This window comes from Hermetia illucens, chromosome 1, assembly GCF_905115235.1.
Source record: "Hermetia illucens chromosome 1, iHerIll2.2.curated.20191125, whole genome shotgun sequence".
Lineage (NCBI taxonomy): Eukaryota > Metazoa > Arthropoda > Insecta > Diptera > Stratiomyidae > Hermetia > Hermetia illucens.
In genome coordinates, this window is record NC_051849.1 from 173,474,211 (window position 1) to 173,608,090 (window position 133,880).

Below are 133,880 nucleotides of genomic sequence, written 5' to 3' on the forward strand. Positions count from 1 at the left end.
AAAGTCATACACACAACACATTTTGCAGCAGAAATGACAATTGATTCCCTTTTTCTAATAGTTGGCCTTACGGTGCTGGGTATGTGCCTATGTCAGCATGTAATTAAATGCATTCGGCCTAACGGGTGAATGCTGGCAACAGGGAAACGTTCGTTCATGTATTGCTGTAAAGCGGAACGCAATATTTGAGAAGAGACAGGTTTTTTTGCCTCGGAATACTGGCTGATGAGCTGAGGAATAGTTTCGATTGTGGATGAAATTACGCAAGCTTCTATTATACTTGAACCTTTAAGAATATTCATATGACGACGAGTTAGTTTTTATAAAATGATTATCTGGAACTATGAAGAATTTTTCATGAAGTATTTCTCATTTTATCCGAGAGCGGAAATAAAAGATGGTATGGTTTTCAGTGAGCGAACCGAAAGTTCCATGTTTACTTACTTACTTAAGCCTATGACGTGTCTTACAGAATGTAATAGTTTTTGTGAACTGGAAGCTATTTTCCATTCCTCGGATCATACAATAGTCTCAATACTGGTTAACTTTCGATCGCTGGCCAGCAAATCAGATGAGTAGATAAACAAACGATAAGAGTTTAATTATGCGGTGTTTCCAACGATTAATTATCTGAAATAATAAAAAACCACTTGTTCTCTCCATCGGTGCTAACAAGCTCAACTTGTGGATATTTATTCTTGCAAAATTCCGATACAAGTGGTTCCCGAAATATCGGTATTTGCAAAAATAAATATCCACACCAACGAAAAAGAAACAACAAGTTTTTTATTATTTCAAACGATAAAGGTCTATAAGGAAGTCTATAGTATCATTAAGCTGGTTATCTAGCGAAGCAATAGAGATCATGTACTCTCTTGTGCAAATTCTCCAAAGTTTCTCCCCAGCAAGGGAGGGACACTAACGGCTTCCGCGCATGCTACATTGATTCCGCATTTATATTTTTAAGGAAGGTTTAATTGATAATTTCAGGCTGCGCGATGAGTATCCATTTAACGATTATGACGTCAGGAAATGAATTGAGTTATGATACACTCAATTCATATCCTGACGTCTTTGGGGGTTTGATGCGGCATCTCAAAAGATTTACGTAATAAGAAGGTGGAGACATTCAAAAGCGAAATGCCGATTTCACTACTTGATAATATTTTGAATTTAGGCTTATAGCGGAAACAGGTGTGTCATAAACTTGACCTGCGTGCGAAACCGGGATGCCTAGAGCTCCTTACTAAGGAAGGCAGCCCTTTCCAATGAGTGTAATTACGAAGTTGTGGGAGCGAATTAAATTTTGCCGGGGGCTAGAAAAAGTTCAAAGGGACTTATCCTTATGTCTCCAACTCAGAGGTTCAGTGTGTAGTGTCCTTGAGCTCATGTTGAAAGAGTTGAAGCCATGATGGTCATCTATTGGGAATCGATGCAGGTATTAGGCGACACCAATTCACCGTCCTCGCCTTTCAATTAATGTTAATTAGATGCTATTCGTTCCTGAGATTAGCAATGCCACACTAAGAGACTGTTCAACCTTGCCCAACTTGGCAAAAATCAAGGTGGTCTCGAAACGAATACAAGAGCGGCATTTATTGCATCACGTAGCAGGAATTGGTTGGATCAAATTAATTCGCTCCCAGTATTCGGCCCCAACGAAAAATTATCCAATCGTTCGTCTCCTTGTGTCTGAGAGAACCTTTGAGTGAACAACGTCAACACACAATTTAGCCGCTTGCTAATTGGGCAGTAAGGAGTTACCCTTGCGTTTTTTGAATCAATGAGTTCAAATAAAGTCTGGGACTAGACTGCTCTCAAACTGTGAGCTGCGTCCCTCGGGGTAAGAAGTCAAAACGTGAAATTCATGTCACCATGAAAATGTTCGAAAAAATATTTGTGTTAATTTTGTCAAGAGTAGCGGCTTCAGACACTCGCTGACCTGAAAATATAGGCAAGCAACTACGTGACTTATGTCGATGTGTACGTAGTTGAAAGCGGTCTCTGGGGCATCAAATCCACCTATTACACCCTCGCAAGACTAACAAATCTTGCTATCTTAATAGTGGTACTCTCTATTTGCTATAGATCGTTTTCGCTACGACGTCGAATATGCCGAATGAGAGATTGATGTACCTCTGATATTGGTACATAAGGCTATAAAATATCAATGGTCTGCTGGAAAAAACATTCGCAGGAAATCAATGTCAATGATCTGAATGAGAGAAAAAACATCTGCTGAAACAATGCCTTCACTTGCAACGTGCAAAATGTTGCTAGTGAACTTTCTGGCGCAGTCGATTTTGAGATCACCACGGTAAAGTTTGACTTGCTGCCCCCACTATGGGATAAAGAGGTATGCAGGACAAAGAAGAAAGTTCTTTTTTCCTAGGTCCCCTAAAACTTTATAGAGTCACCCTCATAAAAAGTCGCGGCAAACCAAAAAGAAGCTCGGAAGGGGGTGAGGGGAAAGAGAACGGTTTCCTCCGCTAACCCCCTATGTGTGCGACAACAACAATTACAAACTTCCCAATGAGCTTCGTAATTTTTAAGCGAGGTTCCGCTTATTCCTTAGTACCCTTCGTACCTCCTTGGTGATTCGTGTTCAAAGCTAAACCATATCGTTTTCATCTCAAAATCCTTTCACTTTAAAAGAAGGAGTCGTCACAATTCTTCAGCGGACTAGGAGGTTAGAAGCTTTCCTCTTCGTCGCACTTTTCTTCCCCGTTCCCTCCTTTTCTGGAAGTAAGGCCGAAAGGTGAACCTTTATCATAATGGCATCAACTAAACTTCACTTTGAAATTTCATAACATAAGGAGCTGTGTGTGTGTGTGTTTGTGGTGGGGGTGAAGCTTTTTATAGCCTCTAAGCACTCAGACCATGGTGGCCCATTGTAATCGATTCCTTCGTCGAACGGAATATCATGGGTTCGTTTATGTAACATAGGATTTCGATTAGTGGATGCGATGCTACCTGTTGCAGCTGGAGTACATCAACACCAAAGATCTGATGTCAGATGCGTCCATAGGCGGGACATTCAAATAAAAAATGCTCTGTGGAGCCCGCTTTCTCATTAGAAACATATATTAATTATTGCCTGTCAAAACGCACACAATATTTCTGCAGGTCTTCCTGCTTTTTGACGGGATAAATTTTGCGGAATGCATGACAGGAAAAGTTGAGTGTGTTTAGTAGCATTTAGGCTCTGCCACCTGCCGCTATTGAATGCTTTATCCCAGTTTACGACCACAGCCTTAGCCAATTTTACTCCAATTGCTGGTGCCGACATGAGGCAGGTTGAATCCTTTTTGGTAAAGTATCCGAGATCTGATTTCCCTCTCTACACCACAGTAACAAGGTGCAGAGAGTGGTTTCACCGTATTGAACATATAGGTAGAGTTCAAAGAGTTTCTGCCTTCCTGAACGATTTTTGAAGTGATTCAAGGACTACTCAACGCCCTCAATGCAACCTAGCTATCGCAGCATATTGCGATGCGCCTACTCTTCAACCGCTCGTCAGTCACTCAATTTGAAGCCCTTTGGATCGCATATACCTCGGCTTGAAAAACCGTTGCATTTCCAAAAGAAGAGGCCATTTCTCGTTTTATTTGTGTGGTGTGTCCCCCACGTACTCTGTTTCCTTATGGATTTAATCGAATTAGTCTATGAGCTGCTCTTATTGCCGCGCTTTGAATAAATATATCCTTGGGCTGCAAATTGAGTAATGGACTCAGAACTGCACTGAATGTCGTGCTCAAACACAGGTAATACCCAGGCACACAGTTCTTTGTAGTGTGACTAGTTTACGATGAAAACTTTTTTGTGTCATCTTAACCCACTACACTAACAACGTATATTCTCATAATTACATTACTAAGGTGAAAGGCAGTGAGAGCTCGTTTCGACTTTACCTGATTCCTAGATATTTCACTTCTTCGGAGAGTTGAAGGGTTGTATTCCTCATATCTGCGAGCCAAAGTCCATCCAGTTTTCTTCTTTCTGTAAATAACTCTATTGTAGTTTCATTTGGATTAACTTAAAGTCCATGGGAGAATTACCAACTGTCTATCAAATCAACCGCACGTTGTATATTTCTGCACAGTATTCCGGGATCCCGTAATCCTAATATATTAGCAAATTTTCCAGTTCGTATAGTAGTGAGTTGGTCAAGATACTCCACAGAAGTGCCGATAGCACACCTCCTTGGGAGCAGCTTTTCGTTGTTTCTGCTACCGACATCCACTACATCACATAGCAATTTCTGCGTTAGCATAGCAGAGAACCATTTAAAGTATTATCGACAACATGCATTTTGGCGGCATCACAAAGTTTTTGAGAAAACCCACAGTCGAACGCCCCTTAGATGTGCACAAACACCCCCATGATGTACTCACCCTTCAGAGTAGCATTCTCTACCTTTGTTATCTTTGTAATCAAAGAATGAAGAGCAGACTTACAGGACTTTCCACGCTGGTACGCATGTTGATTTCCATTTAGTGGATGCAACCTAAACACCTTCCACAAGTATGACGCTCAGCCAATCTTTCCAAATCTTTCGGCAAAAATTATGTTAAGCTGGTCTGCCTGAAGTTCTTTAGATTACAATATTCATCTTTTCCAGGCTGCAGTATGAAAACTACCTTATCCCTTTGCTAAGAGGTAGCCGCGTAGTCCGGTTTGAAAAACATTTTTTTGCAGTCACTCTAAATACTCTATATCTTCCTTTAGTGTTGTTGATAGATGAAATCCATGCCATGTGCTTTGCATTGTTAGAAAGACAGTGTGGCAGTTCACACCTTTTTATTGGTTGCAGGAAACGCCAACTCTCTTCCTTCTACTTCTCGCATCAGTTTTTACGGATGGTGTACTTCCAAGAGGGTCCTTAGTGATTCCAGTCTGGAGTTCGTAAAGGTACCATCAAGTTTGTGACGAGAGTCCAATTTGATTTATGGACTCTGCACAGCCTTGACGCCTCTCTTTCGTCTTCCAGTTCCTCACTGTACGCTCTAAACGAATTTCGTTCCGAACACTTAACGAGAGTCTTATATTCTCTCTGTGAGTTCCGGAAGTTTAACCAGTTTTCGTTCTAATTACTTTTGCAACCATGGTTTAGAAGTCGCCTGGCTGATTTCCTGAGATATTAGATTTTTGTCTGCTGTTTGTAATCTATCCTAAAATTGATAGACAAGGGGCAGCTTCTTCCAAACTACAATTCTTGGTTTTAAATGTAAATATATAGCGAGCCACTTATCCCCTTCCTCAGTATAAAGCTACTAAAAACAAGTGCGATTATACGGTTCTTTTGTATTAATTCACTAATTACTTAAATTTCTTTTAAAAATTAAAATTTAAATACCTAATTACGGTGGCGAGTCTTATTAATTTTGAGGGGCAGTTACCTGAATCTGTGTTTAATAACCGCGTGGCGTCTTCTGTCAAAATGTCTAAACTTTCCCAAGAGTCCAAGGTTGATTTCCTGAGTTTTTGCAGTTCGCCGTTCCACCAAGGAACTGTTTTACCGCTTTGGACAAGCCTCTTCATAACACTCTTAAAGTGTGCAGTTCAGAGTTTGCAATTCATCTTCCAGCACCAAAGGAGTCCTTAGTCGCCTAGGGATCTGTACTTTATTGCCAAGAAGTTTATTGAACTTTGCCCAATCCATTTTCCTAGGGTTCCGTCTTTGTATTGCAGACTGTTTGCAATAGTCAGATTGAATTCTAGGTATCGGTGATCTGACACTCAGATCTCGTCTAGCACCCGCCAGTGTGTAATCAACTCTAACACTTTTGAGGTATAGATTGTTAGCTCAACTGCTTCGCTTCGCGAACGTAGGGGCCCACCCTACGTTTGCAGTCATAAGAAGTGATGTAATCAAATGAAGTGATGAAATCAAATAGTTTCTCTCCTCTTGGATTGCATTTGCTACTGTCCCAACAAATATGTTGAGCTTTCACATCGCAACCTATTAACAGTTCGAGACCAGTTAATTCTGGATACGCTACCAGATCCTTAAGTTCTTGTATCGGTGAAGGATACAAAGAATCATCATCATCATCATCATCGTCACCATTCATCTGATATTTTACGATGACCGTAAATTAGTTTCACGTTCACATCTCTGGCTTCCCTTTCTTCCGCATGTTAAGTTACTAGCAGGTAGGATTCACTCTGGAGTCGCTTCCTCAGTGCGAACCCCCATACGTGGGTTCCGCTACTGTATGCACTCTACTCCGTGCGGAGCTCTATTGTGGGAGAGCGCACCGAAGATGCTGCAATTTGCACTATATTGTGTGAGTCGAAGACGATCATTGTTCTTCGCTCTCAAAATGGAGATGACGCTCTACGGTTTCCCGATATGATTGAATTTCAAACTATCTCGGAAAATGTATCGACATGTTCTGTTCTGTGTAGCTCAGTGTTCATAATAGTGAACTTGGGCTGACCGTCAGACCTCAGAGCCGGGATTACCTGCTAAAGCCACTTTAAGGCAGCCTCGTCAGTGCACCCCAAATGGAGAAGCCCATTGCAAAACCTTGATTGTTAAATCTTGGCTTCGGTCCAAGCTCCAGCATTTTTTTCACAGGCATTCCCGGAGGGTGGTAAATTATCCCTGTGACTTTTTACCATCCTTGGAGGAAACTCCCACGGCAGTAGTCAGAGCTGAGGTTGCTGCCTGCGCATATATCCTCTTCTTTCCTGCCTACGTGTATTACGTATTTCTAAGGGAGGGACCAGGTTTATTGAGATCTCTCTCGCTGATTTGATCACCTCCCGGCCGACTGGTCATAATCCACGTGGAACGTAAACCGATGCGGGGCACAATAAAATGTTGGCCAGCACAGATGTGTTGGTCTTACACTTCTTGTGCCTTACTATTGACAGAAGAGTCTGGTGCGTCCAGTGTGGATCTCACCGGATTCCTTCTTTTGCGCCGACCTGCGGCCTTTCCAGGTTCACGGTGTCTGAGCCGCTTGGATCCATTTCCACATTTGGGCATTAAACCAGTAGCATCCACGCCACCAGTTTCCTTTCTTCCACTCTTCCCCGTAATGGTGAAGGAGAAGGTTCGGGCAATAATTAAGCATATGAACGTATGCTTTTGAGCACGGAGTGAAGACGAAAAATTGAGATGCTTTTGATCAATTGCGATGGTTTTGATCAACATATTTGTTTATGAATGCGTCAATATGAGGAGTAGGCAATGTTTGCTTGATTAGAGTAAGCAGAATATCTATTTCTAATATATAAATATAGCTTCAAGCTTGCGAATATATGAAGGAATATTATGAAATTTGAGCTCTATCCGAATTGAAAAACGTGCATAGAAATACCTTGACATAAAATGTACGCAAAACCCTTCTACCTGAAATGCCCAGTTTCCGGTATTCCGATTTGTTTCTACACTACGGTCTTTCAGTATATCAATTAAATTCATTTCGATTATTTAACTATTATTTTTATCAAGTCAATGGTTCAAAAGTGGTCCTCCGGAGGACGAAACGAATTGATCCCTTTTCATTCAATTACCTCGAACTTGAATGCCTAGAGATATTTCCCATTGTATTCAATCCATCCAATGGAACCAAGAAGCTTCACTAGAGGTAAATCAGCAACAGATCAGATTTTTTTCTGCCTCAAGCGATGGAAAAACTGTTGGACTATGGACACCAGTTGCACCATCTATTCATCGAGTTTAAAGCCGCCTATGATAGCATTGCCAGGGTAAAACTGTACACGACCATGAGAGGATTCGGTATCCCGACGAAATTGATAAGAATGACTAGGCTGACCCTGACCAATATGCGAGGCCAGATAAAAGCAGCAGGATCACTCTCAAGACCATTCGACATCAACAACGGTGTAAGACAAGGGGATGTCGTATCACGTGTCCTCTTTAATCTGGCCCTCTAGAAAATGATCCGTGATGCTGATGTAAATGCAAGAGGTACGATCCTCTTTAAGTCCACCCAATCAGTGGCCTATGCTGACGATATCGACATCATGGAAAAAACGACCCGAGATTTACAAACTGCCTGCATCCAGATCGAGCAGACGGACATTGGCGCGAGATCTTGGACTGCACATCAATGAAGGCAAGACGAAATATATGCTGGCAACGTTAGCACCGAGAACCAACCAACCAACAACATCAAACCGCACTGGTCAAATGGGAAGAATAAAGATAGGAGAATACAATTTTGAGACCGTTGATAATTTCTCCTATCTAGGGTCGAAAATGACAACCGATAACAGCTACGATGATGAAATCCGCGCACGGTTGTTGGTAGCCAACAGAGCTTATTTCAGCTTACAAAAACTGTTCCGCTGGAAACGTCTCACCATAGGATCAAACCTCTTACTGTACAAGAAACTTGGGTTTTTAGTTAGAAAAATTACGAACCATTGGCCGCGTTCGAGAGAAGAAACCTCCGAAGAATTTTTGGTCCCCAACATGAGGATGGACTATTCCATAGCCTACATAACGGCGAAATCTATGAGCGATATCATGACCGTCAAGTTGTGGATAATATCCGGCGCAATAGGCTACGGTGGGCGGGTCACTTAATCCGTATGGGTGAGAATGATCCAGCCCGGAAAGCCTATAAAGGCAATATCTATTGTAGAAAAAGAAGACGTTGCAAACCCTGCCTGAGATGAAGGGATGGCGTAGGTCAGGACGTCAGACAGCTTTTATGGATATCGAATTGGTGGACCTCGGCGCGAAAGCGGGATGTCTAGGGTTCCTTGATAAGGCAGGCCTATACCGGATACTGGTTGTTGCGCCGTTGATGATGATTATGATGATGAATGGAACTCCAATTCCGTTATAACCCAGCTAATGTGTGGTCATTTTTATTGACCATTGCTGTATCGTAAACCAGCGCGCACAAAGAAAGTAACCTAGTAGGCCATTGTACTCATTCTCACGTGACCTCACTCCATTGATCTGATTTGCCCAACCGTTCATTTAATTGTCAATATAGCAATGTGCACATAGCATACAAGCGGTACTTATAGGAGCCTGAAGATTACCGATTTGTGTGATAGTATTAAAATTTATTAAATTAAAATCTGAAACGAAAGTAAATTTTAATAAGTGAAATAATGAACTGTTGTAAGGATTGGCAAACTAGAAATCTGGAGTGAAGGGAATCCTAAAAATGCTATGCTTTAGGGAAAAACAAAGCATAGGCAAGCAGATGAACGTTTTCTTCGCCTCTGGGTAAGACCAAAGGGAGAACAGGGTTCTCCGTGTGCAATGAAAACAAGCCGGAATACCGGAAGCTCGCGCTTCGGGTATAAAGGTTTTGTGTTATGTAAGAGACGCACATTTCTCTGTCCGTATATAGCTACAAATCCAACATAATCCTTCATATTTTTCCAAACTACGAGACATACGTACATATTAGAGCCATAGATATCATGCTCACCCTAAACAAACAAACTGCCTATTACCTGCTGTACACATATATGCACATATCTAAATTTATCGTACCCATATTTCCGATTTACGTCTTATATCTAACTTAATTAGGCACTACCCGCAAAGTTCATTAGCACGCATATATTATATACCTACACATACACATGTCTGGTTGACAAATAACTAAAAAACTAAAACAAAATAATTGTCTGCGACCCAATTCATAAAAATTCATTTCGTTGTGGTATTGACGAATTGATATGTGATGATGACGTCATGCGGGTTGTAGAGTGCACGAAATTCACAAAAAATTGTAAAGTTTCACCCCCTATAACTTTGTTAATAATAGTTGGATTTTCTTCAAACTTGACCAAACTGTGCATTATATTCTTCGTTACACTCATGCCAAATTTTGTATTTCTGGGATGAACATAAGGGGGGGTGCCGGGTAAATTTCTAAAATGTGGAAATATAATATTATTAACTTTATTTGTGCAGATATCGGAACCGGATATATTTTGAGGCCTAGATTTCGTAGAGATGCACCACTGTGATTTTTTCCAGATTTTTCGGTTGGATAGGTTCTGAGAACGAGACCTGTTACACTTTTTGTGGGTCATATTTTCAACCCTGACTCCCCTATGTTTCATCTAATATCAAATATTGAACCAGATTCGAAAAGTACTAATTGAGACCTTTCATTTGATACCCTACTTGGCTACATTCTGTGAAAAAAAAATTTGCACCCTCCATTCACATGTACGGAGAGCCCCCCCTTAAACTTAACGCAAGATGGCGCCACTTACTGCATGTAAAGGGATCACCAGATTACATACTCTCACCAATTTTCGTGACAATCGGTCTAGCCGTTTCCGAATAAATCGGGTGTGACAGACAGACAGACAGACAGACAGACAGACAGACAGACAGACAGACAGACAGACGGACAGACGGACAGACAGACACCGTCACCATTCTAATAAGGTTTTGTTTCACACAAAACCTTAAAAAGATGCATATTAGAACGAAGTTATATATAATATCTGTGTCAGCAACTTGATTAAGGCGTTCAGTTGTAAGCCGGACTGATTTTACTGTTTATGTTATATTGATTTTCAACAGGTTTGAGATTTCAAACCGTGTCTGTGCAAGAGCTTATTCCTTAATTCGTGACGTTGCATATCTTCGCGGAGCTACATTTCAGTGCACATGGACCTATGTATATGGTCAGTACTCAACAAGATAAAGTTCTCTCCCCATGTTCATGTTCACTGTTCAGCCGATAGAGCATGATACTTTTGATCTCACGGTTGTGAGTGCAATCCCACGCTGGGGGCCAATTGCCAGGTTACACAGTCATACGGTAGGTGATCTGTGTTTATAACATGTTACGGTATATTCACCTGACTTTCCCATGTGCTTCGAAAACTCTAAACAAACGTGTCGTTTTTTGCAACTCACCATGAACTAATCTAAAATTGCAATTAGGAGATATTAATCATTCAATTTTCTATCTTTTGCAAGTCACCATGAGTGGATATAGACTAACTAAATTACGAAGTGCCATTCCATGTGCTGCCACGCATTAAGCTGATTTTATGATTGGGACTTTATCGCGCTTTATCGGATGTTTTCCATAAAATAATAATTGCTATGATTAAATAAACGACGACGACTGATAGAATCCATGTTTTAAGCCTAGTTTACATCGTATTTAGGAGCAATATTGGCTCAATGATAAGTGAACTATCGTACCATCATACACCTATTTGGTCAATCCCTGGGCCATCACCAGATAGCTCTAATTTTTACCAGCCTTTCTGTCGTGATCATCAAGCGATTGTCATCAAACAATCTTATTCTTTGGAATTTTAGACACTATAAACTGTGTTGACTTTTTAGCATTAAAGGTACCAACTTTAGTATCTGTTAAAGTTCACCAGTACATTTCACATTATCAGTACTTTTCAAGTTGAATAAGTACTTTTCAACAATAACCAGAACGAAGCTCATATTTGCCTATATAACGTTCTGTTGAATCACAAAAATTGAAGATTGAACTATTATATGATAGTAACGTTATGATGTCTGTGAAATAGGCCACAATTTCCATAAAATATCAAAAACAAAGTAGCGGTTTCAGTGAATCCAGTCCCCCAGTCCACTTAAAGTGGAGCGATCCACTGCGGAATATTATAAGCAAATTACAGAGAAGTCTGTTCAAAAGCGTTACATATGACAGGGAGGCAGACAGGTTAGTTTAGAGCAGAGTAGAGGGAGGGTAAAGAAAGTTTCATAGTCGCCCAGCAGAACAAAACCGTTCATCTCCGCAAATAATAAGGAAAACAGCCTGCCTGAAAGAGGATGCTATAAAAATTTTAAATTTTCAGTTACCTGGCCTGATATACATGGATATGAAACAAAATGCAACAACAACAGTTTGGAAGATCTTTTCCTTTCGGTTGAACCTAAGTAGTCTCACATAAAAGTATCAATTATTACCGTCTCACTACATTTTCGGATACCATAATTTTTCCAGTGTCCGGAGCGGTTAGAGCACAAGGCTGTCGTACGGAAGGCCGCGGCTCAAAACTCACTGGTGGCAGCGGAATTTGTATCGTGATTCAACGTCGGTCGACTCAGCTATGAATGAGTACCTGGATCAAGTCTCGGTCGAGCGCAATGCTGACCACATTGCCTCCTACAGGGTAATGTAATCCTGTAGGGTACCGTTACGGTCTTGAATGAAGTGCTCTAACACACTTCAAGGCCCTGATCCAATTGGATTGTTGCGCCAGCGATTATTATTATATTATATAATTTTCCGTTTCCGGTAGCTTATTATAATCTTCATCAAAGGATTCGTCTTTGAATTAAAGGAAAACCTTATTAAGTTCTGCATAATCTACCCCTGTGAGGCATACACGAAATCGAATATTCACTCTCTCTTCCTAACGGGTGAAGTAGGGGCATTGAGCAGTTTTTTCAACTCAGTGCCCAAACAGCGCTTGCCGACGGTGCCGTTCTCGGACAAGTAAGTCCTGTCATTTTTGACTTATGGAGGTAAAGCACGCTTGCGCGGCGTATGTTTAGGCTTTATGTAACTTTAACTAGTTTCGCTTTTTAGATTTTCGATAACTATATTTTTGACAATGGTGGCAACGTCAGCACCGAAGACGAATCAACCAACAACATCAAACCGCACTGGTCAAACACGAAGAAGAATAAGGATAGGAGAATATAACTTTGAGACCGTTGACAATTTGTCCTATCTAGGGTCGAAAATCACACCGATAACAGCTACGATGATGAAATCCGCGCACGATTGTTGTCAGCCAACAGAGCCTATTTCAGCTTACAAAGACTGTACCGCTCGAAACGTCTCACCATAGGGTCGAAGCTCTTACTGTACAAGACTATGATCTTGCCAGTCCTCATGAATTCCTCGGAAACTTGGGTTATTAGCAAGAAAAATTGCGAACTCTTGGCCGCGTTCGAGAGAAGAATCCTCCGAAGAATTTTTGGCCCCCTACATGAGAATGGACGATTCCGTAGCCTACACAATGACGAAATCTGAATCTGAGCGATACCATGACTGTCCGGTTGTGGATAAAATCCAGCTCAATAGGTTACGGTGGGCGGGTCACTTAATCCGTATGGATGAGGATGATCCCATCCGGAAAGCCTATAAGGGCAATATCTATGGTAGAAAAAGAAGACGAGGCAGACTCTGCCTAAGATGGAGCGATGGCGTAGGTCAGGACGCCAGACAGCTTTTAGGGATATCGAATTGGTAGACCTCGGCGCAAAACCGGGATGTCTGAAGTTGCTTATTAAGGCAAGCCTAGACCGGATACCGGTTGTTGCGCCGTTGATGACGATATTTTTGACATTATTTTGGATACCAGTATGTCGCGGTCTCAGAGGATACATGATGACGACTGGCGATATTAGAGGAAGAAGGAAAACATTTTTCTATGGCTGAGTCAGCTTTTGAAAGCGAGGCAGATGAGGCTGTAGACGACGTTCAAAGCGAAGATGAGAACAGCTATATTACGGTAGAGGTAACTTTGCAAGAGGCAGCTCCCATAAAGGTACCTCTTGTAGCTGATTCTGCTTACTCTTCGAATTCCGCTAGCTTAGGGCGAATGTATTGTGTTCCTGAAAATACTTTTAACGAAAAATGTTTATTGACTCCAACCGTAGTAAACAAGGATAACCGTTTTTCAACAAATTAGTTACTTGATTCTTCGCGCGATACATATCATTAATCGGGAAAGAAAGATTTGAGTTTTTAGTCAGATATGTGAGGATGGATGATAAGACGTTGTGACCGCTTTTCGGCAAAATAATGCATTCCTACTGGCAAGGAATTCCAAGCGATATTAACCCTTTTCAAGTCAAATTTACTACTTTCCACAACAAATTCACGACTTTCCGAATCAAATTCAAAACTTACCAAATGAAATTAACTTTTTTAAATCAAGTTTGCGTTATTTAGATTCACAGGACTAAATTATTTCATGATTTAAGGGGAGTGGGTAGCCAAAATTGAAAAAACAAATAAGTTTTTTGTTATTAGCTTAAAAAATTCTTCAGACTATCCCGAATGTAATGATATGTCTAAAAATCAAATTCAACAACTAGAAGTATTTAAAAAAAAATATTGAAGTTAATTGTTATGACCTGTGAGTTAGCGGACCATGAAATCAGTCAAAACCAAGACTATTTTATAGTTTAAAAAACTTCTCGGGTGTTTTATTGGAATCGAAATATGAAATGCCACGTTTTTAGCCTCTCCTGAAAAATCACGTTCTTTCCGATAAATGGTCCCTTTTCTCGGAACCAAGTCAACTAATTGTTCCAGGATTTTGCAATATTGTAGAGTAATGCTTCTTCTTTCATTATGGAAGAACGATTTCAAATACATTCCATACTTACCGAGAAAAAATATCAAAATAGGAAAAACAAGTCGAGAAACCGAAAGCTTCACGTTTCAGGTATAAAAGATATTTCCGTGTGTACATAGTTGAAAATTCCATCGCCTTCTATCTTTTAGAAAGCGATTTAAAAAAATCATTTGATGGAAAGCACCGGGAAACCGGAAGCGGACGCTTCAGGTATGAAAGGTTTTTTTACAAAGACATGTGTTTACAAATGTGCATTTATCCTATTAGTACGCAGCACGTAATATATGCATATATCATGTGGAAATATCCACTTTGAAGAGATATTGACGTTTAAAGTCTTGAATTTGCGAAAAAGCGATCATTTTGACCTATGATATTATAACTTTGTTAGTAATAGTGCGATTTCTACCAAACTCATGATGTATATTATAGCCTACATTGCTACTTCGTGGTACTAGAATGAACTGTAATAGCCAATTATTAAAAATTATAATAATATATTATTGTCAACTTCATTTGAACCGATATCGGTATGTAGGGTATTTCGGAGCCTGATTTCTGGGTTGGGCAGTTTCTGAGAGTGGGACCGTCAAAGAAATGATCACTTTCAGCCTTCCGCACTCCCCACCTTTCCATAAAGTTGCAAAACTAAGACGGGTTTCGGAAAGTACTAACCGAGACCATTCATTTGATGCCCCACATGACTATATTTGTGAAAAAGCAATTTACACCCCCTTTTGCATATAAGGTTTTGTGCTGCCCTATGTGAGGAACGATGAGTGCATAACAGTTTCGTGTATGCATACTTAAAAATTCCATTGCCTAATTTTTTATGCTTTGACTTGGAAAACAGTGTACTGATAATAGTCAACCTTAGTTATACCCTTTACACTAGGAGTTCAATATTATTAGTAAATGTCAAGAAAGTAACGTATTTCGGGTATAAAGGTTTTGGTACTTCGGGTATAAAGGTTTTGCGTTCATCTTATATGAGAAACTTTGTACGTATTCCATTCATATATGGTTAAAAACACAAAACATTCTTTCATATTTTTTGAAACTAGAAGATATACGTACGTAATATAAAAGTAGATGATGGTTATGGTTGTGGTTGGTTACGAATGCACGAAATTTACTATAAAGTTAAATGTCTCACTTTCTATAACTTTGCTGATGATGGGAGGATTTCCTTCAAACTTCCAAAAGCTACGCCTTATGTTATTCCTTATATCACCACTCAATTTTATACTTCAAGCCCGAACTTAAAGGGGGTTTCCGATTGAATTTCTAAAATATGCTAATATACTATTAATAACTTTATTTGTGTTGATGATATCGTTCTGATGAACGGGATACGTTTTGAGGCTTGATCTCGTTTAGATACACCACTGTGATTTTTCCTGATTTGTCAGTTGAATGGGTTCCGAGAACGAGACTTGTCACACTTTTTGGTGGTTATATTTTTCGCCCTTACTCCCCTACATTTTACCCGGCAGCAAAATGTGATCAGTTTCGAAAAGTAATAATTGAACCACAACCACTGGGTGGTCAAAGAGTAGTATAGGTCGCAGGGCGAAACGTGGATGGGTACCCACGACACACGGTATGACACAACACTAAGCTCTACATGGTGGCCGTAGGTAGCTCCTTCTTAACGAAACGCTGTAGACGAGGAAAGTTGAAGGCGACTCTCCCGCGCCTAAAAACGGGACAACTTGTTCCAAGTCGTCCTCCCGGTTGAGGGGTGGGTGGGCTGATAACCCTACATGGAAAAGAACTTGCAATGAAGCCAAGAAAGGTGCCTCGGACCGGATTGATAACACAACGACAAACCCGGCAACGTAAACGGAATAACGTGTTGCAGGGGTTAACGTAACAGCGTTGCAGGAGATGCACTACATATATTATGGTGGCCATCCAGTAAACCATGTGCTCGGAGTATGTTTCTTCATCATCGCATCAGTGCAACAACCGGTATCCGGTCTAGACCCGCCTTAATAAGGAACTCCAGACATCCCGGTTTTGCGCCGAGGTCCACCAATTTGATATCCATAAAAGCTGTCTGGCGTCATGACCTACGCCATCGCTCCATCTCAGGCAGGGTCTGCCTCGTCTTCTTTTTCTACCATAGATATTGCCCTTATAGACTTTCCGGGCTAGATTATCATCATTCATACGGATTAAGTGACCCGCCCACCGTAACCTATTGAGCCGGATTTTATTCACAACCTGACGGTCATGGTATTGCTTATAGGTTTCGTCGTTATGTAGGCTACGGAATAGTCCATCCTCAGAGGGTTTTTCTCTATAAGGCGGCCCCAAGACCTCAAGTCTACGAGGAATACATGAGGACTGGCAATATCATTGTCTTGTACAGTAAGAGCTTTGACCCTATGGTGAGACGTTTCGAGCGGAACAGTTTTTGTAAGCGAAATACGCTCTGTTGGTTGCCAACAACCGTGCGTGGATTTCATCATCTTAGCTGTTATCGATTATGATTTTTTACCCTAGATAGGAGAAATTATCAACGGTCTCAAAGTTGTAGTCTCCACCAGTGCGGTTTGATGTTGTTGGTTGGTTGGCATTGGCACCATATACTTTGTCTTGCCTTCATTGATGTGTAGCCTAAGATCTCGCGCCGCCTGCTCGATTTGGATGAAGGCAGTTTGTACGTCTCGGATGGCTGTTTCCATGATGTCGATATCGTCAGCATAGGCCAGTAGTTAGATGGACTTAAAGAGGATTATACCTCTTGCATTTACTTCAGAATCACGGATCACTTTCTCCAGGGCCAGGTTGAAGAGGACGCATGATAGGGCATCCCCTAGTCGTAAACCGTTGTTGATGTCGAATGATTTTGAGAGTGGACCTGCTGTTTTTATCGGGCATCGCACATTGGTCAGTCAGTTTTATCAATTTCGTTGGAATACCGAATTCTCTCACGGCCGTGTACAGTTTTACGCTGGTTATGCTATCATGGGCAGCTTTAAAGTCGTTGAATAGATGGTGTAACTGATGTCCATATTCCAACAGTTTTTCCATCACAGCAAATCTGATCTGTTGCTGATTTGCCTGGAGTGAAGCCTCTTTAGTATGGTCCAATGATTTTCTGGACGTATGGGGCTGTCGAGATAGCGGAGAATATTTTATAGATGGTACCCAGCAACGTGATACCGGTATAATTGCTGCACTGTGTGATATCTCCCTTTTGATGTATGAGACAGATAGTGCCTCGTTGCCAGTCGTCAACCATTGATTCGCTATCTCACACTTTGACCACAGTTGATGAACAACTTGGTGTAATTGGTCGCCTCCATATTTACCCAATTCGGCTGTAATTCCATCGGCGATTTATGATTTTTTGCCGATGAATTGCATACCGTTTCTTCTACACTTGGTGGTGGCAGTATTTGTCCGCTATTTTCAGTTGGCGGGACCTCCAAGTCGCCGATTTTCTGGTTGTTCAGTAGTTCATCGATGTAATCAACCCGTCATTCCAATATGGTCATTCTGTCGGAAATCAGATTTCCCTCTTTGTCTCGGCAGGATGGGTATCGAGGTGTATAAAGCTTCATTCTGCTGACTTGTTGGTAAAACTTCCGCGCCTGGTGCGGATCCTTCCTGTCCTTTTCTAGTTCACAGACCTGTTGGTTCTCGCAGGCTTCCTTTTTCCGTCTATGAAGCTGCTTCTCCGCTCGACGGAGTTCGTGATAAGTCTCTGCGCGTGCCCGCGTTCTTTGCGAATGCAACATTACCCGATATGCGGCATTCTTCCGTTCCGTTGCTAGCTTACATTCATCGTCAAATCAGCTGTTGCGACTTTTTTGTGACTGGGGCCAAGTATATTTGAGGCCGCATTTATGATAACGTTCTTCAGGTGGTTGTGAAGATCATTTGTTGATGCTTCGTCTCCAGAATCTCTCTTGACTGCGGTTATTGCAGCATCCATTTCGCCCTTATAGGAGTTGCGGGGGGCTATGTTGGGAATTGCTTCAGTTTTCACTCTTGCCTTAGTGTTAACTCTCACTTGATTGTCAGAGGGGATTCTAGGTTGTATTGTTTTTGGAGCTCGGAGCACCATGCCAACGAGATAGTGGTCCGAGTCTGTATTGGCCCCCTCTATCTATATGTTCTGACATTCATCAAGGCTGAGAGGTGGCGGCGTTCATCGAACACGTGGTTAATTTGGTTGAAAGTGGTCTCGTCTGGAGAGGCCTGCGTATGTTTGTGGACCGTTTCCGCAAACGAGGTACTTCCAACAACCATTTCGTCAGAGACTGCTAACTGAATAATTCGCCGTCCGCTGTCATTAGTATCCCTATGTAAGCTATGGGAGCCCGCTCCGTCCCTACTTGACTGTTGAAATCTCCAAGTATGATTTTGACATCATGCTTGGGACAGGTTTCGAAGGTCAGCTCAGCTGCCTCGTAGAAGGTATCCTTCTCCGACTCTGCAGTGTCCTCTGTAGGGGCGTGAACGTTTATGAGGCTTATAGTTCTAAACTTGCCTCGGAAACACAGAGTACATATCCTTTCGCTTATATTTTCAAAGCCGATAACAGCAGGTTTCGTTTTCTGGCTGACTGAGAAACCTACTCCGAGCACATGGTTTAAATAAATAAATAAATAAATAAATAAATAAATAAATAAATAAATAAAAATCCATCAAGTTCGAGGTTCCTTCCGTGGCTTCGTAATGGTACATTCTGTCCCGTTTTTAGGCGCGGGACACTTGCCATCATCCGTCTCCGTCTGTAAGTTTTCAAAAAGAAAGAACTCCCAACGGTCGCCACGTGCAGGTGGAGATAGAGATCAAGAAAACCGACCAAACTCCTGTTCAACAACCTCCAGTGGCAAAATCTAACAGAGAAGTTAGATATGCTGATTTTTACCAGGCAGGACTTCAGTAATTTCGTACACTATGAGCAGTTCAACCCATGAATTATCTTAATTTCTTGCACTCAATCATTGGCAGGGCGTGACACTAGAACGTTTATTTATCTTTCTCTTCCACCGAAGTGATCTACTCCCTAAAAGTTAGCTAATTGCTACAGGGTTAAGTAGAGCAGTAATTTACTAGAAGAGAGTCTATTCACATTCATATTCTCATTTTGTGAACACCAGAATGAGATCCATAAACATATCCCATATATAACCACGGCTTTCATGCAACTTCCGCTATCAGCCTCACTATGTAATTCCCAAAGCAGTATACAGTTCTGAAATCATTGCGATCTGTGGCGTCTTTACCTTTCCTGTCCAGGGCAATAACAAATTCTCTGTTATCACGGCGCTGAACTTCTCGGCATTTCGGAGTTCGAGTGCGCCATGCTCACCATCACTCAGAGCGCTCAGTAGAGCCTTCAACCGCTTCCGTTCATCGATCCGCTTTCACGATTTTGTAGTCTGCCAGATCTTACCACACTGCTTTGGGGCTGGCCGACAATCTGTATAGCACCTGACAAAAAAGCATTTTTAATGACAACTCAATGTTCAACGATATTCTTAGGCAGGTTACTTAGTATATCTGAAATTCAATCAGCAAGATAACTCTCCCACTCTCGGTTGACAGCTGGGTCATACAAGCGGTCGATGTTGAGCGTGGGGATCGCAGCTCCCCGACCCCACGAGAACGCAACAAGTAAGCGACTATCAATTGTTGATCCCTTTCGAGGCCGATGTTAGCACCTCCCTTGGTGCGCACATCCAATAGACAACTCCTAAATATACTGCTGATTGTGAAGAGGTCGATCTGATTGCTCGCAGAGCTGCCGTCAGCTTAAACCCAACTGAACTTATGGCAGGTCCTGTGATCAAAATTTCCCATCACTGTAGTTACGGTCAACAAGACGTGTTTCCCCGTTACTTGTCCGGGTGAGATGTTATCAGATCACGCATTCAGAATACCCATCACGATCACAATGTCACCTTTAAGAGTTTCTCCTGAACTGCAACTAATTGCTTGTAGAAAGTATCCACCTCCACTATATCGGAAGTCTCTGCTATTGAGTAGCGTGGCAAAATTGTGATTTGTCTGCTACCGCTTGGCTTTCCAGAGTACAACCGCGCTTTGCCGCAAGAGGGGGAGGAATACTCTCCAGAGTCCCACCATCTTACTTCCCTCATGTCCAGAATGTCCAGCTTATATACAAGTGACTACACTGGAAACTTTTACTACCTTTGTCGAGGGGTGTGCGCACATTTGAGGAACCAACCGTAGTCCGTTTTTGATAGCCAAAATTCGTAGTCTTGAGGTCAGTCCCGATCCGAGACGTTGTTGTTTCAGTAGCAATAACGTTTCAAAATTTGTCGGTTGCTAGCCCATAAATTTCTATCCCGTTTAGTCGCCTCTTACGTCCAAAAAGGGAAGACCTTAAGCGTATTCTCAAGCCCCAACTCACAGGACGCGCAATTAGACAAGAAACAATTAAAATTGGGAGAAATCTCTCCGTGGTTTCTCCAGATTTGCAATTAATTTAAAAAATTAAGATATATATGGATAGCTATTTGCATTTGTTTGCCTGTAAATGATGTCAATGAAATCTTCAGAATCGTCTCTTGCCTATCTACTTTATCCCTATTATTTTCTTACTATCCATTACTAGATGTCAATATGGATACTAAACAAAGTGCTTAAACGCAAACTTATAAATCAGATTATTAAATTATATCTACTTGATGAGGGTTGAAACATACAGTATACAGAATAGAAAGAATAACCACATTTATTACTAGCAAGGCGTGAAATTGATATTTTTGACACAGGTTTTCCTTTTGCTTATCGAGAGATTCTAATCGGCCGCAGGACAAGAGAATATGTCCAAAATGACCAAAAATAGTCTTGTTCAATACGAATATGTGTTTCCGAGGGAGAGTGGTCATGTTTGAGGCATAAGCAGTTTTGTGTACTGCAATGAAAGTGGTTATCTATTTTTCGAAAGAAATGGCTTAATTTTTGTTTTGTAAGTTTTGAAAAAGCAGGAATATCACTTCATCTGCCACTATATATAGCATTTCAGAAGAGTTCCTTTACCAAACAATCAGCAATCTTACTCTCTATGTTCTGCAATCTTCCCCTAACAAAAAAGTCGTAACTGAATGTGTTCTCCTACTTTGAAGCGGGTTGTATTTTAAATTATGCATAACGAGTATCGTATCTACTGCCCGTGTGGTATCTTTTCACAAGGACGTGTAGTTTTCGGGTTTGTGTGGGCTTTCTATTTCCTGCACCTTCCAGATATTTGTAGACCAGCATTCATATGCCAGTAGGAGCTTACTGAGGATGGAAAGAAGAACGAACAGAATAACATGACACCAGCTCATTAGGGATGCAGCTTCTACTCTTCTGTGGTGTGATGTTGGTCGACTTTGGTTTAGTCAAAGTGTCCAAAAAAATATATTTTCTCTCTTTGGCGAAAACATATTCATAAATAATTGAGCGAAAATATTTGGTTTACACTTTAGAGAGTTCTATTGTTCTATTATTTTCTGTGACTTTGACCTTATTCATCGTGCATTTAAGGGGGTCATCCCGTGTATCGGATCCGCGGAATTGCATTTGTTTGCATCAATTGTATCTAGATATACTGTAGAATATAAGAACAAAGTGATTTCTGATATTCGGAGCCGTTCGGAAATTATAGTGTTAAAAGCTAAAAGGATAAGCATTAAAAGCAAAGGCTATACATGTGCTTCTGCAAGAAACCTAAGGTTTATGGACTAGGTACGAGGGGGGGGGCCCCAAAAAAACGGGAATTTCGTCATAACTTCTTCATTTCTCAATATTTTTACCTCAAATTTTGATTACCTTCAAAGTATTCGCCTTCAACTACAACGTACTTCTCCAAATGATTCTTTCATTGTTCAAAAAATTTTTTAAATTCACTCATTGGGATCTCCTTTAAGCCATCCAGCGATTTTTGTATCACCTTCTCCACAGTGGCAAAACGCTTTCCTTTCATATTCCTTTTGAGTCGTATCCATGGCACCACGATTCATCATCAGTAATCACTTTGGCAAAAATTCAGGGTCCTCTTCGAGCTGATTTTGAAGCTCCAAACATGCCTGAAGTCGACGCTCCCTTTACTCATCAGTGAGAAGGCGCGGGACGAATCTGGCTGCAACCCTTCTTATGTGCAAATCTTCGGATCAAATTCTCTGCATTGAACTCCATAACATTCCCGACATCTCACAGAGTTGATCAACGGTTCGGCGACGGTCTTCACGAACGAGGGTATTGATTTCGTCGACATTTTTATCAGTTTTTGACGTTGAGGGGCGTCCTGAACGAAGTTAGTCTTCAATAGACATTTTTCCATTTTCAAAATGTGAAAACTAATCGTAAACTTTGATTTTACTTAAGGCAGCATCCCCATAAGCATTCTTAAGCATTACAATAGTTTCTGCGGGCGATTTCCCCAACAGGAAACAAAATTTCACAGCCGCGCGTTGTTCTCGACAATCTGCCTTTACGTTTTCGCCGAAATGTAAAAAGTTGTTTTACAAAAAAAAACTCACAGGCGAACCGATGAATTCACAGCGACCCAACTTCGAACACTGACGCAGGTGGCGTAACAATAACGGACATGTGGGCAAACAATAGGTTCCTCCACTCTCCCTCCCTTCACAGACGGAAAAAGGAAGCCTGGGAGAACCAACAAGTCTGCGAACTAGAAAAGTACAGGGAGCAACCACACCAGGCGCGGAAGTTTTATCAACAAGTCAGCAGGATGAAGCCTTATACACCTCGATGCACATCCTGCCGAGACAAAGAGGGAAATCTGATTTCCGACAGAATGGGCATATTGGAGCGCTGGGTTGAGTACTTTGATGAGCTACTGAACAACCAGAATATCGGCGAGCTGGAGGTCCCGCCAACTGAAGACGACGGACAAATACTGCCACCGCCAAGTTTAGGAGAAACAGTCCGTACAATTCATCGGCTAAAAAACCATAAGTCGCCAGGAGCCGATGGAATTACAGCCGAATTGGCTAAATATGGAGATGATCAGTTACACAAGTGGTTCATCAACTTCTGCTCAAGGTATGGGACAGCGAATCAATGCCTGACGATTGGAAACGAGGCATTATCTGTCTCATACATAAAAAGGGAGATATCACGCAGTGCAGCAATTATAGAGGTATCACGTTACTGAGTACCATCTATAAGATATTCTCCTCTATCTTGCTAGGCCGGATAGCCCCATACGCCCAGAACATCATTGACCCATACCAAAGAGGCTTCGCTTCAGGCATATCAGCAACAGATCAGATTGTCTCTGTGCGGCAAGCGATGGAAAAACTGCTGGAATATGGACAACAGTTGCACCATCTGTTCATAGACTTTAAAGCCGCCTATGATGGCATAGCCAGGGTGAAACTGTACACGGCCATGAGAGAATTCGGTATCCCGACGAAATTAATAAGACTGACTAGGCTAACCCTGACCAATGTGTGAGGCCAGATAAAAGCAGCAGGATCGCTCTCAAGACCATTCAACATCAACAACGGTCTACGACAAGGGGATGCCCCATCATGCGTCCTCTTTAACCTGACCCTCGAGAAAGTGATCCGTGATGCTGAGGTAAATGCAAGAGGTACGATCCTCTTACATGAGGATGGACGATTGCGTAGCCTACACAATGACGAAATCTATGAGCGATACCATGACCGTCCGGCTTTGGATAAAATCCGGCTCAATAGGTTACGGTGGGCGGGTCACTTAATCCGTATGGATGAGGATGATCCAGCCCGGGAAGTCTATAAGGGCAATATCTATGGTAGAAAAAGAAGACGAGGCAGACCCTGCCTAAGATGGAGCGATGGCGTAGGTCAGGGCGCCAGACAGCTTTTAGGGATATCGAATTGGTGGACCTCTTGGCAAAACCGGGATGGCTGGAGTACCTTATTAAGGCAGGCCTAGACCGGATACCGGTTGTTGCGCCGTTGATGATGATGACTCTCCCTCGCCACGACAGCGTAATTCCCGGAACTTATGGGTCCCCCCTCGTATAACAGATTAATGGTCAGTTAAGATTTTATGGCTAAAAATCACATTCTACTTTTTAAATGCGTTTTTCTCGAAACTGCCAACCTAAAACCAATATCTGTCCTACGAAATTCTTCGAAATTTTCACGACTTATTCAGAACATATTTCTACGGTCCGCAAGCTAGGATAATTGCGATTCATTGAGTAGTTTTTCTTTTATTCATTAAAGAAGCCTTAAAAAAGTACCAAAATTCAGAAAGAAAAGTTTAACACCGTACCAAAAATTCACCTTCTAACAATTTTTAGTAATCGTAGTTTGCGGACTGTAGTTCAGTCTCTATGTTAAAATGCCGTTTATTTTTTTTTAAAGATAATCGTAGCGCCCTCTAGCGTGGCAACTGAAAATCCCTTTGTTTGGAGATGGGTGTATAAATTGCTATGTATTTCAGTAACAAACTATGCATACGGGCTGGAAAAATTACTATGCACGCTCAAGATATTAGTAAATCTATGGTGAAACATTCGTATTTGTATCTTTATCCACTTCTTCACAAAAAAATTCGAAAAAAGCTAAAAAAACGGCCTTCACTCGGGGTGGCCTCCTCAAGACGTTTTAGCTAATGATGGGAATTAAATGATTTTATTTGTTTTCAAGTGTGACTTTCATTATTTGAGTAAAGGGAAGGGTTTTTGGATACATGATATGGGGCTTTCTATCTTAACTTAAATCATAACTTTTGAAATGGCTTGAAAAGTATCGCAGATGGTACTCACAATGGCCCAACATTATTATATAAAAAATATTTAAATTCGTTCAATTTTTAAATGCAATCCATTTGCCGGTGAAAGGGTAGGTATAGTCTTTGAAAATTCCATGGGAATCGGTGTCTTGGAACAAACTTTAAAATTGAAGTTCTTAAGTAGCATAATAAGGCCAATACGGGCTTGCATTCTTCCGAACCGAAGACCAATGCAGTTTCTTGGCCCATCCCCGAATGGCAGGAACGCCATGGGATGTCTGTTTCTGATCTGATCCGATGCAAATCTGTCAGGATCGAACTTTTCTGGATTAGGGTAATACTCAGAGTCATGATGGATGCCATACACTGGAATTACGACCGTTTGACCTTTTTGAATAACCACATTCGAATTTTTCACTTTATAGTCATCATGAGCATTCCTTCTCAACGTCACAACCGGCGGATATTTCCGAAGACTCTCTGAAAATAAATGTTTTGAAAATTGGACTTGGCTATTGTCGTTTTACGGTAGCTGAACAATTAAGAGAGCTTAAATAGAAGGATACGTACCATTAATAACTTGGTCAATGTAGATCATTTCTTTTGCAGCTTCATAGGTCAAATTTCCATCATGTTTATTAAGTACATCATTAACTTCTTTGCGAGCTTTCTGCTGGATATGCGGATTCAACGCCATTTCATATAAACTGAAAGTCATAGCGGTGGACGATGTTTCAAATCCTGCGGCGAAAAACAGGAATGCTTGGGCAGTCACCTGTTCAATAGTTAGTTTATCCAATTTCACATTGTTTTCATTATCTGTGGTGACATTATCCATCAGCTCAATGAGTAAGTTCATGAAATCATTACGTTTGACATTATTCTTTCGACGATAGTCCACAGTTTCTCGAACAATTCGCATAAAGAATTCCGTGACGTCTTCCCGGAAAATTTTCATATGAAGGAATTTGGCAATTTCTGGAAATTGCATCACGATTCCTCTACCAATGATCCCCAATCTTAATTCAAATGTTAAGCGACCGTACTTGCGAAAATCGTTGTCAGGATCTTTCAGACTATTACATTCGATTCCGAATGCACAGGTACCGATCACGTCTGTGGTGAATCGGGCCAAAAGGTCTTTCACATCATGAATACTTTCCTTATGTAGGACTTCGGTCAAAGCTTCACAGAACTTTTCGGCGACATCTACCATCGTGGGAAACATAAACTTCATTTTTCCGGAAGTGAAAGTTGGAGACAATTTCATTCGAAGTGACTTCCACCTTTGTCCGTCTAATGAAAATAAGTGTGCCGAAAGAGGCTCATCTTTTTCATTATTGAACACTCCCCGCTCATGGAAATTCTGGAAATCTCTAACCAAAATATCTTGCACAAAGTCCAAATCAGTTGCAACTACAACCGGATTGGTGAAAATGTAGCCTCCAATGAATGGGGATTTATCTTTAAGCGCGTAAATGTTCCCGAAGATGGTTTTCAGATGTTCATAACGACCAAAAGGCAGATTTCCTAGTGGAATTCGAGGTTCAAGATATTTCACTCCGCGATCACTCCAATATGCAAATTTGCGCTTAAAGAAAATATATACTAACGAAAATAACACAATTATTATAGTCAAAAGCGTTAGTGGATAAAATTTCATTCTCAAGGTTTTACGATTTACGGCACACTTGATCAAAACACTTGCGTCCAAAACACTGCTGCCAATGACTAACTAGTTTATCTTAGAAGCTTAAGATATTTTTTCCCGAGAGTGGCTCTATACGTTATGAGCATGGAAACTTCAATTTCATGAAATATTTTTGCGATTGCCAACAAGCTTCTTGGAGCAGTCGATAATGCGTTAAAGATTAGGAAGCTTGTAATTGCATACCACATATTATAGAATTATTTTTAAAGTTTCCAGTGAAAGTCAATATAAATACATACAAAACCTGATAACACTTATCGCTTGGTTATTAATAATTGTCTGAAATAATCAATAGATCTTCATCTCCTTCCCTCTTCATTGCTTATGAAATTCACTAAAATTTAGATACAATTAGAATTTGGCTATTCAGTTAATTTGGCAGTTAGTGCGTTGACCAGAAAGAATGCCAGTTGTGTTCATTCTGGTAGCGCTGATGCATGAAGCAACTTTCAAACTTAGTTGACCGTCAGTGGATAGCATTGATTTAAGGCGGTCATCCAATGTGAAAACCGTTTTTTTGTTTTTTTAGAAATTATTTGTGAAGAACTGGATAAAAGTACAAATACGAATTTTTCCCCATATATTTATTAATATCTTGAGCATGCGTAGTAATTTTTAGCCCAAGAACATAGTTCATCATTGAAATATAGAACAACTTATACACCCATGTCCAAAAAAGGGGTTTTTCTGCTGCCACTCTAGAAGGCGTGAGGATCATCTTACAGAGAAAAAGTAAGCGGCATTTTAATGTGCGGACTTAATTACAGTCCGCAAACTAGATTATTAAAAAATATTAAAAGTTAAATTTTCGGTGCCGTGTTAAACATTTTTTTGTGAATTTTGGTGTTTTCCCGGCTTCTTCAATGAATAAAAAGCAACTACTGAATGAATCGCAATTCTCCTAGTTTGCAGACTGAACAAATCTTGAAAATTTCAAGGAATTTCGTTAGATAGATTTTGGGCTATGGTGGCAGTCGATTTTCAATATGCGGTTTCGAGAAAAAGGTATTTAAAAAGTAGAATGTGATTTTTTAGCCATAAAGTCTTAACTGACCATTAATCTGCTATATCTAGTCCATAAACCTTAGGTTTCTTGAAAATACACATGTACGGCCTTGGCTTCAATTCTTGTGCTTTTAGCGAGGTCGTTCGGATCTACCTGTTTAACACTGTAATTTCCGAACGACTCCGAATGTCACAAAATCACTTTCCTCGTATATTTTATACTATATCTAGATACAATTGATGTCAAAAAAACCGATTCCTCTGATCCAACACAGGGGATGACCCCCTTAACATACTTAAATAGCTCAACTTTTGGTAGGTTGCTGTCACTGAGAGTGACAGTGCGGGGTGTCCACGCTAACGATTGCGATGATTCGAATTCTATTTGATTTTTGATTCGAAATGTCACTGCGTGCTGCACTGCCATGGCATATTCAAATATTCTAAGCGAATTAATTGCAACAGGAAATTTTGAATTGAGATTCTCTGAAATCGATTCTATGATTTCGTCTTGTACAGAATCAAATAGCGCTGAATTTTCATTCAAAATGTTTAATCCACTCTCAAGAGAACTGTCAAATTGGACATGAAAGGCGGTAGATATGAATCGTCGCGAGCCAAGTGTCTCTTGAAGGCGTAGCGGAAGTAGCGAGCGCTAAACGGAACGAGGTTATTGGGGTGGGTCGCCGAAAACCTTTTCATTCAAATTCAATCGTAAATAATGCTGCATGTGGCGATCATTCCATTTTTGAATAAGCTCCTGGATATCAATTTTGTTTTGAGTACCTAGGCATCATCTGCATAGAGCTGTGTGTAACGCAGGAAATTAGCTGTCTCGTCTAATGGTGTCTATGACCAGTGTAATGAAGCGTATAGAATTGCGATAATCAAAGGGCTATCCTGATTGGCCAAAGACGACCTCAAGGAACGCTAACTCAAAAACCTAAAAAGTTGGTGAAATTGAACTTGAAGATCTGCTTGCAAATACTGAAGGTCCATAGGAGCGCTCATTCAAGACGTACTTGCATGCCTTTATGCTAGCCATATTCGGGAATATGGGGGGCTTTGAGCACTACGATCCCTAACGTGTCATTATTCAACATTCACGTAACTACACCAGTTTGTCCGTCCGCACCTGAAAAATAACTACACAAACATAGCGATTATCGTAAGCCTAACGACTTAAAAAAAAACGTTTGGCTCACATTGTTGTATAACATCACGATTAAGTCAACTGGATACGCGCTTAATTTTATAACAAAGAGCAGACGAGTCCCTTGCGTGCAGCTGTTTGTAAAACTGATTACGAACTGATGTCCGTCAGGTCAACTTGAAGGATCAATCCTTTAATTCTTTGAGAAGTATGAAACCTCGCGAAATGGGTGTCGTATGTTTTCAAGCCGCGAAATATACCACTCCACGTAATTTTACCGGGATTCCAAAAAACTGAGTTTGCTGGGGGCGCAGTGACGTCTACCCGTCGCCTTAATGGCTGCTATTATTTGGTAGACACCTGCGCCTCTCTCCGTCCTCTCCATCTCCAGACCCAACCAACTATGCAATATAGGTTCTTGATATACCCCACAACCTTTCTTTGGTTGCCAGGGAAACTTCCAGCCCGTTCTTGCAATAACACTCTTCCTATCATTTTGGAAGACGTTGCCGATCCACGCATTCGCGCGCTACACCACCATATCAAAACATTACTCTCAGCCATGATGTCCTGCACCACATCAGCATGATGTCCTGCACCACATCAGCACTACTGGTTCCGCAAACTTCTTGAGATGCGTCCTCCACCGTCCCAAGTTTGCTGTTGCGCGGAAAGAGTTTCAACAGCTACTTAAACAAGGTATATGCAGACCTTACAAAAGCAGTTGGTTACCTGCACCCCCAACGATGAAAGCCGACTTTGTTGAGATTATAGACACTTGAATGCTCAGACGACCCGTACCCCGTTTTACTCATTTGGTAAACTGTGGTGTTTTCTCAACCTTATACCTCGCCAAGAGCTTCCATCAAATCCCTCCGAAAATATTCCAAAGGCAGTAATTTGACCAACTTTTGGTTTCTCCACGTTCACACGGATGACTTTTTGCCTGTGCAATACGACGCAAACCTTCCAGAGATCCATCAACTCTGCACTATAAAATTTGGACTTCGTTTTCATCTACTTGGATGACGTTCTGGTCGCTTCTTCCACGGAGTCTGAACATCTGGCAAATCTCGAGTTCCTTTGTCAACGCGGCCTTCAAAATGGCTTAATTCTCAACATTGTCAAATGCAAATTTCCCCAACAGCAGTCGTTTGAAACCATCATGCAACAGCTGGTAGACGCTATCCTTCTGGCATTCGATTCATCGATGTCTCAGACACAGCAGTAGGCGCTGCTCTTCACCAAAGGATGAATCAAAGCAACCGTCGGGTTTCTTCTCAAAATAGTTGAACCCCGTTGCACGGAATTACATTATCGTGAATTATTAACCATTTCCGATACTCCCATGAAGGCAGGCCATTCACCTTGTTCACGGACCATAAGCCTCTGACTTTTGCCTTACGGCCAAAGCACGTCAAAGTGTACAAAGTGTACCCTTCAACACAAAAGACAACTTATTTGCTGACGCTTTGCCCGGATGTCCGAGATCAATATCCCAGCCGCAGTCGATTTTTCGACAATCGCCGTGGCCTAGAAGGATGACGACGAACTCCAACTACAAGTTCAAGAAGTTCCTTATCTTCGGCTCACATTCCTCTATCTACTGCGGCATTTTTGAAAAGGCACCTAGGCCATATATTCTAGCCGTTTTTTGTAAATAAGTGTTTTGCTCGGCGCATGATCTTGCGCATCCTGGTATACGAACAACGAATCGGTTAGTCTCTAGAAAGTATTTCTGGTCGTCCATGGACATGACATGAATTCTTGGGCCGTAGAGTGGATAGCATGCCAAAAGCATAAAGTCACTAGACACGCTAAAAAACAAATAGGTGTCCTTGTCGAGAAACGCTATACACCTTGACATGACAAGCCCTTTGCGAGACTCACACGTTTTACGTCGCGGTCTGAAGGGCATAATAGCACAGTCACGTGCTGGGAATGCAAATTGAATTTAGTCTCTTCTCAGAGCTCGGAAAGCTTCTGGAAGTCAAACGCCAGCGGTCAATTGTATACCATCCGCAGTCCAATGGGATCCTAGAAGGTTAGCGTTGATGACAGCCATTATGATACGTAACGAGGCGTTCTGGCTGCAGATCTTGCCTATTGTTCCCCGAAGAGTTTGCGGCCAGCCCTGCTGCTGGTATATGGTGAGAACTTTCGACTCCCTGGCGATCTGATCCTCGACAAGAGAAATGGCTTTGGAGAGACCTGGATTGTTGCCCGTACTTTCGCCATCTCGTCACACACAGCTGTCGAACGACACTACTTGACAACTTAAAATTTGTACCCATGTTGCCGTGGGGGTTGATGCACTTCGAAAGCTGCTACAGCCTCCATACGCCCTCTATAATGTCCTCGAGTGTGGGGATCACTCGTTCAGTCTGGACGTCAGTTTCTAGCCCAAAAGGATCTTCCTGGAGACGCTGAAGTTGGCGGCAGCAAACAGACGGCACTAAAAAGAAGCGAGAGCACCGTGTTCGTTTCGACATCCGCCAGTCGATCGCAGCTGAGTAGCCTCGAAGTTGGTTCTCTCGCCGAAACCCCTAGGTTTCAGCTGTTTTGGCTCAATTGATTTTTAAAAAAGTTTTGAAAAATAATTTAATAGAGATTCTGCTTGTTAATCATGAAGTGAAGATGTACTCCTAATTTTAACTTCATTAACTTATTTTGCACAAGTTTACTACATATGCATGAATGTTTTATTATTTCCCCCACAAAATCGGGAGGCAGGGTTGCCACATATCTGGGAATGCATAAATAAACTGCATATACGCGCTGATGTACCTTCATATTTCGTCACGTTCTCGTATCTTTTGAATTCATCAATTAATTAGCATCAACGGCGCAACAATCGGTATCGGGTCTAGGCCTGCCTTAAGGTCCACTAATTTGATATCCCTAAAAGCTGTCTGTCGTCCTGACCTACGCCATCTCAAGCAGGGTCTGCTTCGTCATCTTCTTCTACCATAGATATTGCCATTATAAATTTTTCGGGCTGGATCATCCTCATCCATACAGATTAAGTGACCCGCCCACCGCAACCTATTGGGCCGGATTTTATCCACAACCTGACGCTCATGGTATTGCTCTTAGATTTCTTCTTTATGTAGACTACGGAGTCGTCCATATTCCAACAGTTTTTCCATCGTTTGCCGTACAGAGATAATCTGATCTGTGTCAATGATGTCCTGAGCGTATGGAGCTAGCAAGATAGCGGAGAATATCTTATAGATGGTACTCAGCAACGTGATACCTACCTTGTTGCTGCACTGTGTGATATCTCCCTTTTTATGTATGAGGCAGATAATGCCTCTTTGCCAGTCGTCAGGCATTGATTCGCTGTCTCACACCTTAAGCACAAATCGCCTCCATATTAAACCATCGGCTCCTGGCGACTTATTGTTTTTAAGCCGATGAATTGCATGGACTGTTTCTTCTAAACTTGGTGGTGGAAGTATTTGTCCATCGTTTTCAGTTGGCGGACCTCCAACTCGCCGATGTTCTTGTTGTTCAGTAGTTCATCAAAGTACTCAACCCATCGGTCCAGTATACCCATTTTGTCGGAAATCAAATTTCCCTTTTTGTTTCGGCAGGATGTGCATCGAAATGTATAAGGCTTCATCCTGCCGACTTGTTAGTAAAACTTCCGCTTTCCGTGCCTGGTGCGGTTGCTCCCTGTACTTTTCTAGTTCACAGACTTTTTGGTTCCCCAGGCTTCGTGATAAGTCTCTGCGCGTGCCCGCGTTCTTTGAGAATGCAATGTTACTCGGTATGCAGTATTCTTCCGTTCGGACTCTTTTTGCTACTGGGGTCAAGTACGTTTGTGACCTTATTTCTGATAACGTTCTTCAGGTGATTGTGCAGATAATTTATTGATGCTTCATCTCCAGGATCTCTGTTGATTGCGGTTATTGCGGCATCCATTTCCCATTTATAGGTATTGCAGAGGGCTGTGGTGTGGATGGGTTCAGTGTTAACTCTCACCTGATTGTCAGAGGCGATTCTGGGTGGTGTTGTTATTCGAGCTCGGAGCACCATGCTAACGAGATAGTGATTCGAGTTTACATTGGCCCCCCTATATGTTCTGGTCCCATCTGGAGAGGCCCACGTTTCTTTGTGGACCGCTTTCCGCGCAAACCAAGTACTTCCAATAACCATTTCATGTGGCACTGCTAATTGAATAATCCAAAGTCCATTATCATTTGCATTTTGATGTAAACTATGGGAGCCAGCGACTCTTCTCCAGAAAGTCAGTCCCTGTCCAACGCATCTCCTGCAACGCTGTTACATCAGCCCTATATTGGGACAAGGTGTCGGTTAGCTGCTTAGCAGTTCTATCTCTTTCGAATTAGCCTGCCTTAATATTTGCTGACTGCCGTATGCTCAATGTGATCATCCTCAATTTAATTGTTGACTCCATCCTTTAATCCGTGTTATTCCCCGTGATGATCGGTATGACATAATCTATATTAGGGGAATTCTCCAAACCAATTAAGTTTCAAATATGCGTTGAAATTGTAAAATTTGATTATTAATTAAAAAAATACATATATCGAACATTCTGAACTTTAAGTATCCAAGCACCAATTAGTATTTTTTTTTCTTTTTCGATATTCAAAGCTTTTCTATTTTCAAGTGTAGTCCATCTTCCGGTGAAAGTATAGGATTTGTTTCCGAAAATTTCATAGGAATTTGTGTTTTTGAGCAAACCTCGAATCGATAATTTTTAAGTAAAGTGATGAGGCCAATTTGTGTTTGCATTGTTCCAAAACGGAGACCAATACAATTTCTAGGACCATCTCCGAATCCAAGGAATGTCATAGGATGCCGATTTTTGATCTGGTCTGGCGTGAATCGATCTGGATCGAATTTTTCTGGGTCCAAATAGTACTTAGGGTCATGATGTATTGCATATGCTGGAATGAGGATCGTTGTACCCTTCTCAATAGTTACATTGGAGTTTCGAACTTTGTAGTTATCAACCGCTTTCCGCGTTAAAGCAACAACTGGTGTATATTTTCGAAGCGCCTCTGAAATTACGTAATTTCGATTAATTTTTACTGAATTTTGAATGCTTTCTTTTTGTTAATATTGTCTTCTTTTCTTTCTTCTCTCAAATCGTGTTATATAATATTTCTAACATACCATTAATAATCTGGTCGACATAAGCCATTTCCTTCACAGCTTCGTAGCTCAAATCACCTTCGTACTTTTTCAAAATCTCTTCGATCTCCTTTCGAGCTTTCTCTTGAATATCTTGGTTTAGTGCGAGCTCATATAAGGTGAACATCATCGTCGTCGATGACGTTTCAAATCCTGCTATGAAAAACAGGAATGCTTGGGCTGTAGCTTGTTCGAGAGTAAGTTTTTCTAATTCTGTATTAGTGTCACTATCCCTCGTCGAAGTATTCATCAGCTCAATAAGTGAATTCATGAAATCGTTACGCTTAATTTTATTTGTTTGGCGATATTCTACAGTTTCTCGAACAATTCTCATGAAGAATTCTGTCATGTCTTCCTGAAACACTTTCAGTCGGAAGATTTTTGCGGCGGCTGGAAAAAGCATCATCAAAGCTCTTGTTAATATACCTATTTTGAGCTGGAATGCCATGCGCCCATATTTACGGAATTCATTGTCCGGGTCTTTTAAACTGTTGCACTCTATGCCAAAAGCACAGCTGCCAATCACATCAGTGGTAAATCGGGCTGACAGATCTTTTACATCTTGAACATTATCTGCGCAGAGGAGCTCATCTAAAGCTTCACGGAATCTTTGAGAAACTTCTACTATTGTAGGAAACATGAACTTCAATTTGCCGGAGCTGAAGGTTGGGGAAAATTTCACTCGTAGTGACTTCCATTTCGGACCATCAAGGGAGAACATGTGAGCAGTGATGGGTTCAACTTCCTCATTGTTGTATTCCCCACGAGCATGGAAATTATTGAAATCTCTGATCAAAATATCTTGCACGAAGTCCAAATCTGTGGCAACGACAACTGGTTTCGTGAAGAAATATCCTCCAACAAATGCACTGCCATCTTTAACTGCGTATATGTTGCCGATAATTGTTCTAAAATGTTTTTGGAGAAGATTCCCCACCGGAATTCGCGGTTCAAGTTGCTTCACTCCGCGATTAGCCCAGTATGAAAACTTCCTTTTGAAGAAAAGATACACTAGTGATGTTAGTCCCACTATAATCACAGCAAAAAGTGAAAGCGAACACTCCATTGCATCAAAACAATGAATTCTCAATGAGGTAGTAGATACTCAGAGAACCGGAATCGACTGAGTAATAGTATCTCCTCATTCACTGTGTCACCGAAGATAATTTTGGATCGGGTATACATGCGGTCATTGGCAGATATGTAGACAGTGCCGGCTAGCATTGAAAGTCACCCAATATAAGTTCAAAAAGCTTAAAGTGTTTAGTTTAATTCGGCAGTGCGCAATCTATATGGCGTAGCCTGCAGATATTCTGAAACAGGATATACAGAATACTACTAGTGTTTATGCGATTCTCTTCAATTTCGAAAGTACGGCCCTTTCCAATTATTTCTACTGGGACTGTGGTTGAGCATTACTGTTTGTTACGAAATTTAATCAATGAAGGTAAACAATTTAAAACTTCTCACTGGAGATAAGTATGTTTAGTATCGGCTTCTTATGCGAATTTGGAATAATAATGACGCATACTTATATGACGCAAGAGATTCCTGAGAAACATAATTTGTTTGAAGTTCTAGGGAAAATAAAATATTTTTAGAGCCGGTTCACTGTCCATCTCTCTGGTGGCTTGTTTGTCGCAGGTACTTTTCTCAGAAACGATTATACGTACTTACATCGAGTTTGGTGAGAAGGTCGGAACTGTGAAACCTCGCGTATGCGATGAATGATATCGTTATATGTTGAATTCAGGTGCACTTCATATATGCAAAAAGGGGATGCAATTTTTTTCTTCTTTTAATATAGGCATGTGGGGTATCAAATAGAAGGGTTTAATTAGTACTTTCCCAAGCAGATATTGGTCTTGCCATTAGTTGTGAAGGGTCATTGCGGACATTAGGAAGTGGCCATTTATTTTGAGGAAAAAACTATCCAGCCAAAAAATCTATCATGATGGTGCTTGTGTATATCACCTAGAGGTCAACTTATGTCTTATCTTAGCTTGATATCTGGGCTGAAGCTATTCTACATCTTGATATCTGCTTAAATGTAGTTAATAATAAGATGGTACTATTTTGCGCCAAACTACTGCGAAACCCGCCTTAACTCCATCCTCGAACCCTTTTGCATTAACACGTTCACTGCCAAGTAGACAACCGAAACCTTTACGGTAATCTGAAATTTATTTTTACATAAAAATGTGTTACAGATACATGTTGCACTAATTATGATGTCCTTTTCGTTAGAATAATCAATTTCCCTTCATCAGTACAAAGCTACTGTAAACAATTGCGAAAATGCGATAACGTGCAGCGGTTGTAATAAAATATACATAGGACAGACAAAACGCCTGATAACGACTAGATTTAACGAACACATCAAGGAAGCGGTAAGTAGTGTTCGGAAACAAAAGTCGTGCATAAGAACATCAGTAGCAGCGTACATGGTCGAGGAAGCCCATACCATTCAGTGCGAAAATCTTGAGCTCTTGCGTCATACAAACCGAACAACAACCTTGGAGCCTTGGGAAAATTTAGAAATTTTGAGAGAAGATGCGACGCGGTTATTAAACACAGATTTCGGTACTTGCCCATCAAAATTAATAAGACTCGCCGGTTAATAATATAATATTTTCTTTTTTAAAAAGTTATTTAAGTAATTAGTGTTTAAGTATAAAAAGAACCGTATTTTCGCAATTGTTTTCAGTAGCTTTGTACTGATGAAGGGCTTAAGTTGCTTCCGAAATATATATATACGCTGTAAAATGAAAATTGTAGTTTGGAATAAGCTACGGGTCCATCAATTTTAGACTTAACTACAAATAGAAAACAGTATGTAACCTTTCAGTAAGCTGCCCAGAACTGAGCGAATTAAATATCTCGGATCAATGCTGTCATCATCATCAACGACGCAATAACCGGTGTCCGGTCTAGGCCTGCCTTAATAAGGAACTCCAGACATCCCAGTTTTGCGCCGAGGTCTACAAATTCGATATCACTAAAAGCTGTCTGGCGTCCTGACCTACGCCATCACTCCATCTCAGGCAGGGCCTGCCTCGTCTTCTTTTTCTACCATAGATATTGCCCTTATAGACTTTCCGGGTCGGATCATCCTCATCCATATGGATTAAGTGACCCACCCACCGGTCATGGTATCGCTAATGGATTTCGTCGTCATGTAGGTTACGGAATCGTCCATCCTCATTTAGGGGGCCAAAAATTCTTCGGAGAAGGAGAATTTATCACCGGTGAAAAAGTTATATTCTCCAATCCTTATTCTTCCTGTTTGACCAGTGCGGCTTGATGTTTTGCTTATATATAATAATAATCGTTGGCGTAACAATCCATATTGGGCCAGGCCTTGAAGTGTGTTAGAGCTCTTCATTCAAAACCGTAACAGTACACTGAAATACACTGTAGGAGGCAATGTGGTCAGCATTGCGCTCGCCCGAGATCATTACCCTGATTTGACTCAGGTACTCATTCACAGCTGAGTCAACTGGTATCCGACGTCAAGTCATGATAGAAATCCTACTGCCACCAGCGAGATTTGAACCGTGGCCTTCCGTATGACAACCCAGTGCTCTAACCACTGAGCTATTCGGATACTTATATATGCATGTATATAAATTGATCGTGCACCTGTTACCGATTTACTTCATGCTTCAAGTATACATATGTATATATAAAGTACGTATATTGAATACGACTGCTTCAGTATACAAATATATCTCTCTGAATAAGGCACCACCAGAAACCTTCATTAACGTATACATATATACTTACATGTATGTTCCGAGTAATTAAAAATTAAAAAACTAAAACGAAATATTTCCCACAGAACCCTCATTCATATGAGCTCACTTTGTTGTGCTATTGCCGAATTGATATGATATGATGACATCATACACACAACGTTACAATGCACGAAATTCACATAAAATGCAAGTTACCACCTTCTAAAACTTTATTAACATTAACATTCAAACTTTTCAAAGCTATGCCTTATATTATGTCATTGCCAAGTTTTGTAGTTCTAGCATGAACACAACTTGCAGCAAACTTTCTAAATTATGTTAACATATTATTATTAACTTTATTTGACTAGATATCGGAAAGGGATGTATTTTGAATCGTAGATTTCATTTAGATACAGCACTGTGTTTTTTTCAGATTTTTCGGTTGGATGTGTTCTGAGAACGAGACCTTTTACACTTTTTAAGGGTCACATTTTAAACGAGAGAGAGTGAGAGTTTGGAAAAGCGCATGGCCACATTCTGTGAAAAAAAATGTTGCACCATGCTTTCGCATGTATGGGCAGCCCTCTTAAACTCATTACAAAATGCCACCACTTTTTTTTGGGAGTAGGGTAAGTGAATCCGTTTACGCACAGAGTGTTGGACTCCCGCAACAGTACGCTGTCGGACTACCAACCAAACACCTCCCTGTCATCAGGTAAGGGAACTGCTTTCACCAACGGGAGGGGGGAGGAAGGGAGTTGTCAGCTCAGGGAACCCCTTCCCGTCCGATCGCGGGCGGACGAGTTCAGTCTTCTTCGCAATAAGAAGAGGCCAAACATAATGCGCAATACGATTCCAGCTGCCAGCGCTCTTTAGCATCTCTCTGACAACGTTGTCTGGAGAAACCCAGCGTTCAGCGTCGTCCGCCACTCCATTGCAGAACACACAATCAGGAGATCGCACCTTCTCAATCCCGTGCAGGTAAGACTGAAAACCTCCATGTCCGCTTAGAAGATGGGTAAGGAAGTAATCAATCTCACCGTGCGTTTGGGTCACCCACGGGTTTAAATAGACGATAAGCCGCGCAGTCCATCTGCCTCTTGGTTCATTTTCTCAAGAAAGTTGACGTTGGCGTTCTTCACGTTCAACCCCCTCTTAAGTTCTCGCCCCTATGGCGATAGGAGGGGAACGGAGACCACTCCCGCGATCAACATCACAGCCAGATCGGAGATGGTGCGATAAGCGGACGCCACTTGCAAAGTTCCTCGCCACTGCACTTGAGCAAAGCACTTACGATGCACCTCCTTGTCAAGGGCATCAGCCCACACCTCTGCGCCATGGAGCAGAACGGACTGCATTGCTTCCATAAGGAGACGTCTCTTAGTAGATATAGGACCCCCAACATTCGTCATTAGCCGACTCAATGCCGCGACTCGAGAGTGGAAGTGGTTTTAGTCTCACATAACTGCATGGCAGGAGCCAGCAGTATAGGTTCCAATGATGCAGAAAACAAAAACAAAAAAAATAGACATATGGGCAGGCAGATAGATGGACATACAGACATCGATTCGATTCTAATAAAGTTTTGTTTCACACAATGCTCAAGGGGTTGTCCCTGCTTGTTCATATGCTACTTCTCCTGATGTTTTTCGATAAGCACTGCATACCCTGAGTCCATTTAGTCGATCTGCCGTTCCTAGTTTTCCGCAGTTTGATTTGTTTTCCAGAACAGTTGCCCAAACTGGAGCTGCATAGAGTAGCATGGAACTAACTTCGGAGCCTCTAGTTTGGCTAGAGCTTCTACGATTTTCATCCACTTTGCAGTGCTGTATTCATTTTGTACAATGAGTGCAGGTTTTGCTATCTTGTATTACAGCCTGAGCCAGGCCAGTCATCATTCTGATTCGATCGACGGTTGATCTTCCCTTACGAAACGGTAATTGCTTGTCGGATAGGGCTTCTTCCATTTCCGCAACAGCGAGCAGACTGTTGTATACTACTTGGTCAAATAGATTGTATATGGTATTGACCAAACATATTGGTCGATATGAGGAGGGGCCACCCAATAGTTTACCTGGCTTCGGAATAAGTATCAGCTTTTGTAGCTTCCATTGCTGCGGGGAATTCTACTTTTCTAAGGCATGCCGTAGAAACTTGGGCAAGCATACTTGGTGCTGCCCTCCTCAATTTCTGAATTCCCCAAAAATTGGGATTTCGTTTTCGGGGGCATAGAAGCATGCCCGTTATAATTTTTTCGCGACCTGCTTGTGCACTTCCCGATATTAATATGTCATCAAGAAGTACCTCCTTGAACATTTCTGCCTCCAATTTATTCGTTACCCAACTTATCGTTATTCTGTTTGATGGCTTTATATAATTCCTATATGAGGTTTGGAAGAAGATATCCTGATGTTCGCTGTATGTGTACTCCTTACTGGCATGACACTGCAAGCTTTTGATAAGGATATCGCCGACGAAAGTGAGGTCTACTACCTCCGGTAAGTGTACACTCCCCCAGAGTTCGTAAGTACGACATTTAAGCGCTAGAATGTCTCTAGTATTTGTTCCCTTGCATTTGTTTTTCTGCTTCCCCATTTTTCTGCCATGCGTTAAAATCGCCGGCTATTACTTTGAGATAGTAGTATCTTGCATCGAAGGATAGTTTCTCAACCAATAAAGTGAATTCCTGCAACATGAGGCTCGGGGCTACGTAGCAGCTATAGATACCTCCTATCTGGCAACGTGTAAATCCGTCCTTTGGATGTTTTTTTCGTATCTTCTATAACTCGACTTCAGCAGCTCCATATCGCTGCTCTGCTGTTTTGTTCTGCTACCCATACGTCATTATGAAGATTGAAGATTCGGATACAATAGCTATATTGACATTGCTTTCGAACACGCTATGGGAAGCAGGTCCTGGGCAGCTCGACAGTGATACATATTTAGTTGCATAAACTTCATTTGAACGTGTTTATGAACACCTTTTTGAACACTGGGCGTTTGCTGCTTCCTTCAATGTGGGCGCTGTCGCTATGTGACCGAACTGCCAACACTTAAAACATTTATACACTTGACTTTGTTCTCGTCCAATACGAGCTTTGCCTGCTGTTATCGCTTTTTTTTGTTGCTACGATAGGGAGACTTATTGACGCTATCTGTGCATGTTACTACGCAACGCGTGCACAGATAGCATCGATAAGTTTTCCTATGGAAGCAGCAAAGCGTTAGTCTCGCTCACTGATTGTAGCCCTAATTGAGATTGCAAAGCTTCACAGATCACGGACTTCGTGGCGACTTCATCTAGGTTCTTGCACTCTATCACCACCGAATCTCCGCTCATTTTGATGGCAGCAGCTTCGCCTACATCACCTACATTTTTTTGCACCGAATATGGCAATGTGCGATATCAAATGAAAGGGTTCATTCGATACTTTCCGAAACTGGTCCCATATTTGATATCGGGTGAAATGTTGGGGAGTGAGGGCTCAAAATATGACGCCCAGAAAGTGTAACAAGTCTCAGAACCTATTAAGCCGAAAAATCACAATAGCGTATCTGGGTCTCAAAATACATCCCTTTCCGAAATCTGCACAAATAAAGTTAAGGGGTTCATCCCGTGTGTCGGACCCGCGGAATCGATTTTTTTTTGGCATCAATTGTATTCAGATATAGTCTAGAATATATGGGCAAAGTTATTTTTTGATATGATGTACATGTGTTTCTCGAAGAAACCTAAGGTTTATGGACTAGGTATAGCAGGTTAATAGTCAGTTAAGAGTTTATGGCTAAAAATCGCATTCTACTTTTTAAATGCGTTTTTCTCGAAACTGCATATTGAAAGGCGGCTGCCACCATAGCTCGAAATCTATCCAACAAAATTCTTTGAAATTTTCACGACTTATTCAGAAAAAAAGTCAAACGACGACGGCTTTACGGTTTCTTACCTTATTCAGAACATATTTCTACGGTCCGCAAACTAGGATAAATGTGATTCATTCAGTACATTCACCAAAATTCACAAAAAAAAAGTTTAACACGGCGCCAAAAATTTAGTTAAATCTGTACGTTAGAATGCCATTTACTTTTGTTCTTTACAATGATCACAGCGTCCTCTAGAATGGTAGCAGAAAAACACCTTTTTTTGGAGATGGGTGTATGAATTGCTCTGTATTTCAATAAGGAACTATGCGATCGGACTGGAAAAATTACTGTGGACGCTCAAGATATTAATAAATCTATAGTGAAAAATTCGTATTTGTGTCTTTATCTAGTTCTTCACAAAAAATTTCTAAAACAAGCCAAAAAACGGCCTTCACACGGGATGATTTTAGTATTTAATGAATTATATACTGTTATACTTAACTTTATTTAAAAAACAAAATTAATTTCATAAACTGACACAATTCATAAAAACTTGTTATATCTCAAAATGTAAGCGAAGTGCAGATGTCGATTTCTTTTTTTTCTCTCGGTCGTTGTCAGTCGAAGTCGAAGTCCAGCAATTATTTTATTCAAATGACATTCTGCCATCCCTTCATGGCACTGTGCTCTCCACTGCTGTGGCGAGGTCTAAACTGAGTGGAGAGCGCCGGCAGCGTCATCTATCCGCTGGTATATTGGCATATATCAGAAATTTTGCTGGAGACACCTTCTGAGCATAAAAGCTGGTGCTTCCGGTATTCCGACACATTTGCTAATAATTTTGAAATTGCCAGTGTGAAGCGTTTGGAATTAGCTACAATCGATAGAGTACTTTGCAGAGGAAATTATTTGTATAAATAGCTGCTGACGGAATGGAATTTTAAATTATTATTGAAGCGCAATTGCCACGCACTCAGAGTTCTTAACGCAAGAAAACACAAAACCGATTATGCCTGGTGGTCAAAGGGTAGTATAGGTCCCAGGGCGAAACGTGGATTTTTACCCACGATGGAGCATAAAACCTGGGAAATGCCTGCTGAACCAACACCAACAGCTCTACTACCAAACCCTATCTCCACCTCCACGCGGTGACCGCTGGGAGCTCTTTCTTAACGAAAAGCTGCAGACGGAGAAGGATGAAGGCGAGTCTACCGCGCCTAAAAACGGGGAAAAATTGTACCAACTGGTCCTCCAGGTTGGGGGTTGGGTAGGGCTGACAACCCTACACAGAAAACAACTTGTTACGAAGCCACAACAGGAGCCTCGGACAGGACGTACTTTAAAACGACGGACCCGGCAACGACAACGGATCAACGATTTGCGCATTTTCTCATGGAACGTGCGCTCCCTGTACAGAGATGAAGCTGATAAGCAGCTAGCCGATACCCTGTCCCAATATAGGCCTGATGTAACAGCGTTACAAGAGATGCGATGGACAGGGACCGGTTTCTTGGAGAAGAGCCACTACACCATATATTATAGCGGTCACCCAGTAAACCATGTGCTCGGAGTAGGTTTTTTAGTCAGCCAAAAAATGAAACCTGCTGTTATCGGCTTTGAAAACATAAGCGAACGGCTATGCACTCTGCGCTTGCGAGGCAAATTTAGAAATATAAGCCTCATAAACGTTCACGCCCCTATAGAGGAGACTGCAGAGTCGTAGAAGGATACCTTCTACGAGGCTGTAGAACGAACCCTCGAAGCCTGTCCCAGATATGATATCAAAATCATACTTGGGGATTTTAACAGCCAAGTAGGGAAGGAGCCCGTATTCAGGCGATACGTTGGCTCCCACAGCTTACACCAAAAAGCAAATGATAACGGATTACGGATGCAATTAGCAGGGTCACACGAAATGATTGTTGGAAGTACCTGGTTTGCGCGGAAAGCGATCCACAAACATACGCTGGCCTCTCCAGACGGGGCGACTTTCAACCAAATTGACCACGTGTTGAGCGAACCGCCACCTCTCAGCCTTGATGAATGTCAGAACATATAGGGGGGCCAATATAGACTCGAATCACTATCTCGTTGGCATGGTGCTCCGAGCCTGAATAACAATAGCCATCCCCTCTGACAATCAGGTGAGAGTGAACACTGAAGTCATCCACAACACAACCCTCCGCGGCACCCATAAGAGGGAAATGGATGCCGCAATAACCGCAGTCAACAGAGGACCTGGAGATAAAGCACCAACAAATGATCTTCACAATCACCTGAAGAACGTTATCATGGATACTGCCACAAGCATACTTGGCCCCAGCCGCAAAAGGAGTCGGAACGGCTGGTTTGACGATGAATGTAAGCTAGCAACGGAACGGAAAAATGCCGCATACCGAGTAATGTTGCATTCTCAAAGAACGCGGGCCCGCGTAGAGACTTATCACGAACTCCGTCGAACGGAGAAGCGACTTCACAGGCGGAAAAAGGAAGCCTGGGAGAACCAATAAGTCTGTGAACTATAAAAGTACAGGGAGCAACCGCACCAGGCGCGGAAGTTTTACCAACAAGTCAGCAGGATGAAGCCTTATACACATCGATGCTCATCTTGCCGAGACAAAGAGGGAAATCTGATTTCCGACAGAATGGGCATATTGGAGCGATGGGTTGAGTACTTTGATGGACTACTGAACAACCAGAACATCGGCGAGTTGGAGGTCCTGGCAACTGAAGACGACGGACAAATACTACCACCACCAAGCTTAGGAGAAACAGTCCGTGCAATTCATCGGCTAAAAAATCATAAGTCGTCAGGAGCCGATGGAATTACAGCCGAATTAGTTAAATATGGATGCGACCAGTTACACCAAGTGGTTCATCAACATGTGCTCAAGGTATGGGACAGCGAATCAATGCCTGACGATTGGCAACGAGGCATTATCTGTCTCATACATAAAAAGGGAGATATCACACAGTGCAGCAATTATAGAGGTATCAAGTTGCTGAGTACCATCTATAAGATATTCTCCACTATCTTGCTAGGCCGGATAGCCCCATACGCCCAGAACATCATTGGCCCATACCAAAGAGGCTTCACTCCAGGCAAATCAGCGACAGATCAGATTTTCTCTCTGCGGCAAGCGATGGAAAAACTGTTGGAATATTGACAACAGTTGCATCATCTGTTCATCGACTTTAAAGCCGCCTATGATAGCATAGCCAGGGTAAAACTGTACACGGCCATGAGAGAATTCGGTATCCCGACGAAATTAATAAGACTGACTAGACTGACCCTGACCAATGTGCGAGGCCAGATAAAAGCAGCAGGATCACTCTCAAGACCATTCGGCATCAACAACGGTCTACGACATGGGGATGCGCTATCATGCGTCCTCTTTAACCTGGCCCTCGAGAAAGCGATCCGTGATGCTGAGGTAAATGCAGGAGGTACGATCCTCTTCAAGTCCACCCAACTACTGGCCTATGCTGGCGATATCGACATCATGGGAAGAAGCACCCGAGACGTACAAACTGCCTTCATCCAGATCGAGCAGGCGGCGCGAGATCTTGGGCTGCGCGTCAATGAAGGCAAGACAAAATATATGGTGGCAACGTCAGCACCGAAGACGAATCAACCAACATCATCAAACCGTACTGGTCAAACACGAAGAAGAATAAGTATAGGAGAATACAACTTTGAGACCGTTGACAGTTTCTCCTACCTAGGGTCGAAAATCGCAACCGATAACAGCTACGATGATGAAATCCGCGCACGGTTGTTATCAGCCAACACAGCCTATTTCAGCTTACAAAGACTGTTCCGCTCGAAACATCTCACCATAGGGTCAAAGCTCTTACTGTACAAGACTATGATCGTGCCAGTCCTCATGTATTCCTCGGAAACTTGGGTTCTTAGCAAGAAAAATTGCGAACTCTTGGCCGCGTTCGAGAGAAGAATCCTCCGAAGAATTTTTGGCCCCCTACATGAGGATGGACGATTGCGTAGCCTACACAATGACGAAATCTATGAGCGATAAAATGACCGTCCGGTTGTGGATAAAATCCGGCTCAACTGGTTACGGTGGGCGGGTCACTTAATCCGTATGGATGAGGATGATCCCACCCGGAAAGTCTATAAGGGCAATATCTATGGTAGAAAAAGAAGACGAGGCAGACCCTGCCTAAGATGGAGCGATGGCGTAGGTCAGGACGCCAGACGGCTTTTAGGGATATCGAATTGGTGGACCTCGGCGCAAAACCGGGATGTCTGGAGTTCCTTATTAAGGCAGGCCTAGACGGGATACCGGTTGCTGCGCCGTTGATGATGATGAGGTTGATGCCTGAAGCATAAGCATCCCATTTCCCAACTTGTTTTCGTTAATTGCCTTTACTGCTTTCAGTCACTTTTAACGATCTTACGTGCGCGCCTCTCGCTGATTTTTATTTCTCGAGCCATCATTCTCACGGATCACAACAAGCTGCGGCTACTTCTTTTCTTAATTGAATTATTTGCTTTTTTCTTCTTGAACGAAAAGTTCTGTTTTTATTTTTTTTTGTTTTGTTTTCTAGTGCTATCAATGTATTTATCTTGCTCATCAAAACGTTTAATAGTGCGCCAAAGAAATTGTCCATTAACCATGAGTAATTTTTGTATTTAGTATTCAAGCGTTTCCATTTTATACAGAGCTCTAATTGAATACTATCTATTCTGACGACTTAAAAACATACTAAAAATATAAAAAGATATAACACATATACATGAAATAACTCAATACATTTATACTACAAATGATATACAAATCTATATATGTATATACCTTTATGAAATTATCTGAAAATAAATTCACAGTATCCACTTAATAAAAGTAATAATTTATGTGCCGCCCCCCGTAATTCTGCTGCCATCAGAACCACGATATAACAATTTCTAGTTTTTCTCGACTGCAAGGTACATTCCACCCTTTGGTGTAAGTATTCCTACGTCAGGATCAAAAATCAATGGGATTGCTGTCTTCGGCGATGATTTGAATCGATAATTTTGTAATAAGGTAATCAGACCAATTCGTGTCTGCATTCGTCCAAAACGCAATCCTACACAATTCCTAGGACCATCACCAAAACCTAAGAAGGACATTGGATGCCGGTTTCTTATCTGTTCTGGTGTAAAACGATCTGGATCGAAAATTTCAGGGTTTGGATATATTTCAGGATCATGATGAATGCAGTAAACTGGTATCATTGTGTCCAATCCTTTGTCAATGATTGTTTTTGTGTTGGGTATCTGGTATTTGTCAGCAGCCCTCCTCGTGAGAAATACCACTGGCGGATATTTGCGAAGAGCCTCTGCAAAGAGAAAAGTTAGGAAGTCCAAATAAATTAAAATTCATTGAATAATCATAATAAATTTTACATACCACTTATTATTTGGTCAATGTATGTCATTTCTTGAACTGCCTCATAGCTCAGTTCTCCTTCATGTTTTGCCAAAATATTCCTGATTTCCTGTCGGGCTTTTTCTTGAATATCGGGGTTCAATGCCAACTCATATAAGGAATATGTCATTGTAGTAGATGAAGTCTCAAAACCTGCAGCAAAAAATAGAAATGCTTGTGCTGCTATTTCTTCCATAGTTAATTTGTTAATTTCTTTTGAGCTCTCGTCATCCACGCTCTTCCCATTTTTCAGCTGAACTAAGAAATTCATGAAATCATTGCGTTTCACATTATTTTTTTCCCGATAGTCGATCGTTTCGCGAACCGTATTCATAAAGAAATCACTAACTTCTTTCCGCAAGAGGCTAACATGCAGTTTTCTTGCCAAGTCTGGGAATTGAAGCACTAACAACGCTGTTGCTGGTCCGATTGGAGAGTCTTCAAAAATCTTTCTTCCATAGTAGCGAAAAGCTGAGTTAGGGTCTTTCAAACTATTACATTCTATTCCAAATGCACATGATCCTATCACATCTGTTGTGAATCTGGCCAGTAGATCTCGAACCTCCAGTTCCGATCCAGTCGGTTTGACAATATCCGCAAGGGTAGCATTGAATCGATTCGCTACTTCTACAACTGTAGGGAACATGAATTTCATTTTGCCGGAGGTAAATGTCGGTGATAACTTTGTTCGTAACGATTTCCATTTTTCGCCATCCACAGAAAACATGTGGGCAGACAAGGGGTCATCTACTTCATTCGAGTATCCTCCACGTTCATGGAAATTACTGAAATCTTTCACTAGAATGTTCTGTATAAGGTCCAGACTCGTCGGAATAATTATTGGTTTCGTCAGTATGTAAGCTCCCACGAAAGGGCTTTTATTTTTATGCTGGTAGACGTTGATAATGAAATCTTTAAAATGTGCTTTTCGAAATGATAAATTTCCAAGGGGAAATGTCGGTTCAACATAATTGACCCCGCGATCTTTCCAATACGAAAATTTTTTTTTGAAATAAATGAAAGTTACCGACACAATACTAATGAAAGACCACAGAATAATAGATAACCAATCCATCTTGAAGCTAGACGAATACTAATAGTTCCAAATGATATCTACTATGCCACCCCCTGGCTTAAAAGATTTTTTCGAGGCTTATTTTAAAAATGATTAGATAACAAATTTGCAAAGCACGCACAAGATATTACTTTGAATTGTTGAACTATGAAACCAATTTCATGTGGGAATTGACTGCCATTGAATTTGCTATTTGTTTACATAATTAGCAAAATGTATTATTATTCCTTGTAAGGGGTGGAGCAAATTTTTTTCACAAAATATAGTCATGTGGTGTACCAAATGAAAGGGTTCGATTAGTGCTTTTCGTATTTCTGATATTAGTGAAATATAGGGGAGTGAGGGCTTAAAATGTAGGCCCCAGAAAGTGGTAGGTCTCGTTCTCAGAATCTACCCAACTGAAAAATCTAAAAAAAACGCAGTGATACATTTGTATCGAATCTAGGCCTCACAATATATCCCGTTCCGATATCTTCATAAATAAAGTTAAAAATGATATATTTTCATATTTTACAAATTTACCTGAAAATCCCCCCTCACCCCCTAAGTTCTTCCTAGCACGAAATTGGATGAGTATCATTATCAACGGTGCAGCAACCGCTATCTGGTCTACGTCTGCCTTAATAAGCAACTCCAGACATCCAGGTTTTGCACCAAGGTACACTAATTCGATATACCTAAAAGTTGTCTGGCGTCCTGGCCTGCGCCATCACTCCATCTCAGGCAGGGTCTGCCCCGTCTTCTTTCTCTACCATAGATATTGCCCTTATAGACTTTTCGGGCTGGATCATCCTCATCCATACGGGTTAAGTGACCCGCCCAACAGCAACCTGTTGAGCTGGATTCTATCCACAACATGACGATCATCGTATCGCTCATACATTTCGTCGTTATGTAGGCTACGAAATTGTCCATCCTCATGTAGGGGCCAATAATTCTTCGGAAAATTCTTCTCTTGAACGCGGCCACTAGTTCGCACTTTATTTTGCTAAAAACCCAGGAATATAAGAGGCCTGCTACGATCATAATCTTGTACAGTAAGAGCTTGGACCCTATGGTGAGACGTGTCGAGTGAAACAGCTTTTGTAGGCTGGAATAGGTTCTGTTGGCTGCCAATAACCGTGCGCGGATTTCATCGTCGTAGCTGTTATCGGTTGTGATTTTCGACCCTATATAGGAGAATTATCACCGGTCTCAAAAATTTTGTCTCCTATCTATATGCGTTCCGTTTGACCAGTGTGGTTCGATGTTGCTGGTTAGTTGGTTTTGGTGCTAGCGTTGCCATCATAAGTTTTGTCTTGCCTTCATTGATATCTCGCGCCGCCTGCTCATCGTTCTTCCCGTTATGTCGATATTGTCAGGATAGGTCAGTGGATTTGAAGAGAATGATACCTCCTGCATTCACATCTGTATTGCGAATCACTTTCTTCAGGACCAGGGAACGGTTTTATTCTGGCTATGCTATCATTAAGGTCAGTCAAAAGATGGTGTAGCTGGTGTAGCTGGTTTCTCCATCGCTTGCCGCAGTGAGAAAATCTATTGTTGATTTGCCTGGAGTGAAGCCTTTTTGACATGGGCTAATGATGGCCATATGGAGCTATCCGGCTTAGCACGATAGTGGAGAATATCTTACATACTTACCAACGTGATACCTCTATAATTGCTGCACCGTGTGATATCTCCCTTTTTATATATGACGCAGGTAATGCCTCTTTACCAGTCATCAGGCATGATTCGCTATCACACACCTTCAGCATAAGTTGTGAACCGACTGTTTCTTCTATGCTTGGTGGTGGCGGCAGTAATTGTCTGTCGTCTTCAGTTGATGGGACCTCCAACTCGGCGATATTTTGGTTCTTGAGCAGTTCATCAAAATACTCAACCCAGCCCTCCAATATGCCCATTCGGTAGGAAATCAGATTTCCCTCTTTTTCTCGACAGGATGAGCATCGAGGTGTATAAGGCTTCACCCTGCTGACTTGTTGGTAAAACTTCCGCTCTTGGCCCAAGTATGTTTGCTCGTCGAGGAGACAACTGTTAATTTACTGCTAATCGCAAAGTGGTCAATTTAATTGCCCGTATGGTGTCGGTCATTTCAAACCCCACTAACCTTATGTCAAGCTCTATGCTCGAACAAACTTTTCACCACTCTCGTTACGGTCGCCATCCAGACTGTCATACCCCATCACATGCCCGAGTAAGGTGTCAGACCCCACACTGGCATTCACATCACCACAGTCACAGGCAGTCGATGGAGGACACAGAGAATTATATGGTGGGTACACAGGGGCAACTTTTCTCTTTCCACTACCAATACCAGATTGTAAGTTAGCCGCGACTAGATCCTGGCACAGATAAGATCCCTATATATAATGGAAATCTGCCGCTGAATAAAAAGTCTGTTACGTGGGTGTGGGTCTCATCTGGTTTACCAGCTTATCTCTACCTGCCGGTGAAATTTCCGCTGCCTTGCGTCTGATTTCTCTAGATTTTGCAGCACCTAATTGTATAGTAATGCGCATGTCATCATACCCTGGAAGCTTCGCCTTCTTTCGTATTGCCTTCCTCTATTATTGGAAGGGAGTTTTATCAAGTTCACGGAATCAGGGCTGCATGGCTCCGTTTCCACATGCCGGTATTAGGACAACTGCCACCATAAGATTGCTTCTTTTTCTTCCGCTTTTGCTAGTGAAGGCGAAAGAGAAGGTGTAATTTGAAAAAATGATAATATTTGGCTAATGGGAATATTTGGCTCAATTATTGTTCTATTATAAATCGTGAGTTAATTTGGAGTTTAAATCTCATAATATGAAGAGTCTTTTGCTGCCTGGAATTTTGGCAACTTTTCTAGTCCGTGAATCTTCCATATTGCACCTTAGTTCATACGTACGATACCCTAGCTGAGCCTTTCAGTCCCCACGAATTCTGTTTCATTTAAATACACTTCAACATTTTTGATAACACCCTACCAGGTTGTTCTTAATATGTGATAAATAAATCCAATTGCGGGTAAGTTTGAACTCCGCTATGTAGGGTCCCAAACCCGTTTGAGGGATATGGAAGGAAGTGGAGTAGTTGGGGTAAACTCGGACTAATAATTTTTACTATTGAAACGGGAGTTGTCCGGATAGCTCAGTGGTTAGAGCACTAGGCATCTCACTGATGTCAGTGGGATCTGTATCGTGAATGAGTACCTGAGTCAAATCAGGGTAATAATCTCGGGTGAGTGCAATGCTGACCACATTGCCTCCTAGAGGATACTGTAATTCTGTAGTGTACCGTTATGGTCTTGAATGAAGTGCTCTAACACACTTCAAGGCTTTGATCCAAAATGGATTGTTGCGTCAACGGTTATTATTATTTAAACAGTAAGTCAGGGTCCCGCTAAGGTACTAACCCGGCTGTGAATTGAACATTTGGAACACGCGCAAAGCGTTCGCTGATTGCCGAAAAAGGTGACTAGAAAGGATATATTATATGAAATATGCACATTTTGAAATTCGTTTATGGCTTAGAATCAGCTACAACCTTTTGCTTTCGACAAGAATTTATCTTTGGATTATGCAATGTGCTAACGTTACTAGAAGACGGTATCGAAGCTCTTCAGAATGCTCGCTTTTCCTGCTTCCTTTCCTCCTGCTTCGCCAGGACTTTCAACGATGGGCACTGGATATTCTGAGGTTTAGCGAGATAGGCTGGAGGGACTCTTGGTAACATTTTTCCTTTTGTGCGACTATGCTATTATATTCTAACAAGGGCCGGAAATAGATGCGCATTCGCTATGGCGCCGTCATACGCTAGTAACCTGGATAAGATTGATTGAATATTAACTTTGACAATCCGGTCCATGGTTAGGAACATCTCGAATGTGCAGTGTTGCGCAACACCCGGTACTTTCACAGCAACGTTCAATGCAGAGGAGAAGGAGGCTTTTAATGAGCAACCGAATGCAGCCGAGGGAAGACTTCCTAAAAGTGGCATTGCGGCTATGATGGTTGATTTGAATGTGAAGGTTGGCTCTGATAACAGTTTGGTCGTCCATATGATGGGAAATGAGGTCTTTATGCAGCTTCCATCGCCACATTGTTCGAGCGTAGAACCTGCTGAAAGATCAGTTGAGTTTCACCTGACCAGCAAGGTACATCTTATTTATGATGGTCGCTTGCGTATCGCGTCCGAATTTTTTCCCCGGGGTAAGGACCTTGTTGCTGCCGTGTCGACGGTCTATTTTGGCTTGAGAAAATCTGGAGGAACGAGTTGAGTCGGCATATAAGCCAGGTATCGGTAGATATATTGATTGAAGGACAAAAGTTTCCGTCGATAAATCAACCTTTTAGATCGGGTTTTTCTATGTAATTCAACTCACTGTACCAGAGTGGCCGATTAGTGGCTTGTTCTAGAAATGCGTGGCACAGAACAATAAAGGAGGATTGTAGGCTCCTAGGGGAGACTGACAAACATTTCAGTGAACCGGCAACTATTAAGCGTAGCCGTGGTGGACGCGCTGTATTCCATTTAAAGGATTTTGCCCTCCTTATCGCATAGCCGAAGCACCAGCTTGTATTGACTTCGTATGAGAATTAAGGGAAAGAGTAGTTGGAGAAGATCGACAATTGAAAAAAGTTGCAAGTTACAATCATCACTCTTCACCAATTCACAACCTCTGTTAGGAGAGTAATATTTTAATTATGTGTCAAAAATTTATCAACAAAAATATTTTATCAGAACACTGTTACTTGAAATTTTTGTTTTTCACAATGGTAAGTCCGGTAATATTTTACAATTTCTCAATATTTAAGTGCATCCCGCATACTGGTGCAAGTATGAAATTTTTCTTAGAGAAAACTAGTGGATTAGGTGATTTTGAGGATAGATGGAATCGATAGTTCTTAAGCAGCATTATCAGTGCAATCCGGGATTGCATTTTTCCAAAACGCAGTCCTGTGCAATTTCTTGGTCCATCACCGAAACTTAAGAATGAAACAGAATGTCGTAATTTAACATTTTCGGGTGAAAACCGATCGGGGTCGAATTTTTCGGGATCAGGATATATTTCGGGATCATGTTGAATTGAAAAACTTGGAATCTGAACTGCTGTTCCTTTTTCAATCGTAACATTGGTGCCATGTACATGATAGTCTTTAACACATTTACGGAGAACCACTGGTAGAATTGGATATTTACGGAGGGTTTCTGAAAGGAAAATAATAGAACATTAGAGTTGAATGAATATTTGCTAACTGAAGTTAAGTTATTGAATGAACTGCTGTTAATAATAGTTAACGGTGATTCTGAGAAAAGTGCGTGTGATTGACAGAGGGACAGGCAGGTTGTATTTTGTACAAAACCTTAAAACCCTCTGCATAATCTTTCCATTTATTGATAGGCAAAGTGAGATAGTGATGAGTACTCTCCCATTACGTCTCTGTGGTTTTGGGCCCTGGTAAGTCCAGTGGAAGTTAACCAAAATCCTATGTCAGACTGTTGTTGACACCTATCGTAAGGCATTCAGATTATCTGTGAACCGATTTCTAACTAGATGTTGATTGCGGTGCAGGAAAGGAAAAGGGAGTATTACACGGATTGTCGAAATTGACGAGAAAGATTACCTTTCAGAGTTCAGAAAAGGTTGCATAAAAGTCACCGTGATAGGTGGTTTGAATGCCAAGGTGCGCTCTAACAAAACCCTGCTCGGACACGTGATGGGTAGAACATCTGACCAGACCAATCGACGGGTGCGAAGGTTGAGGTGGTTGGGGGTTAATCTCTCGATTTCCTTACTTAGGGTTCGAGTTCCAATCGCCATGTATGTTTGCGTTCGCTGGTACAAGCTTATAACTTGCACAACATTGAGTGTGGTGATGATGATATTAGAACATAATCACGTGATGCAAATTAAGCCATCGACCACGTTCCTAAAGGAAATCATTACCGCAACTTTGAAGTTCTGTATCCCTTGTTGCATTAGAAATTCGTCGAGCGCACGTGACTGTCTAGTGGGTTGCAGACCAGTAGCGCTTGATAACTCGCAGCGACACAATGCCGGTCATCATCTGGGAGACTATTCGACTTAAGGTCATTGCAGAAACTGGATATGGATGCATAGGCTTTATGCGTTTGCAGGAACTCCGAGAATTTTATCTCAAATCAGTGATGAAATTGCATCTTGACTATATGATGATATGTTGCAACTGCTACTAAAATCACTTGTGAATTGTGGGGCTGTTGCGACTCTCATACATGGTCTGAAGATGTGCTTTCCGGTTGTTGGTCTGAGTAACCGAAGAGATCTCTCGTGAAATCGTGGGAGTGACTCACTAAAGCAGAACATTGCTAGGCTGAATCAAATCATCACTGGCAATGCAGCGGGTTTACCGGAACTATATTGTATGTAGTTGGTTGCGATGGTCTGACGGAAGTCACTCCAGACGTGTCCACAATCAGGAGGAATCAGTGGAGTTTTCCCAGGCCACTAAACAAATCCCAACAGAGCGTCCAGGTAGTACTGTTTGCGGTAACGGAAGCAAAAAAATGTTTGAATGGAATTTGGGGGTTACCCGTCCTTTAATTCACTCAGCGGATTACCGCTGAAGGCATCTGGCTTTTTTATTACCGAAGAGGAGGTTTCACCAGCCATAAATGAGAAGTGGAAGGGTTCTGGTTTGGATCGGGTCAAGAATTTTTGGTATGAAAAGTTTAAGAGTATACATGGTCGATTGGCATACAGCATAATGACTTAATATTTGTCGGCCTGAGAAATTTTCGCTTTCTTCACAGCGAGAATTACCTACCTTGTCCCTAAAAGGGACACAGTGCAGGATTTCGCAGACATAAAACCGAAATCTTGCTTACCAACTTTCTACAGGTTCATAACGTCCATTATGTCCAACAACCGAGGAGCAGACAAGCTGCCGAGTTTGATTAAGGCAACTCAGTATTGACGTGCTAGTTGTAAGACAGAGAACTAGTGGCCAAAAAAATTTCTTTTGTTACTATATTGAATATTGCAAGGCTTGTGACAGGATTCCGCACACCTGGCTAGTCGATGTTCTAGTTCTGCATCGCACTAAACCCAAACTAATAAAATTTTTGCGATGGTTATGGAGGAGAGGCATTCCACCTTGTCAGTGCTTTCATCTGACGGTGCCAACACATCAGAGCCTATCCGCATACGGAGAGGCGGCGGTTTCATTTAGTCCTTTCTGGTTCTGCACGGCACTGAATATGCTAGGGGGCATAGTTTTGCAATAACCTAACACTACGTGCTAAAGTGAGCAGACATTCTTGATATACTTAGATGACATCAAGTTGTATGCTTCTACTGTCGACCACTTTAGACGTCAGTTATGAATACTAAACGTGTACAGCCGTCGAATTCAAGCCATCTGCAAAGGTCATCATGAGCCGCATGCCGGACATAGCATTGGTGACCTCCACATCCAAGGCAAGACTGAGATAGACTTCTATAATAACTAGGAATTCTGCAAGGAACCTTTGGAAGGCGTCCAGAGGCGAATAGGGAATTCTATGTCCAAATTCATCACCCCTAGTCTGCCATGGAACGGATGAACTTATCTCATGATATGACAGGCAGGAACGTGGTTAGCATTGTAGCACAACATCACCGCTAAGTCGACTCGTTGCGCATTTATTTTCACAGTAAAGACGGAAAGATGGAAATATTTATGTATCCCATTCAGGGACCCGAGCTTATAGAAAACTCATAATGAAGATCATGTGGAGAATGACCAATGCAGAACGGACTATAACATCTTTCCTTAAACAGTTCGACTGCGCTCACTGTGTCATGGACCATAGTTAAATGGCTTTCGACTTGGAGAGAGAGACAAGTAGAGTTGGACTGAATATAAACATCAACAAAACCTAGGTTCTTAGTCTGACGGGTCATCGCACTCTTTCTATCTGTATTAATGCGCAGAGTATTGACGGCATCGATCAATTTGTGTATCTAGAAAACGTGGTTTTAGCTGACGGTGGCACCGAACTGCATGTTGCCCGATGCGCTAATTTCTTTTTCGTTGTCTTGTCTAAAATCTGGAAATACAGTTCTCTTAACACCAATATCAAGTTGAAATTTTTCTTTGCTGTTGTTGTTTCTGTGCTGTTATATGACGCATGCGAGTAGCACATGGAAAGTGAACTCCACTGTTACTCAAAAGCTCCGAGCGTTCATGAAACCTACTATCTCAAACAAAGTATTTGCTCGCGGCACAGGCCTGGCACTGTGATCGGAAGCCGAAAGTGGCAGTGGGTAGGTCACCCATTATGGAGGGGCAACAAGTGCATTGCTGGCTACGCCACATAGTGGAATCCATTCTCCCAAGATGGTCGGCAGGTGGGTCGTCTCAAGGACACTTTGCGTAGGACACTAGAGAAGGAGTGCAGGCGTTTCAGGTAATTGTGGGGGGAGCTGAAGAGTATTTCAGGCAATCTCGAACGATGATGGGTATGTGTGGTTGAAGCACTATACCCCAATAAGGGGTAGATGGCCACCATATATATATATATAAAGCTAAAACTTGTTCGATAATCCGCGACGCCGAAAAATTCTGCAAAATTCCAAGTAGAAAAGTGTGGATTGGAAAGGTCACTATTCGTTAACCTGTATTGTGGGATTAAACTCCGCGTTCTTTGTTGAAAGAGTTAAAGAGTGGGTACAAACGTCTTCATTACTGTCAAAGCATTTTCATACAATAAATTGTATGACATATCGCACAACACCTTGCTCGCTTGTTCATGCTCGACCGCGTTAAATGGCCTATAGATTTCTGTTAGTTAAGCATGAAATGTTTAAGTTCACAATCGAGACTACTCCATTGTGCGCCATTTGAAGCAGCAAAGGAATCAAAGGGAGATGCGAGATTTGTTTCCAAGATAAGATCTTATAAGGGAAATGATTTGTACGAACAAGAAGGAAACCGAGAGTTCAGTTTTGGAACGAAATTTTTTATGGACCTCTCACGCGTGCTCGATTTAAGCTCAGATTTCTGCTAACATCAGCTGCGGTTTTGAAAGAATGCATAGTGGATAATTTTTCGGTTATTGGGAAGATAAACTTCTTATTATTATTAACGAACAACAAAAAGAGTAAACTTCAATTGCTTATGCCCTCAGAAGGAGGAGAAACAACCTTAACCAATGCTTAAAAGTACTTAACAGTGGAAAGTTTAGGTCTGATTCGACTGTGTTCCAACATCCAGTCACGATAACAAATCCCGCTACCACCAGTGAGATTTGAACCGCGACCTTCCACTACGACAGCGGCTATCTGGACAGTACAGATACACGAGGAATGTTTTTCTTAAAGAAGAGGGAAAGGGTGACTGTATGTTGTACCTTTTCTAGGGCAAAACAATTAAAGTTACGGAAGGGTGGCCAGATTACAGAGCAGGACTCGAGCGTACTTCTCATGAGTGAGTTTAAGAAAGTTAAGGAGAGTTGAATGGATTCAAAATCAGAGGGGGAGTGAAGTGTAAAACCCGACAATTTTGCAGCTAGATTGGAAACATCAGTGCTTTTCGAAGCGGAGCTTGTTCTCGAAAGTAACTCACAGGTTTTGAGCGTCATCCTGACAAATGAGAGGACAATTTAGAAAGAAATATCTTCTGATTTACTGTGACCAAGGCAGGCCTACAAACTCGTATTTCGGACTTAAACGTGCATTCTTTCATACTTGAGATTATAGGATTGATCCGTTCTGCAAAGCCAAGATGTGTGCCAGCAATGGACATATATGCGAATTTTATGAATATGAAAAGCAGTGTCCTTTGTGATCGACGTATCAACGAACGTCTCAAATCTAAAATTTACCGCAATGTCGTCCGTCCAGTCGCTTTCTATGGTTCTGAGTGTTGGCCGACCATAAAAGACAATGAACGGCGTCTCGCGATATTGGAGACGAAGATGTTACGTTGGACTAGTGGCGTCACACGTTTAGATCACATCCGAAATGAGGATATCCGCGATCGTTATGGGGTTGCACTGATCGTGGAAAAGTTGCGAGGGAGGCGTCTTCGATGGTATGGTCACGCAATTCGTGCAAATGAGAATTCACTTGCCAAGATTGGTCTGAAAGGTCTAAAAGCCTCGAGATTGCACCCAGATCAGGCATTCGATAGAGCCAAATGGCGAAGCCGATCACGACGAGCCGACCCCGCTTGTGAACGGGACAAAGGCTGAAGAAAAAGAAGAAGAGATTTGAATCCCGGAATAGCAGCAGCACAAAGTGATTCGCAATTCTGTGAAGATCTTTGGGCAATACTGCGGAAGACGATTGTTTCAATAATCCGTATTGCAAAATTCAGCATCGGAATTATATGTCCAGTGCCAACGACATTGATTGTATAATACGCCAGAAAAAAATTCACATTAAAGGTTTTCTGTTTTTCTCCAAGTTCTCCCAAGACTTCCTTGGATCGATTTACAACTGCAAGTATTGTCAGCGGCACAGAGTTTATTTATATGAAAGTGAACCTTGGAGAAACCTTCACATGTATATTACGTCATCGTAATCCTATCCTAGTGCACTCCATAATCGGTAAAACGGTTGAAATTATGAATAAGACCACATTCAGTGAAGCCTAGATCACTGGCTACATCAGCTACGGTTACCAACATCGGCTGTTATTACAATTCAGTTGGCTGCGTTGCTTTAGGAAATCACTTCCCAGTCATGCGACTTGGAAAAATCATCCAAATCGCAGAAGTGTTCTGCTTTCTACAGCTCATCGTCAACTTATAAAGAAATTGTGAAATGTCATGCCAATTGGGAAATTTTTCTGATTTCTCAGAATCATCATAAATTATTATCATAAATTAATCTGATAAAAAAATATGAAATTTCATTCCTGCTTTTTAAAAGTCATCATGAACCAATATAAAATATAATAACAAAGAAATTTTGGAATGTCATCCCATGTGCCGCAGTGTATCCAACGGTTTTCATAATAGACGCTTTGGTATACGCTTTATCACACTTGCTTGATAAGATAATGAATACTGGGATTAGGCAGATTATACAAAAGTAACTAAAATAAAACGATATGTTTCAAAACTCCTTAACACCACATCTAGGAGTAGGACAGAAGTACTGTTCTGATGTTGTAGGATTGGGTGAGGTGAAACCTGCGAGCTTCAGACTCAAGTCCATGTTGAATACCTTAATATTATATTACCAAAGCTCAACAACTGCGCTATTTAGAAAGAATTCTAAATTGTCAAATGAAAACTTGCTAATGGACCATGCACATCGCTTGGAATGATTACTCTAAACTCCTTCTACTCTTACATGGCGATTACACTAGTACAAAAGAATGATTCTGAGACCGATCATAATAAACTTAATAGAAGGGCCAGAGATCAAGCTAAGGGTTGTTTTGTTGCTGACATCAGAAATATGATTGTGATATTCCTCCGGCATTATAAACACTCCATGGCAAAGTTACATAGGGCAACCCTGTTGTCACCATTTGGTTCCTCCTCAATAGTGGCATTAGGATCGGCTATTGTCACTAAGTTCTTCAATTTGCTCTGAAGGTCAAAGTTGTAAGGAATTACGCAGCCGAATGGAAAAATTTCAGCTCGTGCAAATGTAAAAACCTTTTTGTATGAAAGTCCAATTAGCATTGCTTCCTGAACTCGCTAGAAAGAAACTATTAACTTTATTTCGGCAGACATCACAGCGAAGAGAGAAGGGTTTTTAAAGTATTTGATCCATTTTGGTCCTCTCAAATTCTCCACCTTGCAACCAATATCAAAACTGAAATACTATTCGAGACCCTTCATTTGACACCCAACATGATTATATTCGTTGAAAAAATTTTTTGTACCCAACTTTTACGTACACCTCCCTCAAGTCCATCGTGACAATAAGTATAACCGGTATTGAGAAAAATGTTTGAGACAGACATATAGACAACCAAAGAAAGAGTCACCTGTGCGAAGTTGGTAGGCTCATCCCTTCGTGCAGATAATGCTCGGCGATGGCTATGAAAATGCATTTGTATGCATTTGGAGGTGTGCATGTAAAGGCACGTTTATGCGAAAGTAGATGGGAGAAGAACACTCATCCGTGGAAAAAATGATTATAGGAAGGACACCCAGAACAAGAAACGAATATGGAGGAAGAAAGGGGACTAAAACTTACAGCGCAAGGACTCGGAACCTTAGCATCGGCAGCATCAAATGGGGGAACAGTGTCCCTATACGAACGAATAGGGTTGTCTGAATTCGTAAAGGACAAATACAATGTGCACCAGCCCACCAAAAACATAGTCGGGACCATTCGTGTTTTGTACGGCAGTGCCAAGGACGATCAAAATGATTCGAAGAAAGCAGACATCACTTAGGCAACACAAGTGATGCCTCTTCTAAAGAGGAGTAGAGACAGATCTTTACAGGACGCGAAAGGGAAAAACGTCCTCTCACTGGAAAAGGAATGAAAAGGATAACCAAAATCGTGGAAACGACGTCACCGGCGTCAATGTACCCAAGGGAGGTACCTAAGGACCACCAGTGGTACGTAAGTGAAGAATATACACATAGTGACCGTCAGGCCATCATTTATGAGATCATACATCGTACAAGAATGAATTGGTTCGAAGACAGCTGAAAATTGGGCAGCCAATAAGTTTGAGGAGAAGATTTTCGAAAAAGGTTTCAGCGAAGGACAGCTCTCTCAGGAAACATAGACGATAAATCCTTGCAGATCGGAAAAAGTTATGGCGAACATGTGACGCTTCCATGCTAAGGTGTATTGTATCCCAGATTTGATTTTCAAACGTCTGGTGGAATTCTGAAGTCATGAAAGCGCGAAGGGCTGTTCCAAGGTTAGAAGACGCAGTCAACGAAAAATAAACCAATCTGGATACGAACAGCTGCATGAAGAATATAAACAGGCTCGGAAGAAATTACGTGTGACTGCCATAAAAATTAGGAATGAACACTTTAAGTGACTGTGTACGGAAGCTGATACAGCCCTTAAGATGGCCCTTTAAGACAATAATGCTGAAAGTAAAAGGCAAAGGATCTCCACTGATGAAATGATAACGAACTTTTTCCAGGAAATGTGAGCACCACTAACCTACCCACTATAAAGACTGACGGAGGGACTGCGCAAGGAACCGCTTGGCCAGTGAGGAGGAGGTCTTAAAAGCTGCTGACTAAAATAGTTGGGAATACCCCGCCTGGATTGAATAGCATCCTCAACAAAGCTCTCAAGATAGCAGTCAAGATGGCGCCAAATGTGTTTGCGGAGAAATTTACCGCATTTCCTGCGCAATGGAAGAAGCAGAAACTAATACCAATCCCCGAGCCAAAAAAACCTTTGGCTGAAGCACTGTCCTACAGGTCAATATGCTGTTTAAATAATACTGGCAAACTACTCCAACACGAGATAGAGTAAAGTATTTCAGTTTCTAATAAACTTAGTGGAATATTCTTGCCCACTTCTTAATCGATACTTTTGTGCTGTGTTCCACAAGAGCCCGTCCTATCCCCACTATTGTGTATTATTATACATAAGGGAATACTGACGCTAGATCTAGATCTACTGGTGTGGCTTCCATTGGTTTGGCGGACTGCCTTGGAGTGACTGCTGTTATGAGGGCAAGTGGGCAGAGTCCAGCCGGCTTAGATCTTCAGAGCCAGCCCGTAGCATTCATGAAGGAAAGTAGCTCTCCCACCCTACAGCTAAAAATCTCTCTGAGGTCCCCAAAGAATGGTTTACCAAGTGCCCGTAGCCTGACTCTAGCTAGAGATTCGCAATCAGAGAGGACGTGACTGAGGGTTTTCCCCTCTTCTCCATAGCATAGGCAAAGTGAATTGTAGGTATGCCTTGTCAGCATTTTCCGCTATAGGCCGTAAGGCTTAATTTCAAATAACATGTTAAGTGTTCAGGCATATAATACCGGAGTACTGATTGCAACGATGCTACCAAATATTGGTGGCCTAACGACTTTTAGGATAGTTAGTTAGATTCTATTATAAGCGGCTCTATTGTGGACAGATGCACTAAAAAATACAGCAAGTATGAGAAAGATTGGAGCTAAGTATCGTATAATTGCAATTCGAGCATTTTGCGCTTACTGAACAATATCCGATGAAGCAGCTTACATGATAGGAGGAATGACACCGCTTCGGTCTTTACGATCGAACGAATTTCATCGAGGAATCGGTAGGAAGGTGCAGAAAATATTTTATTTCAATGCCCAAGGTGCACAGCTCAGAAGGCTGCATTAGAAGTTATAATCGGGAAGTACTTATACCCCAAAAACATCATGCATTGTATGTTGAGGCCGAAAGTGATATGGATTAAAATTGAAAAGGTGATAGCAGCTATCCGTAAGAAGCTTAGCCAGCAAGAATGGACGATAGAAAAGCACGAACGTGAACACAGGATAAATTCTGATCCAGCGCCACGACCTAATAATATATGGGAGTTGCGTGAGGAGTGCGGAAGGAGATGGAAATTGTTTTAGTGGGTAAGAGTCCCAAATAACCATGTGGCAGGAGTTTTCCATCTTCTATTGACAAAAAAACAACAGATAGACAGTAAATCAATTTTAATAAGTATTTATTTTACACAAAACCTTAAAAGGAAAGGTTATAAAAACGTTCCAGGAGGCTAACCCAACAAAGTAAGAAGGAATATTCAAAGGAATTTGATTACAAATATATGAACACTCGAGAAAAGGTGCCTAAATCGGGGTCAAGGTCGGCCACTTACTCTAATTCTGGGTGTGATAACTATCTAAGGGTTCAGAGGCCGGAGAGGAGGGCTGCTTGTAACCTCGAGGAAAGTAAGTGAAACAACAATTTGTCTTCTGCACTAAAATTATGATTGCAGACCCACTTACGGGTCTAATAGCCCTTCCATTACTCCTACGGCACCAAGGAGGTTAAGTATCAGTGGAGCGATTTTGGATTTCTTTTTTTCTTCATCCAAACACAACTACTAAGGAAGGCGACAAATAGTCGCTGAAATACAAAAGTTAAAGGAAACAGTTTTGAATTTTTCATTTATAAGATCTGGTGACTTTTACCACAGTGGATTCATTGGATGCATACATCAAAAATAATGTCCATTTTGATGTATTAAAGCACCATCTGGTGATTGAGACTGAGCTTTGTTAACAGCAGGAAGCTGATGGGGCAAATACAAAGGCTCGGTTGCCGATCACAGCACTCATTTGAAGGTGCAACTGAAATATAGACTCGATACCATTGGCGCATGGAAAGGCAGCTAATAATACGTACATGCGTCCACCTGAAAATTCCTTGGCAAACATCCGGAGGCTCTGATGGCGGCCGATCATATGGTTTTCAGATTCGTCTTTGAAAAAACATACTCAGTCGTAATCACCAAATGAGAAGAATGGGGACTTAGTATTCTCTACCGACGGATCAGTTATGGAAGACGGACTGGGGGCAAGGGTGTTCTCGGCTAATCCGACTATGGAACTGGCCTCACCCCTCGGAAAACTGACGAACATATTCCAGGCGTTGGGGCCAGAACTAACCTTTGGTATATGGCCATCCATTGTAAACTGTCAACTGAAGGGTGAAATTGCAAGGATTCACTTTGGTGAGTGGTGAAATTTAAATTGATGGCGACAGGCAAAAGTCTTTGTGAGAGAACCCGTGGCCGCTAGAACAGCATTTTTGTTATCCCTTAAGAAGTAAGACATGAGAACCCTAGTAGGGCTTTCAATTAGACGATTTAAACTATTATCTGCAAAGAATGGGGGTGGTAGTTTCGGCTATGTGCAGCCAATGTGAGGGGGAGGAAGAGGCGGTCCCGCACTTCACATGCAGCTGCCCGACCTCCTCAGATCTCAAATGAAGACAACTCGGTAAGGTCTTCTTCAACGAAGATCTGCGCACCTCTGGAGAATGTTCTCAGATTCGCAAAACCTCCGAACGCCGTAGGCGAGAGGCCACTGAACGGGCGATTTACGGCTCTAACAAAGATTTCAGTGCGCGGAGCTGCAGCTCTCTCAATAAACTGAACTAACTAAACTATGGGTCAGTGCCTTTTATCTGTTTAAGCGAAGGGGATAATGAATACATAAAACTCTTGCCTAAACTCGTATCGTGAAATTGCTGAATTAATTCGTAATTTTCAAGTGTTGTGAATAAAAAGTTTTCACTGAAAGTAACACTTTTTTTCGCTTCGGACATCGAAACTTGCATATCTCACTTTGTTCATGAATTTTCATTTTGAACAAAATCAGTTTTGCTTCTTAGAAACAATTTCTTTTTGTACCGGTGAGATGTTGTTGAAAGGCCAAATTTTCGATTCGCAAATATCGACGTTAATACAAAGCAAGCAGCTTCTCGAGAGCAGCAATTATTTTCATTACTTGATGGCTGCAAGGCAAGTTGTCGCGAGCTATTCATTCTATAGGTTTAATTATAAGGTAATTTTGAATTTATATACAACTTCCTTTTTTCAAAACTCAATAAAAACTATTGTATGCATCGGAAAATATTTATTTATTTTTTATAATGTAGGTACATGTCTAAAATTTTTATCAAATTTGTAAGGTGACGTCCCCCATTCTCCATACATTGCGTAAACCAATTTCTGGCGTTTGTCATAACTCTTCATCGCTAAAAAAACAATAGCACCCTCAGGAACGACATCAAGAAGAAGCTCACACGCGTTCATCCGAGAATTGAAGTCACGTTCTGAAAGCTCCTGCACTATCGCCATCTTATAGGGATGCAAATGGAGATCATCACGAAGAATTCTTCTCACACAACGATCGGATAGTCCAAGGGCAGATGCGTGTTTGTGCGCAGAACGCCGTGGCGATCGCAACATTGACGCTCTCACTGCTTCAATGTTCTCAGGTGATCTAACGGGCCGAGGGACTCCAGTTCTTCCTTTTGTGGCACTTGCAGTTTGTCTGAATATAGTGACCCATGCAACAATTGATTTGCGGTCTGGGACGGGAGCCAACGGGGCTAAATTAAAGCGATTCCGAAATGCACGCTGTGTTGCAATAACCGAACATCCGCTTGAAAAGTAAACCTCAACGGCAAAGGCACGCTCCTCACTATTCCAACGCATGATGGCGACTGAACCGTTTCGGGACAAAACTTTACAGTATCCCCCCTTGAACGAGAACACTAGTGCTCCGCTATGACATCAACTAACTGAGTGACGCGCATTTTAAAAAAGGAAGTTATGCTGCCACACCCTGTACAAAGATATTTGAATACATACCCAAAATAGTTTGTTCCACATAATGCATTTCATTCATCGCCTCAACTTAATTCTCCCTTATATTTCTCCAACACGTGATTAATCTCCACTCTGCACTTCTCCTGTACGTCCTGGTTCTTAGCTAGTTCATAGAGGGCTAATGTCAAGGTTGACGATGAAGTTTCAAATCCACCAAGGAAAAATATGAAGGCTTGAACGGCCAATTCTTTAAAAGTTCGTTTCTCAATTATTTGCGATTCAATACTCTCATGATCATCTCCATCGATTTTCGCATGATTCTTCAGCTGAATCAAAAGATCCATAAAATCATTTCGCCGAATATTATTTTTTTCCCGATAATCTACTGTCTCCCGAACAATTCCCATAAAAAATTTGGTAAATTGGGAAATTAGTTTTTGCTTTATAAAACTCGTCTATCGCATCGCGTATGCCCGTTGAAAAGTGTATACTTCCATAAGGTATCCTGGGCTCTATATACGGTATACCACGGTCTTTTTTTTTTTTTGAAGTATAGATAAGTAGCAGGGATAAGAAATATTATTAGCCACAGAATAATTGTTAGAACTTCCATACTGACTAGAACTGTTTACACGAATGACGTTAATTTACTGAGTAAAAACACATTGCGATCTCCAATAAAAATGCGGAAAGTTTTTCACTGGTCATCTTGATAACAGCATACATAAGCTCATTGAAATAGCGTCAGATAACATGCGTAAGCTAATTACAGGAGTGCTCGCATTAGCGATTTAATTTTCAGTTCAAGAAAACTGTGGAGAACTTTAAGAAACCACTCTCTAACCATCCAGCAGCTCTGCTGCTGTTAGTGGTGCAATCTATTAAATCGATTCTGCAATCAGTATCTTATCTTATCATTGTGGGAACTAGTATCTTATTTGTATTCAGTATCGTTATTTCCGAAGGACATACTCTTTGGGGTATTGTTACCTACTCTTTCATGCAAGTAGTTGTATTGGGGAGTTTTTAATTATGGTACTGCTCTCCCCATTAAGACGATACGCTTTTGAAGTATAGCACAGGTAAACTTGGTGTCGGTTTGTAATTGGCGTCTACCCCAAGGCGCACTCTTTCCGGATTCGGTCTCTGACAGAATTGTGATTGCAAGATTCCTGTCCAGATTACACAATTATACAGTACTACGTATCAATGAAGATTTCCGACATAGGAGAAAGATGCGTTCTACGAGCAATTACACGCAGTTCAGGGGACCTTTCTAAGGGCGAGATTGCGATCGTGATAAGCGAACTGAATGCCAAGATGAAAACATCTTGCTCGGACATGCACTAGGCCGTAGTGGCCGTAATAATTATGCAGGAAGTTTTCGTCATTGGCATAGAGCTAGGCATAAGGTTAGTTGTACTTCAACTGATCGACTACTTCATGATCAGCAGTACATTTAGGAGTTGCCTTTTAGCTGTGCATAACAAGGTAGGTGGTGACGTCTGCCTTGAAAAGGACCACCATCTAATTGCCGATTACCTTCACTTGTGTGTTGGAGTGCTGCTATCCCTCTACTTTTATATCGATCGCTTATAATTTTACCTATCCCTCGACATAGAGAGAGCTATCTTGCTGCTCGGACGGCAGATAGTTAGAGTAACCTAACTGTGACTTCGCCCCGTCAAAAATACACTTTTTTCGGGTGCTACGGAGATTGTCGCTCACGTCCCGAAGAGGCGTCACAAGTTCTGGGTGACTACGGAATTATAGAAACAAAGCGGTGAACGGAAGAGATTGAAGGCTCTATTGATCGTTGGGAATGTTCGCAAGAGTGACGTGAAATCCCGTCAAGTTAAGAGTAGTTTGTGTGATTGTCTATTTCAGGTGCGGTAGAGGCAAAGCCTCTGGGCGCTCAGGCCCTAGTGGTCCATTGCACCCGATTCCCTCGTCTAACTGAATATTCCAAATACGTTAATGTATCGCACGATTTCATTCAGGTCCGGGTATATGCTAAAGCATCCGAAATTCCACATCCTTCTACACCACAATGACCAGGTACCCAGAGTAGTTTAACCGTATTAAATCTAAACCCAGAGTTCAATCGATTTCTATTCTATAAAAAGACTATTCAACGCCCTCAATGCAGCTGCATTATCATTACAGATTCCCATACGGTTGCTCTCAGAATCACATACATTTCAACTTGAAAGACGAGAGGTAGACTGCTGTTCCAGAACCCTATTCTATTTTTGAGCCTCCGATGTAAAAAACGTCAGTATATCCTGACACGCATTCTTCTGAGCCTTACTAGTTTTCTTTTCGTTCGAAGATAACTTCATATCTTCTATCAAAAGATGATGACCCGCGAATCAGAAGGCATTGAGAAAACTGAATTCAGTTCTCGCAATAACTTTCCAACTTTCCAAACTTTATGCCACCCCCCCCCCCCTCCCTAATCCATTGTTTCCCCACAGATCTAATCGAATTAATGTATGAGCTGCTCTCATTATGATGCCCTGGATAAACAAATCCAGGGGCTGCAAATTGAGTAATACATTTAGACATTCGCCGGATGTCGAAATCATGGCACCGGTAATACCTAGACACACAGTTTTTTGCAGTGGGGCTCGCTTACTGCGAAAACTATTTTTTTTACCTTAAGTCACTACACTACAGATTTATAAACGAACATCGGCCTAACGATAGCAATATATATCCAAATTGGTACCTGAGGACTAAGTCCCTATGTGGAGGCGAAGGTCCGCCTGTACATCCCATAAGCTGCGAGAGCTCGTTTCATCTATCCCTCTACATATTTATTCCAAAAAAGTTTCTTGTCTGTGATAACTCCCAAATATTTCGCTAATTCGGAAAATTGAAGGGTTATAACCCTCATCTCTGGAACGCAAAGATCATTCAGTTTCCTCCTGCTTGAAAATAATACCATTGTGGTTTTATTTGGATTTACTGAAAGTCCATGCCTGACGCACCAACTGTTAATCAAATCAACGGCTCATTGCGTATTTCTACACACCACTCCGAGACAGCCACGTCATCGGTATAAACTTGAGCGTGTATTGAAGTTCGCATAGTAGTGAGTCGACATACTCCACAGAAGTGGCGATAGCACAGCCTTTTGGGGTAGCCTTTCGTCGCTTCCGATGTTAGGTAGCGACCAGCACCTACTTCAGCACACAGCAATTCCTGCATTAGCATAGCATAGATGCTCTTGATGAAAGTTTCATCAACACTATGCTCTTTGGCGGCATCACGAAGCTTTCGGAAGGGTGAACAGTGAAACGTCTTCGTACTTCCAAGGGAGTCAGTATAGACTCAACTGTGGAGTTTGTGAAAATACCATCCGATTTTCTAAGAGAGTCCAACTTGGCCGACTTGTCCCTACTAAGGACTCTGCATCATCATCATCATCAACGGCGCAACAACCGGTATCCGGTCTAGGCCTGCCTTAATATGGAACTCCAGACATCCCGGTTTTGCGCCGAGGTCCACCAATTCAATATCCCTAAAAGCTGTCTGGCGTTCTAACCTACGCCATCGCTCCATCTTAAGCAGGGTCTGCCTTGTCTTCTTTTTCTACCATAGATAGGACTCTGTACAGCCTGAAAGTCTCTCTTTCACCTTCCAGTTCCTCAAAGCATGCTCTAAAGGAGTTTGGTTTTACGAGGCTCTTATATTCACGCTGGGGATTCCGGAAATTTGAACAGTCTTCATTTTTATTCGTTTTGCAAGCACGATTTCGAATTCATGTGGTTGATTTCCTGAGTCTTTGTAATTCTTGGTTCCACCATGAAACCGCGTTGGCCTCGGGAGATAAGAGAAGCGTCTTCAAAGCATTCTAAAAGTGTGCGATTCAAAGTTTCTAATTGATCTATCGCCAAGGGAGTTCTTAGTTCCCTAGGGGCAAGAAGATCCCTGAACTTTTTCTAATCCGTTTTCCTAGCATTCGGTCTGGAATAGCCAGACTAAATTCTAAGTAACAGTGACCTGAGAGTGAGAATTCATCTAACACTCGCCAGTCTCTAATCAACTCTAACAACTTTAAAGTGCAGATTGTTAAGTCAATTACTTCATTTTCTTTTGGCCCCACGAACGTAGGTGGACATCCTAGGTTCACAGTTATTAGACTAGCTGAAATGGTAAAATCAAACAGCTTCTTTCCTGTAGGATTGCATTTGCCACTGCCCCAACAATTATGCTGAGCGTCCATATCACAACCTATTAAGAGTTCAAAGCCACTTGAATCTGCATACACTCCCTTGTTTTTCCGTCGGCGAGGACACAAAGAAGAAGAGCTAACTATGACGTTTCTCTTCTTGCCATTAAGCTCGTAAGTTGGAACAGAATTGTCTCAGCTTGGTTTCCTTCAGCAATTTCACATCAGGGCACAGGTACTCGGACTTAAGGATTTTTCATCGAAGAAGATCCTAGTTCCCTTTACTGATCCAATAGTCAGGTTTTGTTAAAACGTACCTATGGCTCTTGGATCAGAAATACGTAAGAACAGTTCTGTAATTTTGTCAGCCTTGCTGCCAATAGATGTGAAGAAGCTTCGTTATGCTGTAGGTCAATTTGACTAATCTTTATGTTTGTAATCAAACATGAAAACCGCCGCTAACTGAAAAGTCTGTTGCGTTCAGTGTGGATGTCAATGGGGTTACCAGCTTGTCCTCACCTTCCGCTGAAAGTTCCGCTTTCTTAGGTCTGATTTCTCTGGATATTGCCACACTTGGTGGTGCAGCAACGCCCATGTCTCAAGAAACTTCGTCTGCTTTCGCATTGCCTTCCTTTGTCGTCGGATGGGAGCCCTTCCAGGTACACGGTATGTGGGATGTATGGATATGTTTCCACATACTGGAATTAGACTAGTCGCGTCCACATTGTTGCTTTCCTTTCTTCCGCTTTTCCTGGTAGAGGCGGAGGAGAAAGTTTTGATAGGCAGACCATATACCACGATCGTGAGGAGTGCCCTCCACCTTGCTTCTGAAGACTCTCAATTATCGTGTATGGAGACCATATCCCGGTAAAGACAAGCTTCGCATTCTATCTCTCGCAAATTTCCATGACGACTAGATCTTCCATAGTTTCCTGCTCCTCACGAGTGAGTACTTGCTCCGGAAACGTTTTTGAAAATATGGTCAATTGAATGGCCTTGACCGCACTAGTATAGCTAATGGCCGGCTTCCTAACTCCGATAATGCTGGCTTATGTCTGTCCTGAGCCGCTTTCTTAAGGGCCTCTGCTGGTTGCAAGCCTTCCTTCAGATAATGTAGGTACTATTTAAAACCTGGGCTATTGAGGCCTGCCTTGACGTCTGATATACTGACCTCAGACATACCTTTGTTGGTTTTAGACCTCATGATCGGCCAATGTTGACATTGAGTTCACTGCTTGACGCCATAACTTCCCCCTTTCTGGGAGTAACGACCTAACTTTCAGTGGTTCGGAGATGTGCTTCAGCCTGTTGGGCCAATTCGTTGTTATTTTCTTCACCTTGTCTGTTTTAAAGTGCTCTTTCATTTGATTTCCACGAGTATGAGAGTTAGGAATTACGCTGTGCTATAATCTCCCGTAGCTCGGTAAAATCTTATTTACTCAGGCAGAGGCAACCAGATATCAACGAGTTCCGTTCGAATACAGTCAGTTAACCCGGACTACAAACTACCCAATGGGCATAGTTTGCATGCCACCCTGGCATGGGAAGGTGTTTTTCGAACTCCCAGTCCAGAAGCGTAGCGTTTTGTTTACATGTACAATGTACTCAAACAGAGTAAAGTCACTCGGCTTGGCGGTCTCCCCGCAGAAAGAGAGAGCTGGAACAGTGCGCGGAATTTAGATCTTCGTGGCACCTGCTCTTCATCGATTTCGAGAAAGCTTTCGATAGCGTGAATCTCGTGCTCTACGCATTCTGAAGAAACTAACAGCTATTATCAGGGCGACATATAACGTCGCAAAATATCACATACTGCCTCGAGGCGAAAGCTCAGAGGAATTTGGGTTCCAAAGTGGAGTTCGCGAGGGATGCATCCTGTCACCGATATTATTTCTTCTTGTTGTCGGTGAAGTTCTTCATGCTGCTTTGTCCAAAGGGCATGGAAGAAATTAGAGGACGATGATATCTTTCCTCAAACCTCTCGACTACGCTGATGACATCTCTGGCTCTGGATTTGGAAAGAGAAGCAAGTGGAGTTGGACTGAAGATCCTAGGACCTAACTGTATTGATGGGCATAGCATTAAAGACCTAGATCAATTTGTATATCTGGGAAGCAGGGTTTCTGCCGACGGCGGCACCGAACTAGATGTTGTCCGGCGCATTAATAGCGCTAGGTCCGCTTTCACTGCCTTGACTAAAATCTGCAAATGTAGTTATCTCAATACTAAGAGTGGTGGGTAACAATGGATTTTTTTATTTTTATTAATAAACAATCTTAAATATAAGTCGTCCTTTATCTTTTCAAATTATCGACAGATAGTGGCACTGCAATATTTTATATTTTTTCAATATCTAAGTACATCCCGCCTTCTGGTGAAAGTAAGAAGCTTTTCGATGTGAAAAGTAGCGGAAAAGGTGACTTGGGTGATAGACTAATTCGATAGTTCTTCAGTAGCATTATAAGTCCAATCCGGGATTGCATCTTTCCAAACCGCAGACCGATACAATTTCTTGGTCCATCACCGAAACTTAAAAATGCAACAGAATGTCTTGATTTCACATTTTCGGGTGAAAACCGATCGGGATCGAATTTCTCGGGATCAGGGTAAATTTCTGGATCGTGATGAATCGCATAAACTGGAATTTGAACTGGTATTCCTTTTTCGATAGTGACGTTCGTACCACGTACACGATAGTCCTTAACGCATTTACGGAAGTTCACTGGTACAATTGGATATTTGCGCAAAGTTTCTGAAAAGAAAAGAAAAATGGAAGATAGATGAGTAATGTTATTAGTGAATTTAGCAGCTTACAAATACTGCATATAAATTTATTTTATACATAGCTAAATAGTATGTGATTAACACCCATTCAATGACTTTCTTTTTCTTCTTCTTTAGCCTTTGTTCCATTCGGTAGAGTCGAATGCAGTCGATAGGTTCTCCGCTTAGCATCAAATATATCAAGGCATCATTACTTTATAATATTATTTTGGTTTAAGCATAGGCAACGGTGTGTAGGACGTGCCGTTGATTTAATAGACAGCTGGTGCCTTAGACATGGTCTGTCAGTTAATCCAAATAAAACCACAATGGTTTTATTCACAAAAAGGAGAAAACTGGATGGACTTTGTCTCCCAGAGATGAGGGGTACTACTCTTCAACTCTCCGAAGAAGTGAAATATCTGGGAGTTACTCTAGATAAAAAACTTCTTTGGAACAAACATGTAGAGGTAAAGATGAAACGAGCTCTCACAGCTTATGGGCTGTGCAGACGGACCTTTGCCTCAACATGGGGAAATAGGCCTCATGTGGTAATGTGGATATACGTTGCCATCATTAGGCCAATGTTCGTATATGCATCTGTAGTGTGGTGGGTTAAGGTTTTCACCGTAAACTAGCCGCACTGCAAAGAACTGTTTGTTTGGGTATCAATGGTGCCATGAGCACGACATCCGGTGCAGCTCTGAATGCACTACTCAATTTGCAGCCCCTGGATATATTTATTCAAAGCGCTGCAATGAGAGCAGCTCATAGGCTGATTCGATTAGATCTATGGGAAAACAACGGATGTGGGGGGCACAGAGCATTGGCAGAGTTACTGGGAGGACTGAATCCAGTTCTTACAATGCCTTCCGATTCTCGTGTCCCCATACATCTGTTTGGTAGAAGATATGAAGTTACCCTGAAGCGTAGAGAGGACTGGGAAGACCCAGAGGAATGCGTGCCGGGATATACGGAAGTAATCTACACCGATGGCTCAAAAACAGAAGAGGGTTCTGGAGCCGGAGTCTACCTCTCGAATAAAAACGAGAAGTGGGCTTTTCCTTTGGGACAATATGCAACGGTTTTTCAAGCCGAAGTTTATGCGATCCTAAGGGTGGCAAACTGGATGATTGACGAGCGGTTGAAGGGCAGGCGCATCGCAATCTGCAGTGACAGTCAAGCTGCACTGAGGGTATTTAGCAGTCCTTTGATCACCTCGAAAATCGTTCAGGAATGCAGAAACCGTTTGAACTCTATGTCTAGATTCAATACGGTGGAACTACTCTGGGTACCTGGTCACTGTGGCATATAGAGAAATGAAATCTCGGACGCTTTAGCGAAAGAGGGGTCAATCTCCCCTATGCCGGGACCGGAGCCAGCAATTGGGGTATCAGTAGCATACTATTATTATTTGATTAATGCCTTTTTGTATATTTTTTTTATGAAGTACTTAAATTATGTTAACATGGACTTCAACTAAGTTTCCTTTTATTGAAGGACTTCCTCTTCCTCTCCCCACTTTTAGCCCATGAAACTCACACTAACAAGAACAAACATACTCCATTTATATGGACCAAGGATGCTTAGGCAGCGTGAGAACCACAAAGGTCGTGCGTGCCTTGTGATTGAGAATGTGGTACGTCGTGGTTCTTCCCCTCGTTCGCGAGTTCTCGTCTCGCCGGCTCTCCAGTTTTACGGCGCCACGCGCGGGGTCGAGCTATTATTTTTAAGGCTTTTGTTGTGCGTCTATCTCGATAAGTATTATACTTTCCGAAGCATATGTTAGTTTTGGCATTAGTAGCAAAGGGGGTACGAAAGGGGTCAATTGTCAGAAACGATTACGAAATCTGCTCAAACAAAGTCAATAATAGCATATTACAACTCCGCCACAGCCGGTCCCAAACTCGGTTCTTAAAGGAGGTTCGCTTCATTCTGTACACCACCGCAGCGTCTAAGGGGGTAGATGAGGAAAGTGCTGAAACTTTGAAGTCTTGCAGACTACTCAATGAGGAAGCTATCACCACACCTGGCAGTTAGGTGTAAAATGAAAATCCAAACAAGTCGTCTGATATTCTGAGTAATCTTCGAGCTAAAGTCGATTTGGGCAATCAACAAGTTGTCTCTAATAACACCATACTTCCTTTAAATTCCAAACCAAATTTCATGTCCAACAAATATGTTATTCCACCAGAAACAAAGACAATTGTAAAACTTCCTGTGGATGTGAAAGACGGAGATATTTACATTAAACCTATCAAAATATCGCCTGACTTGGTAATCTCCAAAGGAATTTACACTATCGTTAAATGGTATGCACCCGTTGCAGTCTCAAAAGGAACAAGTCCTCTTACTTGAACATACCTTGATGGCAGAAAATCTTTTAAAACGTTATGAACAAATAAATAACAGAAATGTTTGTTATGGGAATAAGGAATCTTCATTGACTTCACACGAAGATACCATTAACCTACTCCGAGTGTCCTACTTGAACAACGAAGAACAGAAGGAACTCGTTAAAATCTGCATTTTCCTTCGAGAAGGACAGGATTTGACCTTCATCAATAAAGTGTAAAACTGCGAACTCTTGCTCGCGACCGAGAGAAGAATTCTCCTAAGAATCCCTACATGAGCATGGAGCCTACATAACGACGAAATCTATGAGTGATACCACGACCGTCTGATTGTGGAAAAAATCCGGCTCAACAGATTGCGGTGGGTGAGTCACTTAATCCGTATGGATGAGGATGATCCAGCCGGGAAAATCTATAAGGGCGATATCTATGGTAGAAAAAGAAGACGTGGCAGACCCTGCGTGAGATGGAGCGATAACGTAGGTCAGGACGCCAGACAGCTTTTAGGGATATCAAATTGGTGGTCCTCGGCGCAAAACCGGGGTGTCTGGAGTTACTTATTAAGAATACTGGTTGTTGTGCCATTGATGATGATGATTAAAGTGAAGCATCAAATCAGAACTTCCGACGAGATACCTATATATACTAAATCATATAGATATCCTTTCATTCATAAGGATGATGTTATCAGACAAATCTCTGATATGTTAAATCAGACCATAATTCGGCCTAGTTACTCGCCATTGAGCTATCCAGTGTGGAAAGTCCCTAAGAAAGCTGATGCGAGTGGTAAGCAAAAGTGAAGATTGGTGATCGACTGTAGGAAGTTGAATGAAAGGCTATGGGCGGTAGATATCCCCTCCCAAATATTAATGATATCCTAGACAAACTGGGAAAATCTATGTATTGTTCGACATTAGATCTAGCCCGTGAATTCCATCAAATAGAGATGGATCAACGCGATCTTCCTAAAATTGCCTTCACTGTTGAGGGAGGTTACTACGAGTATGTGCGCATGCCATTTGGCCTAAAAAATGCAGCCTCAAATTTTCAGAGAGTTATGGATAATGCGCTAAGATATAATATCTATAAGGCACAGTTTGCCTCGTCTACTTGGACGACATTATAATGTGGCGCAGCAGGATTCGCGGCATTCGAAATTTATTTCGAATGTTGCGAATACGAGCGGATAAATCGCGCACGGAACTCTCCACGTTTTTTTAGAACTCGCCACGGGAGTGGAGAGCTAGCGGTGAGAATGTGCCGTTGGTTGGCGGCAGAAGGACCGCATGGAGACGAACCGGTCTCTTTTGCCTCCAACTGTGACTGCGAACAGTACAAAAGTCGCACGACGTCTCCTTACAGAAAGATTTGAATTGAAGTTAAAGTAGTATTTAAAATTGCAATAATTTACTAAAATAAATTGTACAACAAATATTAAGTGGAAAATTAATAGGTAAACACCTAAAATAATATTTTCGAATTCAGTATAGGAGCACATGAAAACCTCAAAGTCCAGCTCGATAAGTCAAAATTTGTTAAAAAGGAAATAGCTTTCCTCGGGCATTTGGTCACAACTGAAGGTATTAAACTGAATCCGAACAAAATTCAGGCAATCATAGACTCCCTATTCCAAAAATCATAAAGGAGTTAAAATCTTTCCTCGGTAAACTCGGTTATTATCGTAAGTTCATTCGAGACTTTGCGAAACCAACCAAACCACTCACTGAATGTTTAAAAAAAGGCCGACACATTGATCTAAACGATCGTTACTTAAAAGCTTTCAACTCTTCTAAAGACATCCTCATGAACGACCCCCATCTCCAACACCCAGACTTCAGTAAACCTTTCGTCCTTACGACAGATGCGAGTAACTTCGCAATTGGTGCTCTATTATCACAGAGCCCGATCGGCAGTTATAAACCAATTCGGTATGCTAGTAGAACATTGACCGAAATTGAGATCAATTATTCTATAATTAAAAGAGCTCTTGGTCATCCTTTGGGCCACTAAATATTTCCGGCCATATCTTTTTGGCAGAAGGTTTAAAATCGTGACAGACCACATGTTACTCATGTGGATGATTATCTCAAAAGATCCAAATTGGAGATTAATATGTTGGAGGCTTAAATTGGAGGAATATGACTATCAATTACATTACAAATAAGGTTTTGTTTCACACAAAACCTCAAAAAGGCAGTCGTAATGCTGATACACTAAGCCAGATAAAAGTCACCAAAGGAAGTCACAACGGCAATAAATTAACGTCAATGACAGAGTTGGGCATCCTCAAAGAGTACTACAGGTACCATGTGCACATTCAGCTGAGGAAAATCTTAATCTTCCAAACGTCCGCTAAACGAATTTTGTCTTCAATTAGCACTCGAAAAAACTGATAGAAAACCTCAAACGACCATGAAAATGCCAATCAGAAACAGACAGTCACGCATAATTCGAATGCAGGAATTTACAGAATTGAAGTTTTGCAGAAATTTATCACTACTCACAAGTTAATCGCTGTCTATAGCACAGACGAAATTTTCAGAGGTGTGCAGGACATTGACACAAATCACTTCTTTCAATCTAATAATTTCAAAATTGTAAGATGTACAGAAATCCTAAAAGATAAACTGAAAACGATGAACAGGATGCTCGGATAAATGACTGCATCAAATGCAACCATCGAGGTATAAACGAGACCCTTGCTTATCTTAAGAGAGAATATTGCTTTCTCGTCATGAAGAACAAAATTACCCAAATTATTAACAAATCCAGACGCTGAAATACGACAAAAATCCTCAAAAACCAAAATATCAGAACCCGGAATCTCTAACAAAACCTCTAGACATTATCCACACGGACAGTTACACAATCAATAAACAATAGATATAAACTATCAATGATAAATTCTCAAAATTTGCGGCAGCCTACACCCTTATAATTCGAAATAGCTGAAATATTATTAAATCACTCAAACATTTCATTAGTCTCCATGGTATCCCTCAAAATATTGTTGCCATGGTAACTGATCAGGGCACTGAGTTTACATCTTCCATCTTTAAAGTGTTTTGTAAACAATACGTATTAAATCATTACATAGTTTCATATCAATAAACAAGCAGTAATGGGCCTGTGGAAAGACTAAATTCGATAACTACCGAGACTTACAGAATAGTACCTGACAAATACCGAGATAAGGATCCAGAGGATATTTTAAATGAAGTGATAATTACCTATAATAATGCTATCCATTCAGGTTTAAAATTCACCCCCTTCGAATTATTCTACCGTAGGCGTTACAAGTTTGATAAGGACATACAACATCATCGTCAAAGGGTAGTATAGCTCCCAGGGCGAAACGTGGATTGGTACCACGATGGAGCATAAAACCTGGGAAATGCCTGCTGAACCAACACCAACAGTTCTACTACCAAACCCTATCTCCACCTCCACGTGGTGACCGCTGGAAGCTCTTTCTTAACGAAAAGCTGCGGACGGAGAAGAATGAAGGCGAGTCTCCCGCGCCTAAAAACGGGACAAATTGTACCAACTGGTCCTCCAGGTTGGGGGTCGGGTAGGATTGACAACCCTACACGGAAAACAACTTGTTACGAAGCCAGAAGAGGAGCTTCGGACAGGCCGGACTTTAAAACGACGGACCCGGCAACGACAACGGATCAACGATTTATGCATTTTCTCATGGAACGTGCGCTCCCTGTACAGAGATGAAGCTGATGACCAGCTAGCCGATACCCTGTCCCAATATAGGGCTGATATAACAGCGTTACAAGAGATGCAATGGACAGGGACTGGTTTCCTGGAGAAGAGCCACAACACCATATATTACAGCGGTCATCCAGTAAACCATGTGCTCGGAGTAGGTCTTAGTCAGCCAAAAAATGAAACATGCTATTATCGGCTTTGAAAACATTAGCGAACGGCTATGCACTCTGCACTTGCGAGACAAGTTTAGAAATATAAGCCTCATAAACGTTCACGCCCCTACAGAGGAGACTGCAGAGTCGTAGAAGGATACCTTCTACGAGGCTGTAGAACGAACCCTCGAAGCCTGTCCCAGATATGATATCAAAATCATACTTGGGGATTTTAACAGCCAAGTAGGGAAGGAGCCCGTATTCAGGCGATACGTTGACTCCCATAGCTTACACGAACAAACAAATGATAACGGACGGACGGATAGCAGGGTCACACGAAATGATTGTTGGAAGTACCTGGTTTGCGCGGAAAGTAGTCCACAAACATACGTGGGCCTCTCCAGACGGGGCCACTTTCAACCAAATTGACCACGTGTTGATCGAATGCCGCCACCTCTCAGCCTTGATGAATGTCAGAAAATATAGGAGGGCCAATATAGACTCGGATCACTATCTCGTTGGCATAGTGCTCCGAGCTCAAATAACAATACCACCTAGAATGCCCTCTGACAATCAGGTGAGAGTGAACACTGAAACCATCCACAACACAACCCTCCGCTACACTTATAAGAGGGAAATGGATGCCCCAATAACCGCAGTCAACAGAGGACCTGGAGATGAAGCACCAACAAATGATCTCAATCACCTGAAGAACGTTATCATGGATACGGTCACAAGCATACTTGGCCCCAACCGCAAAAGGAGTCGGAACGGCTGGTTTGACGATGAATTTAAGCTAGCAATGGAACGGATGAATGCCGCATACTGAGTAATGTTGAGAACACAGGCACGCGCGGAGTCTCATCACGAACTCCGTCGAGCGGAGAAGCGACTTCACAGACGGAAAAAGGAAGCCTGGGAGAGCCAACAAGTCTGTGAACTAGAAAAGTACACGGAGCAACCGCACCAGGCGCGGAAGTTTTACCAACAAGTCAGCAGGATGAAGCCTTATACACCTCGATGCTCATCCTGCCGAGGCAAAGGGGGAAATCTGATTTCCGACAGAATGGGCATATTGGAGCGATGGGTTGAGTACTTTGATGGACTACTGAACAACCAGAACATCGGTGCGTTGGAGGTCCTGCCAACTGAAGACGACGGACAAATACTGCCACCACCAAGTTTAGGAGAAACAGTCCGTGCATTTCATCGGCTAGAAAATCATAAGTCGCCAGGAGCCGATGGAATTACAGCCGAATTGGTTAAATATGGATGCGACCAGTTACACCAAGTGGTTCATCAACTTGTGCTCAAGGTCTGGGACAGCGAATCAATGCCTGACGATTGGCAACGATGCATTATCTGTCTCATACATAAAAAGGGAGATATCACACAGTGCAGCAATTATAGAGGTATCACGTTGCTGAGTACCATCTATAAGATATTCTCCACCATCTTGCTAGGCCGGATAGCCCCATACACCCAGAACATAATTGGCGCATACCAAGGAGGCTTCACTCCAGGCAAATCACCAACAGATCAGATTTTCTCTGTGCGGCAAGCGATGGAAAACTGTTAGAATATGGACAACAGTTGCACCATTTGTTCATCGACTTGAAAGTCGCCTATGATAGCATAACCAGGGTAAAACTGTACACGGCCATGAGAGAATTCGGTATCCCGACGAAATTAATAAGACTGACTAGACTGACCCTGACCAATGTGCGAGGCCAGATAAAAGCAGCAGGATCACTCTCAAGACCATTCGACATCAACAACGGTCTACGACAAGGGGATGCCCTATCATGCGTCCTCTTTAACCTGGCCCTCGAGAAAGTGATCCGTGATGCTGAGGTAAATGCGAGTGTTACGATCCTCTTCAAGTCCACCCAACTACTGGCCTATGCTGACTAAATCGACATCACGGGAAGAACCACCCGCGACGTACAAACTGCCTTCATCCAGATCGAGCAGGCGGTAATGGGTGCGAGATCTTGGGCTGCACATCAATGAAGGCAAGACAAAATATATGGTGGCAACGTCAGGACCGAAGACGAATCAACCAACAACATCAAACCGCACTGGTCAAACACGAAGAAGAATAAGGATAGGAGAATACAACTTTGAAACCCTTGAAAATTTCTCCTATCTAGGGTCGCAAATCACAACCGATAACAACTACGATGATGAGATCCGCGCACGGTTGTTGTCAGCCAACAGAGCCTATTTCAGCTTACAAAGACTGTTCCGCTCGAAACGTCTTACCATAGGGTCAAAGCTCTTACTGTACAAGACTATGATCATGCCAGTCCTCCTGTATTCCTCGGAAACTTGGGTTCTTAGCAAGAAAAATTGCGAACACTTGACCGCGTTCGAGAGAAGAATCCTCCGAAGAATTTTTGGGCCCCTACATGAGGATGGACGATTGCGTAGCTTACAAAATGACGAAATCTATGAGCGATATCTTGACCGTCCGGTTGTGGATAAAATCCGGCTCAATAGGCTACAGTGGGCGGATCACTTAATCCGTATGGATGAGGATGATCCCATCCGGAAAGTCTATAAGGGCAATATTTGTGGTAGAAAAAGAAGACGAGGCAGACCCTGCGATGGCGTATGTCAGGACGCCAGACAGCTTTTAGGGATATCGAATTGGTGGACCTCGGCGCAAAACCGGGATGTCTGGAGTTCCTTATTAAGGCAGGCATAGACCGGATACCGGTTGTTGTGCCGTTGATGGTGATGATGATGATGAGTAGGTCTTTGCCAACTATTTTGACATAGTATTAAATAATTGAATAATTCATAAAAAAACTATGCCACCCACAATAGGAGAGAGCATCTACCAGTCCGCAGTTATAGCCTTTTTGTAATTGAATTTAATCAGACGAAAATGCCACTGAGAGCACCGGTGGTGGCATCTGTCAGTCAGCGTCGGTTACGCTTCGTGAAGAATCAACGCCAAACTGAGGGGGAGGAGTTACGGCATCATCCACCTAACACTTATATATGATACAGGAAGACACATGCACGACATATCCTCTTTCATTCTAGAGTTTCCATTTTTCTGCAAATCTAAATTTGCTTACACATATTACTCGCATAATAGTTTGCTTAGCTATACATATTAAATGCCCCACGAATTTTGCGGATGTCACCAAAGAGCAAATTCGACGAGCTATAAACAGCTTCAGGAACTGGAGAGGTCCTGGTCTGGATCGGGTACAGAATTTATGCTATAAGAAATTTACCAGTATACACAGTCGATTGGCACATGGAATAAATCAAGTCACTAGTTGACTGGAGGAATTACCACTGTTCCTCACTGCGAAAATTAAGTATCTTATCTCTAAAGGACACGGTGCAGGACCCTGTCCAAAAAGGACCGATTACTTACTTACCAACCCTTTACAAATTCATAACGTTCATTATTACCTGCACCTCGAGACCAAAAACATTCTGTCCGAGGAGGAGAAGGACTGTCGAGTTTGGTCAAGGAGTTGCAAAGAATAACTCATTATCGATTCGGTAATTGTAAAACTAGCAACAGGAGCCCAAAGAAATCCCTTTAGTTGCTAAAATATATCGAATACGCAAAGCTATAGACAGCGTCCCGCACACCTAATCGATGCCCTACGTCTGTATCGCATTAATACATACCACCTTATCAGTGCGTTGATCTGAGGACACCAATACCTCAAAGTCCATCCATATTCGAAGGCGCATCTTCCAGGTGGATTCCTTGAGTCCTCTTTTATTTTGGATGACACTGAACCCTCTTTCATGACTACTGAATGATGCTAAAGGGCATTGTTCCGTAATCAAATATGGCCTACGTGCTAATTACCAGCTGACACTCTTAATGTACTTAGACGACATCAAGCTGCATGCTGGTACTGACGACCAACTCAGAAGTCTGTTACAAATTGTAGACATGTACAGCCGTGATATATGGATGGAATTTGGATTAGACGATTGTCGAATCCAAGCTATCGCAAAGGTCATGACGAGCCGCATGCTGTACATAGTATTGGTGACCTCCATATGACTGAGACAGACTTCAACACGCACCCAGGAATTGCGGGGGGCACTTGCTCAAGTTGATGATTTGAAGGGTGGTCATCGGAGGCAGCGGGGACACAACATCACCGCCAAGTCGACTTGCTGCTCGTTTGTTTTTACAGCAGAGAACAGGCGAATTCCTTGCATTTCGCTGTTTGTAGGGCACATTGTCGGGGAAGATCGATCTCTCAATTATCTGACTGGAGTGAAGTCGGAACAAAAGCGGACGGATGAATGGCAGTCGAAAGCAAGGTAAACACGTGAATTGTCGAACAGATGGCTGCATTCTGGGGAGCTCTTTGCTGAGACAGAGGGATTTATGTGTGCCATCTGGGACGAGGCGGTCACTTCCCGAGCTTATAAAAAGCTCACAATGAAAGATCGAGTGGGGAGGGGCCAATGTAGAATGCGTGTTTCAGCGCTAAAGACGTTGGAGCATCTCATTTCCGGCTGCATTGTTACGTCGCCGGTTCAATATACGGACAGTCGTAATGTTGCATGTAACGTGATTCATCAAAGCCTTCTATAAAAGCATGGGATAATCACGAAAATATATCCGGTTTACCGATATGAGCCCCAGGCAGGACTTGATAGTTCTCCTTATAGCATGTATTGCGAGCGGCAAGTTATAATTGATCAGCATACACCACGCAACAAGCCTGACGTGCTCTTAGTTGACAAGACGGGTCGCTGCGCGTATACTATTGATGTTGGTATCCCCCATATCTGTTATGGGAATGGAAATACATGGAGAAGAAAGTGGACTATGAAGCACTGGTTCGGAAAATCAAAGAAATTAGGCTCCTCGAAAAAGTAGTTGTAGTTCCCATAATATTCCCAGTTATGGGTATTGTACCTAAATCTCCCACGACTTGCCATGATGTTCTGGAAATATCACACAGTCTGATTCAAACCATGCAGAAGTACTCCATTCTGCATACGTGGTCAATGTTGCGGAGATTCTCGTATTAATCTACCGCCGGCCACCACCACCAGAGCCCTTTTATCTTTTAAGAAGATAAGATCGTCTAAGCTTAAATACTTGCCACTTAGTACTAGTATGTGTTATGTGAAACCTGACATTTGCCGAGATTTTGGAAATTCGGAAAAACTACTATATTCCGAAAATTTATTGGAAACTCCCGTTAATTTCATCCTATGGTAGATCCATAATGAGTCTGGTTAGCACAAAGGCATGAAAACGTGAGTCTTCAGTGACTTCAGAGAAGTTTAGTATTTCCGAACGGCGTTTCATAGTGAATTTCGCCGTAATTTTTACGTTTCACGTATAGCTTTACCCTCTAGGTCGACTGTGACCACCCACAATGGTGCTTGGCTATGGCCAATCCAATGAAGTCATTACAAATTTCATTTTGTTTATCTTATATTTTACGTCGTTGAAGATGCTCATAAATAGCAATTGGATGAATATAGTTAGTAGTAATGACTTGCATTCATTTGTATACATACCCAAAATAGTTTGTTCCACATAATGCATTTCATTCATCGCTTCATAAGTCAGGTTTCCATTATACTTTTCCAATACGCGGTTTATTTCGGCTCTGCACTTGTCTTGTATGTCCTGATTGATAGCTAATTCGTAAAAGGTGAATGTCAAGGTTGACGACGAAGTTTCGAATCCACCAACGAAAAATACAAAAGCTTGAGCGGCCAGTTCTTCGAAAGTTAACTTTTGAATTATTTTTGAATCAAGACTCTCGTGATCTTCTCCGTCAATTGTTGCATGATTCTTCAGCTGAATCAAAAGATCCATAAAATCATTTCGCCGAATATTATTTTTTTCCCGATAATCTACTGTCTCCCGAACAATTCCCATAAAAAAATTGGTAACATCACTGTGCGTTCGTGATAGACGTAGCATTTTGGTGAACTTTGGAAACATATTCATTAAGCGAGTAACAAACAGGCCGTGAGTCGGTTGTTCGACATGTTTACGTCCATATTTACGGAATTCAGCGTCGGGATCCTTTAGGCTATTACACTCAATTCCAAAAGCGCAGGTACCAATGACATCGGTTGTGAAACGTGCCAAAAGATCTTTTATTTCTAGAGTATTTTGGGTCTTCAAAAGCTCAGCCAGCGTTTCATTAAACCGATCTGCAACTTCGAGTACTGTGGGGAACATCAACTTCATCCGTCCGGAGGTGAATGTTGGAGACAACTTCGTGCGTAATGTGCGCCACTTTGGACCGTCCAGCATGAATAAGTTTGAGGAGAGCGGGTCATCTCTCTCATTGTGACTGATTCCATGGTCAGCGAAATAGTTGAAATCACGAATTAGAATATCTTTGATGAATTCCAAGTCAGTAGCAATAACCGCTGGAGACGTAAGCATGTATGCTCCAACGAATGGGAAATTACTCCTTGATTTGTAGAACAGACCAATCATTTCCCGCCTATTCCTGGACATCTGAAGGTTTCCATAAGGTATCTTCGGCTCTAGGTAAGGAACTCCGCGGTCTTTCCAGTATGAGTACTTTTTTTTGAAAAATAGATAAGTGGCCGGAATAAGAAATATTATGAACCACAAAATGATAGTAAGAACTTCCATTTTCACTAATGACTTTTCACAGAGACGACTTGAACTAACTGAATAAAATCTGAGGCCAATCTCAATATATATATGTACAGATACAAATGGATTTCAAAAACGCCTATTTTTGCTCACCATGACTTGGCAAACGTTTTAAAGCTCATTTGCTGGAGTATAATCAAGAGCGTTTGCTTTGCGGTTGCGTTTTGAACGCGGTTGCGTTTTGAACACGGTTGCGTTTTGAACGCGGTTGTCACTTTGGGGAACATCAGATGATCGCTTTACAACCGCGCACCGGAAATGTTTTCGGTGGCGCCGTAATCAATTAAGTTGCTTGAATGTGTGCATTGCACAATAGAATTTTATCATGGTATCGTTAGAAAATCCAACTGATAAGGCAGTGTAGGAGCTGTGTACATGCTGCGAATATTAGTTAACTTTATTCCCAGAGTAAACGAAATATTTGTTTTCATGATCTTCTTCACATGTAAACATATACAGTCAACCAAATAAAAGTTAGACAATAAAATATTTCTCGACAGCTAGATACTTTTGAATAAATTGTTGAAGAGACGACACAATTTTTTTGTACGCTCTCCATCATTATACTGTGTCTGAAGTGGAGTGAGGCGTAGCCTCTGAGCACTCAGACCCTGGCGGTCCATTGTACTCGACTGTCAGATACCTTTATGCATCCCTGGATAAGATGTTATCTGCTGCAACTGGAAGAAACATACTCACATAACAAATATTCCATGGGTTCTGCTTCCTTATTACAAGAAATGCGCGCATCACCCATCGATGTAGAAGGCATCAGCATATCCAACCATGCATTCTTCTGTTTCATACCCGGTTTCCCTGGCATAGCCTTACACCTTTTACCAAGCAAATGTATGGTGATTACATACTCAAAAGACATTGCCAAAACTGGGTTCAGTTTCTGCAGTAACAGCCTCGGGCAGTATTGACAGATTATATTGCTTCTGTTGGGAGGCATCGATCAATAACCACTTCAGTACACAATAATTTAGCAGAGCACTTAATCAGAGTTTTACCGACAACATAATCTCAGCACTCTCTCGCAAATGTGTCGCTCCATTAGTAGCCCCAAACATTTAAGCGAGAATGATGTTAGGCTGATTCGCCAGAAATTCGATGGGTTTGATTAGACTTTCCCGGGCTTCCGTATGAAGACTATCTGAACGTAGAAATATTTTTCTTAGCAGTAGGCCTAGGTGCTGTATATTTTCCTTTAGCGTTGCTGGATTTGACATCCATGTCAGGTATTTTGCAGTGCACAAACAACAGAATAGTTGCTCTCGCGTTTTCATTGGTAACCACTGCTCTGAAAGCGTTCCAATTTTGCCATTCGGCACTTTCGCAATGTTGATAGTGGAAGAAGTTGAGTGTTCTTCTAATACACATTTAATCAGAGTGAAGAATCACCCCAACATAATGGCTAAGAAAATGTTGTCCGATCTGAACTGCAAGCGGCTGAAAAGAGTTACTCTCGTGGACCTCGGAAGGTATCCGCACTAACATAAGGTTAGCAATTTTAGCTTTTTGTAAAAACAGTTGAATTAACATTAATGACCGCTCTTTCAAAATTTGCTCTTTATCATTATCATCAATGGCGGAGCAACTGCAGACATCCCGGCTTTGAGGTTCACCAATTTGATAGCTCTAACATTTCAGGCAGGTTCTTCTTTTTCTACCATTTATTGACTTTCCAGGCTGGATCATCCTCATCCATACGGATTAAGTGACCCGCCCACCGCAACCTGTTGAGCCGGATTTTATCCACAGCCAAACGGTCGTGGTATGGCTCATAGACTTCCTCGTTATGTAGGCTACCGAATCGTTCATCCTCATGTATGGAGTCAAAACTCTTCGGAGGATTCTTCTCTCAAACGCGGCCAAGAGTTCGCAATTCTTCTTGCTAAGAAGAAGTCTCCGGGGAATACATGACGACTGGCAAGATCATTGTCTTGTACAGTAAAAGCTTTGACCTTATGGGGAGTGGAACAGTTTTTATAAGTTGAAATAGGCTCTGTTGGCTACCAACAACCATGTGCCGATTTCATCATCGTAGTTGTTATCGGTTGTGATTTTCGACCATAGATAATAGAAATTATCAACAGTCTCAAAGTCGCCTATCTCTATTCTTTCCGTTTAACGAGTGCGGTTTGATATTGTTGGCTGGTGGACTTTTGGTGCTGTCGTTGCCACCATTTATTTTGTCTTGCCTTCATTGATGTGCAGCCCAAGATCTCGCGCCGCCTTCTCGATCTGGATGGAGGCACTTTGTACTCCTCGGGTCGTTCACCCCACGATGTGGATATTATCAGCATAGGCCAATAGTTGGGTGGACTTGAAGAGGATCGTGCCCCTCGCATTGACCTCAGCGTTACGTCGGATCACTTTTCCTGGGTCAGGTTAAAGAGGACACATGATAGGGCATCCCCTTGCCTTAGACCATTGTTGATGTTAAATGACTTCGTGAATGATCCTGCTGCTTTCATCTGGTCTCGCATATTGGTCTCGGTCAGCCTATCCAGTCTTATCAACTTCGTTGGGATGTCGAATTCTCTTATGGCCGTGTACAGTTTTACCCTGGCTATGCTATCATAGGCGACTTTCAAGTCGACGAAAGGGTAGTGGAACTGATGTCCAGTTTTTCCATCACTTGCCGCAGAGGCAAACTCTGATCTGTTTATGATTCGCCTGGAGTGAAGCGTCTTTGGTGTTGATGACGTTCTGGGCGGGGGAGGTTTATCCGATAGGGAATGGTTGAGTGCATGAACCGCTTGGTGTAACTGTTTGCCTCTATATTGAGGCAATTTGACTGAAATTCCATCGGCTCTAGGCAAATTATGATTTTGAAGCCGATGAATTGCACGGACTGTTTCTTCTATACTTGGTAGTGGTAATATTTGCTGGTCGATTAATGAGCGCATTTTCCGTGGGACTTGGTACTTGGTAGCCACATCTCCCTCCTTCATATGCTCCCTAAATCAAGTGGTTACCAGTCTTTCCGTCTGTATATATATCTTGGGACAATCTGAGCAAGCGATTTTATAAATATCACCTCATGGACCGTTTTTCTGTTCTTTTCCTAGCAAGCCGAGATTTTAGCTGTTATATTCGACTTGATCTAACCAGTTGTATGTCGAACCTTCTGAGTATGCGTTGTAAATGCTATGACAGAGTTAAAAAGGTGACGCTTGATCTTTTTAGTGTCGAAAAAGTCGATTTTTCGCTGTACATTGTGGTGAGGTTACTCGGTTCTATCCTTCGTGCGTGCCTCTTCATCATTATATCTATTTTGGGGTTGTTGTACCTGTTCTTCCTTCCAGTGTCCATAATATAATGTTTCTTAATCTCAAAATCTCCCTCTGTGAGTGGAATTTTCAGAAGGCGGTGGATCATTGCGCCATAGGCAGGGATTTTATGTAGGTAATTATGAAACGAAGTGGCCGGGATTGTCCGTTGGGTGCTGGTGGATTTCTTGTAAATAGAAAAAGAAAGTTGACCATTATAACGATTGATTAATATATTCAAGAAAGGCAACTGGTTATTGACTTCAGTCTCGTGTGTGAAGGTGATTTTTGGGTACAGCGTGTTGATGTTATCCAACATATTGTTCACACTTGTTTCTGGAATTACAGCCAAAATGTCATGCACGTACTTCAATCATATATTTGATAGTGATCCATCCTCCTCCAGTGATGCCATAAGTATTTTACTTAGGAGTGGGAAGAGAGGGTTGCCTACCTGAGGTTGTTTTAAAATATTTTTTTTTCTGATTATGACATAATTTTCATTTATACTGAGGGAAGCCAACCTCGATTATTGTTTTGCCTTTTTCCTCCACCCAAACCGACCTAAACCGTAGAAGCCACTCTTCAAATTTCAATATTGCCTCTTTTAGAGGCTTGCTGGGAAATAAGGCTTCGATATCAAATGACACTAGGCGATCATGATCAGGTCAGCGCTATTCGATGTTGTTGGTTCACTCATTTTTGTTGCCTACGTTGGCATCCTGCCGTGCGGCCCAAGATCTCGCGCCACCTGCTCGATCTCGTTGAAGCTAGACTGTACATTTCAGGATATTCTGTCCATATCGTCAATATCGACAGCATAGGTCAGTAGTTAGACTTGAAGTGAATGGTGTCTCTGGCATTAACATCTTCATTGGCAATCAGTTTTGCAGGACCCTTGTCTTAGACCGTTTCTGATATTGAATAGTCTCGGAGGTCCTGCTGCTTTTGTTTAGCCGCGCACATTGGTCAGGGATAGCTTAGTCAGTTTTATCAATTTCGTCGGGATACAGAATTGTCTCATGGTCGTGTACAGTTTCACCCTTGCTATGCTATCATAGCATCCTTGATTTCGCCAGGAAATCGCAAGAATTCCTGCAGATGTTCAACGCGATGGTTGATATTCTGACTTCCATCAATGGATGTTAGTATCATTGAGTTAAACATCAGCTCCAGGTTGCCCTATAAGTACAAACCCGGTTTCCTCACTTCAACCTTTTCCGTACTGACCGTCAACATTCCAATCCTCGCTCCATCGGGGTGGTGCAGCCATCTTTATACCCGAGAAACTCCTGCTTTACTGATACTTTCCTCCGCTTACTGCTCCAAACCACTCGAATTTGCTTTCATTTCCTTCCTGACCAGTCCATCGATACCTACAACATCTAACGGATTCAATCCTTCAAACTCGGTACCTAATGGAAGAGGTGGAGACCTCAACGCCAGGCACCAGTTTTGATTTGATGCGCGAATGAATCAGTATGGGGAAGACTCCAACGTTTCCTAACAAACGCCCCTCCAGGCATAAACCTATCCCACTTTAGCCAAGCCTTATTCACCTTCCAGAATCAGTTTATCATTATTAGTAACATTACTGTTCATCTACATCCTAAAAGGATATATTTTCAGTGGCATCAGGCATCGGTGACAACGATACTGTAATCCTCGATATCAAATTTGCTGAAAGTGCCATCTAATTCTACCCCATCTTCCTACCTGAAAAGGCTAGTAAAATATTTCCAGCAAGTACACCATTGCACATTGCACATCCGAGACCAGGTTTTCGAAACCGAGGCTAGCTATTCATCCCATCTTTCAATAGCATGCGAACTACACAAAACCTTGTCACTTAGCCTGCCAATCGGCAGAATCGCTGGAAGATCATGCAACTCGTCAATTTGGTCACAGTGAACATGATCGTGACACCGATTATGATGTTAAAAAAAGAAGGTCCTGACAAAGTCCATAGCCTTAAATACATGTGGTCTAAGCATTTCTACATTTCACTCCTCAGTTATTAACCACTGCTTCCTCAACGCCCGTTTCCCCACTTATGGAAAGTGCACTCATGCAACTCCCATTTCAAAAAAATTAAACTCCTTTAATTCCGAAAGCAAACTCACAATTCAGTCCATTATCAATAAACACTGTGATTCCAAGTGCACACTTTCCGAGTTCCAATTCGCCAACTGACCTAAGCACTCGGTTGAGCATGCGTTTCTTGTCTTTAAAATGGATATTTTTCAAAATATTAAGCAAAATACTCCAACCATAGCCTCCTAAACATAAGAAAAGCTTGCGACTTGGCTGTACGGGCTCACTTTTAAGCTTTTGAATTTCTCAACTTCTATCCACACCTCTATAAGTTTATCATTAGCTTTCTAAATGGACGGAAATGGCAGATCAACATCCAACAACACCGTTAATTCCGATACATTTCCCAAGGTTAAATGCATCTATTAAGCCATCTTGTTTTCCTTGTTCATCGCAGACTTTTCTAAACTAAGCCTTGACCCCATCAAAATCTAACAACACGCGGCTGACCTGATCCTTTAAACGTCCACCAAAAATTTTTCCTGAATCTTGTCTGAACTTTTATTAAGACGAGCTTTAAAGATACTTCCCCCTTTAGCAATTATCCCTTAATCTCCAAAAGTGTGAAAAAATTGTGTTTCGTGGCAACATGAGGATCGTGCCAAAAATGAGGATTTCCCTCAAAATACATAACATGCCCATTTCTACTGGGAACGAATTCACCTACCTTGCGGTGAACTCCTATCTCTCCCACATATCCTACATTTCGAAGCCCTTGAACCATACCATACCATGGTGCTTTCAAATGTCTGTACCCCAACGTAAAAAATAGCGCCCCAACCTTAAGCTGATCTTTTACAAACAACTTATTAGAGCTGTCCTCGTTTTTGGCTTCATCTTCTAGTCCGATAGTCCCCCCTCCGTTTAACAAAACGGGAGATCCTCCACCAGTGCCCCAGAATCTACAAGAACGAACACCATTCCATATATATCTCCAAACAAATCCGATATGATTTCTGTCAAACTTCCCGTGTCGACTCTGTCCTCGTCCTTTACGCCATTAATAAAGGTTAGACGCACCTCAATCGCAATAACCGGTATCCGGTCTAGGCCTGCTTTATTTAGTAAGGAATTCCAGATGCCTCGGTTTCGCGCGAGGTCCACCAATTCGATATCCCTAAAAGTTGTCTTGTGTCCTGATCTACGCCATCACTGCACGTCGGGCAGGGTCTGCCTCATCTTCTTTTTCTAGCATAGATATTGCTTTTATAGACTTTCCGGGCTAGATCATCCTCATCCATACGGATTACGTAGTATTGATCATAGATTTCGTCGTTATGTAGGCTACAGTATCGTCCATCCTCATTGATGGGAAAATTCTTTGGAGGATTCTTCACCTGAACGCGGCCAAGAGTTCGACTTGCGAACTACAGTAGACTAAAAAGACATATGTTGAAAAAATGGAGGTGCACCTCGAAAAGGGTGCACTGGATATACAGTGCAATAGTAAGGTCAATGATTAACACAATAGCCAAGGAGCTACACAAATTCCAAAGACTGGTTTGCGTGGGGCAATGAAAATTTACTCAACGGCGTTCTGGGATTTACCATTCTCCATCTTTATGTACATATACAAGGATATGTCCAAGAGTACCAGGGAAGCGGGGAGCTCCCTAAATCGAAGAAAAATTGGTATTCTTTCTGGACGGCATCCCGTATGGCCAAGGAGGATAACGAGCGGAGGTTTTGAAAGTTTTTCCTTCTGGTGCTGGAAAATTATAAAATGAACATCTTAAAGGGCTATTAAGTTTGTTGAGTTTGCATTAGTTTAGTTCTGTTATTTACTTATTTATTAATTATTAAAAGTATTTGACTACAAAAAATTATATCAAAATTTTTCTGTTACAATGGCATGTATCACAATCTTTACAATTTTTCAATATCTAAGTACATTCCGCCTTCTGGTGAAAGCATAAAACTTTTAGTAGAGAAAACTAGAGGATTTGGTGATTTCGATGATAGTTTGAATCGATAGTTCTTCAATAACGTTATAAGTCCCATTGCGGATTGCATCTTTCCAAAACGTAATCCAATGCAATTTCTTGGTCCATCACCGAAGCTCAAAAATGAAACAGAATTCCGCAATTTAATATTCTCCGGCGAAAATCGATCAGGGTCGAATTTTTCGGGATCTGTATAAATATCTGAATCATGATGAATTGAATAATTCGGGATTTGAATTAAAGTTCCTTTTTAAGGTTTTGTGTAAACACAAAACCTTATTAAAATCGGTTTACTGTCTGTCTGTCTGTCTGTCTGTCCGTCACACGCATTTTTCTCGGAGACGGTTATAGCGATTGACACCAAATTTGGTAGAAAGGTGGGAACTGTGAACGCTCACGCATACAGTGAATTACATTCTTTTACGTCGAATTTAAGGGGGGGTCCCCATACATGCAAAAAGGGGGTGTAAAATTTTTTTTCATCAAATATAGTCATGTGGGATATCAAATTAAAGGTCTCGATTAGTACTTTTCAAAGCCGATGTTAGTTTTGACATTCTTTGGAAAGGTGGGGAGCGCGGGGGGTTGAAAGTGATCACTTCTTTAAGGGGGCCATTCTCAGAAACTACCAAACCGAAAAATCTGAAAAAAATCAGGAGGCTGCCGCTATATGGTGCCTGGGCTCCGAAATACCTTCCATGCCGATATCTGTTTAAATAACGTTAATAATAGTATATTACTACAATTTTTTGTAATTGGCTAGAAACCCCCCTTAAGTTCATTCTAGTACCATGAAATTTTGCAGTGGTATAGGCTATACTATGGAGCATGATCTTACCAAGTTTGGTATAAATCGCACTATTACTAACAAAGTTATAATACCTCAAATTTGTTGCTCCTTTGAAAATTGAAGACTATGAATGTCAATATCACCCGAAAGTGGATACTCTCACATAATATATGGATATATTACGTGCTACGGACTAAGAAATACACAAAACCTTTCGTATCTGAAGCGTCCAGCTTCCGGTTTCCCGACTTGTTCTATAGTCACATTGGTGCCGCGCACATGATAATCCTTAACACATTTACGGAAATTCACTTGAAGAATTGGGTATTTGCGGAGGGTCTCTGAAAACATAAATAAGATTAGACAAACATACATATTTTTCGATTCGATTTTGAAGAGAATAATAGCCATATTATTAAATAATAATAAAATCTATATCCGTATACAAAGGTGAGATTCCACTGACGCATTGCTACACTGCGAAATACGGGGATTGAAAGCCGATCAGTGGAAAACTGGCTATCTAGCAAGAAAAACTGAATTGTTATGGGCGGTTCATTTCTAATGATCAGGTATCATTCCCCCTGCAAGATGGGGCATTGACGATCCCTAAAGGCCGCTGGTTCCACTAATCTGTGTAATTAGATAATGCACTTTCAGAGGATGGGGCCTGGGTATATATATAGTGGACTTGATCTACACGAGTACATTTTAGACAAAAGAGTTGCTTCGCAAGTTAGTGAGGACAATACAGTGGCTGCAAAGCCATCAGGATATAGATCAAGGGCGAATCGACCTCGAAGGGGAGCTCTTGTAGGCTGTGGGATGGGTTGAATGAGTGAAAGGAAGCTGGAAGCTTGTAAGGTGGATATATTTTCCGCGGCGTTCGAGTTCGATATATCAGTAAATGCTACGGTGAGCAGCATGTTTTCAGTCAAAAAGTTTCTACCGGATTTTCGAGGGACGATCGGCACGGTTCACTTCACATAGTCCAATCGCCGGGGGAAAATGTATGGTGCGATAGGGAAGAACAGGACCTCAGGTATGGACAACATTTAGAATAAAAATTAAAAGAAGGACGAAGACGGTTACGGTTTTGTACCGGGGCAGAGGCAACACAGCAGAAGCTTCTTCACTTCCGCCCTTGGAGCAGCGTAACAGAAGCGGCTCGCAGGTGTTATACGCTCTCTTTTATAATTCACAAAACATGACGTATCGAAATCATACATGGCTGAACAGCCAAGTAGGGACAGGCGATACGTTGGCTTATACAAAACTACAAATGACAGCGGACTGCGAACTATCCAACTAGCAGTGTCGCACGACATAGTTGTTGCAAGTGCTTGGTTTGCCCGAAAGCGGTCCACAAACATAAGTGGGCTCCTCTGGACGGGACCACCTTCAACTAAGTTAACCAGGTGGTAATGGAACGCCTCCATCTCTCAGCCTTGATATATAAATAATGGAGACTCGGGCCACTATATCGTTGGTATAGTGCTCCGAGTTCGAATAAAAACGCCGGCTCGAATCCCCTTTGACAATCAGGTGAGAGGGAACACTGAATCCGTCCATAACAGAGTCTTCCATAACACCTATAACACTTATGGATACAAAAACCGCAGCTTACAGATATCCTGGAGAAGAAGCATCGTCAAGCAAGCCCTATCCACCTCGATGTTCATCTTGCCGAGACAAAGAAGGAAATCTGATTTTCGACAGAATAGCTATATTGGAGCGATGGGTTGAGTACTTTAATCAGTTGCCCAACAAACAAAATAACGGCTAGTTGGAGGTCCCGTCAACTGAAGACGAGGGGCCAATATTGACACCACCAACCATTGAAGAAAGTGTTCGTGCAATTCATCGGTTTAAAAATCGTAAGTCGCCACGATCAGATGGAATTACAACCGAACTGGTTAAATATGGAGGCAACCAATTACACCAAGCTGTTCATCATCTGCTCAAAGTGTTGAACAGCGAATCTACGTCTTGGGGACTAGCAGGCATTATCTGTTCCATAAATAAAAAGCGAGATTTCACGCAGTGAAGCAATTATTAAGGTATCACGTTGTTCTCTACCACCTTGCTAGGCCGGATAGCCATGCCAATACCAGAGAAGCTTCATTTCAATAAAATTACCAACAGATCAAACTTTGTCTCTGCGCCAAACCAAGGAAAAACTGCTGGTATGTGGATATCAGTTGCATCATATTTTCGTAGATTTTAAGGCCACCTATGACAGTATAGCCAGGATAAAACTGTACAGGGCCACGAGAGAGTTCGGTATCCTATCGAAACTTTTTAGATTGACTAGGTTAACCCTGACTAATGTGTGAGATCAGATAAAACCAGCAGGATCTCTCTCGAAACAATTCAAAATCAACAACGTTCTAAGACATAGGGATGCCCGTAGAATCTTTAACCTGGTCCTGGAACAAGTAATCGGCGATGCAGGTGTTAACTCAAGAGGCACCATCTGCTGGTCTATGCTGACGATATTGACATATTGGCAACCAGAGATGTACAGCTACCTTTATCGAGATCAAACAGGCGGCGGGAAATCTCGGACTGCACATTAATGAAGACAAAACGGAGTGCATGGTGGAAACGTCAGCGTCAAAACGAAAGATAGGTGAATACAATTTTGAGATCGTTGAAAAGTTTTCCTATCTAGGGTCAAAAATTACAACCAATAATAGCTACGACGATGAAATCCGCGCACGGTTGTTGGCAGTCAACAGAGCCTACTTCAGCTTACTTAAACTCTTGCATTCGAAACGTCTCACCATAGGGTCAAAGCTCTTACAGTACAAGACAATAATCTTGCCAGTCCTTATGTATTCCTTGGAGACCTTGGTTCCTAAGAAGAAAAATTGTGAAGCCTTGACCGCGTTCGAGGGAAGAATCCTCGGAAGAAGTTTTGGTCCCTTACATGAGGATGGACGATTCTATAGTCTATATGGCCAATATCTATGATAAAAAAAGAAGACGGGTAAGACCCAGTCTGAGATCGACTGACGGAGTAGACTATGACGCGTCAGGAATATCGACTTGATGGACCTTTTCGTAAAACCGGAATGTGTTCCGTACTAAGGAGGCCCAGACAGTGTATCGGTAACAGCGCGTTGATGATGATGGTTGCTAATTAAAAAATTAGTTCCACTTTTTTTCGCCAACGAAGTAAGTTTTCTCATCCCCAAGGAGCAGGGCTGCTCTTCAATTTCAACTCGGCTCCTTTCCTGGATATCACCATCTAGTTCAGTCTGGATATTGACCTGCAGTTGGGTTTGGGGAAATGCCATATGAAAATTCTGTGGAAAGGACACCCCGCCAATAAAGGGTACAGCCAAAATAACATACAAATTGAGGGTATGGATTCGAATAACGTATACAAATACCTGGGAATATTGCAAAGAACAACATCTGTTGTAGCAGTGATTAAATCTAGGTTGCTGACGAATTTGAATGGCATCTGGTTTTTATCTTGAAAACGAAGCTGTTCGGGAAAAATGAAGTCATTCCAATTAACACCATCACAACTCCCGTCCTTCTATAATAGGTACGTTCAGTGTGATACAGTGGAGTAACATTGATACAGAATCTGTCAATAGACAGACAAGGTAGTTCTTGCAAATATTAACATGCACAATAGAGTTACCGATAAATTGAGGATCAGCAACCCACGTCATCAAGGTAGAAAGAATTTTGCACTACAGTCAAGTGCATTCTCTTCGTGTATTTTTTTGTGAGAAATAATCTCTTGACCAACTAAATCAGTTACTGAGAGAAACCTGTAGACATGAGAAACCTGTAGAACCAATAACAAACGAGTTCTCTCCACTTACTGATTGGTGGATCTCTGCTTCGCAATGGCGACTCATACGTTAAATTATTTGGTCAATGATCGCGCAAGTATCTCTAGGGTGGGTTATTAAGGTGAAACTACCTACTAACTTGCCTCACTGGAAATTATTCTATGGTATGTCTGACGATATCCGCCACTGGAATATTTATTCATAGCATTGGAATGAGAATAGTTGGTAGACAAATTCATTTAAATATATAGAGAAAATGTGGACCAGAGGCAAATAGAGCATTGGAAGAGAATGTAGAAGAACCCATTCTAAATTTTATAATGCTTCCTAACACTGGGATTCTTCTAAATTTAGGATAAGCAAGAGAAATGTGTGATATTGACAGTAGAATATCATCATCATCAACGGCGCAACAACCGGTATCCGGTCTAGGCCTGCCTTAATAAGGAACTCCTGACATCCCGGTTTTGCGCCAAGGTCCACCAATTCGATATCCCTAAAAGCTGTCTGGCGTCCTGGCCTACGCCATCGCTCCATCTTAGGCAGAATCTACCTCGTCTTCTTTTTCTAACATAGATATTGCCCTTATAGACTTTCCGGGTGGGATCATCCTCATCCATACGGATTAAGTGACCCGCCCACCGTAACCTATTGAGCCGGATTTTATCCACAACCGGACGGTCATGGTATCGCTCATAGATTTCGTCATTGTGTAGGCTACGGAATCGTCCATCGTCATGTAAGGGGCGAAAAATTCTTCGGAGGATTCTTCTCTCGAATGCGGCCAAGAGTTCGCAATTCTTCTTGCTAAGAACCCAAGTCTCCGAGAAATACATGAGCACTGGCAAGCTCATTGTCTTGTACAGTACAGTACAGGTATATTGGAATATACCGATTCTAAACACCGATCAAGGTTCTAGGGGAGGGATGTCAGATAAAAACGAGGACAGGCTTTCTCTTTGGCATCATTTAAAATAAGCATTTAAATAAGCTCATCGTACCTGAAGTGATAGACAAAAAGTTTTGAAGGCCACCTGAGAAGTTGTTGAGGAATCGTTTGAACTTTTATGTCTCCCCTACCTATGTGTGTATGATCCCACAGGACAGGAGACCGGAACGAACTACTGGAGAGTGCTTCATATAGGCTCAGTTCCTAAAGACTGTATGCGGGTAGACATATCAAACTGCGAGAATCAAAGGAGCATATAGCATAATTTTTTCTGCCGAAAAGCCGTAAATCACTAGCTTCACATACTTTCAGAATAAGAGTGTCAGATGATATTTGACTTTAGTCTGATGATGAAGTGTGTAAAGTCCTCGTGTAATCCTCGGAGACCTAGGTCCTTAACAAGAAAAACTATGAAATCTAAACCACGTTCGAGAGAATTTTGGTCCCCCACAGGAGAATCGACGATTCCCTAGCCTATATTAGATAATATTCGGTTCAATAGATCACCGTAGGCGAGTGGCTTCATCCGTATGAGTGAGGAAGGTCCAGCCAAGAAAAAAAGACGTGGCATAATCACATATGGAACGGTGACGTAGGTCAAAACGCCAGATAGCTTTTAGAGATTATAAATTGGTGGACCTCAACACCAAATCGGGATGTCTGGAGTTCTTTAATAAGGAAGGTTGAGACCGGATACCGGTTGTTGCGCCTTTGATGGTGATGAAAATAAAATGTCATTTAGTGCAAAAAACTAAGTTGACTTATGAATTTATCATATGACAAATTCTTCATCATATTACAATCCGCATCGCACGACGTACGGCTTTGCAAGGTTTAAATTTTTATGGTCTGTGACGTAACATCGACAACCAATCGCAACATGCGGGTCATGAATTGGAATTCAAAAAGTGTGAAACTGAAGTTGTCCTTCCCGCCCAACTGAGCAGGCTTAAATGCTATATATAAACATTTAAGTTTAGTTTCTTGCACTAAGTGACGTGATATTACTGAAAATTATTAAATTATTAATCAATAGTAGGTAATGTCACAAGGAATTGTTGTATTTGAATACATACCCAAAACAGTTTGTTCCACATAATGCATCTCGTTCATTGCTTCGTAAGTCAACTTCCCGTCATATTTCTCCAATACGCGATTTATTTCGTCTCTACACTTATCCTGTATGTTCTGATTCTTGGCTAATTCATAAAAAGTGAAGGTTAAGGTTGACAACGAAGTTTCGAATCCACCAACGAAAAATACAAAAGCTTGCGCTGCGACTTCCTTCAAAGTTATCTTTCCAATTATTTTTGAATCCTCTTCATCGATTGATGCATTGTTCTTTAACTGAATCAAGAGATCCATAAAATCATTTCGACGAATATTTTTTTCACGAAATTCCACTGTTTCTTGAACAATGCCCATGAAAAATGTTGTAACATCGCGATGGTTTCGCGCTATACGCAACTTATTGCTCAGGTTTGGAAATATATTTACGAAGCTGGTGACAAATCGTCCATGAGCTGGTTCTTCGATATGTTTACGCCCATATCTACGGAATTCCGCATTGGGATCCTTTAAACTGTTGCATTCAATTCCAAAGGCGCAGGTACCAATGACATCGGTTGTAAAACGTGCCAAAAGATCTTTTATTTCCAAAGTTTTTTGTGTCTTCAGGAGCTCGCCAAGGGTCTCATTAAACTTGTCTGCAACTTCATGTACTGTGGGGAACATAAACCTCATCCTTCCGGAGGTAAATGTTGGAGACAATTTTGCGCGTAAGGTGCGCCACTTTTGACCGTCCAGGGTGAATAAGTTTGAGGAGAGCGGATCATCTTTCTCATTCATGATGATTGCATGATCAGTGAAATAATTGAAATCACGAATTAACACATCCTTGATGAAGTCCAGATCAGTAGCCACAATTGTTGGAGTGGTAACCATATATGCACCAACGAACGGGAAGTCGCCTTTTAATTTATAGAACGGAGCGATCAGTTCCCTCATACTCGTGGAGATCTGCATGCTTCCAAAAGGTATCTTTGGCTCTACGTACGGCACTCCGCGATCTTTCCAATACGAAAACTTTTTTTTGAAAAATAAATAAGTGGCGGGAATAAAAAATATTAGAAGCCACGAAATGACTGTTAGAATTTCCATTCTCACTAGTAGCTTTTTATCAGAGCGACCAGAATATACTGAGGAAAAATTTGTGGCCATTCCAATATATAGTATAGTTCGAACATTTCTTGGCTAGTCATCTTGGTACAGGCGTGAGTTATGTCCCCATAACAAATAGCATAGATACCTAATTTCCCACAATCAAATGTAATTAAATACACCAAATGCACCTAAATTCAAATGTAATTAAATACACCAAATGCACCTAATAAAAGCAATATTGCACTTTAACAGTAATGAAATAAAATACATTCATTCCGGCTAACAAACTCTATGTAGCACATTCCGGATGTGCATTATCAAAATCAGCATAATCATGTTATAAAATATTGTAAAGAATGAAATGAAAGTCAGTAATGTTTTTACCACAGAAATAAACGGTTCTTTCCTAAACAAAATTCCGTTTTATTTATTTTTTTATCCGACTTGTCTATCAGACACATAACTGGCGCAGTCGCAAAAGTAAGGGCGGAGGACGGTACGATTTAGGATTCCTAGTACGCAGAAACCATTCCGAAGGATTATCGGTTCGCGACGGTTAATCGCTTACGGTTCAGTGTGCTAATTTGTGCAAGTGCAAGTGACGAAGGATAATTGTTGCGCAGAGCAGGCTCAGCGAAAGCATATCGCTACTCGAGCAAACAAAGCAAGGATTATGAGAGTCCTACTGATCATTATACTCAAGTAAGTTCTTGGTCATATGCCTCTCCCATCCAAATCGAAATCCCCATCCTCAAAACCCTATAACACGCTTCCTAGGCTATTTAGACTTAATAACTCTCCTACTAAATTAAGAAAATATAAATCCGATAGTGTTCATATAAAATCTCCCGCGAGTGAAAATAATCTTAGTGTTCCAAATCAATCAATCGTTGGCTCAATCTCGAAATTAACCAATTTCTTCAAAAGTGAAGAAGAATACAAAATAGAATATAGTATAATGGCTAACCCAGGTACAAGTTCGCAACCTCAGGTTACAACCATAGATATTTTCAATTCATTACGGGTACCTGACGCAATCAAGGATCTCCCAAGATTCGAGGGTAACCCGCGATTACTGTTTGATTTCCTTGGCAACGTCGACGAAATACTTTCCCTTATCGATGTTACAAATGGAACGCCATATGGCAAGTTATTATTGAGGGCCATTCGCAACAAAATTGTTGGAGAAGCGAACGAAGTCCTCAATATGTATGGGACACCATTAGATTGGAATCTCATTAAAACCAACCTCACCCTTCACTACGCCGACAAAAGGAATGAGACCTCCTTAATAAGGGACTTGCATGTGTTAAAACAAAATAATGATTCGGTGCAAAAATTTTACAGTGAAATTATCGAAATACTTAGTAGTATGAATAATCATGTGTGTATTCATGAAGGTGACCTCAATGTGATCTCTGCAAAAAAATCTCTCTTCGCAGAGATGTGCTTAAACACATTTTTATCGGGATTGAAAGAACCACTTGGGTCCACCGTTCGGGCTATGAAACCCACAACTCTAGCAGAAGCCTACGCATGCTGCATACAAGAGCAGAATATACTTTATACTAAGTCAGATTCGAACCGGAGTCTATTAAACCCAAGGTCAGTTAACCCGCTGAAACCCATCATGTTTCCCCAACAAAATAAGGATGTGTTTAAACCTAAACTTTTGTTTCCTTTAATACCCCCACAAGGGTTCTCGAATCCTCCGTTTAATCAACAATACAGACCTAACTTTTTACCTCAACAAAAACCATTTGGCATGTATCAACAACCTCAAAATCCTTTTGTCAGGCAACAACAGTTTAGACCTCCGCAGTATCCTCAGCAATTCCAACGACAAGCTCCATTTCAGAATAACTATCCTCATTTCCAACAAAGACCTTCTATACCTAATAGACCAAGTAATGGACCTGTTTCAAAACCTGAACCAATGGAAATAGGCTCAGGTACAATTCGAAGAAACCATCCACAGCAAAGAGAACCAGGAAGTAATTTCTTCCGGTCAACCGGACCAGCTAATTTTACATCTAAAGAATTGTTCAATGTCGGGGAACAGGAGTCTAACTCACACTCTAAAACCCAAAAGGAATCCCTCTTAAACATTAATAGTGAGGAAGGTAACCCAACTAGCGTACCCTATAATCTCGAACAATATTATTCCCAATATTACTATGATGATGAAGACGTTTATTTTCTTAATCCCTACGAAAACTGCAACCAGAATAATTCCGAAGAAAACAATATTGATGAGGAAAATTTTCCTACGAATGCCTCCTCAACCCAATCGGATACCTAGATATTAACACACACGGTAACCTACTACCCTATGTTAGCATTTCCTCCCCTTTTGGGCGTCCATTAAAATTTTTAATCGACACAGGAGCATCTTCATCATTCATCAACCCCGAATATATCAATCCGAGTGATATAAAATAAATTAAACCTATTTCGATTAGCACTGTTCTTTCTAAACACGAAGTCAAAGAAGAAGTTATCTTACCAAATTTTACTGAATTCAACCAACCCGGTAACTCGCGTTTCTTAATCAAATTTCACGGTTATTTTGATGGGCTACTTGGGATAGACATTTTGAGTAACCTCGGAGCTAAAGTAGACCTAGGCAACCAGGTGATAACGACTAACAATGCCGTACTCCCTTTGAACTTCAAACCGAACTTCATGTCTAACAAATACGTAATTTCACCCGAAACAAAAGTAATCGTAAAACTTCCTGTTGACATACAAAATGGAGATATTTATATTAAATCAACTAAAATCTCCCCTAACCTAGTAATCTCGGAAGGAATTTACAGCGCGGTTAATTGGTACGCACCAATTGAGGTTTCTAACCATTCACAAAAAGAACAAATCCTTTTAATTGAACATCCCCTTATGGCGGAAAAACTCTCAAACCGATACGAAGAAATAAATAACCTAAACATCTGCTGTGACAGGGATCAGTCACCACTGGCTCTACATGAGGATATTATTAACCTTCTTCGAGTGTCACATTTAAATACCGAAGAACAGAAAGGCTTGTTCAAAGTTTGTAGAGAATTTGACGATATCTTCCTCCGAGAAGGACAAGACTTGACTTTCACTAACCAAGTGAAACATCGCATCAGAACTACCGATGAACTACCCATTTATACAAAATCCTATAGATATCCTTTCATACACAAACCTGAAGTACGTAATCAAATCTCCGATATGCTTAACCAGGGCATAATTAGACCCAGCTACTCACCATGGAGCTCCCCTGTCTGGATAGTTCCAAAAAAACCAGATGCGAGTGGTAAGCAAAAATGGCGATTGGTTATAGACTACAGGAAATTAAATGAGAAAACAATAGGGGACAGGTACCCACTCCCGAACATTAATGACATTTTGGACAAACTAGGGAAGTCTATGTACTTTTCGACATTGGATCTCGCTAGTGGGTTCCATCAGATCGAGATGGATCCACGCGACGTTTCTAAAACGGCCTTCACGGTCGAAGGTGGCCATTACGAGTATGTACGCATGCCATTTGGGCTGAAAAATGCCCCTTCGACTTTTCAACGAGTCATGGATAACGTTTTAAAGGAATTGCAAGGAACAATCTGTCTAGTGTACCTAGATGACATTATTATATTCTCTACCTCCTTGCAGGAACACGTAGAAAATCTTCGAAAGGTATTCCAGAAACTTCGTCAAGCAAACCTTAAGGTTCAACTCGATAAGTCCGAGTTTCTCAAAAAGGAAATAGCTTTTCTTGGCCACTTGGTCACAACAGAAGGTATTAAACCAAATCCTAGCAAAATCCAGGCTATCACCGACTTTCCCATTCCGAGAACCCCGAAAGAAATCAAATCATTTCTTGGGTTACTCGGCTATTACCGTAAATTTATTCGGGATTTTGCAAAATTGACCAAACCACTCACAGAATGTCTAAAGAAGGGACGACGTATTGACCTAAACGATCGCTATTTGAGAACTTTTAAATCTTGTAAAGATATTCTCACCAACGATCCCATTCTTCAACATCCGGACTTCAAAAAACCCTTTGTGCTCACAACAGATGCGAGCAACTTTGCAATTGGTGGTGTATTATCACAAGGGCCAATCGGCAGTGATAAACCAATCTGCTATGCTAGCAGGACCTTGACTGATACCGAGATCAACTATTCGACAATCGAAAAGGAGCTCTTGGCAATTGTGTGGGCCACTAAGTACTTCCGCCCATACCTCTTCGGTAGGAAGTTTACAATAGTGACAGATCACAAACCCCTTATCTGGATGATGAATCTAAAAGATCCAAATTCTAGACTGATACGTTGGAGGCTCAAGCTAGAAGAGTACGATTATAAATTGCATTATAAAAAGGGTATCCAGAACAGTAACGCAGACGCCTTAAGTCGAATAAAAATCAATAAAGAGACGAACAATAAAAACTTAACTGAAGTTTATGTTAATGATACTCCAGGTACATCCGCACAAAGTACTATGGGTTCCACTGTGCATTCCGCAGAAGAAAACCTTAATACAGGAATCCCTATTTCTGAACGCCCTTTAAACGAATTCTCTCTTCAATTGGTACTTGAAAAAACTAACAATAGACCCCAAACGATTCTCGAAATGCCATTCAGAAATAAACAGCGACGTATCATTCGAATGGAAGAATATACGGAAACAAACCTTATCGACATCTTCAAAAAATTTATTCCTCCCAATAGACTAACTGCAATATATACCACCGAAGAAATTTTCAGAATAATACAGGAAACTCATTCAAACTATTTTTCTCAATCCAAAAACTTTAAGGTCGTAAGATGCATGGAAATCCTAAAAGAAATAAGTGAGAACGATGCATAAGATGCTTTAATTACTGAATACCATCTAAAAAGTAATCATCGAGGAATAAATGAGGCTCTTGCTCATCTCAAGAGAGAATATTACTTTCCTTTTATGAAGAACAAAATCACACAAATAATCAACAATTGCGAAAAATGCCAAACACTTAAATATGACAGAAATCCTCAAAAACCGAAGCACCAAACCCCAGATCCTCCAAAAAAACCTTTAGACGTACTCCATATGGACATATACACAATTGACAAACGCTACATACTAACCATCATTGATAAGTTCTCAAAATTCGCGGCAGCCTACACTCTCGAAACCCGAAACAGCCTAAATATTATTAAATCCCTCAAACATTTCATCAGTCTACACGGGATTCCTAAAAATCTAGTCACAATCGTAACCGATCAAGGAACCGAATTTACATCTTCTATCTTCAAAGACTTCTGTAAACAATATACATTAAATCATTACTTAGTTTCTTACCAGCAGACAAGCAGTAACGGACCTGTAGAAAGACTTAACTCGACTATCACTGAAACTTACAGAATAATACACGACAAACACCGAGACAAGGACCCAGAAGACATACTTAATGAAGTAATCATCACTTACAACAACGCTATCCATTCAGCTACGAAATACACTCCCTTTGAATTATTCTACGGCAGAACCTACAAGTTTGACAAAGACGCGAAGTACACTAGTAATCATGAATATCTAGAAAAACTTAGACAATTTCAAACACAACTCTATCCCGAAATAGAACGTTTACTACTTGATCAAACCAATAGACGATTAACAAAACTAAATAAAAATAGAGAAAACCCAGAAAATTACAATGAAGGATCGGTAGTGTTTAGAAGAGAGTGTAGACGAAACAAATTGAATCGAAGATTTACTAAACACAAAATTAAGAAGAATAATCTTGTTACAGTTATTACAGACAAAAACCAAAAATTACATAAGTCCAAAATTAAAAGAAAACGAAAATTTCAGGGAACTCTTCCTACTGACCATGGTAACCAGCCAGACGATGAACCTGCTGGACCTGACACATAGGAATGGACTACTTCCAATAAACTTGGGAAATGCACGTTTGATAACATCCTACAAAAACTTGATACACATCGTACAACTCGATAAATACAAGGAAAATATTGACAATATACATGACTCTCTAGCAATTTTCGACAATACTACAGAATATACAGGAATGGTAGAAATATTAAAAAGAAAGGTTGACGAAGTTAAAACTAAACTGGATGCAATGATGCCTCACAAACGGACTAAAAGAGGACTAATAGACGGACTAGGTACTATCATAAAAGGTATTACGGGGAACTTGGATGAAAACGACGCGATAAGAATAAATAACGAAATAAATAAAATCTTTGATAATGAAAGACAACTCGAAACTAAATTAACTCAACAAAGCCAACTAAACGGGCAAATGATTGAACGATTCGGTAACATTACAGCACACATAAATCAACAACAAAAAACAATAACTGACTATTTGAAACATATTAATGAAATTTCCAAAAACCAAATTCGAAATGATAATAGAAACATAAAATATTCGCAGTATATGAATCAAATTAATATTAACATTGACATACTTGATAACCACTTAAACGGGATTTCAGAAGCAATCATTCTAGCAAAATTTAACATTATATCCAAAATGATACTGAATCCTCAAGAACTAACAGAATTATATCGCCTATTTGAAGAACAAAACATTAATATTACATCCGATGAACACATATACGAATTATTATGTCTTCAAGCCTACTCAAATAACTCAAATATTATCTTCAACATAAGAATCCCGGTCCTCTCAAAAGAATCATACTTCTTATTTCACCTTATACCCCTACCTATTAACAAAACCCGAACAATATTAACAAAACCCTATGCCATCCTTGGGCATGAACATATCCAAGAACTTGATAGTAAATGTCAGAATATCGAGGGGACATTTTATTGCCTCGAAACCACTAATTTGGAAAAAGTCTCTCATTCAAAATGCGTAGCAAGCATCCTGAATCACAAGCCTGCCGAATGTCACATCTACGATCGCGAAAACGACATCGAGATTTTCGAACCAGAGCCAAATCACTTGTTGCTGATCAGTATTCCGGAAACGATGGTTAATACTACCTGTGGACCTAACCACTTTAAAGCGAAGGGAACCCTCCTAATCCACTTCAAGGACTGCGAGATTTCGATCAACAGCATTACATACAGTTCCAAAATACAAACCTTCTGGGACGAGATCAGCATACATCCAGCTGCATTTAACAACATAAACTTTACATCGCCCACTAATAATCACCTTCAACTCAAACGTCTAGGAGACTACCAGTTCACGAATTTGCGCCTAGAGAAGGACTCGATAACCGACTTCGAACTAATGGATCTGCACCTACCTCTCTCTGCAACCACAGGCATTATCCTCGTCGTTTTTATAATATATTATGCCTTTTCTAGACGAACTATCAAAAACTCAGGCCAACATACCCTACCTGTCATAGCTCCGACCAACGAACCTGCAAAGATCCAGTTTCTTTGGCCATCGCTTTCTTCCAGGGGGGGAGAAGTTATGTCCCCATAACAAATAGCATAGACACCTAATTTCCCACAATCAAATGTAATTAAATACACCAAATGCACCTAATAAAAGCAATATTGCACTTTAACAGTAATGAAATAAAATACATTCATTCCGGCTAACAAACTCTATGTAGCACATGCCGGATGTGCATTATCAAAATCAGCATAATCATGTTATAAAATATTGTAAAGAATGAAATGAAAGTCAGTAATGATTTTACCACGGAAATAAACGGTTCTTTCCTAAACAAAATTCCGTTTTATTTATTTTTTTATCCGACGTGTCTATCAGACACATAACTCGTGCGAGGGCTCATTGGATTGGTAGAAGATAAGGTCAGCATAGTCGGGAGCGTTTCCGATTTTAGGTGCAAGCAACACTTTGATTTGAAATATTACACTTTGGAATTCTTTTGTCTGAAATGCATCGCCGACTTTAGAGAATATTTTTTTTTTTGCTATCGAATAAATACTAAACACTCTCAGATTGAAAAAAAAAATATTTATTTTCTTCTGACCATCAATAATTCATCTATTGACAATTGAAGTTGGTGTTGGTTTCCACTAACTTCGTTCGTTAAAATTCTCCTCCCAATAGAAAATATTACTATTGGGTTTATTCAAAAATCTTTCTAGCCAAGCGACGCTCCTGATGTCCTTTCTAATCAGCTCTGTTTTTTGCTTCGGCCTTTGAATGATACCACGAATGAATTTAGCGAAAAATTAAGACCCTGAAATACGCAGTATTTTATACACTGCATTCATTCATATATGTTATGAACACAAATGTTAGGGATGCTCAGAATTACCATCCGATTACCTGTGCCCACTCATGAGGCTGTTGATAGCAAAACAAAGGAAAAAGTGGCAAAAGCGCGTTTTGCAGGACGGCCAGAGTCTTAATATTTTTTCGACTCGAGTGACTCATTGTCAGCTAGGTTCTGTTTTGCAGAAAGGTACAATTTTACCCCTCCCTCCAATTACACGTCATGTATAAAAAACCACGTACCTGCATTGTATCACACATTACCCTTGCATCATTCTTCATCACTGGTCTTCGCCTCAGCGGCAACATTACGGGAAGTTACTAAAACGAATGCGAAATGAAACTTGGGACCTTGCAACTCTTGTTATGCGTAAGCGTGAATCCAATATCAAAACGCAGGTTAACACAACCGCAATGGGCCAGTTTTGTCATTCATCATCAACATCAACGGCGCAACAACCGGTATCCGGTCTAGGCCTGCCTTAATAAGGAATTCCAGACATCCCGGTTTTGGGCCGAGGTCCACCAATTCGATATCCTTAAAAGCTGTCTGGCGTCCTGGCCTACGCCATCGCTCCATCTTAGGCAGGGTTTGCCTCGTCTTCTTTTTCTACCATAGATATTGCCCTTATAGACTTTCCGGGGTGGATCATCCTCATCCGTACGGATTAAGTGACCCGCCCACCGTAACCTATTGAGCCGGATTTTATCCACAACCGAACGGTCATGGTATCGCTCGTAGATTTCGTCGTTATGTAGGCTACGGAATCGTCCATCCTCATGTAGGGGGCCAAAAATTCTTCGGAGGATGCTTCTCTTGAACCCGGCCAAGAGCTCGCAATTTTTGTTGCTAAGAACCCAAGTTTCCGAGGAATACAAGATCTCAGTCTTGTACAGTAAGAGCTTTGACCCTATGATGAGACGTTTCGAGCGGAACAGTTTTTGTAAGCTGAAATAGGTTCTATTGGCTGATAACAACCGTGGGCGGATTTCATAATCGTAGTTGTTATCGGTTGTGATTTTCGACCCTAGATAGGAGAAATTGTTAACGGTCTCAAAGTTGTATTCTCCTATATTTATTCTTCCTGTTTGGCCAGTGCTGTTTGATGTTGTTGGTTGGTTCGTTTTCGGTGTTGACATTGCCACCATATATTTTGTCTTGCCTTCATTGGTGAGCAGCTCAAGATCTCGCGCCAATTGCCGCCTGCTCGATCTGGATGAAGGCAGTTTGTACGTCTCGGGTCATTCCTCCCATGATATCGATATCGTCAGCATAGGCCAGTAGTTGGGTGGACTTTAAGAGGATCGTGACTCTTGCATTTACCTCAGCATTACGGATCACTTTCTCGAGGGCCAGGTTAAAGAAGACGCATGATAGGGCATCCCCTTGTTATAGACCGTTGTTGATGTCGAATGGTCTTGAGAGAGATCCTGTTGCTTTTATCTGGCCTCGCACATTGGCCAGGGTCAGCCAAGTCAGTCTTATTAGTTTCATCGGGATACCGAATTCTCTCATGGCCGTGTACAGTTTTAGCCTGGCTATGCTATCATAGGCGGCTTTAAAGCCGATGAATAGATGGTGCAACTGTTGTCCATATACCAACAGTTTTTCCATTGCTTGCCGCAGAGAGAAAATGTGATCTGTTACTGATTTGCCTGGAGTGAAGCCTCTTTGGTATGGGCCACTGATGTTCTGGGCTATTTCCTTACCCAATTTTGAAGTGGGCATAGAAGTTTTCAGTTTTACCTGCACAAGATTGGAAAGGCGCGTTCTCCGGAATGTGTGTTTTGCAATGGAGTTGTGAATGACGCCCACCACACTTTTTTTTTCTTGCGGATGGTTGGATGAGGTTCGTCAGCAGCTCTATTTAAATACAGAGGATCTCTCTCCAGACAACATTATCGAAGAGATGCTGAGGACTGCTGACAGGTGGACCCGTGTTGCCCATTACGTTCTGGCACTTCTCGTTGCTAAGAAGATAGAAATTGACCGGTGGAGGAGCCGGATGGCATGGGTCTCCTTGAACTGACAGTTCTCTTCCTCCTCTTCCCTCCCGTTGGTGAAAGGAATTCCAAGATTTGAAGTCTCCCCAAGGCGGGAGCGTTCGGGGACTAGCCCGAAGTAATGTGACAAACGGTTCCAGGGTAGCGCTCTGACGATGGGGAGGTGTTTGGTTGATAGTACCCCCCCCCCCCCCCGCCAAAAAAAATGGTTCTGGGCGTATGGGGCTATCCGGCCTAGCAAGATAGTGGAGAATATCTTACAGATGGTGCTCTGCTACGTGATACCTCTATAATTGCTGCACTCTGTGATACCTCCCTTTTTATGTGTGAGACAAATAATGCCTCGTTGCCAATCGTCGGTCATTGATTCGCTGTCCTATACCTAGAGCACAAGTTGATGAACTACTTGGTGTAACTGGTCGCCTCCATATTTCAGCAATCTGGCTGTAATTCCATCGGCTCCTGGCGACTTATGATTTTTTAGCCGATGAATTGCACGGACTGTTTCTCGTTAACTTGGTGGTGGCAGTATTTGTCCGTCGTTCTCAGTTGGCAGACCGCCAACTCGCCGATGTTCTGGTTGTTCAGTAGTCCATCAAAGTACTCAACCCATCGCTCCAATATGCCCATTCTGTCGGAAATCAGATTTCCCTCTTTGTCTCGGCAGGATAAGCATCGAGGTGTATAAGGCTTCATCCTGTTGACTTGTTGGTAGAACTTGCGCGCCTGGTGCGGTTGCTCCCTGTACTTTTATAGTTCACAGACTTATTGGTTCTCCCAGGCTTCCTTTTTCTGTCTGTGAAGTCGCTTCTCCGTTCGACGGAGTTCGTGATAAGTCTCTGCGCGTGCCCGCGTTCTTTGAGAATGCAACATTATTCTTCCGTTCCGTTGTTAGCTTACATTCATCGTCAAACCAGCCGTTCCGACTCCTTTTGCGGCTGGGGCCAAGTATGTTTGTGGCCGTATCCATGATAACGTTCTTCAGGTGGTTGTGAAGATCATTTTTTGATGCTTCAGTTTTGTCATTAAGCGGGTGTTTTCATAAAAAATCTGTCAGGAAACCGGAAGCTAGATGCTTCAGGTATGAAAGGTTCTGTGTTTCCCTATATGAGGAGGAATGAGCGCATGGCACTTCCGTGTGTGTCTAGTTAAAAATTCCTTCCTTGATTTGGAAAGGATTATATTGATAATAGTCATATCCTTCACGCTAAGAGTTGAATATTATTAACAAATTTGATGAAGTTAATGTACAAGAGAAAGAAATAAGTCGGTAAACCAGAAGCTCGGCACTTCGGGAATAAAAGGTTTTGTTGACTTTTCATGTAATAATATTCGAACACAAGACGGTTTTATTATACAAAGTGCGTAGTGTATATACGTTGACTGTACCCTATATTCAATTCAATATGGTGCTGACTTATCTCTTAAGGAGTACCAATTTTGCCCTACTGTGACTTTGTTAATAATAGTAGGATTTCCACCAAACTTTTCAGTAGGCTGCTCCATATTAAAGTCTGTACAAATACAATGTAATTTATTTATTGGTTTATTTTTATTTATTTGCTTATTCAACAGATAATAGACGGAGTATACTCCGATTAGTTACTGCCCTCAGAAAGAGGAGAAAGCAATGATCTTAACCTATGCTTAACTACTTAAAGAAGAGAAGTTTAAAGGACCAATCTGTTGTGCATTGTAACTTCGGCAAAGTCTACGAATCGGGGAATGAAAGTATACTACAAGTTCCGCGAAAGGCACGTTGAAAATGTCTACGTTACGTGTATTATTCGATGCAAACGGTAGGTGATGCCCTTAGAGGCCGAGCAGTCCACCAGACCCGAGGAAAGTTTAAACAAGTCAGGAAATTGGAAGCTCGGCGCTTCAAGTATGAAAGGTTTTGTTTGTTTCTTCTGTGAGTATATTTGAATGCATAACTATCCATTTGTACGTATTCCGTAATATATATGCATTTAGCGTATCAGACTACTCACTTTAGTGTGATGTTGATATTTAGTTGCAGTAAATTTACATGATCAAATCAATTTTGAGGTACTGTAACTTTGTTAATAATAGTATAATTTTGATCAAACTTGGGGATGATATGCTCCATATTATAATTTATATTACTAATACTACTACATTTTCATAACTGTAGGATAAACTTAAGGGGGTTTCTACGCAGTTTCTCCACAAATATAGTAATATACTGTTATTGAGCTGATATCAATATGGAGATTAGGCCTGGACACCATATAGAGGTGGGAGCTTCATGGTTTTTTTCGGATGTTTCGGTTGGGCAGCTTCTGAGAATGGGCCCGTTAAGAAATCATCACTGTCGACCCCTCGACCCCCTCGTCTTTCCCACAAATGTCGAAACTAATCGAAAAGTATTAATTAAGACCTTTCATTTGATACCCAACATGGTTATATTTGATGGGAAAAATTGTACACCCCCTTTTGCTTGTATGGGGACCTCCCTCAATTTCAATGTGGAAACATGTTACTCACTGCAAGTCTGAGAGTTCACAGTTACCATCTTCTCACGAAATTTCCAATGGGTACAGATACTTCTGAGAAAAGTGCATGTGACAGGCAAACAGACAGATAGACCTTGAACTAATTTTAATAAGGTTTTGTTTAGCAAACAAAACGACATCAAGTACGGGTAGTGAGCATCAAAAGCGGAAAAACCAGGATAGCTGGGTGGTCCACTGGAGCTTTCGAGGAAGACACATTCCTGCCGTTATGCCAACGGATAACTGAGGCCTGCGACTCTACAATGACGCAAGCTCCATTACAGTAAGAAACCAAACTACTGGTGGAACCATGAAATCGCGCTGTTGAGAGCATCGTGTCTGCGAGCGAGGAGGCTTTGTCAAGGGACCAGAGGGAAGCCAGAACATCAGCAGACGGAGAAAGAATACCGCGGTCTTCGAAATAGCATTAAGATGACTATACGGAAAGTAAGCGGAATTTGTATTATACAAGCAGTTGTACCTTGAAGCAAATATGAACCCATGGAGTGTTGCTTACAAGGTTGTAATGAACATGATTCGTGGCCAAAAATCACCCCAAGTGTCTTTCCCGCGACTCTTGTTAAAAATAATCGCAACCCTTTTCCCATAACAAGAAGAAAGCGGACCTCATCCAATGGTTCAACAGGACGTCTTCACAATCCCCGAGGATCATCAGGAGATCTGATTTGGAGATAATAAGGCTCCGGCATTGGGCGGTATTCTGAACAAAGTCCTGAAGTTGGCGGATTGAAAAGTACATAATACATAAGTACATTTGAATCATGCATGGCTGAAGGAGTATTTCCCGCTCAGTGGAAGAGGCAGAGGTTGGTTCTGCTACCGAAGCCCCAAAAGACATCTGGCGCATCCTTTTCATATCGCCCTATATGTCTTTTAGGCATTATGGCGAAGATGTTGGAGAGGATGATATACAACAGGCTGCTTCCGTTCGTCGAACTAGCGGGTGGTCTATCGGAGCGGCAGTATGGGCACGGTTTATGGCATTGCAACAGCGGTGGACCTGGCGCGGGAGGCATCGGCCGCTGGTAACTGCTGTGCGGTGGTAATGCTCGATGTCAGGAATGCATTTAGCTCAGCCAACTGGGGTTGGATTAATGGCACGCTGGCTAAACTAGATGTCCTTGGTTACTAAGCTCGGATAATCGAGAGTTACCTTCTTTGGTACGAGGCGGAGGAAGGACCGAAGTAATATGTTGTGACACTAGGTTTTCCTCAAGTAATTTATGACGGGATGCTCGCCCTTGATTGGTTTTGCAAACGACCTGACAGTGGTAGTAGTTGCGAAACACCACCAGGACGTGGATGCAAGTCAAACAAGGGGAGGGAATTTAGAAGCAATTAGGGAACTCCTGCGATTGTTTTGCCAAGCACAGCGCAGTCTCTGTCCCAACGAACGACAGCGACTTCGAGGAGCTTAGAATCTAAAATCCTGTCACCCAACCAAGTTTCAGAATTGCAAATGACGTGATATTGTAATGCTAAGACCGATAGCTTGAAACTCGACAGCGTGGTCCTTAGACTTCTTACATTTTGGTAAAATAATCAAAATTTGTGAAAATCATTTAAGTTCGGCGAGGCGGGCGAACGGACCGGAGTTTTCTCGAAGCTAAGTCCTCGGATAAGGCTTGAAGAAGACCCATTAGGGCCAAAAGGAAGAATGGACGATAGCATTGAAGTCAATTTGAAGGAAGCTAGAACTCGGTCGAAAAAGCTACCCTTCGTCAGCTTCCCACATGAGAGAGCTGACAGAGTTGAGTCAGCCCTGCTTCTGATGTCCACTAGACCAGACCAGAATTTTGTCGGAAGTGTTTGAGTACGCTACCCTCAACACGATCAGTTGTTTCGGTGGCGAGACAACATTCAGCAGGGGCTCACTCGGGCGACATGGGATCGGGAACACTACAGACCTGGCTTGCGGTTCACAGATAGTGGGCGTCGATGATGCACAGGAGGAGGTCACGCCAATGCGGCGACAATAGGACAGTCGTTGCTGTGTAGCGCAGCCGATGCTGAGTGTGGAACATTTCCCTTGGATGGAAGGCGCTCGTTAAGTTGACTTGCTTACATCGCCGGACTGGCGCGATCTTTTGTAGACGTATTGGGACAGTGCGCAACAGACAAAGGTGGAGATTAGTCGACCGGGACGGCTTAGTTATGGTGTCAATATTTTTAGTCGCAGTAAACAGAGCCAGCAAAGGCGTCTCAAACGACGAGGTTATGCTGGCGCTCGATGAAGCATCAGTTTGAGGAAGCAGGTTAGCTGGTGATCTTGAGACTGCATATTGAGTCGACACTAAAGTTGTCGTGTGTTCATTCAGCAGCTGAATTGCACCAGATAGTGTGATATTGCAGCAGCCGTTACAACGATAGGTAACATTCGATGAGAATTACACGCGAATGTCTATTAAATCGTAAGGAATCCCCAAACATTTGACCTGGAAGGTCATATCGCAGTATTCATCGCAGTCCAAAAACTTGGAGTGAATACAGCCCTTTTTAAGGTTTTATGTGAAACAAAACCTTATTAGGATCGAATCGATCTCTGTCTGTCTTTGCTTTTTTTTGGGGAGGTGGAAATCTGCTAAAGACACTGGTCTGGACACACCAGTGTGTGGGGTTTTTACCCACTAAAACCACCCCCGAGGGAGAGATTGGCTTCGCATTGTATTATATAGGTTCACCATCTCATCTGCCAAGATGTCAATGGGCATCATTCCAGATGCGACGAATGCTGCATCATCTGAGACAGCCCTGAAGGCAGAGCATACCCTGAGGGTTGTCCTCCTATATACTGCACTCAGTTTGTTAGCGCTACCTGACATCTGCAATGCCTCCCACCAAAATGGCGTCGCATAGAGGATGATTGTGGCTGCCACTCTAGCTATAAGCAACCTAGAGGTATACCGTGGCTCTCTCATGTTCGACATCATCCCGGCCAGGGTTATACTTGCAGTGGATGATATGTCGCAAATACACGGCCAATGTTGCCTATAAATGAGCTTCCTGTCTATCACCACCCCCAGTATTTCATGGTCGGCTCTAATACAGGCGTAACTTCTCTTCCGGCGCTTGGTGATGAGGACCGCTTCCGTTTTTTTCTCCGCAAGTGTCAGCTCTCTAGCCAACTTTTAACAGCACTCCTTTTTCACATCCAGGGTTACTACCACGCAATATTTACCGTGAATGCATCTTTCGCCAAGCCAGTAACCAATTTGATGGCATTAATGGTGGATCTGGTTTTACGGAACCCATACTACCGATCTGAAAGGCCACTATGGCTCTCAACAACAGGGAGTAATCTAGTGGTGACTGGCGGAATTGCCGTCATATTCAGAGGTGGTTGGAATGTGTCGGTGCCCTCCTCTTGCTAAGAGAATAACCCCTGGATGATTTTCAGCAAGAGGGTAGCACACGCGATCTACGGAGATAAACGTCCTTTGAATCGTCACATCGCGGTTCTATAAGCACTGCCCCACGTCGGCTTCTGAGCAGAACTCCTTAAAACATTTCCTCTTGCTTCGCTGGACGGTGAGGTTGAGGGTTTTGCGGGCTACGTTATAGGAGCACTCTCTCTACTCTTGATTGATTCTACCAACCTCCATCTGAGTTTGGTCTTCCACCATGGACGCGTCACATACCTTGGCGATGCATTGGGTTACATGGGCGACTCTTTCCGTAGAGGCGCCTGCTAACCACATCTCTATGAAGGTCCGCTCGTACAAAGCTTTTGCAGATCAGCCTGAAATCTTTCTCGGTTTCGGGCATGATGGGCTCTTGCCCTGCGGCTCGACACATACCTCAAAGAAGATTGCCTGGTGGTAGCTGTAGGTGTAGTGTTCGTTGTGGTACCAGAACATACCACGCGACAGCGCAGGGTGGACCAAGGTCAGATCTACAAAGAACCTGACCCCCTTCTGAAAATTGTTTACAGCGCCTTCGTTAGCGAAAACTATGTCCACCGGCGCAAAGCTTCTAATAAACTGCGCCGACTGGTATTTGATTCTCTGCTACCCCACTCTAGGGCCCAAGCGTTGAAATCACGAGAAATGTCCTTTGGGATTTCTCCCCTTATGTCGAGAATAAGATTATCAAGCATTTCCGCGAATTTAGACAGTGTCATACTTGGTGGGGCGTAGTAGCTGTGTACATATACACCACTTATTTTTGTTCATCCAAAGCCATTGGCTGCCTGACTTCCAATACATTGTATGGCTTGTCGACCGCAAGCCCATATCGCCGCTCTACCAGTCGAATCTGTGATTGTCTGTCTGTCAGGCTTGTATGATATTTCTAAATTTGCCTCCCAAGCGCAGAGTGCATAGCCGTTCATAACAGTAGGTTTCATTTTTTGGCTGACTAAGAAACCTACTCCAAGCACATGGTTTACTGGATGGTCGCTATAATGTATGGTGTAGCCACTCCAGGAAATTCGTCCCTGGCTAACGCATCTTCTGCAATGCTGTTACCTCACCCCTATATTGGGACAGGGTATCGGTTAGCTGCCGAGTAGCATTCGGTCTGTACAGGGAGGGCACGTTCCATGAGAAAATGTGCAAATCGTTATTCCTTTGTCGTTGCCGGGTTAGTCATTGTGTAATTCGTCCAGTCCGAGGCTCTTGTTGTTGCTTCGTAACATTGTAGTTATTACACTAAAATGATCAGCTGATTTAAAGGTGAACGTGACGGAGATAGTCAGTACTTCAGCGGCAGTCGCAAGAGCGTTGGCGAATGTTACCGGGTCGAAAAACTATCGGATATTGCTTCCAGCCAGGTCGTGCGATCCATTTTGCTGTACGCTTCACCTGTGTTTTTTGCAACGGAAATTTGGTTCCCCAGTTCATTCCAGCGGTTACGGTAATTTGGAGAGCAATTATCTACGATAATCCAAACAACAACGTAAATTGCGATATTTTTGTGAGATCGTCAAAAATCGGGAGAGGGGCAGATTTGTGGATTCAGGGTGACCAAGTGCAGTGAAAACCCTTGCAGAAGAAGTTTCGCAGGAATCGGGGCGGCCCATCAACTTCATTCTAACTATTGATACAACAACTTTTTTCTATAAAAATCACATATAGGCTTTTTTTCCGTTCCGCTCCGATGCTCCGTCGCCGCTCCACTCGCTCCGCCTTAATTGGCTGCGCAATACAGCAGCGTGGTTCTGCCAACTGAAAGCGCAATTCGCGCTCGGTGGCGTCTCAACGGACTCATCGAGGAGACCGTGAGGAGGACAAGCTAACTCAATTGCTGAACGAGTTAATGTTAGTTGACCGTACCCCCACTTGGCTGCTTCGAGAAATGAGGCAGCTGCGTGGAGATAAGGTCGGCTCAGAACTGTTAAAGTTTCTTTGGATGCAGCGACATTCAGATAGCACCCGCGCTATCGTGGCCTGCAGGCATCGATTCTCCCCGTACGCCGACCAAAGACACTAATATCGTAAAACTTACGATTAATGCCGCGAATTACTCTGTGCTCTGAACACGGGCACAGGTGCGAGGAGATGAGTCTCGGATTGCGCCGAATATTTTCTTGGCGATTCGTTTTGGCGGACGTCCTGTGCCACTATGCTGCTGGTGGACCTGCAGAATGAAGCCCTAGTAGACTGCTTAATCTCGTCAAAATCTACAGAGAAAATTTCCACCTGTGCAAATGACACTCTTTCCAATGCTTTCGAGAACATTGTCGACCTTCACATTCACGCACTTCTCCGAAAATACTGCAACATAACTACTGAAAATAGTTACTCTCAGTCGGTTAAGCACGAAGTGTAGCACGACATCAATACTGTGGGCTCCCTTATCTAATGCAAGGTGCGTCCCCTATCATCCCAGAAACTTGCTTTTGCAAAGAAAGAGTCCGAAGAACTCATGAATAAAGTATAAGTAAACCTTTTAATAGCTGTTAGTCTCCTCCACTCCATATGATCCCTAAGCCACGCGGCGAATGGAGGCCTTATGGAGATTACAGATTTCTAAATACTCAGACAGTTCTTGACCGATATCCTATTTCACTCATTCATGATTTCATGCATTACTTGAGAAACTGCCGTGGATCTAACCAAAGCGTACCACCAAATCCCTATAGCTTCAGAAGATACTCCGAAAACCGCTATTTACACACCTTTCGAACTCTTAAAGTTTACACGGATGGCTATGCAAGGCATCGTAGACTTTTCAGAAGTCCATCTAGCCAAATTTCTACAGAAATTTCTCCGGCACATGATTACCCCTGACGGAATTCAACCTGACTCAAACAATGTGGAAGCGATTTTTCCTGCCGACCGCGGTGAAGGATTTGCGATGGTTCTTGGGCGTGCTAAACTTCTACTGTCGTTTTATGCTCAAAGTCACTCATCATTAAGCGATCCTTAACGCTTCCTTGAAGCGTTTGAAACCGTCAAACAACAGCTGGTTAATGCAACACTTCTGGCATTTCCTCGGCAACCACACCCCTGACTGTCTTCGTTGAATCCGCAAATACAGCGGTAGGCGCCGCTCTTCCCTAATGGGTAAACCAATCCCAGCTCCAGTGGAGCTCCTTTTCAAAACAACTTAACCTGGTTCGAGGTAAATACAGCGCGTTCGATCGGGAGCTGCTCGCCGCTAAAGACTTGCACGTTTATAAATATAGCCTTATAACCATTGGCAGGTTTACGCTGTGGCCTGAAGCAATACTTCTGACTGATATTAAGGCACAATCATGTACCGAGGTCCTCTGTCGAGAATAGATACCACGCTTTGGTGTACCAGCAACAGGCATCACGGACGAGGGAAAGCAGTTTGAATATTCTTTTTGTCAGAGTTAGTCAAACTCCTGGGATTGAAACGCCACAGGACCACTGCATACCATCTACAATCCAAAGGGATGCAGGAACCTTGGTAACTGACGCTAAAAGCCGTCTTAATAGCTCGCGACGATCCGTCGTGCTCGTAGACCTTGCCTTCGTACAGCCCAATGAGAGGAATTCACGACCTGTACTGAAGAGCAGGGTGAAGTGACTCCAGCATACCCAAATGAGTCTCCTTGTCGAGAGTAAAACCCTTCGCCGAACCAGTGATACTCTTACAAAGCATTCGTGAACCGTCAGGTTCGCTCGGTAAAACCATTGGCGGAATCGCGTCTCAGGTTACTCGGCTGAAATAACTTGGTTTGGTTTGGGAGCAGAATGATGTGGTGGCACAGCGGAGATGCGAACCACGTACTGCATTACCGGCACTGAGTTGGGCACTCACTGCCGAGGCACTGAACCACCGCCGACACATCTGGTAGCCTAGGGTGTAGTTGGCTCTGACGATATTGGAATGGTGCATCGAATTTATCATGAAATTACAACGACAAAATAATAGTTACTTCTCGTCAAATTTAGGGGCTTAATTTTCACCTTAATAATCAGTTTCTGACCGACACCGCAAAGCAACACCTAGATAGTATAATGCTTCCGCGGGGCAGGGAGGGCGAGTAGACGAGATGAATGGGATTATCCGGAATGTTTTTTTCGTGGATATGCTCTAATAGTTTAAGGTGGATCGTGTATCGGGAATGCGGCAGGGAAGGTCGAGAAGAAAGAGCAAAATTTTATGATATGTCAACTGTAGCCATCAATATAAAACTTGCAACTTCCATACATATCGGTCCTATTTTTGGGTTGACTTCATCTTGCTTGACCAGGACAATGTAAAGTTCCTTTCTGCCACTTTTGATGAAGATCCAGTACACAGTACACTCATATTGTTCATTGTTATTCATCGTCCGATCAGCATTGCAGTCCGTCTAATGTAGCATTGAAGTTGAGTTGTTGGCCCATTGAACTTTAGGGCCGAAGATCTCCGTTCGTGAGAGTAGTTGCAGTCCTGGTGCGCAAATATAGGTGCTCAGAGGCGACATCGATGGGACCACAGTAGATATACTATAGGCAGTACCCTTACAAAAATGACCCCACTTGCAAATGTGCTTGCAGAAGCTTATCTGTATACATCAGAGGCGCTAAACAAGGAAAAGGGATAATCTTCGTCAAATCGTATTGGTAAGAGAGAGAGATCGGTGAGCTCTTGCTATTCTGGTACTACGGCGTGCTCACCCATATAGCAAAAAGTTGTTTCACGTATTCACTTATACATAAGCAAAAACTTACCAATCTCACCAATACATTGGCAAGTCCGGGCGGTATGTCAAACACAGCTGATCGGGTTTTCGGTACATCTCGCTCATGCTCAAGGGCAAAACTATTTGAAATCGTGTGTACTCGCACTGATTTCCCCCCTTGCGGGGCAAGGGGGAGTGAGGTAGCTGTCTAGTATCTAACTGTGGATGGGACTCTAACCTGCGTGGGTCTCCTCCCCGGCATGCCAGTGCCTGTACAATTGACGATGCCTTTTAATTGAGTACTTAAAGGGAATTTGAGAAAGATGAGATGGATCCAAAAATTAAAATGTGATTTATTTATGTAACGTATTTCACACAATTTCCATCTCACATTAGTATTCACAATAGCAAATGATGCAATTCACATATGTAAATCGATATACATAAATGAGTCGTATTAGTACAAATCGCGAGCGACTTACATTAGTTACATTTCAACTATTCACAAGTTCTGTTAGGATTATAATATCAATAATCTACAAACATGTTTTTTCAAGAAAACTGTTGCTTCAAATTATTGTCCACAACAATATTATGCAGAGTAAAAGGTATTTTTCAATTTTTCAATATCTAAGTGCATTCCACCTTGAGGTGCAAGTATAAAACTTTTCTTAGAAAAAACTAGCGGATTAGGTGATTTTGATGATAGATGGAATCGATAGTTCTTCAACAACGTTATAAGTCCAATCCGGGATTGCATCTTCCCAAAACGCAATCCTATACAATTTCTAGGTCCATCACCGAAACTTAAAAATGAAACAGAATGTCGCAATTTAACATTTTCGGGTGTGAACCGATCGGGGTCGAATTTCTCGGGGTCAGGATAAATTTCAGGATCATGTTGAATTGAAAAACTTGGAATATGAACTGCTGTTCCTTTTTCAATAATGACATTGGTACCGCGCACACGATAGTCTTTAACGCATCGACGAACAACTACTGGTAGAATTGGATATTTGCGTAGAGTCTCTGAAAAGAAAATAAAGAAATGAATGAATGTTTGTTGGATGAATCGTTGAATCGTTAGCTTAGTGAATCACCTGTCCTTAATTATGTTATAGTTAAATTTGACAGTGTCATTAGCATATATTATATGGCACGAAAGTATTAATGAGAAGTTGTCGCTTCTTCGAAAATGTTCGGTTTTGAACTTGATAAGTCGGGGAGTAAAAAAATTAAACATCTCACAGATGTTATAACTGGTCTAGTTTCAGCGCAAGTGAAATAAATACTCATTTAGAAAAAATCATTTTTTTTATGTCAATAGAATCAACATTTATCAATAACCTTAATTTACGGATGGTTCAAGTGGTTAGAGCGCTGGGCAGTCTTAGCGGAAAGTCGCGGTTCAAATCTTACTGGTGGCAGAGGAATTTACTATCGTCACTGGATGCCGGATGCCAGTCGACTCAGCTATGAATGAATACTTGAGTCAAATCAGGGTAATAATCTCGGGCGAGCGCAATGCTGACGATATTGTCTCCTACTATAGTGTGCCGTTACTGTCTTGAATAAAGTGCTGTAACACACTTCAAGGCCCTGATCCAATATGGAATGTTGCGCCGACGGTATTATTAATCTACATCAATATCTACAATCTATAGTGTTCGCGTCTGTGTAACAGGTGCAGACCTTCCTTCGCCTTTTTCAGAGACAATCAGAAAGGGAATGTATATACTGATATGCAATATTCTCCGTTTTTCGCGACATACTTCTTCCAATTTCCTCTTTCCATTCCTCGGCATACATTCAGCTCAACGATTTGAAATTTTAAAAATCAATCATTTTATTATTTCCATTATCAAAACCTACACCCTGTTACCTTTCCCTTAAAATTCTAAAACTTATTTATATAGTTAAATACAAATTGTCAATTTGTATATAACATCAATGTTCGCATATTGCATGACCGATCAAAAGGGAGCATCAACCTCGCATTTAAACTTGACCGGTTCATATATTTTGGAAAGCAGACCTAACGGTTTGTCAGATAACTGAGGATGCATTTTTGTTCCAGAGATTGGCGGAACCGGAGGCCTGCTGACTAAAGGGACAACTGATTAGCTGGACCTGAGTCTTCAATTTGTCAGTCTCGAGCCGGCAGATTGTGTCTTTACAAAAAAAAAACGCGCATGGTCTGAAAATTTGTAATTTTGTGATAATAAATCTGTGAGTCAAAAGGAGGGAAATCGTTCATATTCAAGCCGGTTAATGCAGAAACCTGATTCGAGCCAAGTTCTGGGAAATGATCTCCGATGAACATGAATTGTGAGTTTTGTGTATAGAAACGAAAAATTTTCAGCTCGCGGTTTCATTTTTATTGCCGGTAATTAGTGAACATCAGATGTGAGATGCGAGGGAGACCATTGAACGGGATTGCGTGCGCTGCGATTTGATGAATCACTATTGACTTCTTTTTTTTGTCTGATTTTTTCTGGTAACGGAAAGTAAAAGTACCGATTTGCTTAGTTTTCCACACTCCAGCGTGTACAGCGAGAAAAGTTGTGAATTTGGTATTCCATGGATGAACCTAGATTTCAGCCAGCCGCACAATCTTGATTTTTTCGGATTTTTGAGTTAAGTAGTTTCTGAAAATGAGTCCTGTCGCATTGTAGGTGTGTACATTTTGACTCCTAATATCAATTTCGGAAAGTAGTAATCGAGACCATGACTATATGCGGTGCAAAAATGTAAATCCTCCTTTCCACTAAAATTTATGTTACTCGCTGTATGCGTGGGATGTCATAGTTCCCGTCTGTCCACTGAATTTCGTTCGGATCGGGTTAGCCGTTTTGGATACGTTTTGGTACGGATGACAGACAGACAGTGATGAAAGCTGCTTTTATCGGTTTTGAAAAAATAAACCAGTCAGGAATTAGGCTGCACTAACATTCAGGCACCTAGAGAGGAGACAACAGAGTCGGATTTTTAAAAGTGTGATCTCGTCTACGTTGGGGCGAAGCCCGTATTCAGATGATAAATCGGCTCTAATAGCTTACATAAATATACCAATGACAACAGACCGTAAATTGTTCAGCGCTCATTGTCATACAAAATGTTTGTTGGAAATATCTGGAAATATCGTCTGGGAGGATCGACAGTGTGGTGGATGTCCTATTCCCCACCAAAAAGTTATATACAAACTGAAAACAATAAAGATAGGAAACTGTCGTTAATTTATCCTATCTAGGGGCGAAAATTATAATCGATAACAGCTATGATAACGGGCTCCGCACACGGTTGTTACTCACTACAGATTACAGAAACGGTTCCGCCTGAAACTTGACAGTAATTGTGTCCGTCCTTATATATTCAACGGAGACTCTGATTCGTAACAAAGAAATATCAACTTTTAGCTGCGTTCGAGAGGGAATCCTACGAAGAGGATCTCTACAAGGGTACAGACGCCTCTGTAGCCTATAAAACGATATAAACGATACTACCACCGTTTAGTTGTGGATAGAAACCGGCTGAATAAGTTGTAGTGCACGGGTTATTTAATCTGTATGACTTAGGATGATCCAGCCCGGTTGCAAGGACAGTGTTTATGGGAGAAAGAGACGTGTAGGCTCTATCTCGCTTTTAGCGGTGGCGTAGGCCAGAACATCACACGGCTGTAGGGTATTGAATTATTACACCTTGACTTAAAATTGAAATACCTGAAGTTCCTTGGTAACGCAGACTCAAATCGGCGATGGGTTATTGCGCCGTTTGTGATGACGATATATTCATGCACAGGACGTGAGTATGAATTGCATTTAGGGCAGAAATTGCCTAAGTTTGGCTTAAGCAATTTTTTTAAGTGAGTGCGCATTCACGAGAGACCAGATCGTTAACTAACTTTTTTTTAAGGTACTACTGTACCAAAGAGAATTTAAATTTTTAAGTCCAGTTGTTTCCAGTTATCAAACTATATGAAGTGGTTAAAAGGTTTTTTTTTCGATGGTATTTTTTATTCTAATACGCATATACGCTACACGTTTGGCAGTGAAGATTGGAACAAGAGGTTCCTGAAATATCGAAGGAAAGGAAAAAGTCTCGGGTACTTAGTTTCGACTGGTATCCGACGTTTAGTCACGATACAAAACCCTTTACCACCAGTGACGTTTGAACCGCGACCTTCCGCTACCGTTAAAGCGCTTAAAGCGCTTCTTGTGCAATTTTTCTTTGCCACCCCTGCAGTCTCAGTGCAGTTACTACTTCGTAAATTCTATCAATTTTATCACCGTTATTTTTTTTTTCTCTCGTTCTCTATCGATAGCGTGAACGTGAACGTGGAATGGTTCAATGGACAACGTCATTTTTCCTCAAACAAATTGACTATGCTGGTAATATCTGTTTACCCTCTCTATCGAGCCATGGACTTTGACAAAATTCAGAAGGAAGCTAAATATCAACCAAACCAAGTCATTAAAGTTTAATTTATAATAATTCACGCTCTAATCCAATTGGATCGATTCGAGGAAACATGTTAGGATACTTCATTCAGGACCGTCTCAGTCTAATCCATCATCGCAATCTATCTGGGCACAATGCTTTGCCTAAAATCAGGAAATGTTGCTGCCTTAACTGTTATATATATGGTAGTAGAACATAGAAAATTATCCGCGCTATTACTCCAAATATCCAAGTTTCTCCATCTAACGTCTGCGTCCTGTTATCTGAATATTCTGGAGTGAGACAATATCTAATAGAGAACTTTTTTGGTGTACCGGCCAGATATCCATGGATCATGGATCAGAGGATGGAAGTCACAGTGAATTGGTCGCGTACTGAAAAAGGACGACAGCTTCATCGTGGGATTATACCATGGAATTGTACCCATTATCCCTAAATGGCTGACGAGTTAGTCGCATTGGAACTATATAGTAAAGAAGTTCCGCAAAAAGCCGAGGGGAAGCTGAAAGAATTGTCGGGAATCAACACCAATGAGGCGATGATGTGCATCTTCAAATAGGAATTTGATGATATACTAAATATGGTGCTCGGAAACTAACGCAATATAACATATTTCAAAGGGGAAACGTCAAGATAGGGGATAAATTCTGCTTACTGACGTTTTGCTATAATTGAGTTCCAACTTCCTTTTCTCAGTGATATTGCAGTCATTAGCAATAATACATATGCTTGAGATGAGAAGGTTAGGCTGTTCTTGACGAGGTTCAAGTTAACTGTTCGCTATTTAGTTTATTAATTTTAATTGAATAAAAATCCATATGGATCGTTATTATTTTGATTTGTCAATACTTTCTGAGTATTCCTTTTTCTAATGTGGAGAAAGTCGGAAGGGTCATAACGCATTTACGTTACCTCTCCATAGTATATCGCTACCTTTGGGAATTTCCCTCCTTCCATCACAATATACAAAATATTGTTGTATCTACCAATCGATGAGAAGAGTACTCAAAAATGGAGAATAACAAATGAATTATTACGTCCGGAAAACAAGGCCTCGTGGCTATGGCTAACTATGGCCGGTCTTCGTTGCTATTGAATTTAGACATGGAAGCCGATTAGACTCAGTTTACCGCTTTAAGGGAAAAATATTAAAATAATAAAAAAATTTAGGTCGTTCATATTTATTTCTAGATTGAAGGACTCCAGAGTCTTCTATCCATTTAATGACAGACTGGATGAATTGGAGATAAATTTTCTTCAAATTTTTCGCCAGCACCCAAGAGAGATTTCCGATTTGTGTTCTTGATGACAGGTGATATAATTTCAAATTAAGTTTTACAGAGAGACTTCTTTTCCTTAAATTTTTCTGCACCTTTTTTTAAAATTTCGTTGAAAATTTCTGCGACGGTACAAATAGGCACCTAACGACCAACATTGTCTCCTATCTAATATAAGATAAAGCTCTGCAATTTCTTTTGAAAAAAGTTGACTCTGGAATGGGCTTTAACTGTCTTCATCACGCTGAATCAGATCCTAACTACACCTTGGTGACACCACGTTGGGCGCCATTTGATATATCCACATGATTTGTACATTGGACATCTCCGCTTCATGTTTTGATACTTGAGATTTTGAGGTTTTTCTGTCACAGACGATACAGTATATCGACTGAAATATTTTTCCACTCCTTGGAAAAAATATCTTTCCAGGAACTCCACCTTTCCTTGATTTAACCTCCATTTTCTATTTCAAAAAGATCTGAGTCTGAGTTGTATTTAAAATTAAGGCGTAAAAAATCAAGTCTTTCCACGGATGTAAATTAGGCATCATGGCGACGGATTTGTACGACATACATTTTGAGGATCCTTTGCAGTAGTTTTTCCGTCTACCGGTGGGCAATTACTCCCTATGCTTATATCCCCACCTCCAAAATTAAGCATTACTTTTATATCCAGTGTCAAAAGCATAGATGCCAATGACATCGGTTATACGTTGGGACATTTTTCATTTTTTGGGTTTGCCATTTTTTTTAAAGTTCAACCATGACTTTCTCTGACCTATTTCACTTCATAGCTGCGTGGTTAGAGCACAAGGCTGTCGTACGGAAAGTTGGTTCGAATCTCACTGGTGGCAGTGGTATTTGTATCGTGATTTGACATCGGATACCAGTCAACTCAACTGTGAATGAGTACCTCGCACTGACCACATTGTCTCCTATAGGGTGTGTAGCGTTACGGTCTTGAATGTTGTGTACCGTTACGATTTTGAATAAAGTGCTTAACACACTTCAAGGCCCTGATCCAATTTAATTGCTGCGCCAACGATTATTATTATTATTTGCGCCTTCAACTACTGTCAGAAGCGATTGGAATATACTCTATAATGAATGGAATAGTTAAAAATACGAATTAGGACGTCTAAAGCAATGGATATATCTGCAGGAGAAGTAAATTGATCGAATGTCTACTCTTAGAAGCTTACACCCTGTGCAAAACAAGTATTGTGGCTACCCAGTAGCTCTAGAGTATGTTAAATATGAGAAGGATGTAGTATGAATGATTGAGGAGGGTATGTTTTTATAGTTGTATTCTAACAACGCCTCGTGGTGCTAGAGAGGAAGTTATTGCGTTGGACCTGTAGCGTAACGGGTCATGATCACAATCTAGCATGAGGATATTCACGATCGATATGGGGTTGCACTCATCGTGGAACTGTGGTCTACCGTATATGTGTGATATCAGTCGGCTCAACCGCGAATGAGTCAAATCAAGGTATTAATTCCGAGCTAAGGCAATACCGACCTTTAATTCAGCCTGACGATTTTACAATGCAGCGCTCTTATACGCTAGATCCAAATCAGATGTTTGACCTTTCGATTATTATCTTAGGCGATTTTTTCAACAACTCATCATTAATTGGAATATTTTTTTTCAACTGTGTACAAGTCATCACAAACTAATAAAGAAATTCGGAAATGTCATGCCAATAGCGCAACTTTTCTGGTTTCCACAAATCACCATAAATTAATCTGATAAAAAAATTATAAAACCCCATTTCTGCTTTCTACAAGTCATCATAGGCTAATCTACAAAAACAAAGAAGTTTCGATTTGTCATTCAATGGCCGCAATGTATCAGGTTGTTTCGATAGTGGGGAATTCGACGCAACCGCTTTATCATACTTGTTTGATAAGAAAATGAACACTCTGATAAGGTAAATTATAAAGGGACATTGAAAAAATACGATATGTTTTAAAATTTGATAATACTACATCCAGGAACAAAATTGAAGTACTGGTCTGATGCTGTAGGACTGCAATATGTAAGGCCTGAAAGGTTCAGGCTCATGTTGGTTACCTGAACATTTCTGAAGCAGTTGAAATTAAACCTTTCACCTTTCGTGTGTGTGTGTGTATGGTGGGGGAGAAGCTACACCTTTCGCAAAGAATCATAAACCTATTTGCTTGGCGGTGAAATACGAAGGAGCGGTTTTTTAACGCGATCAATCATACAACCTCTGTTATTCAAGGATTATTTAATATTCATTGAGAGTAAGGCTTTCCTTGTTGATTACTTCAAACTCTCTCCGCTCGTGCTTGGCAATTACACTAAGAGAAAACAATAATTTCCAGATTCTCTTCGATCATAAGGATTTTCACGGAGAGATCAGTCATAAACAAGTCGGGAAACCGGAAGCTGGACCCTTCAGGTATGAAAAGTTTTGTGTATTTCTTTTATAAAGACATTTGAGTGTGAATTCGTCTCATTAGTACGTAACACGTAATATACCCATATATTATGTGAGAATATCCACTTTCCGACGTCAAAATCTTGAATTTCCGAAGAAGTGAAAAATTTGACCTATTATAACTTTGTTAGTGATAGTGCGATTTCTACCAAACTTGGTATAATTAAGATCTATATTATAGCCTACTATAGCTTAATCTTAAGAAAATTATAGTAATATATTATCATTAACTGTATTTGAAGGATATCGTTGTGGAAAATATTTTGGAGCCTAGCCACCATATAGTGACAGCCTCTTGACTTTTTTCTGATTTTTCGGTTGGGTATTTTCTGAGAATGGCCCCGTTAATTAAATGATCACTTTTGACCATCCCGAGCTCCCCGCCTTTGTCAAAACTAAGACCAGTTTCGAAAAGTACTAAGCGAATCCTTTGATTTGATATCCCACAAGACTACATTTGGTGAAAAAAAAATTTACACCCTCCTTTTGCATGTATAGGGACCTCCTTTTAAATTCGACGTAAAAGGATGTAACTCACTGTATGCATGAGCATTTACAGTTCCCACCCACCACCAAATTTGGTGTCAATCGCTGCTACAGTCTCCGAGAAAAATGCGTGTGATGGACCGACAGACAGACAGACACAAAACCTTAAAAAGGGTTGGGTTGAGGGATATTTTCATTGATAGCAGAAACATAAGAACAGAAAACTAATGAAATCATATGAGTTGCGGTTTCGTTCAGCACAGAGGCAACTCATCAGACGCTGCCTAACTTCTGCCCTGGGAGCAGCGTGACCGGAGTGGTTACAAGATGGTATTTGCTCCCTCATATCAATTCAAAAACACGACATGTGTCTGAATTATAATGAAGACAAAACCGCCTTGTAAAATTTAGACCTAAATCACATTGTCCAAATTTGTTCTGAGCGTCATCCGGCATTATTAACATTTAGTTGGAAAACTATATGCGACCACATTGTGCTTCACCTGGTTGGCTGACTGAAATATATATACGAACTTCACTAGTACTAAAAAGAGTGATAGATTGGTTTCCACTATTGTGGAGGTGGACCAGTACCTTTTAATTGCGTCAAGTCATCCTATGTTGAGTTTGTTCTGAAGTTCAAAGTCGTGGTAGAGGTCAGAAAAGGAAGCTAAGTCTCTTAGGAATGGAGCGCATGAAAATTGTAGTAGCACTTCCAATGGAACTCTGCTTTCAAATTTTTTTACAGGGAAATGGAGTGGTGCTTAGCTATTTGCAGCCCTCCAGGAAGAAGGAAGATGTAACTCTGAATATTATAAAAAGCCGCTGGATTTCTCCGGCCTTAATTGAAAGATTGGAAAAAATCTTCTTCAATAAAAAATTCGCTTACTCTCGAGCCTTGGTCCTTCAATTTCACACAAGTTTGCGAATGCCTCAAACACAAAATCATTTTAATAGACGGAGGAGTTACAATAGGGCTCTTATCATAACAATATCGTCAATGTACAAAAGTGGATAAAAACTTTTGGTAACTTTGTTAATTATGTCATAATTTCTATCAAATTTTCCAGTATCGTATTCGTATACGAAGACGAAATGCAACTTGCATCCGAATCTATGAAAATGATGCTGTTGTTAACCGTGATCCCGTGATCCTCCTGGATTGACGGAGGGCCATCTCGTAAAAAAATCAGAGTTTCGAAACCAAAAATACGGCCTCAAATAGGATCGGGGAAATGTAACGACCTCTGTAAAACTCGGAGCAAAGGAAGGACTTCTGCAAAGGTCTTGGAGGGTTTGAACGCTCAACAGAAAAGGTACGTTAAAAAGTTTCGGGATATAACATCAACTGCAGTGCATTATTATTATTATTAACATGCGACTCATTAATTGTCATGTGACAGGTAGGACAAACTCGAAATAATAAAGAAGGAGTTTCAGAGTACCTTAGCACGGGCATATAGGTCACTGCCCTCCAAAGATATTGAAGTTCGACTAAGAGATTTTAAAGTTAAAGTCGGATAAGAGGACGCATGACAAAAAAGTACAGCCTCATCGAAACAAATAATGCAAATGGTCAGCAGTTGGCCCAGTTTGCCAACAGAAAAAATTGGAAACTTTGAAATGGTTAGCACATCGGAAGGTTCATAAACGAATATCAAACGAACATCTTCATCGAAATAAAATACATACTAACTGAAACAAGGTTCAGAATACTCGCTTCCCTGTGATACTGACATTCGAAGTCATAGAATTGACACTGAAGCGACCAGTTTGATTTACTATAACTTTGTTAATAATAGTGCAGTTTTCAGTGAAGTTGGTAGTATCACGCTTTATATTAAAGCCTATATCACTGATTCATGATTCCAGGAAGGACTTTACAGTCAATTCCTAAAAATTATAATAATATACTATTATTAATTTTTTTTTTGTATAAATATCCGTAAGAAACTTATTTTGGGTCTACAGTTTAGTGGCAGCTTCATGATTTTTTTCAGATTTTTCAGGTAGGGAGGTTCTGAAAAGAGATCTATGAAAATATAACAACTTTCAAGACCTCGCGTCAAGCTGCTTTAGTCAATTTGATAGGTTTAAGTTGCGCCAAAAATTCCGACAGGTAGATCACATTTCCAAGGACTGCAAGAGTAACCCCAAATGCGGAAAAACAAAAAAACAGTGACATAGATTATATCATAAGCAGTAGTATATGTTCAGCGCACAATTAGGCGATTCCAACCCTGCATAGATGGATTTCCTACAGCAGAACCTGAATCATTGCCAGCAACCCAGGGCTTGTTCTCCCAAAGTGTGCTCGAAAACAATATTAATGTCGCCATCAATCTTCAGATAGGGGTGTGAGAATCAGATGGAAGTGGCAAAGCGACAGTTTGAGCCGGCGGACATCGAGTCATCGAAAAGACAATCAACAGCCCAGAAGATGAATTCATACGAGCAAAGATAGTCGGCATTAACATATACTGCTCTGCTACGTCAAATCTCACGCTTGATGAACTCATACTAATGGTCCAAAAATTTGTTACCGACGCAAGTTGACACAACCCAATTATTAAAGTTTGGCGATTTCAACGCTTGGTACGAAGGTTGGGATAATCGCGAAACAAATGTAAGTATTCTTATATTATTTGAAGCATTTTCACGTCTCAATGTCCGCCCTGGCAATACGAACCACTTTCCAAGAACCCGAATTGGTGGATGGGCGACGCACAACGACTATCAGGCTATCATCTTCCAGGTAGAGTACAGGACGAGAGAGAAGTATACTAAGAACACTGCAGTGGCGGGTTGGACATCCAAGAAACTATGGCAGGAGATGATATCGATGGGAAACGCAGAAGAAAAAGTGATGCAGGTTGTTACAGTACAGAAAGCTTGTGACGCTTGGAATTCCGAAATCGATGGATTTGGTAAAGTCTGCCTTAAAGCCAGGATACATTAAGAATGAAACAGGGACCGGCCTAAGTTTAAAGAGTTTCACAACCAATATAGAAAGGCGAGAAAAGGACTGCAAGCAGTCATTTCAAGAAGTAAAATCGAACACTACTTGGGAGAGGCGTACAAGGTAATCATAGCATCAACCAGGGATAAACACTTATCATCGACCACGAACCTTAATTTGCTGCGGGATAGTATTTTTTGCCTACCCACTGTTCAGGTAGTTCCCGATGAAATGCCGGAGGAAACCCAAAAAGACGTTCTTGATGCCGCGAAGAAGATTGTCGGAAAAGTCCAGGTTTAGACGGCATCCCGAATAAAGCGCTATTAGTGAGAGTGAAGACTGTTCCAAATTGGCTCACACAAATATTCATGGCGTACTTCAATGAATGGATTTTCGCGGTATAGTGGAAGCAGGAAAAGCTAGCGCTAATTCTAATGACATTTAGGCTAACCTTTGTCTTATAGGTGTGCTATATGTCCGGAGAGCTGAGTGGTTAGAGCGCAAGGCTGTCGTACGGAAGGTTGCGGTTCGAATCTCACTGGTGGCAGTGGAATTTGTATCGTGATTTGACGTCCTCCTAGTGTACCGTTACGCCCTTGAATGAAGTGCTCTAACACACTTCGAGGCCCTGATCCAACATGGACTGTTGCGCCAACGATTATTATTATTATTATATTATTATTTGTCTTATAGGCCTGTATGCCAATTAAAAGGCATTGGCAAACTTTTGAAATTGGTCATCTACAACATGTTTGTACGGATCACAGAAACGAAGGGTAGCCTCTTGGACAGGCAGTTCGGATTCCAAAAGGTGAGATTTACTATCAGTGTGATCAGTACGGTGAAGAAACTTGCAGAAGCAGCAATGGCTGCTAATAAATTCTACGCGATAGTTACTCTCGATGTGAAGAATGCTTTGAATTCTGCAATTCTGGTGTAAAATAATTCAGGCTTTAGTCAAATTAGGCACACCCAAATATCATATCTGGTGCGTATCGTCGCAGAGTTTCTCCGGAGAGGCTATTCTGTTTCGATTCAAACGATGGACCTACGACCTGTGCGGTCCCACGAGGATCAGTCCTCGGCCCTCTTCTGTAGATAATATT

The 133,880-nt window shown here is 41.6% G+C and overlaps 7 protein-coding genes across 7 annotated transcripts in view; all 7 read right to left on the minus strand.

The window, feature by feature from the left end:
* Positions 1-25,033: 25,033 nt before the first annotated feature.
* LOC119651378 (probable cytochrome P450 6a21) lies at positions 25,034-26,780 on the minus strand. Its single transcript, XM_038054955.1, has 2 exons — positions 25,633-26,780; positions 25,034-25,542 (listed from the first exon to the last, which is right to left on the minus strand). The coding sequence occupies exons 1-2, from the start codon at positions 26,723-26,725 to the stop codon at positions 25,127-25,129; spliced, it is 1,509 nt and encodes a 502-aa protein (XP_037910883.1). The 5' UTR covers positions 26,726-26,780; the 3' UTR covers positions 25,034-25,126.
* A 6,691-nt stretch (positions 26,781-33,471) lies between these two features.
* On the minus strand, positions 33,472-35,241 carry LOC119651386 (probable cytochrome P450 6a14). The gene is made up of 2 exons (XM_038054968.1): positions 34,080-35,241; positions 33,472-33,964 (listed from the first exon to the last, which is right to left on the minus strand). Exons 1-2 carry the CDS (start codon positions 35,161-35,163, stop codon positions 33,549-33,551), a joined length of 1,500 nt encoding a protein of 499 aa, XP_037910896.1. The 5' UTR covers positions 35,164-35,241; the 3' UTR covers positions 33,472-33,548.
* An 11,273-nt stretch (positions 35,242-46,514) lies between these two features.
* LOC119651369 (probable cytochrome P450 6a14) lies at positions 46,515-48,242 on the minus strand. The gene is made up of 2 exons (XM_038054946.1): positions 47,113-48,242; positions 46,515-47,041 (listed from the first exon to the last, which is right to left on the minus strand). The coding sequence occupies exons 1-2, from the start codon at positions 48,203-48,205 to the stop codon at positions 46,626-46,628; spliced, it is 1,509 nt and encodes a 502-aa protein (XP_037910874.1). The 5' UTR covers positions 48,206-48,242; the 3' UTR covers positions 46,515-46,625.
* Positions 48,243-52,877: 4,635 nt separating this feature from the next.
* LOC119646686 (probable cytochrome P450 6a14) lies at positions 52,878-65,821 on the minus strand. The gene is made up of 2 exons (XM_038047248.1): positions 65,503-65,821; positions 52,878-53,398 (listed from the first exon to the last, which is right to left on the minus strand). The coding sequence occupies exons 1-2, from the start codon at positions 65,819-65,821 to the stop codon at positions 52,983-52,985; spliced, it is 735 nt and encodes a 244-aa protein (XP_037903176.1). The 3' UTR covers positions 52,878-52,982.
* A 6,014-nt stretch (positions 65,822-71,835) lies between these two features.
* On the minus strand, positions 71,836-85,262 carry LOC119651361 (probable cytochrome P450 6a21). Its single transcript, XM_038054934.1, has 2 exons — positions 84,113-85,262; positions 71,836-72,340 (listed from the first exon to the last, which is right to left on the minus strand). Exons 1-2 carry the CDS (start codon positions 85,212-85,214, stop codon positions 71,925-71,927), a joined length of 1,518 nt encoding a protein of 505 aa, XP_037910862.1. The 5' UTR covers positions 85,215-85,262; the 3' UTR covers positions 71,836-71,924.
* A 7,195-nt stretch (positions 85,263-92,457) lies between these two features.
* Positions 92,458-100,247, minus strand: LOC119651394 (cytochrome P450 6a9-like). Its single transcript, XM_038054981.1, has 3 exons — positions 99,184-100,247; positions 93,598-93,684; positions 92,458-92,805 (listed from the first exon to the last, which is right to left on the minus strand). The coding sequence occupies exons 1-3, from the start codon at positions 100,130-100,132 to the stop codon at positions 92,477-92,479; spliced, it is 1,365 nt and encodes a 454-aa protein (XP_037910909.1). The 5' UTR covers positions 100,133-100,247; the 3' UTR covers positions 92,458-92,476.
* Positions 100,248-121,716: 21,469 nt separating this feature from the next.
* LOC119646704 (probable cytochrome P450 6a21) overlaps positions 121,717-133,880 on the minus strand; it is a 17,092-nt gene continuing 4,928 nt past the window's right edge. The window contains exon 2 of the mRNA XM_038047284.1: positions 121,717-122,153. Within this exon, the coding sequence (XP_037903212.1) occupies positions 121,717-122,153 (437 nt within the window). The remainder of the gene's footprint in view (positions 122,154-133,880) is intronic.

Coding starts and splice junctions, on each gene's coding strand:
- LOC119651378 (XM_038054955.1), bottom strand. CDS start 26,725: ATGAAATTTTATCCACTAACGCTTTTGACTATAATAATTGTGTTATTT. Junction 25,543..25,632: donor CATTGACCAAGTTATTAATG/GTACGTATCCTT, acceptor ATTTATTTTCAG/AGAGTCTTCGGAAATATCCG.
- LOC119651386 (XM_038054968.1), bottom strand. CDS start 35,163: ATGGAGTGTTCGCTTTCACTTTTTGCTGTGATTATAGTGGGACTAACA. Junction 33,965..34,079: donor TGTCGACCAGATTATTAATG/GTATGTTAGAAA, acceptor ACGTAATTTCAG/AGGCGCTTCGAAAATATACA.
- LOC119651369 (XM_038054946.1), bottom strand. CDS start 48,205: ATGGATTGGTTATCTATTATTCTGTGGTCTTTCATTAGTATTGTGTCG. Junction 47,042..47,112: donor CATTGACCAAATAATAAGTG/GTATGTAAAATT, acceptor TTCTCTTTGCAG/AGGCTCTTCGCAAATATCCG.
- LOC119646686 (XM_038047248.1), bottom strand. CDS start 65,821: ATGGGAATTGTTCGGGAGACAGTAGATTATCGGGAAAAAAATAATATT. Junction 53,399..65,502: donor GAAATATAAGGGAGAATTAA/GTTGAGGCGATG, acceptor TTTTCCTTTCAG/AAACCCTCCGTAAATATCCA.
- LOC119651361 (XM_038054934.1), bottom strand. CDS start 85,214: ATGGAAGTTCTTACTATCATTTTGTGGTTCATAATATTTCTTATTCCG. Junction 72,341..84,112: donor TGTGGAACAAACTATTTTGG/GTATGTATACAA, acceptor TTTTCTTTTCAG/AAACTTTGCGCAAATATCCA.
- LOC119651394 (XM_038054981.1), bottom strand. CDS start 100,132: ATGCAGATCTCCACGAGTATGAGGGAACTGATCGCTCCGTTCTATAAA. Junction 93,685..99,183: donor TGTGGAACAAACTGTTTTGG/GTATGTATTCAA, acceptor TTATGTTTTCAG/AGACCCTCCGCAAATACCCA. Junction 92,806..93,597: donor CGGCACCAATGTGACTATAG/AACAAGTCGGGA, acceptor ACACAAAACCTT/AAAAAGGAACTTTAATTCAA.